Source organism: Onthophagus taurus, chromosome 1 (genome assembly GCF_036711975.1).
Source record: "Onthophagus taurus isolate NC chromosome 1, IU_Otau_3.0, whole genome shotgun sequence".
Taxonomy (NCBI): domain Eukaryota; kingdom Metazoa; phylum Arthropoda; class Insecta; order Coleoptera; family Scarabaeidae; genus Onthophagus; species Onthophagus taurus.
Genome location: NC_091966.1, coordinates 25421667 through 25565845, shown reverse-complemented (window position 1 = coordinate 25565845; position 144179 = coordinate 25421667). Strand labels below are relative to the sequence as shown.

The 144179-nt window shown below is 32.4% G+C and overlaps 10 protein-coding genes and 1 non-coding gene across 13 annotated transcripts; 7 read left to right on the top strand and 4 right to left on the bottom strand.

Moving 5' to 3' along the window:
- Nucleotides 1-6805: 6805 nt before the first annotated feature.
- LOC111414699 (uncharacterized) lies at nt 6806-19302 on the top strand. 2 transcript variants are annotated; one of them, XM_023046163.2, is made up of 3 exons: nt 17399-17512; nt 17841-18785; nt 18897-19064. In XM_023046163.2, the coding sequence occupies exon 2, from the start codon at nt 17872-17874 to the stop codon at nt 18724-18726; it is 855 nt and encodes a 284-aa protein (XP_022901931.2). In that variant the 5' UTR covers nt 17399-17512; nt 17841-17871; the 3' UTR covers nt 18727-18785; nt 18897-19064. The 2 variants fall into 2 exon arrangements, with proteins under 2 accessions (XP_022902071.2, XP_022901931.2); XM_023046303.2 differs by lacking the exons at nt 17399-17512; nt 17841-18785 and adding an exon at nt 6806-6977 and having other exon boundaries at nt 18897-19302.
- A 7001-nt stretch (nt 19303-26303) lies between these two features.
- LOC139431922 (Cytochrome c oxidase subunit 6B) lies at nt 26304-26706 on the top strand. The gene has a single exon (XM_071200208.1). It carries the CDS (start codon nt 26339-26341, stop codon nt 26585-26587), a length of 249 nt encoding a protein of 82 aa, XP_071056309.1. The 5' UTR covers nt 26304-26338; the 3' UTR covers nt 26588-26706.
- Nucleotides 26707-35204: 8498 nt separating this feature from the next.
- LOC111414531 (huntingtin-interacting protein K) lies at nt 35205-35675 on the top strand. The gene has a single exon (XM_023045932.2). The coding sequence runs from the start codon at nt 35295-35297 to the stop codon at nt 35646-35648; it is 354 nt and encodes a 117-aa protein (XP_022901700.1). The 5' UTR covers nt 35205-35294; the 3' UTR covers nt 35649-35675.
- On the bottom strand, nt 35664-36205 carry LOC111414614 (mitochondrial ribosomal protein L42). The gene has a single exon (XM_023046040.2). The coding sequence runs from the start codon at nt 36126-36128 to the stop codon at nt 35781-35783; it is 348 nt and encodes a 115-aa protein (XP_022901808.2). The 5' UTR covers nt 36129-36205; the 3' UTR covers nt 35664-35780.
- A 215-nt stretch (nt 36206-36420) lies between these two features.
- Nucleotides 36421-37338, top strand: LOC111414435 (Cytochrome c oxidase copper chaperone COX11). The gene is made up of 3 exons (XM_023045821.2): nt 36421-36893; nt 36946-37113; nt 37161-37338. Exons 1-3 carry the CDS (start codon nt 36504-36506, stop codon nt 37302-37304), a joined length of 702 nt encoding a protein of 233 aa, XP_022901589.1. The 5' UTR covers nt 36421-36503; the 3' UTR covers nt 37305-37338.
- On the bottom strand, nt 37321-44610 carry LOC111414262 (tektin-3-like). The gene is made up of 6 exons (XM_023045598.2): nt 44475-44610; nt 44258-44412; nt 43937-44188; nt 43378-43869; nt 37844-38066; nt 37321-37785 (listed from the first exon to the last, which is right to left on the bottom strand). The coding sequence occupies exons 1-6, from the start codon at nt 44499-44501 to the stop codon at nt 37420-37422; spliced, it is 1515 nt and encodes a 504-aa protein (XP_022901366.1). The 5' UTR covers nt 44502-44610; the 3' UTR covers nt 37321-37419.
- A 287-nt stretch (nt 44611-44897) lies between these two features.
- Nucleotides 44898-51218, top strand: LOC111414350 (NUBP iron-sulfur cluster assembly factor 1). The gene is made up of 7 exons (XM_023045699.2): nt 44898-45009; nt 45064-45305; nt 45577-45678; nt 45740-45902; nt 45963-46156; nt 46212-46398; nt 51109-51218. The coding sequence occupies exons 1-7, from the start codon at nt 44979-44981 to the stop codon at nt 51138-51140; spliced, it is 951 nt and encodes a 316-aa protein (XP_022901467.1). The 5' UTR covers nt 44898-44978; the 3' UTR covers nt 51141-51218.
- Nucleotides 51219-55871: 4653 nt separating this feature from the next.
- On the bottom strand, nt 55872-87477 carry LOC111414186 (Tyrosine-protein kinase Src64B). The gene is made up of 4 exons (XM_023045478.2): nt 87330-87477; nt 64571-64700; nt 64224-64512; nt 55872-57130 (listed from the first exon to the last, which is right to left on the bottom strand). Exons 2-4 carry the CDS (start codon nt 64647-64649, stop codon nt 55957-55959), a joined length of 1542 nt encoding a protein of 513 aa, XP_022901246.1. The 5' UTR covers nt 64650-64700; nt 87330-87477; the 3' UTR covers nt 55872-55956.
- Nucleotides 87478-88209: 732 nt separating this feature from the next.
- Nucleotides 88210-114916, top strand: LOC111415119 (uncharacterized). Its single transcript, XR_002706358.2, has 2 exons — nt 88210-88355; nt 114571-114916. It is a non-coding gene; the product is annotated as an uncharacterized protein (transcript).
- LOC139428870 (zinc finger protein 28-like) lies at nt 98892-102825 on the top strand. Its single transcript, XM_071198907.1, has one exon. The coding sequence runs from the start codon at nt 98993-98995 to the stop codon at nt 100301-100303; it is 1311 nt and encodes a 436-aa protein (XP_071055008.1). The 5' UTR covers nt 98892-98992; the 3' UTR covers nt 100304-102825.
- A 47-nt stretch (nt 114917-114963) lies between the features above and the next one.
- LOC111419039 (lysosomal alpha-glucosidase-like) lies at nt 114964-142539 on the bottom strand. Of its 2 annotated transcripts, XM_023051781.2 has the most exons (14): nt 142339-142539; nt 142090-142282; nt 141804-142004; nt 141067-141644; nt 140835-141009; nt 140692-140782; nt 140397-140635; nt 130230-130472; nt 129854-130173; nt 129638-129771; nt 129431-129582; nt 122669-123173; nt 122416-122612; nt 114964-122352 (listed from the first exon to the last, which is right to left on the bottom strand). In XM_023051781.2, the coding sequence occupies exons 2-14, from the start codon at nt 142261-142263 to the stop codon at nt 122290-122292; spliced, it is 3072 nt and encodes a 1023-aa protein (XP_022907549.2). In that variant the 5' UTR covers nt 142264-142282; nt 142339-142539; the 3' UTR covers nt 114964-122289. The 2 variants fall into 2 exon arrangements, with proteins under 2 accessions (XP_022907549.2, XP_071055001.1); XM_071198900.1 differs by having other exon boundaries at nt 142090-142539.
- Between the last annotated feature and the right edge of the window lie 1640 nt (nt 142540-144179).

The following is a 144179-nucleotide window of genomic DNA, read 5'->3' as shown; positions in this document are numbered from 1 at the left end:
AGTAAACGCTTTCAATTCCACCTAATACTTGCGAAATACCGTCTAAATTGACAATTACAGCCAACAGCTCTCACCTTAATTTGGTAATTTGGAGAAAAAATAGTCTCTTGATTATTAGAACTTGTAGCCACCTCTTTCGTGCAAAGAAACTTGTAATATAAATGAGTTTACTGTATTGTATGTTTAAACGAAAGGATGTAAGGATTTACACCTGTACAAATTTCAATCACATCTGCACGTTTGATGACCAATCATCCGTTGCACGATAATCAAAAAATGGAAAGATATTAGGAATCTGTACAAAGTACCAATTAACTTAAAGGTCTGGATACCATTATTGTTTTGTTGTCTTTCACTTGGTCCAAAGGTTCAACTTCACTGCCGCGTCAAAAAATGAACTTACACTTCATCATCTGAAGCTCTGAAATTCTTTCGAATTCCTGCTTTGCAATTTTCTGGAAAGGTGCAGATTCAAGAAGGAAACTTTAACATAATGGCTCTTGGTAGTTTGTCAGACTTATCATACTACTGTTATACTTGGTGGGACACTACCCGAATCAAACTGACCTGAAACACCATTATGGAATAAAAACTCCAAAAATAGTTGTATGCAGAGAGTATTTTATTGGTGGCTAGCTATGACAAATTTATTGAACACGATCATTAAGATGTCGTCATCAAAGGTTGAGTCTTCGTTATCTTCAACATTCTGTCAGAGTGCAAAATGATATTTCTTGTAGATGGTATTCACACTGATCAAAAAATGTTACTTGAAAAAATAAGGTTAGTACGGACATAAGATAGATAACAAAATTCTTTTTGGTTAACATCATTTTCCAGCACAGCTTTAAAGAAGCACGGCCGTTTTCAATTGGTGGCCTCCGGCTAGAATTTTTTTAATGAAACGTCAAAAAATGTTACTTGAAAATGTAAACTTAGAACTATAACAAACAAGAATCCTCTACATCATTTTCCAGCACAACTTCAAAGTTGCACGGCCCTCGGCAGGCCGGACAAAAGTTAATACCGGACAAAAATTGTCCGGGATCCCGGTATTGCAAGCTCTAGTCGGTAGGTATCAAGAGAGTTTTACCGAAAATTTTGTGTCTTAGTCGGCCTCCTGCGACGCAATTGCACAGTATATGTTCAGCTGTTTCTGACTCGTCGTTGCAAAGTCGACAAGTTTGATCCTCAGCTTGTCCAATGTGGAAGAGGTGGTATTTCAAGGGCGTATGGCCGGTCAGATAACCTGAGAGCGTCCTTAGATCCCCTTTGCTGAGGCATAAAACCTCTTTGGTTTTGTTTTGCGACGGAGTTATCATACTCTTCGCTTCTCTATGACCTGGAAGTTCTTTCCAGCGTAAGGCTACCTTTGAGACCTCCCAACTATTGATTATTTGTTTTAGGTGACTGTTTTGTAGTCCACAACCAGGTTGAGGTCCAATGAAGGGCGTGTTCGTTGTCTCTCTGGGCAGCTTGTCCGCCTTCTCATTGCCCTCAATGTTGCTGTGACCTGGAACCCATCATAGACTAACATCATTACCCCTAGCGAGTTCTCTCGGGTTGCTGGTACACTCTCTGATCAGCGCGGAGTGACACGTGTAGGCCTGAATTGCCTTTAAGCGGCCGTTTCACTGTCTGTGAATATATTTATAGATGCACTTTTCTATCCCTTCTGTAGGTTTAAAGCGGTGCAGAAGTTTATAGCAAGACCTTCTGCTTGGAAATTTGTTATGTCCGAGCTGAGGAGCAGTTTAATGTAGCTATTTGGTCCACTAATGCCCATACCTACTCCGGATCTAACTGTCTTTGAAACATCAGTGTGTTGAAATTGTATTCTGCCGGAATAAGGTCCGTTTTAATTTCAATCAGGTGATTTAGACATGGGTCTTTGAGGATTTCGAAGTGTCCTCTGAGGTTACCCTGCATCAACTTGGGTGAAGAAAGTGTTTTCAGTGATAAGGCACTTGAAGCTGCCTCCTTTTGTATATACAGGGTGGTCCGTTACTAATGGGACACAGAGCAACAGTGAATTCCTTACATATAATTATTACGATTTAACCCAATTTATCTTAGTCCAATTGTTAATAATAACGAAAATACAGATGGTTAAAGTTAATACTTTATTTTCGTTTTTCTTTAATAATTTCGTTGTCTCTTACATTATGAACATGAAAATTGGTACATAGTATTTTTTTAGACGATAAATAATAAATTGGTATTAGTTTTGATTTCTTTTTCAGATGGCGCTGTCTACCTTAAAAAACCACCCTTAAAGCAGTCATATCTTTTTCATCGTTAAAATTTTTACAACTCACATAACATAAAACAGTTTCTCAGACATTTTTACATAAATTTGGTATACCTATCAATATTCTCTAAAGTTCTCCGTTCCCGAGATAATCACTGTTTAAGCGCACATTGCAAAATTTCACTATGCTCAATAAACATTAGTTGGCGGTGAAAAAGTCTTTATTTACAATTGGACTAAGATAAATTGGGTTAAATCGCAAAATTATTACGATTTAATTCAATTTATCTTAGTCCAATTGTTAATAATAACGAAGATAGAGTTGGTTAAAGTTAATACTTTAATTTCGTTGTTTTTTTAATAATTTCGCTTTTTCTTAAATTATGAACATTAAAATTTTTATATTATTACTTTTTAAGATGATAAATGATAAATTAGTATAGTTCTGATCTATCTTTCAGATATAATTTAACTATCCACAAACATAAGTTGATGTTACAAAAATATTAACATAATTACTATATTAAAAATCGATTTTAATAACGACTATAATTTATTTAAACATTTTAATAATAATAACATCGAACAAAAAGAGGAAACAATAATAACAATTAAAATGAACTGCATTAGAGTAAGTGTTCAAAGTGACCACCGTTAGCTTCAATGCATTTTCCAATCCGTTTAGAAAATGATCTTCTTATGTTAAATAATATTTGTTCATTCCTAATGATATCCACTGCCTTTACAATTTTTTGCCACAGTTCCTCACGAGTTTCAGGATTGTCTTTGTAAACAAGGGATTTTACAAATCCCCATACGCAAAAATCCATAGGATTACAATCGGGACTTCGTGGTGGCCAAGTGTAATGACTACCTCGGCCAATCCATCTTCGTGGAAAATTCATATCGAGATAATCTCGCACTTGCCTGGAAAAATGGGGTGGTGCTCCATCTTGCATAAACCACATGACAGTCCAAATATTTAATGGTAACTCAGCCAACATATCGTCTACTTGGTTTTGCAAAAACTGTAAATAATTGTGGCCGTTCAAATTATTTGGTAATTCCCGCGGACCCAACACATAATTTCCAATTATTCCACACCAAACATTTATTTTAAATTCATGTTGAAAATGCCGTTGCCGTGTCATGTGTGGGTTTTCAGTTTCCCAAACATGATAATTTTTAAAATTAAAAACCCCACTACGAGTGAATGTCGCCTCGTCAGTAAATAAAATGTTGGCAATAAACGATGGGTCAGAATTTTGCCGATTTTTGATAAAATTAGCAAATTCTAACCGAACTCTTAAATCAGTAGGCAGTAAGGCGTGTACAGGTACAAAATGGTATGGATACAGTCTTTCTTTTTTTAATATTCGTAGAATTGACGACTTGCTTAACCCGGTTGCAGCTGACAAACGTCTAGAGCTAACTTTTGGGTTGTTACTAACTCGTACTAAAACTTCATCTTCTTCATCAACGGAAATCTTTTTTGGACGACCTGTATTTCGTTTAGGACGAAATGAACCAGTCTCACCTAAGCGGTCATACAAATTTTTAAATAACTTGTGATTTGGTTGTCTTCTGTTGGGGTATTTTAATAAATATCTTCTGCACGCTTCCCTTCCATTAAACTTTTCTTGAGCGTATATGCACACCATATCACGCATTTCCGTGTTAGAAAAAAAATTATGCCGGGGCATTATTTCAAAGTAACAAATACATTGATTACAATAATACTGAGCGTAAAATGAAACTGAATGTCAAACTGATTGTCTAGTGTTTGACTAAATAAAAACTTTGTCAACGCCAACTGATGTTACTGAGATATTAAATTTTGCAAAGTGCTCTTAAACAGTGATTATCTCGGGAACGGAGAACTTTAGAGAATATTGATAGGTATACCAAATTTATGTAAAAATGTCTGAGAAACTGTTTTATGTTATGTGAGTTGTAAAAATTTTAACGATGAAAAAGATATGACTGCTTTAAGGGTGGTTTTTTAAGGTAGACAGCGCCATCTGAAAGATAAATCAAAACTAACACCAAATTATTATTTATTGTATTAAAAAATGATAATGTACCAATTTTCATGTTCATAATGTAAGAGACAACGAAATTATTAAAGAAAAACGAAAATAAAGTATTAACTTTAACCATCTGTATCTTCGTTGTTATTAACTATTGGACTAACATAAATTGGGCTAAATCGTAATAATTTAATGTAAGGAATTCACTGTTGCTCTGTGTCCCATTAGTAACGGACCACCCTGTATAAATGGAGTGGTGTGAGACCGAGCAGGGCTTCCAAAGTAGCCGTCGGACAAGATCTCATTGCTCCCGTTATATTAAGACATGCTAACTGCTGGATTTGTGCTAGCTGCAGTGGGAGCAGTGGGAATGTCACAACACCTGGTCATACATACAAGAAAAAAACTGATTAGATGGTATATCCTGGCATTGTACGAATCAAGTTTATACCAATAATGGTATGCACGCAGATAGGAGGATCAATTACTTTTTATACAATTAATCAATTACCAGTGTCAACACAACATGGCAACTTACTTTCATATCAAATGCGATGGATGAGTTCCTTTGGTTCAAATTGGATTAATATCATAAAAGCAGTTCCTGCACTATTATATTTGACCGAATTATTAACCATGGTGGTATCCTGGTGGACAATTAACAGCATCATTGCATCCCTATTTATAACCATCGCCCCACACATCAACACAAGGCCGAGATTAGCTGCGAATTGTTCAATTGTAAGCTTGTAACCTGTAATTTTTATTAAAAAATAAATATGTGGAAAATCTTTAAACGCTCCATAGTCACTGTAATTCGAACTTTAAAGTCCTTTATTAGTTAGGGATTATGTGAAAATCTCCTTTGAAAATCGGAACCATATAATTAGTTCTCAAAGGTAGAAAAATATTGATTGAATGTATTTAATTCGATCATTGATTACAATTAATGAAACATAATAAATATTATTTAGTACACTGAATTTATTTAAACATGCATATAAATTTCCATCTTTTTGTAGCTCTCAATCGTTAAGGTTCTTTTTACGGTATTAGTCTCTGGAGAAAATGTTAATTATATTTTGTATGAATATGATGTGGGTAAAATTAGGCAACACACATCTCTAACTCTCCGTATATCCACAATGTTATGTTATTAAGCGAATTATTACCAGAAAATCGTTTATGTTACAACAATGTTTTCTAAAGCGACCCAACGAAATTTATTTATTTTCTAACTATTTTTGTCCACGTATTACCATCTGTTCCCACACATTTTTAATAAGTTCTTAAACAAGCTACTATTATCCTTCAAATATGATTTGTGATCAAATAGTAACAAATATCCCGATGATTGGACATCATAAACAATCGTTTTTACGGTCGAATACTTGGCACGCGCTACTACGACTTAAGTGGGTTCTTCAAAAGAGAAGTAACGTCTTAACACGGCGACACAACATGAACACAAATCGCCACAAATCTTCTTCATTCGTATTTTTTTGTTCGTGTGGTGTTACACGCACTATCCGCTGGAAATCTGTCGGTTGTAAATAATCGTAAATAATTATCTTGGCAGCTTAGAATTTCGAATCGTAAGCTTCTCGTGTGAAGAAGACGCTTATGATGGTAATATAGCGGCGCTTGTATATACGTAGCTTTTCTATTCCTGGCCATTTGACACCGAAAATTCTATCATCCGTAATAAGGAAGTTTATTGCACCGGAAGGCGGGCGTATTCTCCTAATTTCGGAGCGGCTTGCGATGGTTTGATGTGTGTTGGCCGACGTCCAAATCACTTAATTCTACTAGCAAACTGAACTCGCCAAGTCTTCACAGAGTACCTACTCTCTCAATAGATTTTTTTTATTAGTTAACCCGACAACATCCATATGTCACTCTGTTGCTATGGAAAAATAGGTTCATGCGCACGTAGAGAAGACATTCACAGAAGTAGTAGTAGAGAGTAGTCTTGGATCTTTGTACCCCGCCAAGAATCTCGAATGCTCGGCCGCACATGAGGCGTTGAGTTGGCTGTTTAGACTAACCACTTTAGAAATTGCACGTTTGGATGGATACCCGGAATTAATAGAGAGCCCCTACTTCGTATAAAACATAAATTGTTTATATCTCCTGACCATCTATAATTTAGTCAACACAGTCATTACACAGCCGCATATAGTTCGTTATCAAAAGAAACAAAAATCTTATAACAAAGACAAATAGATTTCTTTGTATCCAAACAAGTTTAAAATATTTTTTAACATAAACAACTATTTATTTACGTTTTTTATTTGGTACAGTTAATTTTTTTCCACAGAAACAACTTAACTATGTTGTCGTTTTCATAAACATTCAAAAACAAAGCTTAGTCAATAATTTAAACTACGTTAGAAATTTTTTACAACAAATGTTCTAATAGACCTTGAAGGATATATTTTGTTATTATACATAATTAAAGTTCAATGTTCACACAGCATGTGCCGATAAGAAATAGAGCTCCAGTATGAAGTTAACTGAATAAGTGCATGTTGCTATACGTCTTAAAATTTGTTAACCAACCAACTAAGAAGATTTAATTGCTTTTTTTCATTAAATTTTAATTTTTTTATTTACTATGGCTACATCGGTTAAAGAAATAGCACCTGAAGGAAGTGGAGCCGGGCAGATTGAAAAAAGTGAAGAAACTCAAAATGGTAAGATAATATTTATTATTATATATACGTATAAATTTCAAGAACAAGGTTATGCAACCAATCGTATTACTTAATACTTAATTTTGAATACTATACTAAAACAAATATGTAGCTCCATCTGTGTAGTAGTAACCAAATTGCTACTTACTTAATTTCTAATGCCAACATTTTCGTTCTTTTTATCCTTAGCTTATCTATTCGTTATTGTATTTTCCTTATGCTTTGTAATTACTATACTATTATTATTTGTATTATCAGTTAAATTCCATTACTTGTTATGTATATCAAATCTAAATTCGCTATTGATTTTGTTCAAATTTCATTTCCATGTGATAGAGTTAGCTGCATTCCCATAACTTTTTTCTTTAATATGTTGTTTTAAATCTGAAGAGTCCTCTGATTCTCTAGGAATGCTACTGGCGTTACTATAAGCTCTTTCTTTTGCCACTCACCCAATTCACCAACTTTTTGAGATGTTATGGAAACTATGTACAATTTCTTCCTGATTATTTTCAACTGGATCCAAAGTGAGAGATACATGTTCATTATCGTCATATACAGAATGATTCAAAACTAATCGGATACAGAGTTACAATGAACTCTCTAGCTTAAAGAATTAAAATTCATCAATGGGTGAATTCATCAATTAAGTGATTAAAGCTGGAGGGATATTTGTGTGGGAAAAGATAACGTTACGCTGCGATGGTAGCATATACCAACTGGCACAGTAAAAACAAGGAAGATGAACATCATAAACATCTACAACTACTTTCAACGTTAAAGGGATGTTAAATCATCAAATCTTATAAAAGTGCAGAGATTTGTAGGATTGTTGTATCTAGCAACCAAGAAGTTGGTTCGCCAGTTAAAGTTGTTTAAGTTTCGTCAAAAATCTTGGTTTTGTAAAAACCATTTTACAATCGTGTGCTACGAGGTATAAAGTTATCAAAATACATATATTGTTCAATTTGGAAATGATTCGAGATATCGTCATCAGTCAAAACACGTCGATTTTTATTCTTTATACATAATTTAGCATGAAGAATTGTATATCACTTTCAGTTTTTCCGGAAAATGTTTATTCGGAGTAATATTTTTTCACCCTTCGATTATTAAAGTTTTAAACGTCGTCATTAAGACATACAATGACGCTCCTTATACGCCTAAAGATCCGCAAACGCATCGATTTTAAAACATATTTTATTCAGTAGTTGCCAATATCTCAAGTGATGAAGAAGACCTACTTTTATTAACTTATCTTTGTACCGCAAGAATACGACTACTGTAGATAGTTCTAATGTGCCTTCTCGGAAGCTCACGCTTATCCAGAAGGGATAAATGTTGAATTTACGCGATTTTTAATAGTAAACGTACAAGATAGTTAACCAAAATTCGGACTCCGGAACTCTTTAATCTATTCGGTCTCCGTCATTATGTCCACATGTTGCTTCCATTGGCGCTTCCTTTCCTTGACCCATCTGCCAATATCCTGTATGCCACAACTTTCTCTAACGCCTTGTTTGTTTGTTGGTCTAATAAAAACTGTTCTTATTTTCTATTTTGTCCTCTGTGTCTCCGTTCCATAGGTTACCACTGGTAACTACTGGCCGAACTATCGCCATGTGTAGTTTGACTTTACATTATGACTTTGAGTACGTATTTGTTACTCTAAAATGCTTTCCTAAAACACCCTGCCATTTTTTATGCTTTGGTCGCCTCGCTTTGCGCCTTCTTGTGTAAGATGTGATCGCTTGAAATTCCGACTAGTAAATCACCTGTTCTATGATTTTGCCTTCCAAGTCCAGCTTATATCTTCGAAACTCCCTAGTCGTCAGTAATTTGATTTTTTCTGTAGAAATCGTGATTTGGAATTTGTTTGTTGTTTCGCAAAATTTGTAGAGGAGCCTTTGGAGATAATTTTTGTGCTCTACTATAAGTAGTACTTCGCCTTCATAGCAGATTATGCGTTTCTTATCGTTTCTTATCACATTATGTTTAATTAGACTGAAGAGGAACGGGCTCAGTGAATAGCCCTGCCTGATTCTCTGGAAACCCGCGGTTTCCTCAGTGGCATCATTGTGCACTTTAATCTTTCTTTTGTTGTCTGTGTTTCTTTCAACTAGACGTAATATTTATTTTTACAAAGAACAGAAACCTCAGTAAATCACTATCCCAGATTTTTCGAGTGTACCCTCTAGTACCGTTAATGTGTATATAAATTCCCAGATTTGTCGTGGAGGCAGAGTGATTAATTTTTATATTTGCGAGGTTTTTAATAGTAAACGTAAAAGACGGTTTTTATCAAGAATCAGAAACTGCGGGACCCAAAATAACAATTAGTTAGCAAAAGGTACAAAATTACGGAATGGTGTGCGGTAATTCGGCAGAAGCAAGGCGGTTGTATCAAGAAAGACATCCTGATCGCCCAGTACCATAACATAAATTGTTTCTACGCATTCACCAACGACTATGCGAAAATGGAAGTTTTCCCATATCAACGAAATTGATGAAAATCCTACTACAAGTACTAGAAAAATTGCTCACAACTTAAACCTATCTCACTCGACGGTTTGGAGAATTTTGAAAAGGTAACTTTTGTATCCCTACCATATCCAAAGAGTACAAGCTTTATTACCACAATAACCACATATGGGCAGAAGAAAATCCACATGAAATTGCAGAAGGCCATCATCAGTAACAATTTTCAGTAAGTGTTTGGGCTGCCATCGTTGGTGATCATTTGATAGGCCCACATTTTTTACCGAACAGATTAAACGGTACAGATTATCGACAATTTCTAGAAGAAGTAATGTCGGAACTGCTGGAAGATGTGCCGCTTCAACTAAGACAAAAGACATTATGCATGATGGACCTCCGGCCCACTTTAGTTTGTTTGCTCGCCTATACTTGGACAACGAATACCCAGACCGTTGGATCGGTCGAGGAGGTCCGCACCTTTGGCCACCGCGATCTCTCGAACTTAATTATTTAGATTTTTTCTTTTGGGGCCATCTGAAAACCATAGTCTACGCTACTCCAGTTGAAAATGTTGACCAATTAAGAGAGCGCATTGTTGTGTCAATGTGTCGAAGAATTGCTGCATTAAAGCTAACGGCGGACATTTCCAACATTTAATTTAACTGTGTATGATTTGTAATTGTTTTCTTTTAATTATGCAATTATGAAGTTAACGTCTAACGTTTTAGTACAATAAAATTTTTATTTCAAAAAATTCAAATTATGGCACTATCAAAATGATATCTTGAAATGGGGGTTGTATATGGAGGTGGGGGTGTAACTGGACGTTCAGCTACACCCGCCACTTTAACATACAGTGTGTCCAGATTTCGATGCTCACCATTGGTATATCAGATATTATAAATGATAGAGCAGGGGAATGTTTCACAGAATTCAATGCTCGCAATAAATCATATTTCAAATTCATCCTGACCTTTTTCATTTTTGAGAAAACTGAAATTTGCTGATTTTAATCTTTTCTAATAGGTCGTTAACGCTTAAAGCAACTGCTTTTAAACTTTTACATTGCTAAGACACTTTTTTGAGACTAGCTTTTTGGTCTGAAAAGAAACTATCGATATTCATTTGTTTCCAAGTTATTAGCGCCGACTTTTGTTTTTCTTATGGCGGCCATATTGGATTTTTGATTAGTTAAGTAGTCCCTTAGAGCTTTTCAATAATGTCTAACATGCCTAATAATAAATCTTTATTGATACCAGAGATATGAACAAAAAATTAATTTTACGCTAACACGAAATTAAAAGTGCAAATTCACTTAAACAACTGACGACCGTTCTGTTCCAAACACTTCTGGCACCTCGTTGTGACAGATTTACAAACCCTACGCAATGTGTTTCCCTTTAATGATCTGAACACATCCAGCACTCTTTGTTCTAAGATATTCCGAGTCTCTGGTGGTTCAAAATTAAATGTTTCGGGTGATCTCGCAGGCCATTGTACTGGTCCATGATTTGAAATCGTTCTTTCGTTAAAGTTTTCTTAAAAACATTGTACATCACGAGCATTATGGACCGGGCAGCTATCTTGATAAAACCAGATATTTTGGATGCTTTCGGGGTTAATAACTTGTCTGATAACAGGCATAATTTCGTTTGTTAGTAGCCTTAAGTATCTGTCGCCAGTTAAATTATAATCAAAGATAAATTGACCTATTAAATGATTATCTAAAATGAAAAAAACACACTCAAAAATACAAAAAAGATGCCCATAAAGGTATGTACCAAACAAACCACACCAAACATTAAAGCCAATTCGAGTTTGAAATCTGCTTTGATTTACTAAATGTGGATTTTCAGTAGACCAATAATGATAATTATTGCACATTCCGCAATTGGAAAACCGTGTTTTATCTGTCCAAAGTACTTTCCTAGAAAAATTATCATCGTTTTTACATTTTTGATGATACCATCTGCTAAATTTTAATCTTCGCGTATGGTCATTATCGCTTAAACCTTGCACTATTATTGGTTTGTACGGGTTGTATTTCTTTTTCTTCAACCTACTATGTATGAACAGTGGATTTCGGCTTTCGTGCTTTGAAATACACATCCAACGTATCAAACTTTTCTTCATTTGAAAATTTATGTGCCATTATCAGTAGGTACTTACTATTTTGAATGCTCAAAGGTTATTAGGAACTTATCAATAATTAGTAGACAAAGTTATTACACTCTGACTAATTCAACTTTTATTTATCAATAAAGACAGAATTTCATAGCCTACCAAAATCGTGCTAGCGAACGTTAATTTTTTGTCCATATCTCTAGTATAACTAAAGATTTATTAGGCATGTTATACATTATTGAAAAGCTTTTTAGGGACTATTTAACTAATCAAAAATCCAATATGGCCGCCATAAGAAAAATAAAATCGGCGCTAATACCTTGGAAACAAATGAATATCGATAGTTTCTGTTCAGACCAAAAAGCTAGTCTTAAGAAAGCGTCTTAACAATGTAAAAGTTTAAAAGCAGTTACATTAGGTGTTATCGACTACTTAGAAAAAATTGAAATCAGCAAATTTCAGGTTTTTCAAAATATCTCAAAAACGAAAAAAGTCAGGATAAATTTGAAATATGATTTGTTACGAGCATTGAATTCTGCGAAACATTCCCCATTTAACCGTTGCTCTATCTCTTATAATATCCGATATACCAATGGTGAGCATCGAAATCTGTACACACTGTATATAAAAAATAATACTAAATGATTAGTACAAAAATTTTTAATGTAGTACAAAAATTTTTTATGTAGTACAAAATGAGCACATAAATATAGTAGTATCAAAATGCTGATATCTTGAAAGGGGGGTGTAGGTGTACTGTTTATTTGAACAACGTAATTTTATAATAGTGTAGTTTTAATTTTTTAATATCTTGATCTCAACAATTTTTTTCAAAAAAAAACAATTCTGGATAGCTCACCCCTTTTTTAAAAAATAATTGTTTTTTCTATTTGCTGTTTGAATGTTTAATTAACATACGAAACCGATGATATTATCGAGATCCAAAATTAGATAATGTACTTTCTTTACTAAATTTCTGACGACGTGCCTGATGACGAGATATTTTCTCGAAATATATGTTCCACCAACATCATTTAATAAATAATTTTTGTGTACTTCACTGTGTTAATTAATTATCGTAACCACGTAGGTTACGATAATTAATTAACCTGTGTAATATTGGTTAAATATCTCAATATGTAGTGGTAGCTTGGATAGTTTTAAATTAGTAACCAGATGTTGACAGCCGATCGTACGTTATTGTTGTGATTGTCGTACGCTTTGTGAGTTTTTGTATTTTCTTTGTTCTTTAACCGTTTCTTGCTGCCTTTATATTTTTCAAAACTGTTCTTTTTAAAACTATCGTTTCTAGCGGTTGCTTTAAGCGTAAGTCAATAAACAAATGAAAATAACCACTACTTACAACATTAATTTCAATCTATGGGTACACTAAAAATTATTTTAAATAAAAGGACAGAAAGTTGGACCTTTTTTTTATATTTAAAATATTTTTTTAATTATTAAAATATATGTAATAGTTATTTATATTACAAGTGGGCTAGAAACATAATTAGTTTACTCTAGACTCTAGACTCGGTCTACGAGGTCGTAGACCGAGTCGTGTAATCACACGAGTACTGTAATTATGCTCTAGCCCACGTGTGATATACAGCATTTTATCTACGACTGCTAAACATTACTAAAAAATCAATTTCTTTAAAAAAGTCTATTTGACATTTATAAAAATATTTTGAAATGATTGTTGACAATTTTGAATTGTCAGTTTCAACAACATGTTTACTCATCTAGAATAAGTGTTTTGAAATGTAAAAACATCACAATTAAGCTACACCCCGCCAAAAATGGCGAAAAATTTTAGTTTAATTCTTTTTCTCAAAAACCATAAACGCTAATAAAATGAAATTTGGGGAATATGTTTAAGTCGTAATAGGGCACGTTTTGACCGTATTTGTACTTTCAACCTAACCTCCGTTCAATTTATGCCTAGATTTTTGTTATGAAGATGATAAATACATTGGAAAAATTTCAGTTAGATAGATAAAACTATTCTAAAACTTTTTTGTCTCTTTGATGTTCTTCTAAAATTTAATAATTTCTGAGAAAAAAAATAATTAAGCAAACACTAACTGTTAAGCTGTAGAGTTATTAATCGAAAGTTGGAATGAATTTTTTATGAAAAAAATCATAGTATGCTTTGTAATCTTTGTCAGAAATATTTTTGACGTTTAAATGTCAGTGGTTTTCTTACTGTTATTATTGTTTTATTTAAAATTTTGAAACGTCGAGTGATCGAGCTTAAATGCGATAGAACTTTATTCAAAAATTGATTTGAAAGACAATAATAATAGTAAGAAAAACACTGACATTTAACGTCCAAAATATTTCTGACAAAGATTGCAAGCCTACTAAGATTTTTTCATTATAAATTCATTCCAACTTTTGATCGACAACCCCGTTGTTTGCTTTATTATTTTTTTTTCTCAAAAATTAGTCGTTTTTGAAAAAATTTTAGAGAGACAATAAAGTTTTAGGATACTTTGTTTTATCTACCTATGTAAAATTTTTCTAATGTATTTATCATCTGCATAAAAAAAATTTTAGCAAAAATGTAAAGTGGGTGGTTACGTTTAGTAGTTTAGAAGGGTAGGTTGAAAGTACAAATAGGGTCAAAACTTGCCCTATTATGAGTTAAACATATTCCCCAAATTTCATTTTCCTCGCGCTTTTGTTGTGGTACTTCAAAATTTCGAAAAGTTAACGTACCATAGTAAAGTGGCCAAACGATCTAGACAGCCGTTCTCGGTACCCAAACATTCTCATCATGTTGCTTAAGCATGTTCTGAATCCTAAATTGATATCCCAAAAATCTCTGATTTTTTGAACAAATGTCTGCTGCAAAATTGTAAACTGCAAATTGCAAAAAGTAAAGTTATTCATAAACCTTGAAAACAGACAAATCCAAATATGTAAAAATATATAGGGTGTTCCATTTAAAAAAATAAGGTTGGTGGCGACTTCCGGTATAACCAGAAGTGCTAGAAATCTGAAAATATTTTAGTCGAAGAGATCGCAATTGATAATACTTAAATATGACTTCTCAAATTTTTATTTTGGCCAGAACCCCAGAAACGTCTAATGATCGGTGTCGGTGAGACACTCTGTATATGGGTACGATAATTAATTAACACACTGTATATAAAGAATTCATAACTCAAGTGAACTCGGTTGTAAATAAATAAATACAAACGATAAGAAGCTAATAAAAACATTACAAATTACAACAATGTAATGATTTGAACTTCCAGCGTTTTAATACATAAACTGGATAAATTTCTTAATTAAGTTAAGCTTAGTACAATGGCTGCGTCAGTTGAAGTGGTTGAGGAAATTCCTCCTGAAGTAATTAGCGAAGTAGGAATAGAAATAATTGAAGAAATTCAAAGTAGTAAGAGAGAATAATAAACATAACGAGTAAGATATTTTCAAAATTTTTAAAAAATGTACAAATTTTAAACATTTATAACTGAAAGTTAGACAACCCATTTTGCTCTTCTAAATTAAACATTCAAACATAGATTTACAATATTATGAATATGTTTAATTAAGGTCCATACAGCTACACCCCCCTTTCAAGATATCAGCATTTTGATGCTACTATATTTACGTACTATTTATGTACTAATTTTGTACTACATTAAAAATTTTTGTACTAATCATTTAGTATTTTTTTTTATATATGTCAAAGTGTGGGGTGTAGCTGAACGTCTAGTTACACCCCCCCCCCTCCATATACAAGCCCCCTTTCAAGATATCAGCATTTTGATAGTGCCATAATTTTGTACTATTCATATGCAAATTGTATGCTACATTAAAAATTTTTGTGCTAATCATCTAATCCTGTTTTTATATACATATATCAAAGGAGGGGATGTAGCTGGCCGTTCAATTACACACCCCTTTTAAGATATCAACATTTTGATAGTGCTATTTATGTACTAATTTTGTACTACATTAAAAAATTTTGTACATACTAATCATTTAGTATATTTTTTATGTATATGAAAGTGGTGGGTGGTAGCAGAATGTCCAGTTACACCCCCTTTTAAGATATCAGCCATAATTTTGTGCTATTTATGTACTAATTTTGTACTACAGTAACATTTTTGGTTAGTATTTATTTTATATATGTAGTACATATAGGTGTCTCACGTAACTGGTTCGTTAGAACTTTTTTAGTTTCCACTATTCGTACAGTTTTAAAATGTTGGTAGCATGGGTTCTTTATTTGGAACTTTCGATCTAAACTATTTTCGAGATGGCTGTCACTTCCGGTCTACCAGAAGTAGACTTAAATTTGGCTAATTTAATTGACATGCTATAGTTTTTATTACACCTTTTAATAATACGTCAAAAAATATGTTGACTTTCGTAAAACTTATTGATACCTAACGTTTTTCGTTTTCGAGTTATTTTCATTTTTAGTTCTTCTTGGCAAATTTCACCATGCTCTTTAAAACCCTATATGTCAGCCAACGTTCATTCAAAAGAGTTCTAGATTGGCACGATTACTCTTCAGATATTGTCAAATAGATTGTCATTTGTTTTATCAAAGTATCTTATACAGGCTGGTTAAAAATTGAATTACTGTTTCTCCACATTCAATGGCGAGAAAATAGAAAATTTTAAATGGAACGCCCCTTATTTTTTTAGAACATCAGAAAGGGAATTTAATTCTCTACAAGTAATCTATAAGCAATCCTATACCTATTTATTGTAGTTTCCGTCATATTGTTAAATTTATCAAAACATGTACGGCATGCAGATTTTTTTATTAAGAAAGCCGTGGAATTTTGACAGTTTTTGGTTCATGTTTGTATTATTGTTGTCATTAGTTACATTTGACGGCATGTGTAAGTCATTGAACATCATGGTAAATTATTATAACGTCGATATTTAAAATTCATTTTGTATTAATGGCATCACAAAGAAAAAATTCAAAAAAATTGATAAAGATTTTCTTATTGCAGATATATCGAGACCAAAAGAAACAAAATAAATATAATAAATATTTTATCATATTTTATTGCATATCCAAATTATATTTAATAAAAAATTTATATTATAAATTCATATTTTTTATCCAAATTTAATTTTTGTCATCAGTTTTTTGTTTTCGTTCTTTCATTTATTTAATCTTCTGTTTGTAATTTTTGGTAAACAAAAGCTAGTAAATTAAAAGATTATCAATCGTAGTTAATAGTACAAATAATAGAAATAAATTAAACGAAAAACTGTCAAAATGGCATGGCTTTTCGGAATGTTTATAGATAATTTGTAGAGAATTAAATTTCCTTTCGGGTAGACTAATAAAATATAGTACGTTAAAAATTACAAATTACAACAATGTAATGATTTGAACTTCCAGCGTTTTAATACATAAACTGGATACATTTCTTAATTAAGTTAAGCTTAGTACAATGGCTGCGTCAGTTGAAGTCGTTGAGGAAATTCCTCCTGAAGTAATTAGCGAAGTAGAAATAGAAATAACTGAAGAAATTCAAAATGGTAAGAGAGAATAATAAACATAATTAACGCCAAAGATATTTCCAAAATTTTTAAGAAATTTACAAATTTTAAACATTTATAACTGAAAGTTAGACAACCCATTTTGCTCTTCTAAATTAAACATTCAAACATAGATTTACAATATTATAAACAATCATTTATATGGTATTGTTCAGTATTTCTTTATTGAATTTATTAGAAAAAATAACTAAACAACCCAAATGACTTTATAGATTAAAATTAATTGAATTATTGCTGCGCCATCTGTGAGTGAGTAACCAAAGAATAACTAAACTCGATCGATACACGAGGAGTTTTTAGGTTGTCAAGAAGCAAAAACGTTCTGCCAGTTGTGTTAATAGATTGGTGGCCATCTTGTAGATCTGATAAAAAGAGGAAAATCTCAGGTATTACTTTACGTACTCACATAAAACTTGTTTACCACATCGCTAGTCGTATTTAAGTTTTATTGCGATTAATTTCACGTTAACCAATATGAAACATCCGATTTTTTCGTCGATTCTATCAATCAAGAGTACCTCTTGATTACCTAACGCACGTTCCACACACATACACCAATTAAAATAACGCCAATAATCATGGACCCCCTTCATAGATCCAGTTATTTTTAATTAAAAATATAATACTTTTATTAAAACTGCAGTCTCAAGATGATATCTTAGAATGTATCACAGCTCCTGATTCAGTTAATTATACCTGCAAGTTCTCTTGTAGGTTGCGCACATTATTACTACACTACAGTGAGATGAATCCATCGTCGGCGTCGACGGTGGGATTCTGGAATGATCCACCACCGCCTGGTTTAGAAGACATCCAAGAAGTTCCAAAGTACGAACCTGACAAGGTTTCCGATCGCGATAAAATCATGGTTGAACAAAAATACAGAGATCGACACAGTTATCGCCGTCGATCTCGGAGCCGATCGTACGATAGATCACATAGATCTCATTCGAGATCTAGAGAAAAATCAAGGAGACGTCGCAGTCGTAGCAGAAAGAAGCATAGAAAATCGCGTAGTAGATCAAGGGGTCATTACAGACACAAGAGTAGATCAGTGAGTCGAAGTATTTCCAGAGATAGGAGTAGTCGACACAAGCATAAAGAGAAAAAGCGAAAGAGATCTCATTCAAGATCCCGTAAACATTCCAGATCTAGATCAAGGTCAAGGAAACATCACTATTCAAAAACTTCTAGAAAATCTTATTCTAGATCACCACATTCTAATAAGAATGATTATTCCGATAGAGATGAGAATAAAGATGTAGACGACGATGATAACGATGCTGAAAATAAAAATGCATTTAAAAACGATGGTTCATTTTTGGAATTATATAAAAAAATGCAAGAAGAGCAACAACAAAAGGCTGAAGCTTCTAAGATTGAGACACCAGCAACTGGAGGTGAAATGAAAAAACCAATGTTTGGTAAACGAAGAGGCGGGAGAGTACTTAAAACCGGAATGGTTGCTAAAAGTAAACAGGGCGATGATGAACTTGGAGTTGAACCGCAAGACCCTTGGTCGATTTATTTGAAGGAAGTTAAACGCTATAAAGAAGCTTGTTGTGATGATGATTCGAAAACAAGACCGCTAGTTAAATAATTAATAAAAAACTTTAATAATTTATATAATTTTTGGACTTATCTCAGTTAACTAAATAGGTAAAAAATAAAAAAAAAAAATTAGAAAGTCATCTCCACAAAAACACAAAAATTAACTTATTTTAAAACCCACTCTTTGATTTTCATTGTTTATTTTTTAATTGGTTTCAGACATGCCAGCTGCAATGCTTTCTGAAGGTACCGTATCGACGGCCCCATTCGACCCACGGTTCCCAAATACAAACCAAACGAGGTATTGCTATCAAAGTTACTTGGATTTTCATCGTTGCCAGAAAGTCAAGGGTCAGGGTTACGCGCCGTGCAACTATTTCAAGAAAATGTATGAAGCGCTCTGCCCTAATGCTTGGGTGGAAAAATGGGATGATCAAATTGATGGAGGAAATTTCTCTGGACACATCTAAGCTGGGTCTCAAACCACCCTCTTACCATTCGTCAGTCAACTCTAGTTAACTGTAGCTACAATTTTTATGTGTTCTAATTTATGAACATTTAATTAAATAAACTTATGTAAATACGGTTACTTTTAATTTTAATAAATAAATTTATCGCCCTAAAATTTTATTTTGGTTTCAATTTTAATTAAAATTGACAGTTTTAATTTTGCTGTTTATTTTATTTTACTCATACAGGTATTTACAAAATGTGTTAATAATTTATGACATGTAAATCAAGAGAGGAAATACATTTCAAACTGTAACACGTTTGCTGCGTAAACTTAACTTTCACTCACAAGGGAAGTGTCGGAACTGTCCCTCACCGATTTTGTTACAATTTGATACAGCAATAGTATGGCCAAAAATAAGGTTTACGTATTTTTTTATATCTGCTAATAGCACTTGGGGCGAGTTATATATATATATTCGCTTATAGCCTCAAGACGAAAATAGCTACAGAAATAGTAAATGTAAACTGATATTCATTTTCAAAGAGCTTTCCATTGATATATCACACATTTATCTGAAGGCTTCAGGGGGTAAACTACCCCTAGTTTTTTGGAATATTTTAAAAACTACCGTGTCGATTTTGGCGAATATTAATTACGTGTTTATGTTATTTGCCTCTGACCATCCCCTGCAATGTTATGATAGATAACCCCTTTCATAATCCATACTTCAGCAAAAATTTAAGAATTATACTGGTGAAAAACCAAACTTAAGGGAATAGTCGGGAATACTCTGGTCAGAAGGTTAATTTGCAAGAAAAAGTCTGAAATTGCAATAGTTATAAACTAGACTTCAGCAAAAAACAGGAATTACATTGTTCAAAGTCCACATGAAGTCTGAAATTACTGTTCAGAGAAAACAAAAAATTGATTATAAACCAAACATGATTTTTCATGGCAATACTTATGTGTTCCATAAACGAATGCGAAGAATATGAACAAGAAACCAATGGACTTGTCTTGTTATTGCACAGAACAGGAAATCACCAATACGGAAACTTTGCCAATGCAGGATAAGCACAAAAGCAAAGTAACAGCTAAAGTATAGATAATAAGAGGCTCCCAAAAAGATGATGATAGACACCCAGAAAGAAATAGCTGTCAGTATCAAGAACAAAACATACATAACGTTGGCAGAAGACTAGATACTGCTTCTAAAAAACTAAATACTGCTTTCTGAAGACTAGATACTGCTCTGGAAGATTAAATACTGCTTTCTGAAGACTAGATACTGCTGACAGGTCTAAGTACTGCAAAAGAAAGATAAGATATTGTTGGAGAAAACATACATAACGTTGGCAGAAGACTAGATACTGCTTCTAGAAGACTAAATACTGCTTTCCGAAAACTAGATACTTCCGACAGGTCTAAATACAGCGCCTGGAACACTAAATACTGCCTTCTAAAGACTAAAATTGCTTTGTGGAGACTAAATACTGCTTTCTGAAGACTAGATAGTGCTAACAGGTCTAAATACTGTAAAAGAAAGATGAAATATTTTGGAGAAAACAAACATAACTTTGGCAGAAGACTAGATACTGCTTTCTGAAGACTAGATACTGCCGACCGGTCTAAATACAGCGTCTGGAACAGTAAATACTGCTTTCTAAAGACTAAAATTGCTTTGTGGAGACTAAATACTGCTTTCTGAAGACTAGCTACTGCTGACAGGTCTAGATACTGCAAAAGAAAGATAAGATATTGTTGGAGAAAACATTAAAAAGGCGCCGGTGCCCCCTTTTAGGTGCAGTGCACCCCTTGCACCCCCCGGTAGCGCCGCCTCTGGCTAAACGGTTACAATTTTGAACAATATTTTGAAGAAAACCATAAATTAGTTACAAATTAAGATCTACGCAGTAAAATAAACTCTATAGGACATTTGGGGGCGGCTGGGGTTAACTACCCTAACCACCCCAAAAATTAATTTTTTTTACAATTTACCACGATGATACTTTTGAAAGAACTTACAAGGGTTAGAAGTATGGAGTAGAAAATATATTTTCACTAATAATTTTCATACTCCTACAGAAAAAGTTTTTTTATCCTTACTCTATTTAAATAACACAAAAGTTAGTGTAATTATATAAATCTTTATTAATAACGAATTAAAAAGTAACTGACAAAAGAATGGTTGACTATCACAAATTGTATTCTACATTATTAATTTAATTTCTTTTTTTATTCAATGTATTGCTGGAAATAATGAAAATCATGGAAAAACTGTTTTAAACACAACGATTGTTTACACCATGCACAAGTTATAACAGCTATATCTCCACAGATATCGCACGTAGGTTTTTCATTGGAAAAGCAAACCGCCACGGAATTTTCAAACTGTTCTGGTCTCTCCTCTATACAGTGTGTTTCATAATATATGCGCAGGACTTCAGGATGTGATAGCATGTCCAAAAATTTGAAAAATAGTTTCTATCAACTTACCCTCTAAAATGCACCATTTTCGAGATACAGGGTGTTGAAATTAAAAAATAAAATCGTTTTTTGCGAATATCTCTGGAACCGTTTATCGTACAGAAAACAGCTTTTGTAAGCATCTACTCATAATAAGCAAAGTTTTGTGCGAGAAAAATTTTTTTAAAGTCATAATTGGTGAAGATTTTGAAGGGATAGTGATTGTTTTTCTCCCCAACTTCTACGCCACTGGAAAAAGTACGGTTTTGAGACACCCATTCGAACCGCCAATGTTTTCTACACAAAAAACGTACTGATGGTCATGAGCTCTAAAGTTGACCGTTTTCGAGAAAAATCAACTTTTATGTTGAATAACAAGGTCAATTTTTTTAAATAAAAATTTTATTTTACAATTAAAAAAAATTTACCAAAGCAAGCGTTAACTTCATAATTGCAATATAAAAAAAAGAAAAATAATACATGGTCAATTATTTGAAATAAAAATTTTGTTGTACTAAAACGTTAGAACAAGTAACAAAAGCAAACGTTAACTTCATAATTGCATAATTAAAAAAAAAACAATTACAAATCATACACAGTTAAATGCGATGCCAAACATTTATGGAAAATTGTTGCTGATGATGACCTTCTGCAATTCCATGTGGATTTTCTTCTGTCCATATATGGTTATTGTGAAAATTGAAAATACCATCTTTCGAGAAAGATGCTTTATCGGTAAACAGAACTTCGGCTCCAAACTCAGAGCTATTTTGTCTTGCATCTAAAATCTTTCGAAAAATCTTTTGACAATTACGCTTGTACTCTTTGGATACGGTAGGGACGCAAAAGTTGCCTTTTCAAAATTCTCCAAACCGTCGAGTGAGATAGGTTTAAGTTGTGAGCAACTTTTCTGGTACATGTGGTCGGATTTTCATCAATTTAGTTGAGGACAGTCTCTTCTACTTGGGGATTTGCAATTTCCATAGACCGCCCATTATCAGCAGTATTCCTTTTAAAACTTCTATTTTCCCATAGTCGTTGATAAATTCGTAGAAACAAGTTATGGTGTGGTACTGGGCGATCAGGTTATCTTTCTTGCTACAACCGCCTTGATTCTGCCGAATTACCGCACGCTATTCCGTAAAGGTAATGTATTTCGCACATTTAAGCGTTTGTGTAATTCATTTTTAATTTTGTAATACAAGTTTACTTTTTGCAGGTACAAACCAATTGTTATTTTGACAAGAGGTAGCTTTTGTTATAATATTTAAAGCCTACTTGTTAAAAATAAATTATTCATTTTTTTGCACAACCGCTGAAATGTGTTGTACAAATTTGTTATAAAATTTAATTTAATTTTAATTACTTGAAATGTGCGAAATGCGTTGCCTTTACGGTTTGGAGAATTTTGAAAAGACAACTTTTGTATCATTTTTTTTATTTTGCAATTGTGAAGTTAACGCTTGCTTTTGTTACTTGTTCTAACGATTACATAAATTTTTTCTGGCACAAAACTTAGTTTATTACATGTACAAAATGCTTACAAACACTGTTTTCTGTACGATAAACGGTTCCGGAGATACTCGCAAAAATTGACCTTGTTATTCAACATAAAAGTTGATTTTTCTCGAAAACGGTCAACTTTAGAGCTCATGACCATCAGTACGTTTTTTGTGTAGAAAACATTGGCGGTTCAAATGGGTGTCTCAAAACCGTACTTTTTCCAGTGGCGTAGAAGTTGGGGAGAAAAACAATCACTATCCCTTCAAAATCTTCACCAATTATGACTTTAAAAAAATTTTTCTCGCACAAAACTTTGCTTATTATGAGTAGATGCTTACAAAAGCTGTTTTCTGTACGATAAACGGTTCCAGAGATATTCGCAAAAAACGATTTTATTTTTTAATTTCAACACCCTGTATCTCGAACATGGTGCATTTTAGAGGGTAAGTTGATAGAAACTTTTTTACAAATTTTTGGACAAGTCATCACATCCTGAAGTCCTGCGCATATATTATGAAATACCTGTACATGCAGATGCAAACCACGCGTATTTAAAAACATTAATAAATCGTGGGGAAGACAACTGGTTATGCGTTAGGGATTACAATTTTAAAATATTATCTCGCTGATGCATATTGATATCGTACTGGTAGAGAATAACTTGATCAGAAAATCTTCTAATGAATTTTTTCCATATTCTAAACCCAAATACATCCAGGGGTTGAATTTGACCTGTTGTCCCTGCAGGTATAGACAAATGTTTAAACTTAACATTGGATGGAGTTACTTCACTAATAATTTCAGGGCAGTGGCCACTCAAACAATCCAGTAATAGTAATGATTTGGTTCCGGTGTTTAGGAAATAGACATTTTGTAGCCAATTTTTCATATGAGCAGAAGTCAGTTAACCAGACTTTGAAGCCAAGACGAATATGTTATCTGCTTTGAACATTGTACTACCTAATGTATAAAAAAATCATCGTGGTAAATTGCACCAAAATAGACAAACAATTTTCGCAAAAAAGATTAATTTTTGATGTGGTTAGGATAGTTAACCCCAGCCACCCCTAAATGTCCTATAGAATAATGTTCAAAAGTGTAATAGTTTATCACATTATTCAGGGGATGGTCAGAGGCAAATAAGAAAAAACACATAATTAATATTTTTAAACGTACTATAAGGATACTTATAGTCCGTTTAAAAGAGGGGGGCCAAGTAAATGGTCATTTTTTTTCCTTTTTTTTTAGTTAGACAATTCATTTAACATCTGTACATCATAATATTCATGATTTTAAGGTAATAAAACTTGTTTGATGCTCAGTAACGCGCTCCGCACGTATATATACGAGAGTTATGCGCGCTTTACATTTCAACTGAGAGGCATTGTCGATTTTTATATTCACATCGTTGTTGCGCTTTATATTTGAAAAATGAGTGGAAAAGTGAACCCAATTATCGTTCAAGCCGTCCACGTCGTCGGCGATACGGTGGCAATCAATATACAAACGTACAAAACCCTGAAAAGGAAGAGGTACCGAGTTGTTCCGAAGCAAGTGCTTCAGCAAAAAAATTGAAAGCGTTGGTGTCCGACGTCGTTGTGAATTACGGTTTTTGCTACTTTGGATTATAGAATTTGTGACCGTCTTTTCTGCTATTTCTGACATAGCTGTTTGTAGAAGATGTAAGCAAAAATTATCATTCGGACAATCAGGAGAGAGAATTTAAAATATGTGTAAATAGAGTCAGGACCATTTATTCACAATAGTTTTGAAATAAATCGAAGAGTTATTTTCGCTATGAGACTACTGGGAGTAGCTCGAGAAGGAATAAACATTTTTTGTGGCATAATGGATTTGAGACAAGGACTGAGCAAAAAATCATACGAAGGCATAGTGCAGCATATATATGAGTCTACCAAAAAGGTTTTTGATTTATGTTGCAAAAGCGCTATACAAAGTGAAATAAAATTAAATGAAGAAAATAAGAGATCTGTTTTAACCGTTAGCGGTGACGTTTCTTGGAAAAAGCGTGGATTTACTTCTCTGTATGGTGTAATTACACTGATAGCTTATCACACAGGAAAAGTAATAGATCTCGTTGTTAAAAGCAGCTACTGCCAAGCATGCACGTATTATAAACAACGAGACGCGAACGATTCGGCATACGTAGAGCACCAAGAAAATTGTCCAATAAATCATCATGGCTCTTTTGGCAAGATGGAAGTCGATGATATGCTTGAAATATTTCAGAAATCTGAGGAACGATATGGAGTGCGATACAGTAATTACGTAAGCGACGGCGACGCCAAGACTTTCAAGGCTATTGTAGATACAATGCCTTACGGTGACGATTTTCAGGTGACAAAGCGAAAATGCATTGGGCATGTGGGGAAACGCATGGGCAGCCGACTGCGAAACTTAAAAAAAACTGCAAAACTTGGAGGTAAGGGGAAACTTACGGACGCCTTATAAAACAGCTGACAAATTATTATGGCCTGGCTATTCGAAAAAATGTCGATTCAGTGGATGAAATGAAAAAAGCAATTATGGCTACGTATTACCATTTAATTTCAACCGACATGGAATCGCAGCATCACTTCTGTTCTCAGGGCGTTGCATTCTGGGCCGAATCCCAGAATGCAGCAGAGGCTTATACTCATACTCCTCCATTACATCCTGCAGTGGCCAAGCACATATTGCCGATATATGAGGACTTGTCTCGGGATGACTTACTTCAGAGATGCTTGGGTGGCTACACCCAGAACGTAAATGAATCCTTTAATGCTACACTGTGGCGTTGGCCCCTAAGCATCTAAACTGTGGCTCAAAATTATACACATTGCTGCTTATTTGGCCGGAAGTATGTTCAACGATGGCTATACATTCATTTTAGAAGTTATGAATGATATGCAACTGCAATTCGCTGACGCGTACGACAAACACCGCGTGGACAGACAGGACCGCCGCACCCAAAGGACATCAAAAGAGGCAAGGACAACTCGAAAAAAAAAATTATCCGTTAGAATGGATGAGTTTGCAGAAGAGGAAGGTCTTTTATACGGCTCTGGCATCGCAGACTAAGCTTTTATTAATCGTAAGTTTCCACACTATTTTTCTTTACCAAAAACGTTGAACGCGTTTTTCTCAGAAGAAAGTCATCTCCACAAAAACACAAAAAATAACTTATTTTAAAACCCACTCTTTGATTCTCATTGTTTATTTTTTATTGGTTTCAGACATGCCAGCTGCAATGCTTTCTGAAGGTACCGTATCGACGGCCCCATTCGACCCACGGTTCCCAAATACAAACCAAACGAGGTATTGCTATCAAAGTTACTTGGATTTTCATCGTTGCCAGAAAGTCAAGGGCCAGGGTTACGCGCCGTGCAACTATTTCAAGAAAATGTATGAAGCGCTCTGTCCTAATGCTTGGGTGGAAAAATGGGATGACCAAATTGATGGAGGAAGTTTCTCTGGACACATCTAAGCTGGGTCTCAAACCACCCTCTTACCATTCGTCAGTCAACTCTAGTTAACTGTAGCTACAATTTTTATGTGTTCTAATTTATGAACATTTAATTAAATAAACTTATGTAAATGCGGTTACTTTTAATTTTAATAAATAAATTTATCGCCCTAAAATTTTATTTTGGTTTCAATTTTAATTAAAATTGACAGTTTTAATTTTGCTGTTTATTTTATTTTACTCATACAGGTAGTTACAAAATTTGCGAATGGTTAATAATTTATGAAATGTAAGTCAAGAGAGGAAATACCTTTCGAACCTTAACACGTTCGCTGCGTAAACTTAACTTTCACTCACAAGGGAAGTGTCGGAACTGTCCCTCACCGATTTTGTTGCAATTTGGTACAGCGATAGTATGGCCAAAAATAAGGTTTACGTATTTTTTTATACGTGCTAATAAAACCCCTGGGGCGAGTTATAAGGGTTGGAAATCGGGCCGAAAGATATACCGGTTGTTTCATTTAAAATAACATATGCCTATATCTCAAAAATAAAAACTCGAATCGAAAAAATTTTCAAGTAAACATTTTTTGGTGAGAAGGGGCACAATTGTACACATGAACAGAATTTTGTTCAGGGTTGCCTAAAGGCCCTTCTGACGTCATTTTTATTTTTTCAAATGGCACATAGGTATACTTTTTTCTTTCAAAGTCAACAACTTGACAAACTGATTACTTTTTCTTAAACTCTTCGTTCTGAAGATATCAACAAACATAAAATAACATGTTTGAAAATATAATTAATAAAAAAAAACGATTTAATTAATCGTAAAATAATATTAAAATTCTTCTTAACTTTTGAAATCGTCTTAGAAAATTGATTATAATTTTTTTTTTTTTAATGTTTATAAATCGAGTAAATCCTGTTCTAAACCTTCTTGGGATGTGCGCTAACTTGCACGTAGGATAAAAATTTCAAGCGAAAAAACCATTGTTATCAAAGCAAAAATAGAGCACTTCTGTACTCCTCAGAACATTCAGATGGTGTTAGCTTACGGTGAAAGTCGTGAAAATTTCGCTGAGAAAGAGCGCCTTGTCCTAAAACTTTATATAGAATAGTTACAAAATATCTGGAATGTGGTAACGTGGAGGAAAAAAAACGAACACGTGCAAGATCGGTTACGAATGAACAGAATCAAATAGCTGTTTAAGCAGCTGTAGATGTTAATCCTCATGTAAGTTGCCGCCATTTGTCAAAAGATTTAGGCATGTCGTTAACGTTATAGGCTATCTCAGAAACTATAAGAGATACGAAAAAAGTAGGTGTCATGTCCCGGTCTCTTTTTTCGAGACTAACCCAATTCCGCAAACACCAAACCTCTATCTTCCTTTGTTTTTAACTTATAGCCAAAAAGTCAAATTTTCGTGATTTCAAAAAATGCTCATATTTCGTTTATTTTTGAAATTAGAGAAATGGGGTTGATACGTTCTTAAGACACTTTTTTAAGTAGAATATACTGCCGTTGAAAAATTTTAAAAATATTTGATGATTTTTGAGATTCAACACAAAGTTGTATTTTTTTAAATACAAACTAACTCGGGTTTTGCCGTGCGTCTTTTAATAAAAGGTTTGACGTTTGGGATGCCATGTTGGAACCTTCTTCAGAAACTGGTTCGAAAGGAGTTTAGTAGTTCTAGTTTTAGTTCTAATTTTAGTTTAACAAACTATAGTAGATTATGGTGTTACTGAAAAAAGCATATTTTTAGCTGTCCAATGATATTGCACGCATGATATATTTGGGGAAAATGAGCGTTATTTTTTAATTTTAAAATGTTAAAGATTAAAATTCAAAATTTTAATTACAGTAGGCGAGGAAAACGATAAATGTCACTTAGCTACTATAGTAACGTGAGTTTACTGATCATTTCATTCATGAATTTTTCGAAACGAGATTCCCGCTTAAAAATTCCTCATTATCTTTAAATACATAAAGCGATAAAATTAAAAAATGATTCTTTGAAAATGATAGAGAAGGCTCCATATCCCATATAAACATCGTTTCAATGGAAAGTCCGCTGCCCAGTTTATGATCCCTAATCTCCCTCTATCTCACCCAATTTCAAAAGAAAAGGTTGCTAATATAAAAAGACTTCTAAATCTCATGGTTGAGGAAAACTGGGAAGATACTACCGAAGATTTCATTCATTGATACCAAACTGTTCTAACCTTACAACCAGTAAGTTTAGTAGAAGAAGATGACAGTCTGTGACGGTTTAGTTCCTGAAGTTGTTGTTCATATTTAATTATTCATTAATTAATACGTTTCTTGTATTTTTAATAAACAAACTTTATCTACAAATCATTTTTTATTGGTGAACAAACTCAGGGATAAGACACTGAGAAATTGAAATTAAGTATTCAAAGTTTTTATTCGTTGGTACAAAACCAACTTTATCCTGCATAATGGTAGAAGACCAACTTTCTGTCATATTCGTGCAAAAACATATAGCAATACTGTCCGAACGCGCCTACTATAATCAAAATTTTGAACGTTAGCGCTTACTATTTTGGAATTGAAAATGAACGCTTATTTTCCGCAAATACACCATACATGCGATACATAATTGGAAAGCTAAAAATATGCTCTTTTCATTAACATCATAATCAAGTATAGTTTGTATTTAAAAAAATACAACTTTGTGTTGTATCTCAAAAATCATCAAGTATTTTTTGCTAACTAATTGTTATTTTGACAGGAGTTAGCTTTTATTATAAAATTTAAAGCCTACTTGTTAAAAATAAATTATACAGTTTTTACACAAACGCTGAAATGTGCGAAATGCGTTACCTTTGCGGTTTGGAGAATTTTGAAAAGACAACTTTTGTATTATTTTTTCTTTTTTTTTATATTGCAATTATGAAGTTAACGCTTGCTTTGGTACGTCTGTGAAGTTAGCACCTCATTTTTTTAAAACTTCAAATTTTTCTTGAGTTCCCATTGCACCCCATTGAGTTCTATAGTTCTCTACCATCGATATCGACTTTTTGGGGTGCTAAGTTCACAAAACGAGATCACAAAATTTGCAATAACTATTAAACGAATGCACGTATCTAAAAACTTTATTAAAATATCTTTTAGAACTCGTGAGGTGCTATTCAGAACTCCTGCCAGAACTCCCGGAACTTTTCAAAATTTTCATCCCTCCGGGACATTTACGAAATCTCAATGTGAACACTTGAAATTGCGCACAGTTTCTTAAATATTAGTTTTACGGCTTCGGGCCTTAATCATTTTCGTTAGAACTAGTGAGGTGCTACCCAGAACTCCTATTTCTTAAATTTCTTAAATGTTTCGGTTTATTTTCATCTATCATTGACAATCTAAAGATTAACATTTAAGAAATAGGAGTTCTGGGTAGCACCTCACGAGTTCTAACGAAAATGATTAAGGCCCGAAGCCGTAAAACTAATATTTAAGAAACTGTGCGCGATTTCAAGTGTTCACATTGAGATTTCGTGAATGCCCCGGAGGGGTGAAAATTTTGAAAAGTTCCGGGAGTTCTGATAGGAGTTCTAGGTAGCACCTCACGAGCTCTAACGAAAATGATTAAGGCTCGAAGCCGTAAAACTAATATTTAAGAAACTGTGCGCGATTTCAAGTGTTCACATTGAGATTTCGTAAATGTCCCGGAGGGGTGAAAATTTTGAAAAGTTCCGGGAGTTCTGGCAGGAGTTCTGGGTAGCACCTCACGAGTTCTAACGAAAATGATTAAGGCCCGAAGCCGTAAAACTAATATTTAAGAAACTGTGCCAATTTCAAGTGTTCACATTGAGATTTCGTAAATGTCCCGGAGGGGTGAAAATTTTGAAAAGTTCCGGTAGTTCTGATAGGAGTTCTGGGTAGCACCTCACGAGTTCTAACGAAAATGATTAAGGCCCGAAGCCGTAAAACTGATATTTAAGAAACTGTGCCAATTTAAAGTGTTCACATTGAGATTTCGTAAATGTCCCGGAGGGGTGAAAATTTTGAAAAGTTCCGGGAGTTCTGGCAGGAGTTCTGAATAGCACCTCACGAGTTCTAAAAGATATTTTAATAAAGTTTTTCGATACGTGCATTCGTTAAATAGTTATTGCAAATTTTGTGATCTCGTTTTGTGAACTTAGCACCCCAAAAAGTCGATATCGATGTTTTTGCCTATTTTTGCGGAACTTTTAATAAAAATGGTAGAGAACTATAGAACTCAATGGGGTGCAATGGGAACTCAAGAGAAATTTGAAGTTTTAAAAAAATGAGGTGCTAACTTCACAGACGCTGCTGCTTTGGTAAATTTTTTTTAAATGTAAAATAAAATTTTTATTTAAAAAAATTGACCTTGTTATTCAACATAAAAGTTGATTTTTCTCGAAAACGGTCAACTTTAGAGCTCATGACCTTCAGTACCTTTTTTGTGTAGAAAACATTGACGGTTCAAATAGGCGTCTCAAAACCGTACTTTTTCCACAAAACTTAGCTTATTATGAATAGAAAATGTTTACAAAAGCTATTTTCTGTACGATAAACGGTTCCAGAGATATTCGCAAAAAACGATTTTTTTTTTATTAAATTTCAACACCCTGTGTCTCGAAAATGGTGCATTTTAGAGAGTAAGTTGAAAGAAACAATTTTTCAAATTTTTGGACAAGCTATCACATCCTGATGTCCTGCGCATACATTATGAAACATCCTGTTTAGAGGAGAAACCAGAACAGTTTGAAAATTCCGTGGCGGTTTGCTTTTCCAATGAAAAACGTACGTGCGTATATCTGTGGAGATATAGCTGCTATAACTTGTGCATGGTGTAAACAATGGTTGTGTTTAAAACATTTTTTCCATGATTTTCATTATTGCCAACAATACATTGAATAAAAAAAATAAATTAAATTAATAATGTAGAATACAATTTTTGGTAGTCAACCATTTGCCAGTTACTTTTTAACTCGTTATTAATAAATATTAATATAATTGCACTAACTTTTGTGTTATTTAAATAGAGTAAGGATAAAAAAACTTTTTCTGTTTTTCTGAAAATTATTAGCGAAAATATATTTTCTACCCCAAACTCCTAACCCTTGTAAGTTCTTTCAAAAGTCCTACCTAACGTATAAAAAAGTCATCGTGGTAAATTGCACCAAAATCGACAATTTACTCAAAAAAAATTAATGTTTGGGGTGGTTAGGGTAGTTAATCCCAGCCACCCCCAAATGTCCTATAGAGTTTATTTTACTGCGTAAATCTTAATTTGCAACTAATTTATGGTTTTCTTCAAAATATTGTTCAAATGTGTAACAGTTTATCACATTATTCTTAAGGAAAGAGGTTATCTATCATACCCCATAACGTTGCAGGTGATATTGTCAGAGGCAAATAAGAAAAACCACGTAATTAATATTTTTAAACGTACTAATTAACTGTGGAGATCCCTCTGGTTTTTGACGTGATTGCATCTATTACATCTTCTGCTATTGGTACTGATGGAATTTCCATTGAGATGATCAAACTGTGTTGCCCCACCATTTTTCCATATTTGACCCACATACTGAATTGTTGTTGAGTTATCCATGTCGGTTGTACCCGCATCGTTCATGTTTACCTTTGAAATTAAAAGTGCTCCTCTGTGATATGTTTGTTCTTTCACAATTTAATTATATGTCTGCTGTATATCATAGGGCTATAGATGCAGTCACGTCACGAAGTATATAAAAGGTTCAGAATAGTTGCCTCAGATTCATTTATGGGATTCACAAATTTGATAGAATTTCTCATAAACTTAAGGATGCTGGGTGGCTGAACATGAGCTCTCGACGGGAGTTTCATAGTTTGTCTCTCTATCATAGAATCGTTACCTCTGGACTCCCGGAGTACCTGCATAATAAAATTAAATATAAACCACTGTGCGAAAGCAGTCAGACAAGGTCAGGTATTAGTTTCTATCCTCCAAAACATAGAACATCACTTTTTCAAAGGTCATTTACATGTCATGTTTATAAATCGTATGGAAGCTTGCCACATGGACTACGTCAACTGACCACGTCAATTTCGAAGAAAATTGAGGAATATGATTTTTCAGCAGTCAACGGGTCTTGTCTGATGTTTGTTTTTCTTTGTTTCTCTGTGATTTTTTTTGACCTTATTCTTATTGATATAAAGTCATTGTTACGATGTTAACAGTTACGCCATCAGTTATTACACCGAGTCCTTTTTTAATTTTCATTATTATTGTTTTTTTTTCTCCTCTTCTTTCTTTTTTTTCTCTTTCATTTAATGTACGTTTGGGTCTTTTGGGCCCTTTCATTTAATTTAATTATGTTTAAATTTAAATTTTATATGATGCTGGTGATACTGTATTAATGATTTCAAGATTTTGCCTTTGTTTTTTTTCTTTTTATTTGTTATAATTCATAGAATTTTTTTTTACGGTTGGATAGAACAGACTATTCTGGATCCCGCCGTTTGATCTCCATATATTATGTATATATTTGTATTGTAGTTTCTTCTTTGTAATGGAGACAATAAAGTCATTTATTATTATTATTATTATTACTATAAGGATACTTAATATCGCCAAAATCGACACGGTAGTTTTTAAAATATTCCAAAAAACTAGGGGTAGTTTACCCCCTGAAGCCCTCAGATATATGTGTGATATATCAATGGAAAGCTCTTTGAAAATGAATATCAGTTTACATTTACCACATTTCGATAGCTATGTTCGTCTTCAGGCTATAAAAGAATATATCTTTCGACCCGATTTCCAACCCTTATAACTCGCCCCAGGGGCTTTATTAGCACGCATAAAAAAATATAAAAACCTTATTTTTGGCCATACTATCGCTGTACCAAATTGCAACAAAATCGGTAAGGGACAGTCCCGACACTTCTCTTGTGAGAGCAAAAGTGTTACTAAGCAATGTGTTTAGGGTAAAATTTGCTACAACTTTTGATATAAAAGTATTTCTGTATCATGCTCGGAATACCGATTTTTTCCATTAACCACTAGTGAATCTACGAATTCTCCTAATTTTCATATTTTCGAATATTTCCCGATATTGATGCATCGAGAGCAGAAGTGTAACAAAGCAATGTGTTAAGGGCTAAATTTGCTACAGCTTTTGTTCCAAAAGTTTTTCTGCATCATGCTCGGAATACCGATTTTCTCCATTCGCAACTTGTAAAACTACGAATTCTTCTAATTTTCATATTTTCGAATAGTTCTCTACATTGATTCATCTGAGAGCAAAAGTGTTACAGAGCAGTGCACCTTTTGTTAAGTTTTTCTGGATCTTGCTTAGAATACCAATGTTTTCCATTAACCACTTGTGAAACTCCGAATTCTCCTAATTTTCATGTTTTCGAATATTTCTCTATATTGATGTATCTGAGAGCAAAAGTATTACACAGCAATGTGTAAAGGGTAAAATTTGCTACAACTTTTGTCCTAAAAGTTTTTTTGTATCATGCTCTGAATACCGATTTTTTTCATTCGCAACTTGTAAAACTATGAATTCTTCTATTTTTTATATTTTCGAATATTTTGCGACATTGATGCTTCTGAGAGCAAAAGTGTTACCAAGCAATGTGTTAAGGATAAAATTTGCTATAACTTTTAGTCTAAAAGTTTTTCTGTGTCATGCTTGGAATACCTATTTTTTTCATTAACAACTTGTGAAACTACAAATTCTTCTAATCAAGGGCGTCGCCAGCCAGTGGGCCAGGGGGATGGCAGGACAAAAAAAACTGAAATGGGGGCTGGGAAAATAGCCCCCCAAGGAAAAAAACCAGATCAAATTATTTAAAACATCATTTTCGTGAGTTTTTAGCGAATTGGTCAACCAGATTATTAATAAAACCCTCAAAGTTCTCAAAAATATGCTTCCTATGCATAATCATCATTGCAAGACCATATTCTGCCATAGTTTCTAAGCCAGGTTTTTATGCTCCTCAAGCTGCTAAAAGACCGTTCAATAGTATATGTCGTGCAGGGTAAAGTGGCCAAAATTATAAGGGCTTTTCTCGTTTCAGGGAAAAAAATTTCGGCCTCTTTTTTGACACCCACAACACTTAGTTCTTTTGAGTCAGGTTTATTTTGCCATAGTTCGATTTCGTTGTTGATATTTGATGAATTGTAAAATTGGGAAAATACTTCACCAGCTTCCACAAGGTCTTCAAGGGACATGTCTAACATTTGAGCTGGGTGTAATTTAGATAAGGAAAATGACAGGATGTTTCTTCAGAAAAGCGAACTTCAAGAGAATTAATAATCGAGTCTAATTATGGTATTATTAAAAACCTCCGCAGAATTCCGAAGGGCTGCTGGGTGGTTGTTACGATGTTGTTGTCTCCCAATAATATGGGGCACTAACTTCATGTCTCCCAGTCCAAGTTTATTACAGGACACGCTGTATTTTCGAAAAAATAAAAATTCAGATTTTAAATTTCATTAGCAAAAATATTTTAAATAAAAATGTTTAAAGTAAATTGTAAAACGTATACAAAGTAATAATGAAAGTTTACTTTCTTAATTTCAAATAAAACCAAACTCGATTCGGTGTAATATATTTTTTTAGTATCAAAGTAGTTGGTAACAATGAAAAAATTCACCAAATAAAGTTAGGTTAGGAAAAGCACACAATCAAATAATCATCCAACAAAATTTAAAAACAATTCAAGTTATCTAATTAATAAATTGAAATGGCAGACGAGGAAAACGTAAATGGTAATTCAGAGGATTCCGAAAAGTCGCAAAAGAAAGGTGCTAAATATGACAGTGGAGCGGCAGATTTAGAAAAGGTTACGGATTATGCCGAAGAAAAAGAAATTTCCACGCAAGACGTTGCGGATGCTATATCAGCTATTGGTGATCGTAGAAATAAGGAAGCTCTTGAAAAACAAGCAAGGGAGAAAGAACTGTTAAAAGTTTCTATTAAAAAGGAAGATGTTGACTTAATTGTTAGGGAAATGGAAATATCCAGGATAAGAGCCGAAAGAACTTTAAGGGAACATCATGGGAACGTTGTGAAAGCTTTAATTGCATTAACTGATTAATATAAATAATAAAACTTTATGTTAAAAGTTCTCATTTTATTTCTAACATTAATTCTAAAATGACAGTTTGAAAACAAATTAATTTAAAAATCATTAATTATATTTCAAAGTAAAATACAAAACTTAATTTCATTATAAATATTCTCTATCCATTGGAGTTTTCTTTGCTTTTCTATCTCGAGACCTGGGAAACCATTTATGTTTAGTCGTATATGTAATTCTCATTAGCTCTTCCCTTGCCATATCTGGCGATTTTTTATTAAAAACCTCTTTTAATTGATGCGATAATTCTGTCTTTAAAACACCGGAACTTTCAGCTTTAACTTCTGGTAAAGGTCTTGTATTTTCGTATGAAAATTCTTTTTTTGGATGCCAAAAAACGAAGGTACTCCCATCATCCGTTTTTGCAAACTTACTCGAGCTAGACCCTAATCGAACACTGAGGGTGTACTTTAACACACATTGTCTTAAAAGAGACATTTTTAAGTTTTCTTTATTGCTAGAAAATAAACGATTTAAAGTCTATTAAATTCTAACTTGTCCAAAGAATTAACCTCACTAAAAATATATCTGACGTCTAGAAAAACGTGATTATTTACTCGTAATTTTAAATAAGTATTAAAGACATTTGGTATACTTGGCATAATTTTTATAAAATATAAGTTGATAATCTATTATAACTGTTTTAGTTTTAACCAATTTGTAAAACGAAATAGAAATTAAATCGCTTCTTATAAAAGAATTATACTCCTCTTAAAATAAAAGCACTGTATTCAATATGACAGTTGAGGTTATGTTTATTCCTTTGCACAGGTTATAAAATTAAAACCCAAAAAATATATTAAACATGCTAAAATGATTCAATCATCTGTGATAAAACACGTACAAAGACTTATTTCCCGTTCAACTTTAGCTGCAAAAAGAAATTTTCACACAAACATAAATAAAAAATTGTTTAAAAAGGCGGATTTTGTGCATGAAACTCAAAAACTACGCGTTAGATCAACCTTATATTATGTAGCAGCTGCGGGTGTATTAACTGTAGGACTTAGTTATGCTGCCGTACCCTTATATAGAATGTTTTGTCAAGCATACAGTTATGGAGGTACAACTGCTTCCGGGCATGATGCAAGTAAAGTTGAGACGATGACAGTCAATAAAAGAAGACCTATTAAGATTAGATTTAACGCAGATGTTGGGTCGAGTATGAGGTGGAATTTTAAACCACAACAATTAGAAATAACTGTAATAATAAACATACAATCAAAAGCAGGGTCATCAAAAGATTTTTTTGTAGGTGTTACCTGGAGAAACAGCTTTAGCTTTTTATACAGCTTTGAATCCAACAGATAATCCTGTTACCGGTATTAGTACTTATAATGTTGTTCCATTTGAAGCTGGACAGTATTTTAATAAAATTCAGTGTTTTTGTTTTGAAGAACAACAACTAAATCCACATGAACAGGTAAAAACTCACTTTTTTTAGTTCATTAATCTAATTTTTTTTTTAAGGTGGATATGCCTGTTTTCTTTTATATTGACCCAGAGTTTACAGAAGATCCTAAAATGGAATTGGTAAATGAAATAACCTTATCTTACACATTTTTTGAAGCTAGGGATGGTTTAAAATTACCAGTACCTAGTTTTATGAAGTAGTTAATAAAAAAGACAATTTAGCAAGGACATAAAATTTTTATTTTTATTACTACATAACAATGAATACAATGATCAATACTATTTAAACATTTTTTAAGAGAGCTAATAACCGTTATTAATATTTAATTGTAGCTGTTATAGGGAAAGATCTCCTCATCCCCATACATTTCTCCCGGTCAATAAATAACGCGCTCACTTTATTATGAAGTTCTGTTTCCAAATTGGATCGCGTTTTTAATAATTCTTGATGTTGAGCTTCCGCCTCTTGTAATTTCTTATGTAAATATTCTATGCTGTCTTGTATATCTTTAACTTCTGTTACAAGTCTATCTTGAGCCATATCCCTACATAATTCAATTTCTTTTCTATGCGTTCTTGCTTCTAATCGAGTCATAGCCACTTTCATAGGATTCGATTTATCCAAAATCGCTTTTCGAAGTAATTCCAAATTCTTTTCAATATCAAAGATTTCTTGTTGAATCTTAAATTAAAAAGAATTTATTGAAAATATTTGAGGGTAAATAATTTAATAATGATACCTTATGGAGATGCATTTGTATTTTACTCTTAGTTTCAAGTTGTTCGGCAGCTCTTCTCGCCAAAGCGTTGTTAGTGTTACTCCATTGGTCCCAAATTTGACTGGAAACATTATTTAGTAAATTTTCTCCTTCGGAACGAATTTGCGCCGTTTTGCCACGTTCAGCTTGGGAACGATTTACAATACGATTACTTTTTTCTGCCCATGTTGTTGTTGTACTCACACTAGAATAAAAGAAAAGGTGTAAAAACATTGTTTATATTTTTAGCTAACAATAAAAATATTAGAGGAATAAGATAATAATTATAATTTAAAAGTTGCCATTAAAAAAAATTAATTTTCGAAAAAACTAAATCTATAAATATAGACATATGATGCTATACCAAGTTATATTAAAATTTGGCGGGGGCCTCGAAAGTTTAATAAAAATTGGGACATTCCATTTAAAATAACGAAGTAGGGGTCCATTTCCGGTATAACAGGAAGTTGCAGAAAACTGAAAATGTTTTTATTGAAACGAGCTCTTTGGATAAACACTGTATGAGGAATATAACCCCCTATAGAATTATATGAAGAATGTTGGTCTGATGTAAGGATTAATTATTATAAAGGATTATAAAGACATATAGAATGCAGTTGTAATGCATGCGTGTATTTATGTTGAAACCCGTCGGATCCTAAAGTTAGATAATTGGTATGCGTGGTCTCTTATGTGTCGTAAAGAAGTGCATTACAGTTATTTACGATTTTCCAAAAAATTGCAGCTAACCTATGAAATAATAAAATAATTCCACTTTTAGTGGGGTGTTTCGGTGCCGAAACAAATAAAATAAACAATCATCATCGTAAAACTTACTTTTATTTCATTATCCACACTACGATGAAACTGGAATCCCAAATCGCTAAATTAATATATTGAGGTATTTACGTTATAGTGAGTTTAGACATGCATGGATTTAGTGGCGCCAATAAAAACTGGCGCGCCAGTAAAATTAAATTGCATGTGTAAACATCAACTGTCATGTAAGTTGAAATCATGCATGCATGGATTGGAAAAGTGTGCACCCTTCTGAAATCACTGGCGCCAGTGATGAGTCTAAAAACATGTAACCTTGACAATATACAGTGTGTCTCCGGATAGGTGAAACGACTCTTATAAAATGTAAATTTTTTTCGATATTAATTGTCATCTTTTGCGGTTCAGCCCTGCTTAGTTAAAGACTAATTTTAAACATATTTTCAAGTTTTAAAAGTTTAAGTGAGTGTTGACACTGAAGCGAAAACTTCTTGTGTGTCAGGTAAAATACCTTTTCTGTTTACAGTATGGTAAAATGTTACTAAGAAATTTTATTCAGAATAAAAAGTTATGGCCATATGCAAATTTTCGGAATCATCGGCCTACTTTATAAGATTAGATACTTTATCAAGATTTTTTGTTTTGAGATTCAAATTGTTCGGGAGCAATAAACAAACCGTTGTTAAAATGTTCACAAAAAATTAATTGTGTGTTCGCCTACAAAAGAAAACAGTTAATCATAATTAACAGTTAATCAGTTTCATCATAATTTTTTTTTAGAGTGAATACTTCCTGCTGTAAGAAATCTTTTGATTAAACGCCAACAAGTACTTCTTTTAATTCCAGTATTTGAAAATTTTCCACTAAATAAAGTAATAGCCATATTTTTCGGTTTTTCCCCGGTTTCATAACATTGAATCACGTAAACTTTTTCCTCTAATGTGAACATTGTATTTTAAAAACACTTTAAGTTTACTAAATTACAGTTTGGCAGATTAACATTAACAGGAAAGCAATTTTGTTTTTCCATGGCAGTCTTTTTAGAAATAAAATTGTTTGATATGGATTTTTATCAAAGTAGGCCGATCATTTCGAAAATTTGCATATGGGCATAGTTTTTCATTCTGAACAAAACTTCTTAGTAACACTTTCACGTACTGTAAACAGAAAAGGTACTTTACCTGCTACAAAAAAAGTTTCCGTTGAGGTCTCAATTTGTGTATATAGTTGTAGTTTATATAGTTTATTATGGCTAAACAAAGTGGTCGGCAGAACCGGCGTGTCACTTATTTTTCTTTTCGCACATGTAGTGTAAAAAAGTTAAACGTTATCATCGTTGATATTCGCCCGTATACAGGATGTGTCAAATGTCTTGAATCTAGCCAATAACTTCGCCATTTGCGGTTTTAAAGAAAAATGTTTCAAATAAAAAATTCTTTATTACAGTTGTGCATTTTTTTGGCGATATTTGCTTGTTTACATTGTTTTTTGTTTCGTTGCTATGGATTTTGTTGTCATTTTTTGACACTTAAACCTGTCAACGGCGTTATTTCGGCGCCTACTTTGATTGTAATTTGCTGATTTAATATTTTCAGAAAACGCATCTTTTGTCGATTTTTTTCTTATACAACTATATAATAATTTGATATGTTTATAAATGTGTATAGAGGGATTTATCAACTCTATCAAAGTATGCAATAAAAACATATGCATCCCGTTTAAAATAATAATGTTTGTTGCCATAGCAACGAAACAAAAAACAATACAAACAAGTAAATATCGTGAAAAAATGCACCACGATTAATAAAGAAACTTGTATTTGAAACATTTTTCTTTAAAACCACAAATGGCGAAGTTATTCCAGTCATTTGACACACCTGTACATTAGCGTAATGTACAGGGTGTCCAAATTTCGATGGGTTTGCATCGTATCTCAGTTATTATGAAACTTAGTAAGAAAGTAAAAACGGGTTCTAATAAATTTTTTCACGTGGAATCCAATGGTGCACGTAGAATTTTTCTAGTCATCACGGTTTTTAAGTTATAAACACAACTCAAATAGTGAATGCTCAACTTCTAAAATACTTAACTTTTTATAACTCAAAAACGGTGATGACTAGAAAAATTCTATGTGAAAAAATCTATTAGAACCCGTTTTTACGTTTCCGGATAGCCGAGATACAGGAGGTGTCTGAATATCGTAAATTTTAAAACACTGCCTGTATATCAAAAACAAAGAGGGCTATGAAAATTTGGTTTGCGTCATTGTAAGTTTCACAAAAAAGTAACTCAGGTTCGCGAAAGCCGCAACTTTCTATCTTTCATAATAACTGAGATACCCTGCAAACCCGTCGAAATTTGGACACCTGTACAGTAATACCCCGTAGTTACGCGATAGTAGCCGCGTAAATCGAAAATCGTCGAAATTCGATAAATACATATCATAAAATCAAGGATTAATAAACATTAATTTTGTTAAAAAAATGTATGTACAGGCTGGTTCAAATTCGATGTCCGAATAGGCTATCTCGGAAACTATAAGATTAAAGCCGACGTTACACGTCGCAATCGACTGCTATGGCGGTAACTACGGAGGGGCGTGGTTGGGTGTGGTTTGACTGCTAGCGTCAAATTGGCGTGTAAATCGTCAAATTTACGTGCTATACCGAAAGTAGGAAATTTTCTAGTCCTCGCAGTAGCTTTCCTCGCAGTCATTACTATGGTAATAGACATGTTACACGCAAATTTTGACGGGAACAGTCAAACCACGCTCCTCCGTAATTGCCGCCATAGCAGTCAATTGCGACGTGTAACGTCGGCTTTAGAAAGAAAGTAACTAACATGTCTCGATCCTTTTTTTTAAATCAATTCTAATGTCAAAAACGTAAGAGCGTAAGATGGGGTCACATAAGTCGAGGTTTTACAGTACTCGATTATTGAGGGTATCGGCAAGTTTGTCCCCTTTGCGATGTCTTTTTCTCAAAAACTATCTGATGAAAAAATTTCAATTTTGAACAAGTGGTAGCCTGATGTGTTTAAATTAAAAAAAACAGAAATAAGCCCTGCGGAGAGAGGGGGTTCTGTCCAATCGGAAAAGATGGTGTCGGTGTGTGTTTCATATTGGATGTCGCGCCTTTATTTCTGTATGTAGGTAAAATTAAAGCGCAACGTCCAGTCGGAAACACACATCAGTCGGATTGAAGTACTTCTGATAATACCTATCATACTGTTTTTTGGAGATGCTTGCTTTAACAAACATTTTTCAAGATTTTTTATAAGCTTGCTTATATTTGCATATTCGTATTGGAGAGTTAGTACTTTCTTTCAATATTTTAGAAAGTTGCTATTTTTCCGCAAGTCGTATCTGAATGTGAGCAGCAAAAATTAATTCGTTCGATTCTATAGCACTACGTAATTCTTTTGTCCTACGTCTCTTACTATGGTTAGTACACTATTGCATGTGTATTTGCTTCAGTACACAGGGTATTTGCCTTTGATGGTCACCCTGACCATATTGTTGCCAAAGGTATCTTAAACGCATCCTATAGCCACTTATGACCTTTACTCAATTATATTCTTTCATATGCCCTGCAGTCCAGCTACGTTTAATTTCAGATTTCAAATAAGAAACTTTATGCTTAGCTTATCTTTTTTGGAAACTTTAGAGTTCAACAAAAGGTTTTATGAGTAGTATGTCGTTGAGTCTGTTGCCCCAAATTTGTCGCGGTCTTCCATTTCCTTGCTTTCTTGCCAGCCATACACGTTTCACCTGTTTTGTATTTTCATCTTTCTCGCTATTTCCTTCTTGTTGACAAACACCTAAGTTCATTTTGTGGTATACTTTCATTGTCTTTTCTATTTTTGTGTTCATATCTTTTTTATGATTTCCGCAGTCAATTCCTACTTACATTTCTTTCTGATTCAGCATTTGTGTCTTCAATTACTATTTTACTTTTTCATTACTATCTATCGCCACTTTTAATTTTGTTTTATTCATTTTCATTCCGAATTATTTGACAATCTCATTCCGTTTATTTAAACTTTCATTAAGTTCTTTTTCACCCCTAGCTATAATGACCACGTCATCCGCGAAAACTCCCTTCAAAATCTCCACCGCTTGCATATTTGTAAGCCATAAACCTCTTCACCACCCTTTTACACCTCCTCACTATTTCATTCATACACGTTATAAACAAAGTTGGACTTAAACCATCTTGTTTTTAAAGCGTGCCTTTTGATTAAGCTTTGGCCACAAGCGACCTTAGCTTAATTAGTCAAAAGGTCTACAACTTTATCTGATCAAGCCAAGGCCATTTGCTCCCGAGGCGCTACAATATGATGACTAGTTTTCAAAACATCTACAACTTTATCTGGTATGTATTTCTAAGAAGCTGTAATGTTACAATGTATGTACTAACTTTTTGGCGAGCGCTATACCTATACGGTCGGTATATCTTACTTCAATGATTTACTATTGCACTCCTTCTCCTGCACATCTGACCAGCCAAGATAGATTTATCAAGCTGTACGTGTCAAATTTCAAAAAAGCAATATATACAAATTGTTGAAATATCATAAATTTTGTACTGATCATCAAGAAATACATGCTATCTTTAAATTTGCCATGTTTTGCAAATTTTATCAGTGTTCTATACAAAGTAAGGAAATTGAATGTAGGCTGCTCCAATTAATATGTGAATCATCATTTAAAGAAAATTAATTTAAAATAATTGACTTACGTTGGATCAAAATTTTCAATTCCGCCATAATAATTAATCCCTCTTGAAAAGTTATTCAATTGATGACACATGTTATCAATACCCAAAGCAGATTCTTTACTTCTAACGTCAACCTCCAATTCATGTTGAGCGGCTCTTCCATTTTTCATTTGAGCTTTAAGTCGACTTAACATATCGTTAATCTTTTCTTGAGAATTCCTGTATAATTCAACTTCTTTGAGAAGACATTGTTCGGGCGCATCGTGTACTAAATCCATACCAGCTCTCGTTTCTCTTTGGTATAAACATTCTTGAGCAATATGCAAAGGCCCTTCAATGTCTAAAACTGCCTTTTCCAAAGCTTGTTTAATACCAGTAGTTGAACCAAGCTCAGTGATCAATTTATCTAATTCCGTTTGAACTTCATTTCTCCAAAATGTGGTATCAGTGATTCGCTCGCCTAATCTTCTTCCAGCATCTCTTTGACCTTGAGAAGTTTTCTCGTCAGTTTCTCTAAAAATTTAATAATTTCATCATTAACATAATTTTCTTAAGGTTATTTGAAAGATAATCATTTTACCTCATAACTCTTATAAACTCGCCCCTTAATCGTTCTGAATAATTTCTATTTGTATCCGTTTCATTATATAACTTTAAATTGTTCTGAGTCCATTCCAATGGAGTGTATCTGGTGTATAAAGCAGCTCTTGCGGCGTGTGCAGGATTACGTTCAAATCCTGTTACTAAATTTGGAAATTTTAATGGTGCTGTTGCCATACCATACGGTGTATAGCATGGATCAACTATTGCGTTTGTTATTGGTTGACTTGGCCTTTAAAATTTAAAAATAAATTAATAATTTTTTTTATTCCAATGGTCTTTTTATTCTTATGGTGCTTACAGTGGAGTTACTTCGATATTGTCGTATCCTAAAGTGGGTCTCCATGGATGTGGTCTTGGAGTTTGATAATACTGGCCAATTCTAGTTGGAACTGGTGGACCAGAAGTTTGTTCCATACATGGAGTTGCGGCAACTGTACTCCATGGTTGGAGTTGCTGGCAGAATAGCCAAAGTAGTCATGTTAAAAAAAGCAAAAATTAATTAACGCAAAACTTACAGAGTACATAACAGTATCTTTAGCCATTTTGATGAAGTTATTTTATTTATTTTCAATTTAAGACACCAAATAAAGGTAAAAAATATTATTATCAAAACATTGGATTCAATTTCAATCGATTTGATTGATTAGTGACATTGACGTTAAACATAAAGAATAAATGGCACTCTTTTAATTAATTTTAATAATTTAAATAAAATCAAATACAACCTAAGTACGGGCTCTGTTCTTAAATCAAGGGGCTTTATAATTCGATTAAAATAGGCAACTTATTTTGAATTATTATTTAAAAAAACAAATTTAATTTCTATTATAAAAATGTATTCAAATCAAATTTATATAAATAAAATAGAATATGTTTAATTATTTATAAATAAAATAAATAATTTAATTTTCTACCAACATAAAAATAGTTAATTTTACTGGAATAATTTTGACATTTAAACATAACCTAATTTTCTTTTTTAAGGTTAAACTCTAATCAAATTTTTTTCTTAAAAAATCATGACCGATACAGAACAAAGCGTTCCAGAGCGTAAGTAAACACAACATTTTAAAATAACGTTATAATAATTAAATGTTAATTTAGATTGCCCGGGTACACAAAGTGAAGATGCAGGAAAAGCATCCGCTTGTGCTGGTTGTCCTAACCAAAAGATTTGTGCTTCCGGAGATACAAAAGTAGTTGATCCGGGTATCGAATTGGTCAAAGAGCGTTTGGGTGATGTAAAAAATAAGATTTTAATACTTTCGGGGAAAGGGGGAGTTGGAAAAAGTACAATGACTGCTTTACTTAGCCGAAGTTTGGCTTTAGAAGACGCAGCAAGAAACGTAAGTTGTATCTTACCCTGTTGTATCGGCTTCTTCTTTCTCTTTCAACACCAAAAATCATTTTTTATTTTATAATTATTTTGACTGTGTTAAAGAATGTTAATATTTAAGCAACATAGACTAACATTACTTTTATTCTTGCTTATTGAATAATTTGACCTATAAAAGATTGTACCTGTTGGTGCTTGGTACCTGGTCATGTCAGATAGCTTGGAATTTTGCACATTGAATAATCAATAATATTAAAAAAGAATTCAAAAATTCGTTTTAGGTTGCTGTTCTTGATATTGATATTTGTGGGCCCTCTCAACCCAGAGTTTTAGGCGTTTTGGGAGAACAAGTTCATCAATCTGGATCTGGATGGTCTCCGGTGGTTAGTTAAAATTAAAAAATTAATTTAACAAAATAATTTTTTAATATAAATTGTTTTATAGTTTGTAGAAGACAATTTAAGTGTGATGTCTATTGGATTTTTGCTTGGATCAGCTGATGATGCAATCATTTGGAGGGGTCCAAAGAAAAATGGGATGATTAGGCAATTTTTAAGTGAAGTGGATTGGGGCAGTTTAGATTATTTACTTATTGACACACCTCCAGGTATAAATAAAACATAAACAGTAAAAAATGATATTAGCAGAAATAATTAACTTTTTTTAGGAACATCTGATGAACACCTTTCTGCATCAACATATTTAGCAAATGCTGGACTTACTGGTGCTATTATAATTACTACTCCTCAAGAAGTTGCATTGTTAGATGTTCGCAAAGAAATTGATTTTTGTAGGAAAGTTAATATTAATATTTTGGGGGTTATTGAGAATATGTCTGAGTTTATCTGTCCTTGTTGTAATGTAAGTTACTTTGTATAGATTTAAATTTTAAAATGAAGTTGTAATTTACTTTCAGGTGAAATCAGAGATATTTCCCCCCAAAACTGGTGGGGCCAGGCAAATGTGTGAAGATTTAAATGTTGTTTTTCTGGGAAGCATTCCTTTAGATCCTAAATTGGCGAGATGTTGTGATGAAGGAAAAGATTTTTTTGCTGAATTACCAGATTCAGCAGCTATTACAAAATTAAAAGAGGTTACTGGAAGTAAGTCCAAGAGTTTTCTGTTTCAATTGTCATTGTCATAGCAAATATCTAACAAAAAAATTAGGACGTAGAGTTTACAAGTTAAGTTTTATTTTGCAATTATATGTTTATTTTTTGTGAATTGTTTATTCAGAAAGTTCTAGAAATGTAATTATGAGAGCCTCTCGCGAAAATTCGTCAATTAGAGATTCTGCAAATATGTGAAAACTGCTAGTTCAGACAAAAACAAGTTTTCTTAAAAACGAGTTTGCAAAAAACACGGTAAAACACATTGCGAAATACCTTTATGTATGAGAAAGTGTTTTGAGGATTATCATACCAAAGAAATAATAGAAATAAGACTATATACAGGTGTCCCATATAAGCAACAAAGTACATAAATGGCATTAAGGAGCCGAGATACACAGTTCATCATAACGTGTTCCATAACGACGTACTGAAATAAACATATATGTTATTTTAAATGGAATATGGTTTTTATTGCGTATTCTGATTCTACACACAAAACTAAGTTGACTTTGATAAGACATGTTGATACCTAGTGCTTTTAGTTTTTGATAATTAAAAATTAAATAATCAAACTGTACCTTTTACTGATTTTAAATTTATTTATTACTTTGTCTTACATATTTCGATAACAAGTTATCATCTTCAGAGACGCTACAAAGAATTAAATTATAAATTATAACGGTTTTTAACATGTGTGTTAATTAAAGAATATAACCAATTCTATTTGAAAAACAACAAAAAAATACTTACTGCGTCAAAATTACTGTACAGAAACATTTTAAAAAGTCAAACAATTAAAAATCGAGTTGTAAAATTGAACTTTTCCGAAAAATTTTTGTAGTTTTAACATGTACACTGTCATTTATTAAATTAAAACGTAACATGAACTTGTTCTTAAGCGATAACGAAAAGAAAGAAATACCAACCCAACTCGGAAACTATATGAGTTAGAAAAAAAATAGCTTACATGTCATGATCTCGTTTTTCGAGAAACTGCTAATGCCGAAAACCTCAAAGTGCTATCGTCTTTTGTTTATCCTCTAGCTCTAGAGACCAAAATTGAAAATATCGTAAAGTCAACAAGTGCAATTATCTTGGTTATTATTATAGGTGGAGTATTATAACTAAGACATTATATGGACACCTTTTTACAGAGAATTTCATGACGTAGTCAAAAAAGAATTTTCGGTTTTAGATTTTGAGATATCATGACAATTTTCGTTTTTTTTTAATGGAAACAACCACTGATTATTCGCTTATTTAATTAGTTATGTTTTTCTGATTACAAAAATATAGGGCTTCACAGGTCTATTTCTTATTGTTTTAGAATAAAGTTAAAAATTAACTTTTTTTTGGTGTCGTCCTATTCGGACATCGAATTTATACCACCCTGTATAGGTGGGCCAAATTGGGCACTTTTAAAGGGAAACTCCTATTTCTATAAGAGATACAGGAAAAATGATATCAGTGTTTGAGGCTCGATTTTTATAAGAAACTTAATGGCGAAAACCGCATATCGATATCTCTTACGGTTTCAGAGATACAGGCTGTTTTTGAAAAAAGTGCATTTTCGAAAACGCAAAAGATGCAAAAGATAAATTACAAACGGTTGGGCAGAATTGTGTATATAGATTAGAGTGTGACACCTGCGGTGCAACATATATGGAAAGATCGTTGAAACAGAGGATTAAAGAACACAAAAATAACCAAAATTCCAACTTTGGTAGACCTATGATTGTCCATAGTTAAAATTTGTGACAGTTGCTGCTTAGATATCCTTAAATAGAGTGCCATTGGCTACACCGGTCTATCTTATACAGGCTGTTCAAAAATGTCACTACTGTTTTACCATATTCAATTGCAAAAAAGTCGAAACATTTAAATAGAACATCCCATATTTCACTAGATAATCAGATACAGAATTTAATTCTCTACAAATCTTCAGTAAATGTTCCTCCAGTTGTAGTTTTTGAGATATTGTGGAATTAATCAATATCATGCAAAGTATGGCAGATCTTGTTCATTTTTTCATTAGTATGCCATGAAATAAGACGATAAATAATTTTCAACCAAACTTTATTTAAGTGTTCAAATATCTGCCCTTTGTGCTTTATGCATAGATGAAGCCGATTTACGAATTCGGCTTACACATTATCTAGTGTTTTAGCAGAAATATTTCTAAAGCTTTCCCTTATTCTATTCATTTTGTATGTATACAAATATTTTCTGTTTATAATGTGATAAATTTCCTACAACTTTTGTCTAATGAAGAACTGCGTATTTTGGCTCCTTAATGCCATTCAGGGACGCCGCCAAAGATTTGGCAACTACAGCCGGAAATGGATTTGGCCGTCCTTGCTAAGTAAAATTAAAAAAAAAAGTGTCCTTTCAGAAATGTACTTTGATTTATTTCTATTTATTTATTAAACAAGTTGCAAATGGCAAACTAACAAATATAAATTTGTTAAAATTCTCGCCTTTTTGGTTGTAAAATGTCGCAATGTATCTTGTATGTCTATAGATCTAGCAATATCATTTTCTATTGATAAAATTGCCAGGCCTGATAACCGATTTTGTGTCATTGTTGACTGAAGACACGTTTTAATTAATTTTAAACGAGAGAAACATCTTTCTCCACTGGCCACACTAACAGGAATTGTTAATAGGATTTTCAAAGCGATATAATTAAAGATTTGGATATATAACAATTAAGTTATTGTTTAAAATATATTTCAAAACCTCATAAGGTGTATCACCTGGGTTTAAAGTTTAAAGTTTTGAAATAAAACTCAACTCTCCACTAGCTGAATGCCGTCGATGTCTTTTTATTGTTATGTGTAAGAGTAATCCCCAAATTTATACTTTGTTTTATGACGTCCTCTTTTTCCCAATTTCTTAGGTCGGCAAGATGTCAAGTAAATTAAAATATACATCAACTTTAAATTTTTGTGACAGATCTTGTATTGGATGGTCAAAAGTTTCATTATTGAAATTGCGTTTTCGACGTCCTAATCTGATTTCTGTAAAGTTTGGTTGTACATTTACTGAATTTGCTAGTTCATATAACTAACAATTTTTGATACTCTTCGTTACTTCTTATTTTGTTTAGATTATTTGCAACCTGTTCAATTATTTCAACTGCTGCATAAACCGTGCACTTTGGGCTTTGTAGTAGAAGATTTACTCTGTTAACATCTAAAAGTACATTATATCAAATTATTGTAATGCATATGAACTGATAATTTAACTTCTCTAATACAATATCAAAAAGTGACGGTACAAAAATCTAACGAGCCTGATCGCATTTATCCTATTTTTCGATCTCGTAGAACATACAGGTTGTAATGTTAAATTGGATTAAAGTGGATGCAGAAGAAAAATTAAACAAGCTTTGTATTATTCCAAAAAAATTGACCATTTCTATATTTGATTCTGCAGCATCATTTAAAACAAGATTAACACGTTGACTGCCGCGATAGTCACTGAAAGTCTATCCATTCTGGCCGGAACAATTTAAAATTAAATAGGCATGAGAATCAACTGGTACTTCTCGTGGCTGTTATGGAAATTTTGCCGTACATCAAGTTACGCTTCTCATGGCAGTCAATGTGTTAATAGAGTGACAGGAGCAAGGAACAAATAACTCTCTCGCATTTATATCTAAAATATGTTTTTGTAGTCTGTTATTTTTACCTTTCATATTGGCTCCATTGTCGTAGCCTTGCCCTCTACAGTTGTAAATGTCTAAAGCTAGTACTTTTATTGTGTCTAAAAATAGAGATGCCAGACCGACTCCTGTAGTGTCAGCTACTTCAATAAATTCAATTGGAAGCACATTTTCTTCCACCAAATACGTATTCTTTGATTCGCTGTTAACAAATCGAATTATTAATGTAAGTTGTTCTTTGTGGCTGATATCGGGATTTGTTTCCATGAGAAAAAAAATTGGCTTTTTTGCCATTTCTATAATTTTCTTTTTAGTCATTTCTGCCAATAAACCTAGTAATTCATTTTGTATGTCTTTACTAAGATAATGAACATGTGTCTCTTTAGACGGAAGAACATTGCGTTATTTTTTTCAAAGAGTACATCAGATTTTCCTCTAACTAGCAAATTTAATTTAGTTAGTGTAAGAATAACTTCTGATAGTCGTGATTATTATGTAGTATCAGTATCAGCTTACGTGGGACGCTAGATAATTAGTTGTCTTTGGCATGCTTTCCACAAGTCCTGGTATGGCTTGCTAGTATTTTCTACATCACATTGATACCGGACATATAATAAATCATATAATCTCCCTGGAGTAGTTGCGAATCGAAGTCACATATCGTGAGTCACATTTTTATTCATTTCTTCCAAATTTTCAAGTTAATACTTCCAACTTAACATTTACCTATTGCAAGAAATGCAGAGTGCCTCAATCTTTATAACAATCCAGGGAAGTTTAAAAATGTTACTGATTTGCTAACTTATTCAATTCATTCTTAGTCAATTTAGTTCACTTACACCATATTTAGTAAAGTATGCATTTAACTGATATTTAATTGATGGTCTCACTAAAATACTAGTATTTTTTTTTTGGTAATTTTACCCTTAATGTTTAAGGTGAACATTAATGTATAATTGTGTATTAGTTCAATTGTATTTAATAATAATGCGTGTTTATCAAAGTTTAATTAATTTTGTTTTTTTTTGTTTCAGAAATTGTGCAAATTTGTGATGGATCAAATTAAAAATTAGAATTTATAAGGAATTTTATTTTGTTATAAATTGAAAATGAAATAAAATAAATATTATATAGCACAACTTTATTTACTGTGTAATATGTACAAAAAGAAACTAATTAATACATACATAATAGACCATATAAAACCTTTTGCCAAAATCGTTACGTTCTAAAATTTTTACTCACTTTATGCACAATACGTTATTTTTTTACTAAAATTACTATTCAAATTCAGTCGTCTGGAGACAATAAGATGACTCGACTAATAATAATGCAAAACAAAAAGATAATCATAATAATAAAAAACACTGGTATAGAAATGTGCTGTATACATGTATGGATTATTAAGTATTTGTCCAGTATTTTTTTTTAATATTTAATAGTAGTCAAAAGTATAAAATACAAAGCTATACACAATATTCAATCTATATATACGCAAATATAAAGTTAATGTAATATAATAATAGGTTGTTTGCCTAAAACTAGGACCTACACAATGATAATGATAATAAAAAAATCACACATGACATCATAAGTTTACACACAAGTGGAATACTTTGCGAATACTATTTCTTTTGTATTCATTTTTTTTACGGCTTTGAGAGATCAATCAGTGAAAAAGGCTACAAGATACACACATACATAATAACTATTGGTCCAAGGTCGTGGCGACTATTTACACACAAAAAATGGGTTTTTCATCAATTATTATAGAAAATACTGCGCGTTTTTGGCTTTATAAAAGCGATTAGAAATTTTTATTTATTAAAAATAGCATTCTTTTTTTAAGTGTATTTTCTATCTTCCCTCTTCTGAGACGATGACTCATTTTTTTTAATAAAAATTCTTATTAATTTTTAAATGTTATTTTTTTTATTCCCTAAGGCAATTAGTACTAATTAAGATTAATAAATTCATCTATTCCTTGTTATTGTACAGTCTTCTCTTTCAAGTTTTTTTTTGTTCGAAATTTATCTTCAGAAGAGAGCCTTTTTTTTATTTTTTAATCAATTAAGTTTAAAAAATTTATAAGTAGTAATAATAAAAAATTGGAATTGTTCGTAACAAGTTTTGTACAATAAAATAAAACCTCTAGTTTTTTATTTATAATGTATCTGAATCTTTAAAATTTGTAAAAATAGGTTTTAAATTTGATCTTTTATTAGATTTAACTAATCGGTAAGTTAATTATTATAATAATTAATTCTTTAATATCTGAATAGTGTTGTGTCGTTTTCATCGAGTTAGTTCTGTATCGCGGAGTTAAATCTTCAGTGTTTTTTGGAACACTTATTAGGTTTGGTAAATAGCCAAGTTTTAACAATATAATTTAAAATTAAATAATTATAAATAGTTTATATAAAAATTTTAAAATTATAAGAAAATCACAATTACTGCAAGATAGTCAATATTCTAATTCGAATCGATTGCGTTATTTAAACATAATTAATAAAGTTTTAGTAAAAATGTTTGTTCATTTTTTGCCAGATTTATTTATAATTTTTGTTCGTAGTGATAAATAGTGTTAAATCATTAAATAGAAACAACAAACGGATTCTTTTGTTTACCCATCAACCTTTTCGGCCCTGCCAGTGGCATTTATTCCAAAATATTTTAAGCTTTACTTGAAACGTATTGAATTACCAGAAATATACAAAGAAAATATGGATTTTTGGAAAAGGGTGATGTTTACAGACGAGTCAAAATACAACATTTTTGGATGTGATGGTAGAGGTAAAATTTGGGGGAAAGCCGGTGGGTGGATCTGTTATGGTGTGGGGATCTATGGCTGCTTCAGGAGTCGGGAGTTTAGTTTTGATCGATATCATGAACAATTTAAAGCAAAATGCTATACAATTTGGCCTTGGAAACAATTGGATCTTCCAACAGGATCAAGACCCAAAACATACAGCACATGTAGTTCGCGAATGGTTTTTATATAATGTAAATAAGCAGCTACATTCTCCATCACAGTCACCAGATATCAACCCCATAGAACACGCGTGGGACTGTTTAGAAAAAGCAATTAGAAAACACAACATTGGTAGTAAGGAATCGTTAAAAGTTGCATTGCAAGGAAAATGGGGAAAAATTCTGATTTCTTATACTGAAAAGCTTGTGCAATCAATTCTGAGCAGATTGAAAGCTGTACTAAAAGCGAATGGAGAACCTGCGAAGAACTAATCTACGCAGATTTCATCGTTCTTTGCAACATTTGGAACTTGACAATTGAGGTTGCAGTGGAACTATTTAGAAGAATTATGCATTTATTTTGCTATTTTCTTGCGGTTAAGAGTTTTTTACTTATAAATCTGTTTAAATGAATAATTATAACTATTTAAAAATTTTTTTAGTAATTATACAAAAACTGCTGGTGTACGATGACTTTTGGGACTTCCTGTATGTTTACAAACCTTGATGACTCGTTTTCAAAACAGGTCAGGTCAAACCTTCCTTTCGAGTACAACCCGATATTAATTAATAAACTGAACGAAACCATATTTTAGAAAATAAGAAGAACGAGACACGTAATGGGGATTAAAAGGACAAACAAACCCGGTTTCTCCTTTTAATTTTCATCTGAAGGTATGGTGGATGTTCGCTTTTTATAATTTTTTTCTGACCCGGTCTGGTGAAAAGAAAACTTTTCAAAAAAAGGTTGTTAACGCCATTGCCACCACAAAGTGTATGCGCAAAATTTGATAATAAACATATTTAGTTTTTTTTTTTTACTTTCTTAGGTGAGAATGTCCTTTTATGCAAATATAAAGACTTTGGCAAAAAAAGCAACCTCACAAGATATAAATGCTACAATATCTGCGTTACCAGATTCGGATGTAGAAAATGAAACTGAAAATGCACAAGAAAATGTTAAAGAAACCGAAATTGAGGAAAAAATGACTTGGAAGCGAAATCAATTTGTGTCACCGAACATTGTATTTACTTCAACTGAGTATAATGATTAAAATATGTTTGAACGTCTAACTTCTGTGATGTGTTTTGCGAAATATTTTTTTGACATGGCAAAAAAAAACAAACATGTATTTAATTCATATAAGCGGAAAAAATATCAAAACAAATAATTCAAGAGAGTACCACTAGAATACAATTTGTAGATGATGTTCGATTACCACATAATCGATTTGAATTCGTACGAAGTATCTAAAAGGAAAGCCAAATCCGTGGGGAGTAAAAGTGTTCATGTTTTATGGTGCTTCTGCTATCACATATCCTTCGATTGTATATTCAGCTACCAATTGGCTGGTAATTCATCTAACAAGTAGAAATCTAGAGCATGAAGGACACATCATTTTGTGATTATTATGTTACATCACTATTATTACTGCAAAAACTATTACAAAAAGGTGTTTTCGTAGCAGGAACCATTCTCTTCAAAACACTTAAAAAATGCCCCTGAAGTCTAAAAATATGCTAAAGAAAAGTAGACGTAGTAATAACGATTCATTTGTTACAGACGATGAGAAAATGATAGTACAGTACACTTGTGATGGTGCGAACATTCGGTAAGGGGAACTGTCAGTGGTGTGAACACGAAATAATTTACATTGAACACTGTATAGTGTTCGGATTGCCGAGATACAGGAGGTGTCTGAAAATCGTAAATTTTGAAACACTCCCTGTATATCAAAAACGAAGAGGGCTATGAAAATTTGGTTTGCGCTATTGGAAGTTTTACAAAAAAAGTAGCTCAGGTTCGCGAAAGCCGAATAACTGAGATACCCTGCAAACCCATCGAAATTTGGACACTCTGTACAACCGACATTTGTTGAAAGTGAAAGAGTTTTTTTCCGTTGCGAATAACTTTTGAACAAAATTAAGGTCAAAAATGAAATTTGACGTAATAGACGCGTTAGTTTTCTTAAAATATTATTTTATAAAAACATCAAGTTTATAAATTATAATTTAATTGTTTTTTTTGAAAAATATGCCTTAACTTTTGTATATTTTATATCTTCAATACACATAATATCTGCTTGTATAGTTTTAATATGATAATTACTTTAACATCCTTCTATAAACACTTTTTTGTACTTTATGCAAGTTGTTTGGTTAAGCGGTTAACCGGTTAGCCATTATTAATTAACCGAAAAACCGGTTTTTGAAATATTCCGGTTTTTTGCGAACCCTACGCCCTAAGCTTGGGACATGTGATGGGCGCTCTCACAGGTTCAATGCGAAAAGGGCCAAGTAAAAATAAAATTAATATGTTTATGTATAAAAAAAATTATTGTTTTAATTGAATAAATGTAAGTTTTCATTATTTGTAATTTTTTATCACTAATAACCAACTGGTGGTATTTATCACAACTGATTAATTCATATACCTATGAAGCAAATCAGTTCAAATTTGATTTTGGAGTTCTTGAAAATCAATAAAATAATCAATTAATAAAAAAAAGATATTTTGAAATTTAAAAATCCAGGGCTGAAAAGGTTAAGTGGACAATAAGTATTAAACTTGTTACATCATGCTACTACATTATATGTTAGTTTCAAGAACATATCCCTGATTTTAGTGCAATTTGATCATAAAAATCTAATATATAAAAAACTACAAAATTTATAAAGTTGGGCGTTGTAAAATTTGACACTTTGTTCATAACATTATCATTATTTCACGTTTTATAATGAGTATCAATATAAATCTGGCCAGAAGCAAATTAATGACCCCGCTCTAATCTCTGTAACTAGAGGTTCTATTTTATTGAACATATTTATGCTCAAAATTTGGCAGTATTCTTGCATTAGGAATATTATTTAAAACCTTTTCCATTTCAATATTTACCATATCTTTTTTTTTTTTAATCAAGAACTTCTCGATAAGGAATCTCTGAAGTAACACTAAATCCTTCAAAGTAATGGGTAAGGAACTCGAACGTTGGTCTATTTTCAGGATTACCGTCCCAACAATTCAACATTATCCTATAAATGTCGTCAGGTACATAATGATTAGTTGGTTTCGGCATACGATAACCTCTTTGGACCTGATCCATAACCTCCCTTCCATTCATACCTGGATATGGGATTTGTCCATACGTAAATAATTCCATTAATAAAATTCCGTACGACCAAACGTCCGATTTAATTGAAAATTTGCCGAACATGATTGCTTCCGGTGCGGTCCATTTAACGGGAAATCTAGATCCTTGTTTTGGACAATATTCATTGTCTTCGATAACACGAGCTAAACCAAAATCGCAGATTTTTGCTACGTTATTTTCACCGATTAATACGTTTCTAGCGGCAAGATCACGATGGATAAGTTGTCGAGATTCTAAGTATTCCATTCCAGAAGCTACTTGAAAAGCGATATCTACCAATTCTTCAAATTCTAATTTTTTCGTTTCTTTTCGTAGAAAATCTAATAAACTTCCTTTAGACATGTATTCTTGAACAATATAAATTGGTTCTTCTTTACTACAAACCGCGTATAAAGCCACCAATCTTTTATGTCGAAACTTTTTCATAATTGCCGCTTCTTCTAAAAACGCTTGCGTTGACATTGAACCTTCACGTAAGGTTTTTACAGCAACTTCAATCGTATTCTTCCATTTACCATAATAAACTTCTCCAAAATTACCTCTTCCTAAACGACGTATTAATTGAATTTCATCACGAGGAATTTCCCAACTGTCTACATAAGATGGACCAAAGTCCCAAATTTGTGGTTGCGGTTTCGGACAAGCGCTAGATAAAACGTGGCATAAACCATAAGCGTTACGAGAATACGCATCAACTAAGTCGCTTAGAGTGCGGAACGTTTTATTTGTTGAAATGTAATAACCACCATTATCTAACGATTTTATTTTGTAATGTTTTACATGATACCCACGATGTTCTTCCCAATCTTTGACGGATAAAGAGTAACCGTCGGGATTGTGCTCTGAGGGACGTACTAAAAATGTTCCTCTTGAATTGTTGTTACCAAGCAATAATTTTTCAGCTTCCTTTCTAGAGACGTTTTCAAAAAACCAGCTGTGGACAAAAAATTTTATGTCATTAAATCATGTGATTAACATATTCTATATTTTATTATAATGGTTGAAATCAATTCTTAAGGAATTATGTAACAACATATTTATAACATTCTTGGTTTTGATGTTGTTCGAGTTTATTTAAGCTTAGTTATTTATTATGTATTTTAAAAAGATAATTCAATTTTCTACTATAATGTTATTACAAGTTCAGACACTTTTTAATTTGATTAATACAGCTTAATACAGGGTGTCTCACGTAACTGGTTCGTTAGAACTTTTTCAGGTTCCACTATTCGTAGAGATTTGAAATTTTGGTAGCATGGGTTGTTCATTCGGAACTTTCGATCCAAAATATTTTCAAGATGGCCGCCACTTCAAATTTATGTTTTTATTCAAATCTAATTTTTGTCATTAACTTTTTGTTCTAATAGTTTCATTTATTTGATTCTGTTTGTTATTTTTGGTAAGTAAAAGCTAGTAAACTAAAAGATTATCAATCGTAGTTAATAGTACAAATAATAATAGAAATAAATTAAACAAAAAACTGTCAAAATGTCATGGCCTTCTAATAAAAATACAAACGGTTTCCTGCATTTTCTGCATGTTTTGATAAATTTACGAATATGAGAGAAACTACAATAAATAAATATAGGAATGTTTATAGATAAATTGTAGAGAATTAAATTCCCTTTCGTGTAGGCTAATAAAATATGGGGCGTTCCATTTAAAATTTTCGACTTTCTCCCCATTGAATATGGAGAAACGGTAATTAAATTTTTGACCATCCTGTTTAAGATACTCTGATACAATATATGACAATTTATTTGAGAGCATCTGAAGTGTAATCGTGCCAATTTAGAGCTTTTTTAAATGAACGTTGGCTGGGATATAAGGTTTTAAAGAGCATGGTGAAATTTTCCAAAAAAACTTTAAAATCAAAATAACTCGAAAACGAAAAACGCTAGGTACCAATAACTTTTATGAAAGTCAACATATTTTTTTACGTACAATTAAAAGGTGCAATAAAAACTATAGCATTCCCTTTAAAATAACGAAGTTATGGTCTGTTTCCGGTAGACCGGAAGTGGCAGCCATCTTGAAAATATTTTAGATCGAAAGTTCCGACTGAACAACCCATACTACCAAAATTTCAAAACTGTATGAATACTGGAACCTAAAAAAGTTCTAACGAACTAGTTACGTGAGACACCCAGTATACTATGCACTAACTTAATAGAGCAAAGTCTAAAATAATAAAAAAAGGTTGGCAGCAACATGCTGCCATTGTTTCTTGTTGGAAATGATAAATCATAACATAGATTTAGAGCTAGTATAATCTAAAGATAAGTATCGACTTTCAAGTAGTTAATGAACGAATATGTAAAATAAGAGTAAAAACGCGTTTTTTCAATGTATCAATAATAAATGTTTATAACCTCACTGAAGATAAAGAGGTAAGCACAAAAGAGGATTTCTACCAACAACTAGAAAGAACATACGAATTAACCTTGCGAACGATAATAAGCTTAACCTTTTTCCCGCATAGAAACATACACAAGGCAAATGAATATCACCACACTCAGTCATCAAGAACTAAATAGACCACGTACTTATAGATAAAAGAGATTATACATAATGCATATGAATCAAGCTGTCCAATAAAACACAAGAAAGCACAATTCAATATGCCTTGGTGGAATAAGGACCTTGAGCAACAGCGAGTCATGGTTAGAAGATTATGTAATAAAATCAAGCATTCCAAACTCGACCAAACATGGGACCTCTACAGGAAAGCCCTAACGGAGTATAACTTGGCTATCCGTAAAATCAAAAGACAAAACTGGTGTAGCTTCTGTGAAGGCATAAACAATACGCCTACAGCTCGGCTGCATAAGATCTTCGCGAAACACCATAACACTGATCTAGGCCACCTATGCAAACAAGACGGAAAAAACACTGAAGATGCTAAGGAATCGCTGGAGTGTACTGAGTACGCACTTTCCTTCCTCAAAAGTCTGCCCCCATGTGGATGCCGACCCGGAAGTAATGGATATAACCCGTCCATCCGGTAGGGTTCGCAGCATAGCTGGGAATATCTTTACACCCAACAGAGTAAGGTTTACTATTTATAATTTTAAGCCGCTAAAATCGCCTGGAGGGAATGGAATTCTGCCTATTTTTCTGAAAAAGGCATAGAAGACCTGCTCCCAGTAATAATAACCCATATACAGAGTATCCCGTTAAGCGTACGGAGCGGCTGTATCTCGACAACGGTAAGGCCTAGAGGTTTGGGAAAAAAATCTTTATAAGCAAAGTGACCAAGAGAAATAGCTTGGAAATTATTTTGAAGTTCGTAATTCGACCGCTAGGGGGGCGTAACTGCCATTGAGAAACATAAAATTGCCGCTATCTCAGAAACTTAGACGATGAGCTATAATTTTGACATCATTTAATAGCTTGGATAATACCGCATCGCTTTTGTTTTGCGATATTTCTCATATCTGTCATAATAAGGGAGGGGGAGGCCAATGCGTTTTCATATGTTTACATTTTAATATCTCCTGGACCATTCAATCGATTTGAATATTTTTGGTGTTGTTTGAAAGAACATTTTATGCTTTTTTTAAAGATATTTTCAATAAGACCGTTTGCTTTAAAACAAATAAGATAGAGGGCGTTATCTGCAGCGATTACATATTTTTGTGATTTTTGAAGAAAAGTTAAATGGAACGATACTATTTACTTCACAGATTCTTAGTCACCTTAAAATTTGCAAAATTTTAGTTAAAACCGCATCTCGATATCGCCACCCGTTCTCGAGTTATAGAAGAAAATGTTAAAAACTCGAGTGCCATCAATCGGATCCAGTTACCTCATCGAGAAAAACAAATCACATAACCATGGTAACTGTAAACATTTCATTTACCAACGCAGAAGCGTATGATGATTTATTTGCAATGTTTTGAATACGATGCAACTGGTAAAAATGTGCAATGCAATTACGACAAAGAAAGACATTTTTCTCTAGAAGTGTTTTTAAGATTGATTTAGCGATTACGGAAAACTGGCAACGTGTAGCCCATTCAGACATCTCTATGAATTCGTAAATCACATTGGTGCGCAATGTATGGAGTTCACACATAATCTGGGAACTCCGAAAACAATTGTCCACAAGATTCCTCAAGAGAATAATATCTCCACCACGTTGTTTTACATCAGGCCTTAACAGATACCGAGTATGATAACAGACTGAACTATTATCATTGACTTTTAAATATGATTTGGACAAATCCAAGCCTTTTATCACAAATGTTATGGATGCATGAAGCATCTGTCCACAAGCTGGTGTAAACTTGCATAATATGCATTCTTGGTTCGAGCAAAACCCACATTGCTTTCACCCCTTTATCTATTGCGTAGACTAAACGACCTGACTTTTCAAGAAAAACCAATAACCAGGGAAAATATGACAAAACTCTAAATACCAGTAGAAACGTGTCCAGGGCCGAGACTTAAGCTTTTAAGCTTTTTTTCGTCGAAACTAGATTAAATAAATGCATCGAGGTTTATGGAAGGCATTCCGCACATTAGTGAGCTATTTTTGCCAAAAATTTAAGTTATTCTAAGTGTTTTGGTTTATTTTGTTTTATTATCATTATTGATGTTTCATTGATCCGTTAGCTTTTAAACACACCTCAAAAGTAGTTTTGAAGCAGTTCTAAGCTTGGATAAAGTGTGAAGGAAGGGTCTAGATAATAAAATTTTTGTGCTCTCTTATTTGTTTCCTAAGGTAACTTGATCCGATTAAGATATACGAATTTTTAACATTTTCTTCTATAGTTCGAGACTGGATGGAGATATCGAGATGCGGTTTTCACTATTATTACAGTGAAAATATGATATATTATATATGCATATAATAAAAATATGTCAAGTGTTATATCATTAGAATCGTTGAGAAAAGGCCTTTTTTTTTAAGTCATGGCCAACTATGGTTTCCATTAGAAAAATTACAAGTTTGTGTCATAACTTAAAAATTATTGCTTAAATAAAAAAATCAGTTAGACTGCTTTATTAAACCTGTAATACCCTACAAATTTTTTCTTTACACATTTTTCCTAAAATCAATAATAGCGGAGCCATAGGTATCTAACGATATAACAAGAAAAAGGTTTTTTCGAGATATTTAGTTAGTCATGCATTTTATTCAAAAAACAAAAAGCTCATTAAATTGAGGTCATGAAACTGGAATTCTTTCCCTATTTAATCGTCTCCACTAGTTTTCAAGATCTCTATACTTAACATGGAAGAAAACTCACCCTGTATATAGGGAGCTGCAGCTTTAGCTATATACGTACACTATGGAGGAAAATAAAGATGGTCTTCATACCTAAAGGTGGTAGGCGTTCAAACGCCGATCCCAAGGCATACAGACCAATTAGCCTAACTTCATTTCTCCTCAAAGGGATGGAAAAGATAATTAATCAATACCTTAGGAATGGAGTGCTTGCCACTAATCCACTCCATCCGAGTCAACATGCTTACCAGAAAGCAAAATCAACAATTACTGCTCTCCATGCTTTGCTCTCCAGTGCTATGACTAGCACTGTAGAGGAGACAATTGCAACCAAAGAGATAGCCCTATGTGCTTTCATAGCATAGAGGGTGCTTTTGATAACACTTCCTACGAATCCATAGAGAATGTTCTAAACGTAAAAGATATATATCCGTCGATAATCGAGTGGAGCTTAGCCATGTTGAAAAGTCGGCAGATCACAGCCACTCTGGGAGGCGAGTCGTTGACTATTAAGCCGCTAAGAGGATGTCCCCAAGGGGGAGTACTCTCACCTCTCCTATGGTGGCTGGTAGTTGATGACTCGATGAACATCTTAACAAAAAATGGATTCATGATTCAGGGCTACGCTGATGACCTGGTAATCACAATCCGAGGTAAATATGACAGAATCTTAACTCAACTAATGCAGAAAGCACCAGATCCGTCGCAGGTTCCTCGGAAAAAACTGGGGTCTCAAACCACGAACGGGTCATTGAGCCTACGTAGCAAGTCTTAATATAACGGGTGTAATGAGATCTTGTCCGACGGCTGCTCTTGAAGCCCTGTATCTGAAGGACTGCAACAAACTTCAAGGGGTGATTCTTTTGTGAATTTTAAGGGTACTTTAATATATGAACCATGGGCGACTTCGGTTCCCCTAAGGAGCTACACCCCTCCAAAAATGGCAGAAAATTTTGGTTTAAATTTTTTTTCTCAAAAACCATAAAATGCCAGAAAATGAAATTTGCACGGATATTAATGTTCTCAATCGATTTGATAACTTTGGCAAAACTAGAGAAAAGGCAATGCGAATATCACGACTCCATCTAGATGATGATGTCATCATCCATCACCGGAAGCCCTGCGTCGCATGGACCTCGACGAACCATCTGCGAAAATCACCAATAATCTTTAAAATGCAATGAAGAGTATGCACCCGTACCAAATTAAGGCACAATAGGAAAAACACAAATCCCCAAGATGACAACGAGTAGAGAGAAATCGTCACAAAAAGCGGATATAGTGAAAATCGTTGAGAACTTTTACCGGAAATTATATAGCTCAGTGGTTCCAAAGCCGGACAATATAGTAAACGATAAGAGACAGAACAGGTGGCCTCAGAGGAGATACCAGAGATTAAGAGTGATAAACTGGGAGCTGTTTTAAAGAGGATGAAGAACAAAAAAGAAACTACCTTTCGAGAAGAAGGGTAGCAATATCGACGGCTCCTACCTAAATCATCTGAGATTCGCAGACGACATCGTACTGATAAGCAGCGATCCAGAGGATTGAAGGATATACTGGACTAGGATGGGTCTAAGGATGAACCTTCAAAAGACAAATTTCTTGAGTTCAGATGCTCCTCAATTTTCGATCGCAAATAATATAATAGAAGTTGTAGACACTACGTCTACCTTGGTTACGATATCAAGCTAGGACTAGACCACCGAAATAACAAGAAGTAGGTTGGAGGAAGTCAGAGAGCCAAAGCTACGAAGAGAACAAGTAGGTTTTCGCCCCAACAAGTCGTATGTTGATCACATGAATACACTCCGAATCATAATCGGAAAATCACAGTAATGAAGATCCTTGCAATCACTGAACCATACTGCAGTATGGATAATTTTGAAAAAGATAGGAACCTCATGAAGATCAACAACATTATAATGTCACTGTATCATGACGCAAAAAGCAAGGTACTGCATAGGAGTAAGTTTAGTACCAAAAACAAGAGTAAAGCATAGAACAAAGAAAACATCAGCAATGCGCATCAACACAGACAACGCACAACCACTTACAATATACAGCGAGAACATAAAGACTGTCGCAGAGTTCTGCTACCTGGGCAGTATGGTAAAAAAAGACGGAAGAACAGAGGTGAGAGTGGCGGAAAGAATAAAGAAAGCCAAGAAATGTTTAAGAACATATGGAACTCCTTCCAACTAACCAGGAAAACCAAGTTTAGCATATTAAACACCAACATAAAATCTATCTTATGACCCAAAATAAGATACAAGTATTCATAAACCAATGGTTTACAAAGATATTACGAATAAAATGGTTTGATTTTGTACCAAATGAAGATCTCATGCGACAGGCGAAGCAGTCAAACTAGTACTTGGATTTAGCCACTTTGTGTCTCGAAATTAACTGGTAGAAATTCTTTAATAAACCACACAGAGGTATATCATTAAAGCTAACGGTATAAAACTCATTCCAAAATAATGACTAATGAAATGGCACTTAATTAATAATAATATGCTCAATACTGAAGTGCAAATTGAAAAAAAGAGATTTTTTTGGAGACTTTTTTTTAGATCTTTAATTATTGAATCACTTCGATTGTTTTGTGATCACAATTTATAATAAAAAAAAAACTTTAAATACGTGTTTTTGTTTACGACAAAACACTTTATGAAAAACACTTTATGAGAAACACTATTATTTTTTACAGGTACATTTAAATATAATCTGATACTTTTAATTATTTCAACAGAATGAAATTTTAATTGTTTCAAAAAACAATTTTACTTACTCTTCACTTTGTATAGTTTCTTCATCGGCAACAAAATTACCAGGAATTAAACCTTCCCTTCTTGTATCAATGTGTCTAACGGTAAACCAATCGCCTTCTGTGGCATTTAAAATTTCCATACGATCGCCTTTTCGAAATGAAACATCCGTGGCATCTCTGGCTGTATAATTGTACAATGCAACCACAATTCTTCTGGGTCCGGGGCCGGGGACGTCGTGTTGATACGGTCTCGGACGGATAAAATCCGGTCTCCGAGCGGATAAATCAGGAATATATCGAGGTACATCACCTATAAATATAAGTTATTACACTTTCTTTGTAACATATTAGAGATAAAATCAACTCACCATTACTTGACGGATCTGATTTAGGTGGGAAGGATTTGTTTGAACGCTTCAAGTCATTACAACACGTTATGTTGCCCATTGTGATCGTTTGGCTTTCGAATTATTTGTGATGTTTTAAATATGGTAACATCTATAAAAAACGAGTAGTTTAAGTTCTAGAAATACGATTTTGGTGATGTTTCTTAGGTTAATGCTACTGTTCAACAAGAAAATAGTAGTATATGTTAGTCACTGATTTGTAATAGTGTATCTTATCTTAAGTGTATATAAAGTAGAACTTATAAAAATAAATGACATCAGTACATGGTACACAACAAGGTATTTTAAAATTACTTTAAAACATTTCGATAAACAGACGCAAAATAATCGATGTTGCTGGAAATTAAGATGGAAATAAAATGAAGTGGAATGATGAATGTGATGCAAATCCTTATTAATTCATAAATATTTGTAAATGAAGGATAATGTTTAGCCCCATTCTTAATATGATACGCGGCCTTAATGAACAAGAAAAATATGTGGATAATTTAAACGCTTAACCCATTTTGTACTAATTTTATAATTGTTTTTTTTACAATAATAGTGAATAGCTAAATGAAATGAAAACCACAATAATTAATTGGTTTATCCAAAGCTACTACACTGGTGCATATGTGTCTATATCAATAATACTGTCCATCCCACAACCTAGATCGAATGTCAGGAAAGTGAATTGACAGGATTTTTCTGAGGAGTTTCACAAGATAATAAGATAGATACCGTCTATAAGCGAAGAGTACAATAGGTCCGTGAAAGCAGTTATGATAACAGCCAAGAAGAAAATTCCTAGAGGATACCGGAAAGAAGACATTTCCGGATGGAATAATGAATGTGTACAGCTATATCAAACCTACATGGACTCTGGAGACTCAACAATATCCCATGAGTTACTTCAAAATATTGAGAAAGTCTTAAAAATGGATGGAACCCACCCAACCACTGTATTTTATTAATTCAAGCTGAGAAGCTTGGGGTCTTTTGAGGATGCTGGGGGAGAGTAACCTTGTTACACGTAAAGCCCAACCAAATCCAAACCAAATCGCAAATAGAAGAATATTATCCAGAGTTCCTCGCGGCAAAATTCATTTACCAGCTCCCAGTTTTCAAAAGAATTTGCAATTAATAAAAACAACGAAGCTGCACAGACTAGATGCTTAGCCTTACCACAAACAACGAAGCAGGCTTTTAAAGATGCCTCAAATCATCCGTGGCCTTTGTGGACCTGACAGCTGCGTATGATACCTACACTGTGGAAAGAAGGGTTGCTATATAAACTCATACGATTCGTGCCATGCCAGACCATTATAAAACGTATCATGGCACGACATTAAAGAAGTTAGTGACGAAGAACAATCATATTATACATGTACATGCGTAAGACGGAGATAGATATTCAAAAACTAAAAAACCTTACCTTATAGATATATCATAATTTTAAGTGGCGAGTGTTAACCATAAGTCGAATTTAGTCAAATAGCAACGATTTGAAACCACATTACGTGCTTTAATCGACAAGACAATTATTTAGTACTAATTTTAAAACTTTTTAAAACTGATAAAATTTAGTATATGGCGCTATTAAACTAAACCGGAAAATTAGGATGAACTGAACCAGATTGGTCTCCCATATCTAATCTTCTTAATATCCGTACTTTAAATAGATATAAACGAGTAATGTATGAACCTTTGTAATTATGCAAAACTTTCAAAACATTAACATGTAATAATAACTGTTCCAATGAATCACTTGTGCGAACTTCTCTTTTAATATATCAAAAATAACACAATTGCCAATTTACACTGATTTCTAATCACATTCCCTCTTAACATCAACTTCACAATGAACAAAAACAATATAATCCACGTTTTTAGATATTACGTTATCTTTTCGTGAGTTTATTTCTTCAGTAATGGATATCAGCGATGGGAACTGATATCAACAGGGTTATTAGAACCTTAGTGGTATAGTGGAGCTGGTGGAGTTCATCAATTCATATAATTTGACGATCGCTGCGTATGATGTATGAAGAAAGGGTATTCTATATTCTGTAATTTGTTTTTATATTGGTGGAGGCAAACGTTATTTTATCGGAACATCATTTTAATCACCATAAAGTTTGTACACCAATAAACGACGTTTCACCAGCAAATCTGGTTAATTCGGGTAAAAGACGAACTCTCACTTTGTTTAATAATGAATACTATGAATAATATGAATACTACAACCATAAGAGGCGCTTATTGAAGGAAAATACAAGCAAAAACTCCTTTGCTTAACATGACTATCATTTACTTCTTAATAAGAATGCAAACTGTTTATCGATGGTAAATTAAATAACGAACGATATTTTAAAAATACTCTTATAAATAAAATTGGGTTATCTTGAATTATCTTTGAATTATCATGTAGAACATAAACCACTTTGGGCTACTAGTATTGAGTTGCCCAATAGATTAAACACTTTTAATTGTATAGCACAACTATTATTTCCAGATAATCAAAGATCTTGATTATCACTCTATACCTATAGGTTCAATAACATGTTGTAAAATTGTCTCGCACTCTCACGTCATAACGAGCGGAAAAAACAACATATTTATCTTATCTAAACGGTATTTCAATCAGATAAGTTTTCGTTGTCCCTCAATGGCTCACGATACAATACGCATTCGGATATGCAATAAAGAAATCACGACCACTAACGATATCAATATTTTTTAATTTGCATAAACTCTGCAATATCCTTAAAATCAATATAGCAGGCTTAGTGTTTATTGCGATTTTGGATTATTACGTTGCCCCTTTCAATAACGTACGTTTTTGATTTTATTGTTAAAAAAATATTGATTGGCGTTGTATTGTATTTAAAAAAATATGTAAATATCAAAAGTTCCTCGGAAACAAGAATGTTGGGAAATAGATCGATATAATAAACCTAAAACTGACGAAATCCAAATATAAAATGCATATACATAATCATATGTATATTTACATTTATTTTATGAATATATTAACGAAATTTGAATCATCAAACGAAACTACGTAACGCAATGAACTTTAACACTTTTTAGAGGATCAACAAGATAACAACATATTTCAAACATATTCATGTCTAAGATATCTTTGTATTTAACAGGCCCATTACAGTACCTGAAAACTTTACATAACCTACATTCGCATTTTTACAATATATTCACACTGTAATTGCTTAGTATTTTTGTACCAATGCAAATGTTAAAATGACACATAAATCAACCCCTGAACTTTTCCCCAAAGATAAACACCTTGTATCATGAAATTAATCTACAGCTGTTAGCAGTCGTAATATTTCATTAGCAAAACAATATTTCTATTATTTGTAATGTTGCTAATTATTATATTTAATAGAAGAATAAGTTTTGATCCATGTTTCACCAAAATTAATATAAAATAGAAAATTACTCAACACTTTTACTGATTTTATTATTGTCATTAAAATATTTCGTCTGCCATCAAATAAGAGTTGTACAAAAAATCATGCTTACAAAATTATAATTATTACATGTAATTAAAGTTGATAATGGTGATTTCACATTTCACAAATATATCGTGTTCTAGAGCATTGCCACAAAGGAGAACACAGCATAGAGTTCGCCAAAACCAAAGTGCTAGCAAGAAACGAACATTACTTCCAAAGATTGACGAGAGAGGCAATGGAGATTTATCGACATGGGAAAAACATGAATAGAGAAGATGGTTGGGAACTCAGCCGCACATGGAAGATACTAGTGAACTCAACGAAGCCTTCTCCTCCCGTATTTGACAAAAACAACTTAGTTGACAATTAGACACTAAATTAGTTATTAATTACCTTTTCATGTATTTATTGTCAAATTTTAACCAAATTCGTTTCTGAAGAAGGTTGCAACATGGCATCCGAAATGTCAAACATTTTTTCAAAAAACGCACTGCTTAACCCGAAAGTTTCTAGTTCTAGTTTAAATATCGTGTTCTATTACTAGTAATGTTTCGAAAATCACAATTCATAATAATGAAAGTAAATGTTTTGGAAAAAATATTGGCAAAGAAGAGATTAAATCAGGAAGTGAATATATTCTCTGTCGGTCTCATCTATTAGCAGCAACAAGGTAAGTATTGATGTTGTTTCTCTATTCTTCCGTTTCTTTTCATAGAAATTCTAAACTGCAGTTGAAATATTTGTTTTTTTTTAACATAATATTATACAGTGTGATTCACATAAGAACCGACACAGAACAGGGACATGTAGAGAACGATAAATTAAGACGATTTAACACAACTTATCTCTATACTAAGTTGTACTCCTGAGGAGTTATAGGCCTTTAAAGTTGGGTCTTAAATTTTTAAAACATTGAATATCTTCGTAATACATTAAGTTAGAAAAACCAAATATGGTATACGTTATGAGTGTACCGAGGGTATTAATTGGTAGCAAGTTGAGACCAATTGAGGCATTTGAAAGGGTTGATTACGGGTGATAGTCCCCTAAATTTTGACAGACTTTTTTAACCTTTTGGTGGATTTAACACATTATTACCTGATTTCATGTGGAATTTAGTTCTAAAACTTTTTCTACTCTTATTATTTTTTTAAAAACATTGTCGTTTTCATAAAAACTCAAATAACTAAAGACACGAATTTCGTTAATGCTACTTAAAATCATCGAAAATTCAGTAGTTGGCTGTGAAATTGTACGTCAAACTTGACAAATAGGTTATAAAATCTTATCATCAAATAACTTTATAACCTATTTGCCAAGTTTGACGTACAATTTCATAGCCGACTACTGAATTTTCGCTTATTTTAAGCAACATTACGAAATACGTGGGTTCAGTTATTTAAGTTTTCTATGAAAACGACAAAGTTTTTTAAAAAATAATAAGAGTAAGAAAAGTTTTAGAATTAAATTCCACATGAAATGAAGTAGTAATGTATTAAATCCGCCAAAAGATTAAAAAAATCTGTCTTATTAAAGGGTACCATCACCTTTAATCAACCCTTTGAAATGCTTCAATTGAGTTCAATTTGCTACCAATTTATACCCTTGGTACACTCATAACGTATACCAAATTTGGTTTTTCTAGCTTAATGTATTACGAAGATATTGAACTTTTTAAAAATTTAAGAGCCAACTTTAAAGGCCTATAACTCCTCAAGTGTACAACTTAGTATAGAGGTAAGTTACGTTAAATCATCTTAATTTATTGTCCTCTACATGTCCCTGTTCTGTGTCGGTTCTTATGTGAATCACCCTGTATAACATAATAATGTGATATAATGTTTCAGAAATAATGTTGTAATATAACTTGGAAAGGTTGTGGAAAAGAAGACAATAACGGAATAAGATAAGTTTAACGATGCAGGTAGACAAACAGTTTTATATGCCGAAATTCACCCAGTGCACTGGAAATATCAATATTGCAGAAAGAGAAATTTGGAAGATGAATACAAGGTCAAAGTTTCCTTTTATAGGCATACTTTTCAAACCAAATTCGATTTATCTTCTAGTAATCCAAAAAGCGCCACTTATAACATTCCTAATCCTGGAGACAAATCGGATGAATATCGAAAAAGTGGGGAATATGCTTTTAATTCCCAAGAAATAGATATATGTATAAACAAATTCTTCTAAATCTTTCTAGGTAATCCAGACCTCAACTTGTAGTTTTTTATGTCATGGGACAGAAGATATCCTCAATAAAAGTAACCAATTTCATGGTTAACCCACAGCTACAGATTGCATTATTCCATATAACTCATACAATTGCGAATCACACAAAAAAGCTGCTTGCAATTTTCTTTTTAATAGACTATACAACAGTCCACTGGATCAAATTAATTTTAATAAAGAACTTAACAATATTGTTAAAATAGGTGTAAAAAATGGATATAAAATAACTTACTTACAAAATATCATAAACAACATTCACAACAACAATATTAAAAAATTGATTTACCCTAACTACCAATCTCACAAACAATACATTACTTTAACATATAATCATAACCTACACATACTTAATAAAAATTTAAGCAAATTCAACGTCGTTCCAGCGTTTTTGTCAAATACTAGCATAGGTAAAATCATTTCCAATAATAAACACAGATTTAATGACTTGGAAAAAAGTGGTGTTTATCTCATACAATGTGGGGATGGCGAGTGTAGATACGTGGGTCAAACGGGAAGAAATCTAAAAATTTCACTTTCATATTGCATTCAAACGATGAATCTGGAAAATACTTTAACATTATATATGTCTGTCAATACTTAATACCGTTAAGTTTTTGAAAATTATTGATCGTAAGTTCCCCGAGCTCCATTTCTGCATAAAGAACACCCCCACACTGGAGTCTAACTTTGAACGCATTGCCTAAATGTGGAGATCTAACTGTAGAAGGAATTTTTTATTTTAGAGGGCAACTGAAATTTTTAGTTGACCACTTGAAGGACTATAGTCTATGAAGCTATTTTTTAAGAGGGTAGACTTAACCCCTTCGGGATGGCAGTGGAACGGTGCTGATGACCAATGCCATCGTGTAATTTCTTACTATTATTGCGCACGTGTAGTACGGTGTTTATTTACTACGGCATGCGGCAGTTCCAAGTTTTCTAAACATATGTTCACAAAAATTATCATGGCAAGAATTGTAACAACAGGCTGATAAAATTATGAACGGTGATAATGATGATTCGACTAAATATATTATAGAGAATTATAATCGAAATCCATTTTACCAGTCCATTTTATCCATTTGTTAATAATTACAACAATTTCAACGTAATTAATTTATTAATGTCATTTAATTTCAAATTTATAAACCCATTTTCTTTTACTTATTTTTCATCGTTCTCGAAATGCGCACCAAAACGTCATATTAATATAAAAACTTGTTTTATAATACAACGTGTATTTCAATCTTTGAGTCAAAACTTAGAACGTTTTTAAAATGTTAACGTGGTCGTAAATTATACTTTAATCATGTACATTTTATCTTAAAACTTTAAAGAATTTTAATAATGTAAACTTGATATTTGATATTTTAATCTATTATTGCGTCCTAAAAACTGTAACTTCATTTTCTATTTTGATAAATTTAAAATTCTAATAATTATTTTTAATTTACAATATTATTATGATTGTTAATTAATTGTAGAGTCTCTCTAAAGATGTCTATTAGCCGAAACAAATAAGACTCATGTTTATTATTTAATTAAAGATTAGCTTTGAAAGTACAAAAAAGCTTTATTTATTATTTCTCCTAATTATAAATATATTATGTCAAGCGAACATGAACATTGTTCATCTATGCCGCTGCCAAAGAGGATCTAACGCCACTATCATTGAATATTTCTTCATCTAACCACAAGCAGTCATCTTTTGTTCCGTTAAATTTATTCGAAATTATCTTATGTAGATCATAAAGTTGTAGCATGGTAGTTAATTCATCAGAAATAATCACTATATCAATGTTATACTGCCTTAATTTTATTTTATTTTTTTCGTTAAATGGGATGATCAGAACATGTCCGAAACCAAAAGAGAAAAAACTGGACTCCGAGTATGAAAAAGTTGATGCAGACATTAAAATGAAACTTGGAGAAGCGAATGCTCTTAGCTTACAGTGTTATGGTTGGAGCAACCAAAGGAACAAATCCATACTTAACTTCATTATTACTACACCAAACCTTGTGTTTTATAAAACATTGCCAACAAATATTTGTCGACATACCACAGAATAGATTGGTGAAAAAATCGATGAAATTTTGAGAGAAGTTGGTACTCAAAATTTTTTTGCTATAGTAACCGACAATGCCAGTGAAAGATACTTCATGAAAAGTACAAACCCTATTGTTAAATACATAACGCAACTGGAAGGAGATAAACCAAGGTTAAGCCAAGTAGCTGAATGCTTTTATGAGTTGGAAAGTAATTTTGAAACAGCCCTTTGCTTAATCAAGAGGAAAGGGAAGTAAAAAACTTTTTAGGTAGGAGAAAGCAAATGGCAATAAATCCAATTCGCCTTGCTGCAAATATTTCTAGATCCAAATTTTAATGGAATTCATCTTAATAGAAAAGAACAAATGCAAGGAACAGAGTTTATAGACAATATGGCTCTGTAACAAGCCCAGATGAGTCTGCAGAGGTGGTAATGGCAGAATTGGCCCTTCATTGAACAAAAGAAAGGTATTTGGAAAACTAATGTTCCGTTGTATGGTGGAAGGGGACTTGTTTTGGGTTGACATTAAGTAAAGTAGCGGTCAAGATACTAAGTATGCCTGCGTCGAGTGCATCAACAGAAAGAAACTGCAGCACCTACAGCTTTATTCATACTGCGAAAAGAATTCGGCTTTCGCCTGAACGAGCTGGTAAAATAACTTTCACCGCTATTAATTTGAAATTATTAGATTTTGCTACCAATGTGGAGGTTAATGATGGAAATGAACCCTTTCTGATTTTGAAGTGATTTGGAAACTATGCCACAGCTGTCTGATAATTCATTAGATTCGAACTACTCCTTGTTTAATTTTTCTTAGAATAATACTCGTTTTTATTGTTTTTTTTTTTGTTATTTATTTTAAAGAATTATTTATTTTTTTACGCCAAATATATTCTAAACATCAGAAATAAGTCCTCCATAGTAATTAATCTCATAAATATGAAGTATGCTACGTTACAGCCGTCAGGTTGACTTTGCGAAGCTGCATTTGTATTTAAAAGCTTGTTCTCAGAAAATCCTCAAAATCGAGAATATTCTCCTTTTTTTTTTCTCGAGAATTACCATTGGATCCAATTTTGTATCATCTGCTAGACAAGAAAATATAACAGTAAACTCATTTTTTCATTGCTTGTAGTTGTAACATTTACTCTTTTAGTTCCTTTCATGTTTCATACATGTTGCTAATTTTGGACAAAACAATAATTTTCTTTTTATCTTTTCTGGATCACACACTTTTTTAATTTTCTTATCTTTTCGTGCAAATTCTATGGTTGCTTTTGTGAAATTTTGAGTTTTTCTCGAAGCTCTAAATTATTATGATTCATCAATCTTCCACACCAACTTGGAGATGCTTCGCATTTATTACATTTTGTCGACTATCCTTGCCAAAAGTCAAGATCCTTCATTTTAAAGATCGATCTACCGCTCGATAAAAAAAATGCAGTAAAGTTTGTTGTAATTACTGAACATTTCTACGTAACATATGTTAATTTAAACATTTTTGGATTCGCGGTTTTCTTTTTATCCCTAGTTAAATAACAAAAGTATTAGATTTTTTTTCTCAAAAACTATCGGAACAAATTTCAATTTTGAATGAGGAATTGTTCTTAATGAGGAGCATATTTTATTTTTTCGATATTTCATATAGTTTAGAAACCGGCTGGGTGGATTTCATCGCGGATTTGACCAAAATATGTCAAATAATTGCGTTTATCCGATACCGTTATCAGTGTTTCAAAGTTATGTCTGAGTGTAGTGCTGTCTGGCTGTGGCAGAAAAAAATCGAAACATATAACTGTTTAATAAAACAAATAACCCGATAAAAGTATTAGATAGTTCCAAGTGGTTCATCAATGTTTGATTCTGATGATTTATCTCCATTTTCGTTATTGTCCAAATGATTACCAAAAACAAAAATAAAAGTCGTAGAAACTATTCTCAATAATAAAAGAAAAAATTCTTAGTATTGATTAATAATAATACCCACAAAAAACTATTTTTAAAAATATTCGGGGAAATATAGTAGTTAATAAATATAATAGTTCAAGGAAATTACAATAAATGAATTGAGTACAAACACGAAAAAAAGTAAGAAAAAGAAACATTACTAACACAATATTTAAATTTAGACGCTATAAAAAATTATGGGAATACATAAAATTTTATGTATAAAATTGATTATAAAACCACGAAATGTAAACCAATATTTGATAAGGAAATCGTGCTGAACTTCTATTTTTTGTTAGTGTTTTATTGTACAATTCTCATTTCTAATTCATTCCATGCAAAAACATCTCCATTTATCGCAACAGCTTTTTGATAATTTGTCAATAGCGTTTCCTGCGTAATCAATCGAAAATAAAAAGATAACGTTTTCCGTTTTAAAAATAAATCACAAAAAAAAGTACATTATCAGAAATACATATGGGAGCGAAAAAAAGAAATGTATAAAAAAATATATAAACTGTTATAAAATAACAACATACGTTTCTCCTCAATAATTTAACAGCAAAAAATCCTATACAGTTATTTTCCTCCTAAATCACTGATCGTAACAAAAGACCATTGTGCCTTGTCCATTCAATGCATCAACTGTATTCCCAATCCGAAACCGGGGGCCTACATACAAACTATTACTCCTGTATACACGCGTTTATAAAGTAGTAGAACTATTAAAGTAGGTGCAATTTTCCGCTAGCGAGCACACAATTTTTTTGTTGTTTAAGTTCCGGATACTATTTGCGATAATAATCGCATATTTCGATGGCACACTCATCAGCGAATGATAATGGATAAACAAAAAAAAGATGGTAGTAATATTATTGATAACGTATTTGTTCAATTGGATGCTTGTTATTTAAACGAATAAAATCTTCAATTTCGTCAATTAATAAAAAAACACAGGAAGTTAAACTAAAATGTAGTGTTATATAATGTAATTTTAAATGACCTGGGATTATAATCTTGGTTAGATTTTCAAATGATTTTTAATTATTTTAAAACCCATTTTATACGATTGCAGATAGTATTTATAGATTTGCAGATAATTTTCGACGATTTCAAATGATATATGTGAGTGATTAATAAGTAATAAATGGATAATGGAGGTCATTATCAGGAATGTTTCAAATTTTACATAACATTTTGTGGTATTGAAATGTTTAATAAACTTAACCTCCTTTATAAACTTAAACGCAATCAAGTAACTTGCAATAATAAGCTTGTTCGCGTAACCCTGTCAAAACCTTTTTCTTTGATATCACCAAATAGAACCAATAAACCAAAAAATGAATACAAATTTTAAGCGTTACTATCTACATCGTTTATACATATAAACAATTAAATTATTATGATTAATGGTGAAGATTAAAAAAGGAAAATTAAAAGTTTTGTACTTTCTCATTCTGGTAAAAATACCAATCTACTAGAATTTACAATCGAGCTGAAGGTGTAAGCGATAGTATACAATTCTATAGGTTTTTAATAGTATATTATTATATGAGCATATAATAAGGGCTATTATTCACGAAGGTTAAGTTTATGTCACGAGCGTAGCGAGTGGCATAATTAACCTGAGTGAATAATAGCTCATTATATGCGAGTAGAATACTATACTTTGTCCACGACTATTGAAATTGATTTCATAAATTTATTTTTTAAATAAATTTTATAAGGTAGTCGTGGACAAAGAATATTTAGAAAAGTTGCGGCATTATGGAACAACAAAGCTATATGTGGAGTTAAAGATGGTATGTTGTGTTATAAGCATATGCTTTTGGGGCGAAGCAATATGCCCTTACAATCATTACATACTTTTATTTTAAAAGAATAACAATTAGTGGTTTCTTTGCAATTCTATGATATAAATCACTGCAATAACAACCCCGATTAACGCTGTTTCTTGTGCATACATAACACACATACAATTAATTATTAAGTAGTAGTCGAACATTTGCAACTATAAATTAAGAATATAAAAAAATAGTTCATATCCCTTTTTAAAATTTTTTGTCAATAATTAATTACCAGTGCTTGCAACCCAAATTTTACGTAGTTATTTAAATACGAGTGGTAGTAAGACCCTTATTTGTCAGTTGAGAAGAGTGCGTACCGAATTGAAGCTTTCTCTTGTAAACTCTAAACGGTTTAGAATAATAGGTACACAGTATTTCACAGATACTAAGAAACAGCTGCGCACAGATGCTATTAGGGCACTTGTTTTCTTTGAACAGTTGACCCTTCAAAGAAGCCACGCGTTGGTACATGTGGTTTAAGGCATTTCGTAGCCGATGTATTGTCTTCCGAGAGCCTCAATCTTCGTCAAAAGCACGTACAAAAATTACAGGCAAAACAACACAAAAATGGTTCAGAGAAGTGATCCATTTCTTAAAAGATGTATTTGAATAGTTATGAAACTGAATGAAAAAGAGAATATAACTGTAATGCTGGTCTGTTTTGCTAATAGTCAGCTATTATATTCAAAGGCAGTTTTTCCATATGTTCAATGTTCAATCTCCGGCTGCTTTAGGGAGGTGGATTCCCGATTTATTGGTCAATCTAATACGAGCTAGTTGAAAATTGATTTTTTTTACGAATGAATACTTGCTACTATACGCGCTGTTATATTATTCATTCGTTCAAATTCATTTATTTGCATTTGTTGTATGCTACTTAGTTAGTCAACATTTTCTATGCGTTGTCCCCAAATACTACTCATATAGTACAGCCAATTGCTGTGTTTTCAATCACTAAAACCTAATTGAAAGGCGAGACTATTTGTGAAGGGCAAAATGAAAACACATTTTTTTCCTGTTATTGGACGAATGCCTAACTTCGTCAGAAAGTATTAGAAATGACTTTAAACAATACGATCTTTCTCCGAATGCGAAATTTTACATAATACGTTCAGAATTGATTAGAAATAATGTAATATTAGGAGTTATCAGCTCAATTTCTATGGACAATATAAATACACTAAAACAGTTTATTTCTCATTTTAAAGATACTTTAAACCCGTATCAAGTGATTGGATTCATGAGAATCCAATATTCCATGCGAAATTTTGTTTGAATTTCAAGATATTGTTGCTGATGGAATTACTGAATATCCACAAACATAATCGAATTTGACACTTCTTTAAGATATTAATATTTCAATGAAAGATTTCAATATAAACACAAAATTAACGATAGTCAGCCCAAATCTTCGAATCAACTAAAGTCTCTACAAGATTTGACCAACTTTCAAAGTTATTCATTCTACTGGAAACCCCGGTATCAAATTTGATACTTGTAATAAAAACTTCTTGACACCGCCATTTGTTATGTTATTTTAAAACTTTTTTGTTTTCGCCATGTTAACTTCACGTAACGGGAAGTAATTATTAAATTATAGATTTTCAAGTAGTTATTGAGAACTAGTACAGAAGTAGAACTGTTGTTTGTTCTGAAGTTGGTGAGGATAACATACAGAACCAGGATACAGATAATATTGATGAACAGCATAGTTTGCAGGAACCAAATAATAACTGGGATTCTTTTGATGATGGCTGCTTCAACATCTATGCAATTTGTCCAGGAATGTTTTTGCAGATAGTCCAGTAATTTGGGTGCATTCAACTGACATTGCAGCCGTATCTGTCGTGTAATGATCAACTTAATTATGATGCCAGATTCCTCGAAAGAGAGGAGAAAAAGGCTTTTTGGATTTTATATAACTGCGTTTATTTAATAATACTTATAACTAAAATTTTCGTGTTAACGCATCGCCGACTTACTCTATTCTCTTTCTACATGCTAATAATCCTCTTTAACCTACTTACTAATATTGCTGACTTATCTAAAATACTAAGGTAAATGTACTCGACTCCAACACGTATTGTTATTCAATTTTTCAATAATAAAATGAATAACAACTCATGTGTCCAGTACAGTCGCATCAACACCAAGTGCAGTGAACATCTCAAAGGTCAACTAAAGACCTAATGTCAAAAGTCCTTTGGAAACATAGCTTTTTATAGAAATGTCACTTTTTTTTTAAGAATACAACAGTAGTACTAGGGTTTAGAAACGAGAGGCGACTTACTGGCAACTTCAATGATTGGAAATCGTTACGTTGAGATTCGTAAGTACTTAAAAGTCGCCAGTGACTCTACACAATTGAATAAATGTTTCTGGAAAATACGTCCAATAGTTTCAGAAATTGAAAAAGCATGCCGGGAAAATATTCGCGACAAAAATGTTTCCATGGATAAGCAGATCTTATTTTACACAAGAAGATGTGTTAAAAAAACGGCTGAAGAAAAGTAAGCAAAATCCGAAAGGGTTAAAAATTTTTGTCAGAACGTATCCTGACGAAATCGATTTTGCACCTGAACCTGAAAAGCTACATATAGGTGGAAGATTGGTATTAAAGTTGTAATGTTGATGGATCGTTGTTTTATATCTATACCACTTTTCGATGTCCTAAGTCAAAGAGAATGTATCAGGATGGGCATTTTAATCATAAATAAGGTGCCAAAGAGGAAAGAACTATAAAAGAGAATGTTAAATCAGTGAAAAGCAGAAAAAATTATGTGAAATCAGATAATGTGTTCAGAAAACTAACTTTTTATGTTCATTGTGCTTTCTTGCAACATCATATAACAAAAATAAATGGTATAAAATAAAACAGAATGTACTATTATTATTAATATTGCTGTCGGACTGAGGGGAGCGGCCCCTCTCGTTACCGCGACCTATAAGATCTATTGTTACTTAAGCCCTCCAAAGGTTTAGGACAAATGAAGGTTCTTGATAAACTTTAGTATTGCTCCTAGGTATTGTTCATTTATGTCGGTAGGTATCAGGCGAACTTTGCCGAAAATTTTGTGTCTAAGGGTGCGTTTACGTTGGAGCTGCGATAAACGATACTAGCAAAATAACGAAATTGTTGTCATAGTTTTATATGCAAGTGTTTATATTGAAGCGACGAATTGTCACAAGCTTGACAGCCGACTAACGATAAGAGCGACGCTAATTGTATTCCCTATTTTCTTTGCTATTATCAGGTGTGGTCGGCATGGATATCGACTGTTTAATTAGTGAAATTTTTTTTAGTTCCCCCTTTGTGGTACCAAAAAGATAATAATTACCACAACAGATTTATTCTGACAAATCGTTTTGCGCAGCTCTTATCGCTGTTCTCATTGCTGTTCTTATCGTTTATCGCAGCTCTCGTTCCAATATAAACACCTGCATATAAAACTATGACAACAATTTCGTTGTTTTGGTAGTATCGTCGCTATTATCGTTTGTCGCAGTTCCAACGTAAACACACCTTAAGGGTCTCTGCTCTCTCGGTCTCTGGCGACGCATTCATATAGAATATGTTTAGCAGTCTCTGACTCGTCGTTGCAAAGTCGACAAGTTTGATCCTCAGCAAAGACATTTACATGCCATATCCAAAACAATGCCAAAACATTTCGTTCCGTATCACCACTTACAATAATCTAGGGTTTCCATTATTGACCGGCTCTGTTTGCATTTTCGGCAACTGCGTTTTTTCTGCGATCTCCAAATATTAATATCATATCTATTTTAATTTTTATCTATCTTTTTATCTAATTATGTGTACATCACAGTAAAACTACTTGTAGTGTAACGTAATATCAAATTTCTAGCATTTTTTTTTCCATAGCCACCTTGATTGATAGGTTTTAATCAAAATAAAGTAAACAATCCAAATCATAATGTACAATGGACATTGTACATTGTGAGTTACTATCAGCTACAGAACATTTAGTGTAAAAGAACAAAAAAATAAAGAAAAAAAAATGAAAGATCAAAAATAATTGAATTAAATTTAATTGTTTATTCGCGTTTTTCTTTTAAAACTAATTTAATACAACTGTTAATTTACACCTGCTCGAGAAATAACAAATCAAGAGGAACATAGCGTATTTTTTATACTATTAACCTAGCTTTATACTATTATCCAGCATTTCTAAAATTAATGGTCATCTGTAAAAAGTATTTTTTCTAAAACCGCGGCATCAAACATTTTTGATCATAGTATGCCAAACTGTACTCGCAACGGATGTAAGAAATTTTTAATTCTTGCACCCTCGACAAGTGATATGAATACATTTGCTGTTTGTGTAGAACACGCCAAGCCGTACTTGGAACATTTACACGTACATGGATATTCCGAAATGTCTGAACTGTTGATATCAATAATACTAGCAATACTACGATCTGCCACAAAATCCTAAATGTTTTCTTTTAGTTCGGGTGTACGAATTATCTTCTGATTCCTATTATTTCTGACATAAATTCCCTGTCTCACGTAAACGGCTTTCGATGTTTAGAAATGTTTTTCTATCAGGTTGTCTGCGGTTGGGAAATTTTTCGCAATATCGTCTAGCCGCTGAGTTAGTATTACCCAAACACTCTCCTAACGTTAAAACCATGCCAGTTTGCTCACTAAAACTGTAATTATTTGCCATTTTAAAGATCTGTGAGCGAAATTTAAAGGTTTACGACATAATAAAAAGCATTGATAGCGCGGTTGCATATTTTCAAATGTGTTCTTAAACGATTTTTCTAAGATATTGGTTTTGATGTTGCATTTATGAAAATATTTAAGAAAATGTTTAAAAAAAATTTTAACTTTCAAGGCCCTTATCTTACTCATTTAAGGGTTGAGACCAAAAATGTTTACACGAACCGTCATCATTTTTACTCTAGTATTTGTGATTAAAATTATACCACGACTTACAGAAACACCCTGTATAATTACAAAAAAAATATTTTTTTGACCCTCTAGACCGGAATCCCCCTTAAGACCAATCAAAAAATTAATTCAACTGTGCTTAATGTCCTATATGTAGCCCGCTTTCTTACTACCCTGCCCCTTTTATCTCGACTATTTGATACATCCCATTACCATCATGCGGTAGTTTATGTGTGACAACAAAAGCGCTATCTGGTTAGTTAATCCATGGGGTTTCTGAAGTTAGATAATCACGATCAAAGTAACAAAATTCATAATGCCAAACAATTTGCGTCTTATACTTTAAATCCCCTACATATAGTTTGCTTTAATTTGACACATAAAAGTCATTGCTGAGATATTTTCTGAAGTTGTCTTTATCTATGTACGTGTTTTTTATTTTATATGAATAAAAATTTTTATCACTTTTGTTTTATCATTCTTTAATTAAGAAACTTGTTGACGTTAAAAACAACAAAATTCCAAAAGTAGAAACAAATTACAAATTTTGCTCAAAATGTCCTCCTTCTCTTTCCCTGCAGGCGGCAGTTCTCCGCAATAATGACTGCCAAACTGAATGGAAATTATTCAGATTTTGCCGTACACTTTCAAAGCCATCTTTAATTCGTAAATGAAATTTTGCAAATTATGATGTAAAATTCTTTAAACAGACATGTATTTAAGGTGTTGCTGATTTGCCGGGTACTCACAGAGAGATTGTTTTCAATACGTTTCAAAATTTCATCTTCATGAGTGAAATCTTATTGAGGACCACGATCTTACATTTTGAGTTGTACCAGTTTCTCCAAGTCTTTGAACTACATTAATAAAAGTTTGTACATTTGTCAACCGGCGGTAGGGAAATTGCTCAGAATATTGTAGTCTTGCAGCATTAGCGCTGAAATCGTATTGACCATACAGTGTATTCATTATTAAGAGACTAAATTCTGAAAAATTCAATAGTTTTTCAAATTGACGTTTATATGTCAAATTAAACCAGCACATAAGCAAAGCCTGCTTAGTATAATTCATTAACCAGCAGTACTCAAACTTGCGAGCCCTAAACTCTATCGTATCATATCTTAAGTTAAGACAAAGAATGGGACATTGTGTTATAAGAATTTTTTATTCAGAAAAAGAACACCTATAACCCCTCAAATTTTTACTGCTCATACCTGATACACCCTGTATATCTATAAAAATGTACATCCTAGGTTATTAGATAAATGTGCTACTTCGATGAGCTGCTATCATTACTGTCTTGGCACATCTTAAGGCACCACGGTTGAATATTAGCTTGATGCTGGAAGAATCGCCGTTTTACTAATCAATAGAAACTCTAAGTTGTGAAAATCAATAATTGAATTTTTCTATGAAGTCAATCGCAATATTGGTATGTTATTAATACCTAAACTAGCCAATATGAGTATGGATGAGTGCTCAAAACAAACCATAATTTTATATATGTATAGCATAAATAGACCACTATGTTGAACTGTTGGATTTTGACAACACACTGTTATGAGAGAGGCGAGTATATGACAACTATGTTTTGCGATCTCAGCAAGTCCTTTGAGTGTGTGAACCATAATTTATTAATAAAAAAGCTAAGTAGATATGACTTTGGTGACAATAGTATTAAGATGATTCAATCGTAGTGGCAGAAGACAAATAGTCTGTTGTAATGATAGCTATTCTACATCAGAATGCATTTCTATTGGGGTTCCACAAGGGTCAGTGTTGGGGCCTCTGCTTTTCCTCATTTACATAAATACTTGTCTGCTTCAATATCTAAGTCTTTAATCATATTCTATGTTGACGACACTACTTTAATCAGCAGACATAAAATCCTCATTGATGCTGTTCCAGTAAATCGGTCGTCGCGCTCTGAGGCTGAGGAGTGGTTTGCGTGCAACGGCCTAAATCTGAATTCCAACAAAACAGCTGAAGCTGTCTTTACACTGAGAGGCGTTCAGGCAGATCTGATAGGTGAGTAATTCATAGATTTTTTGGGTGTTCGCTTGGACCCCACATTAAAATGGGAGTAGCATGTAAGTACACTTTGCGGAGGGCTGATCAGCAACATTTTTGTGTTGCGGATTTTGGGTGGCAATGTGTCGGGACCGATGTTGAGATCTGTTTACTTTGCGCTGCGTCAATCACTGTTATCATATTCTCTGTTGGCTTGGGGGAACTGCTCGGGTTGGTCTAGGGTTTTTCGGCTGCAGCAACGTGCCATTCGTGTCATATGTTGTCTGAAGTATCGAGACGAGTGCCGTGAATTCTTTATAGATCAGAAAATACTAACATTTCTCTCGCTATTTATATTAGAGTGTCTGTTATACTTACACAACAATGTAGATAAATATACTGCCCACAGAGATATACACAGTTACGGAACCCATAATAATCATAAGCTAATACCTAAATTTTGCAGACTCTCTAAGTCACAGAAAAATGTAGATTTTACTGGGCTCAACTTTGACAATAAATTACCTTTAACGGTTACACCTTTATCTGTGAGCAAGTTTGCAACATTGATAAAGTAATTTCTGCTGTTGAGAGGTTTCTATTCTTATTCGGAGTTCCTTGAGTATGAATTTTTTGAAAGGGATTTTGTAGCGTCGGTCGTGACAACATCAAATCATAAAATGATTTGTTCTTTTTTTTATCTTTGTAAGTTTTTTCTATATGACGAGTGTAAAAAGTGTATATTTTGAATGCACAAATAAATATTATTATTAATGTTCTCAGAAATTATGTTTAGACTGTCGCCAAAATATATAACATTTGGTCCATTACAATTTTCCAACAAATATTATAATGTAAGATTATACTTATTACTGTTATAAGAAATTAAAAAAAATATATGATCATTGATAAATTGCTACTATGATTGTATAGTTAGTGGAAGACAACAATTTTGTTTGAAAAAATTGTAACTTGACAGTAATAGTTATTTCATAAGGTAGCATATCTGTGTTCTTGATTTGACTTAAATTACTTAATATAAACAAAAGATGTTAAAAGTACACAGGTTGTTTTATTTCCGTAATGGAATAAGTTTTCATGCTTAATCAACATCATAATATATAAGCAGTCACTATGACCGACAGTAGGTGATAGTGTAACTGAAAAACACGTTACGTAGCTAATGGTTAAGTTTAGATAAACCTAGGCATACACAGAATAAGTTTCCTACAAACGTCCTCTATTCCAAGAATGTGTTGTATTTGGAGCTAGAGGTGAGATATCAGGATATGACATCTTAGAAGCAACATAACGTAATTATGGCTGCGCTACTTATATACGCAGCTACATAGAGAATGTCCATTTAATGCCTACTACCATAAGTCATAATATACAAACCGTCACAGTGATGGTTGAGGATATAAGAGAATGCAATATATACAAGCTACGCTAAGCAGAATGGCAGCTTGGAGTTTTACAGCTTTTCCCACACCCTACTATTTCCATCGGAGACTTCAATAGCCACCACTCCCTCTGGAAGTATCAAACGATAAAACAAAATAATTTAAGCATTATATTTGACAGAAAGAATAGACCAGACCTCTACTTTGTAACACAAAACCTAAACAACCAGTCCTTGCAAATAACGAGACAAGTGCTGAAGGACTTTTCGCATAGGTAACACCATCCAGTGATATACGAGGTCGGTATCGAAATATCAATAATACGGTCCATGCCACAACCTAGGTGGAACGTCAGGAAAGCGATTTCACAGGATTTCTCTGAGAAGCTTGGCAAGATAATAAGATAGATAGCGTCTGTGAGCGAAAACTACAATAGGTTCGTGAAAGCAGTTATGATAACAGCTAAGAAGAAAATTCCTAGAGGATACCGGAAAGAAGACATTCCTGGATGGAATAATGAATGTGTACAGCTAAAACCTGTATGTACATCAATCCGATATGGACTCTGGGAACTCAACAATACCCCATAAGTTACTTCAAAATATTGACAAACACTGGATTTTATAAATTAAACCTGAGAAACTTGGGGTCTTTTGAGAATGCTGGGCGAGAGTAACCTTGTTACCAAACCAAATAGAAGAATATCATTGTGCAGAGCTTTTCGCGGCAAAATGCACTTACCAACTCCCAGTTTTCAAAAGAATTTGCAATAAATGAAAACAACGAAGCTGCACAGATCAGATGCTTAGCCTTACCACAAACAACGAAGCAAGCTTTAAAAAATGCCTCAAAACATCCGTGGCCTTTGTGGACCTGACAGTTGCGTATGATACCTACAATAAACTCATAGGACATCAACTTCACAATGAACAAAAACAAAACAATGTAATCCACGTTTTTAGATATTACGTTATCTTTTCCTGAGTTCATTTCTCAGTAATGGATATCAGTGATGGGAACTGATATCAACAGGGTTATTTCAACCTTACTGGTATAGTGGTGATGCACCCCAGTTCATCAATTCATATAATTTGACGATCATTTACTTATCAACATCATATGCAACTATGATGTTTGAAGGAAGGTAAGTCACAGAAAGGTGTAGATTTTACTGCGCTCAAGTTTGACAATAAATTACCTTAACGGTTACACTTTTACCTGTGAGCAAGTTTTAAACATTGATAAAGCAATTTCTGCTGTTGAGAGGTTTCTATTTTTATTCGGAGTTTCTTGAATATGCATTTTTTGAAAGGGATTTTGCAGCGTCGGTCGTGACAACATCAAATCATAAAATGATGATCTAAATGTGATTTTACTATGTATTATGTGTTTTGTTCTCTTTTTTTTCTCTTTGTAAGTTTTTTCTGTATGACGAGTGTAAAAAGTGTATATTTTGGATGCACATATAAATATTACGAGTATTATTATTATGGCTTAAGTCTATCTTTATTAAAAGAACCGATTTGTTTATTTTTTCTTTTATGTTTTGTAATTCATATTCAGTTTTCTTGTATTGTGTTCCCTCTCTAGACGAGTTTCTTTTTTGTGTACAAGTTCATGAATTTTCGGGTTTTGTTAAAAAGAAAAAGACGAACATGTATTATAAAACTGAGCCGTGTTAAACTTCGTTCGTAATGTTCTTCTCTAGTATTATTTCTCAAATGTTATTAATTAACTCCAAATAGTAAAATAACGTTCAGTTTAATACAAGTAAGTGTTTATCATTCAGTTCGAAAAGTTCTTCATTCTCAAGTAAGTTTATTTCGGTATAAAAAAAATATACTACCTACTATAATTTTTAAGTTGTGAATATTTTCCCACCGAAATAAAGTGTTAGTTTTTTGAAATATAAGGATAAAGATAAACAGTTGTTTATGATGTCCTTCCTTAATATAACTAAATTAAAGAAAATTTCAAAAAGAACATTTAGGGCCATTTGACTGAACACATTTGAATTTTTGATTGATTAGTTAACGGTTTTTAATCAATAAATCTATAAAATTTTCAGCTACAAAATTATAATTTTACTGTTGGCGAATTTACATAAATTTACATGGAAGGTGAAGAAATGCCAGCTGACTACTGATCGACTGGAGGGACAAAATAGTCGATTGTGCCTAGTCCTTCTATCCTTTTTTAAGAATAGATTTTTTTATTTTGGCCTACCTTGAACCGATTGTAGATTTTCAAAAGAAAACCTTATACTTATCTTAATTTAAACAGAACTGATTGTGTGTGCCATTGTGCTTTAAACCTATTCAAGCCACAAAGAGATTCACAAAAAATTGAAGTTAGAATAAATTATCTAACAAAAAGTAAAGAAAAAAAATCTTCTAAATACTTTTCAAAAGTACCATAATATGAAGCCATTGTGCTATATCCCTAATCAAGATTATACATACCTAAAACTTTTAGTAAATTTTTTTATAAAAATGTTTTTAATTTATTCTAAATAGTTTTATTGAATTAATAATTAGTTCTTTCTTAAATATTGCGTTATATTACCAGTTAGGTCACATAAATGAGCCGCCCTGTATAGTAACTGTCACACAAGACAAAATTAATTCTGTTTTACTCCCCCGCAATGGTGACACAGGGAGAAACCATACAATAGAAAGGAAAATCTATTTCTATTCACTCAGCTATTAAAAAATATATAACCAAATCGCATATAAATACACATATTATGTTATTTATACCACTTAAATGTTAATTTGATTTTTTTGTTAATGATTTATTTTGTGTTTACGTTTCATACCGTATTGTTTTCTATACACGTTTTACCTTATATACTGACCTTAATAACGATGAATATCCGTCGAAATGTACCACATAGCGATGTAAATCCGAAGAACTGGTCTTAAAAAACTAGTTATTAGTTACTTATAACATGGTAGTACCAAAAATGGACTTTTCTTTAGAAACAAACCGACAACCTACGCCTTATGAACGTACTAAACACTGGACGCCATTTTAGTTTACTAATGTTGTCTTTGTCTATGATTTTTCTTTCTCTCTTTTTTGTACTTTGAAGAAGATATTGGGGAACGTTCAGAAATTTTTATTTTCGTTTTTTTTAATCGTTTATTTAAATTATTTTAAGTTCATAAATTTACTCAATTAATTATTTACTCACATTACTTTTGTTTTTAATCTTTTTAACCCTTTTTTGCGCTTCGAAAACGATTTTAGGATACATTCAAATGTATACTTTAAACATTTTTTAATTTCTCTTTCTTTAACTTATTATAATAACATTATTATTTAACTCGGTTTAAATAAATTACACCAACCCTATTACTATCTTAAAATATTACAGTTTATTATACATTATTAAATTTTCTCATGATAACAACTTTCCTGAATACACCCCTGTGTATTAATAAGTCAAACGCAACTTTTAGGAATTTTGCGATAACTAAGGGGAAAAACTAATCAATAACACCAGACCTAAATATAAAATTCCTGGAAGTAATGCGAAGATTAAAAAAAAAAGCACATTGTTCTTGCAAAGAAGAATGAATTTTTACAAAAATTTTTAATCAATTATTTAAAAGCATTTTGTGTTAAGAAAAATAACTTTTAAACTTTTCAAAAACATTTTAATTAATACTACTCATTATATACAACATTTTACTAAATTAAAATTGTTTAAATTTCATACTTTCCAGGCCTACCAACGTTGAAAACAACGAAAGCAAAAAGTAACTAGGAAAATGTAAGGCATCCTCGCCTTGTCAAAAAATGTGGGCTATTTAGTTGTAGTGGAGGTTATTTCTTTTTATTAACCAACTTATCGGTCTATTTGTGCTTTTATCGAGAGGTAAGTGACTTCAACCAAGAACCCTGCTGCGTTTTTAACACCGATTCTTACGTTTATTCACAACCTTACTTCTTCTTAACCCTGTACTCAATTAGTTTGGCCCCTTATTTCTTAAAAAAAAATATTTAGATCTATCTCACACTATTTCTGTTAACTTAAATTGTTAGAAATTTAATATATTTAATTATTATAAAAGTTTGTGATGTAGAAGTTAACGTTGAAGTAAAAAAAAATAATGTAAGATGATTAATGAATGGAGAAGTTGTTTGGGTTTGTATTTTTATATATTATACAGGATGTTCTAGTTAGCAAATTGATCAATAAGTTTAACTTGATACAGTATTTTTTTTACTGTAATAAATCAAAAATTAGTCAATAAAAATAATTCATACTTGGGTAAGTATTTATTGTGTTGTAAGTATTCATATTATTTCTATAAATTAGTTTTTATGTATTTTTTTATATTCAATTAAAAATCGTAGGAATACCAAAAATATAATGATGATTCACTAATTAAAGTATGATTTAACAGTTACTACTAAATCATGTGTTCATTTTATTTTGCAAGTTTTACAAAGTAAATTGAATTATTGATAATATCTATAATATGAATAAAATGTGCCTTTACCTTTCATATATACAGGATGTTCAGAAATTTTCGGATAATCTACACGTAGCGACATTCTTCGGATAATTTGTCCATAAATAATCATTAATATTCAATATCTGTTGATAAATAATCTGTAATTTAGAATAAAAAGAATTTTGAAAACTAGTTTTTTTTGTTAAAGTTATTTTCTTTAGCTTTAAAGTTCATTTTTTAACATTTTTTCACATTTTTTCATTATATCTTCATGAAAAACACATTTGGCAACATAGTAGAACATTTTAACATTAAGATTTTCGATTCAGAGTCGGTCGTAGAATGTCTCTACGTGTAGTTTATCCGCCAATTTCTGAACACCTGTATATAAGTACTACCAACTTAGATCTAGCTGAAACTAAAATCTTAGCCTTTTAAATGTTTTTATAGTATATGCTTAACATATCTTCCTTTCAAGTTAAATGAAATGTCATTTTTAACAATGCACTAAGTTTACGTTATTAACTTTGTAATTTTGAGGTACATATGTATTATAATATGTATAGTTGATATCTGTTGAAATCATATAAATCATAGAGTGTTAAGTAAATATATTAAAAAATAGTTTTATTTCAAGAAATCAATCTCTTTCCTTTTTCAAAATGATTTTCATGCTTCTAAGCGATATTTAGCCGTCGTTCATTAAAAAAATTCAATAAATTGAAGGAGAACAAGTGTCAAAATAAATGCGGTGTGTTTGTAAACTTTTTACGACTTTTTGCAAATCAACAACAACTTGGCCTCTTAAATCAAGTTTGGGTTTATTTTTTGATGTTTTCCCTTCCATATCGAATGCTTTAAAATAAATATTCGCACAGGTTTTCAAATTTCTATTATTCAAATTCCTATTATAAACGTTTTACAAGAATGTCTTCTAAAATAAGGCACCATTTGCTCAATGATCGAAAAGTCATAAGCAAATATATCAAACTGCTTCTACATATTTAACGTACATTATATTGAAAATAGGGAAAATTTTAACCTAAATTTGTATTAACAGATAAATGCAAATTACGCTTAATTCAAAATCTATTTCGACGCATACAATTTCCATTAATAATATCCAAACCTTTACATATATCTTCGTCTTTCGACCAATACAAATCACTTTGAGGCAATCTATGATAACCAAACAACAAAAGTGTTCCTAAAAACCGTTTCAGGTTTTTGATCTCAAATTGGAACCAGTGATGATTAATGGCGTGGGCATTTTTTCCAAAATCTATACCAAAGATTAAATTAGTAGTAAAAACATTAAAGTTATTATGATTATTAGATCTACACCAAACTTTTTATTCCATTTTTAGTCTTTTCACTTACTTACGTTTCATCGTCACTGTTTTTATTGTCATTATGGATTTATATTTCAAAAGCACCAGATAGCGTCATCTTATTGGGGTGACAACTTCAGATCATCATCACTATTCTCTTCATACATGACATCTACAAATTTTTTTTTCTAGGCGCTCCATACCGCTATGACAAAATATATGGTAAAATTTCGGCCCATGACCTAAAGTCGGCCTTTACCAACTGTTTTATAGAAACAAGACGAAGTACTAGAGTGGTTGGTAACAGGCCAGCTTTACGTCACAAGCCGAGATTTGGAAAGGTTACCCTAATAGGCACCTACTATCATTATCGCTTCCTAACTCATTCAAGTCTTCTAGAGTCGCCTCCAATTCATTTCGATTCCTGAAAATATCTGTGTATGAGTCTCCTGCATACATCTAGGATTCTGTCTTCTTTTTCTTCTTACGTTAAGATATCTGTCTTGTTTTCTTCTTAGAATAAAAACTACGGTAAATACGACATCGTTAAAATTAAATCATTTTTTTAAGGAAATAGAAATTATTATTAAAATATTTGTTTTCGTTATTGTACAAAAGGATGCTGTTAAAAATAATTAAATTTGAACTAATCATACTCCTTGTCTTATTTTCCATATCTATGATTCACTGTACACCCCTTTATTATAATATTTATATGTATATGGCGCGTAATTATTTCAAAGAATTAGATTCCCTTTTCTTCTTCATATAGTATAACCGGGTTTATAGTGTTTTACGCCTTCCGGTTCGTAGCCTCTTCTATCCTCAAAGTCTCCTGGTCTCAGGTTTTTCTCCAACATTTACACAAAACCTTCCGGCTCTGATACTCGATTGTTGTTTCATTTCATGTGGATCGAATTCATATAGTCCGTCCAAGTTGTATTTAACATCCTCCAATTTTTCTTCTTGTCTTTGTATATGTCCTTGTTTCTTATGACATTTAAAGGGTGTATGAATATAGGCTCTTACCAAGTCCGATCAACAATCTGCTCCTCTGTAACTCTTATGTCTTGAACTTTTCAGTTGGTATTTTGTTTTACAATTATACGGGGTACCATCAATTTTATCGAAAAAAGTTTCAGATAAAACTTTCATCATATGAAGGCGGAAAATATTCTGTATAGTTTTCATTGCATTTTAGAAGCGCCATCTATGTCTTTCATTTGCCTAAGTTTTTTTAAATGGATACATATATTTTATTTCATAACGATGGTATTCACCATGACAAAATAAAATTTATTTGTTTGTCTGATATACCATTATCAGTTTTTCAAAGTTATTTTTCTCTAATTTTTTTGGAGCGAGATAATTGAATTATAAATTAAAAAGAAACAGAAATAAGGCTTCCGGGGAGGGGGGTTCCATCCAATTCGGATGGTGTGTGTTCTAGAGACTGGACGTCGCGTCGCGTCTTTATTGCACCTTGTTTGTGTTTAAGCCATTTAAAATTTGTGGATGTTTGCATGTATCAGTCTTTGTCCATTATTATTTAGGACATGTTCTCTATACCTTCCAATAACCCTATCGTTAAAGTCACCCATAAGAATGTATTGTCGTTGATCGCCGTCTTTTATAAATAAATCTTCATGTTGGTCATAAAACTTTATCTAGAATTGTGGCGTCTTATTTAATGGATTAAGATTTGCAGTCCTTATTCTTTCACTTACAGGTTCCTAATCGAATAATTTATTTATTAGCTGTCTATTGCTTTTAAGAATTGCACTACAAATAAATATGAATATATTCTTCTACAACTCGATGCCGTTAAAGAGCGGCAATGTCGAGTTTTCCCCGTTTCATAATTTTCCTCTCAGTCCTTGAATGTCCATGTTCCAAAAATCATTTCTTTATGTCGATGCAATTGCCCTCTTGAAGTTTCATCAAAGTTCCGGGACTAATAACTGAGATTATTTGCTGGTTTACGTTTATTCTGAACAATAAGGAGCTGGTCTATTGCTTAAACCCAGAACCTGGACTACCAGGTAATATTTGATCAAGGTTTTTTCTTCTCGCCTTTGGTTATTCAAAATCTAACCACAAGGCAGTAGTTTCGGTGCTATCATCTGGGGCAAATGAACCCTGTTTTTTTTTGCGAGGTGTTACTCATCGATCCCCTACCCTTTTTCAATCCGGCTTGAAACAGGCTGTGGCGAGTTTCCTTTTCTTTTTGATCAAATTATTCACACCCTTTCTGATCCTTTCTTCTCTTTGATTGGGTATTTATATAACATTATCCCTTCTTTGTGACTTCATTTAAGGTTTCATTTGAATTCCATCGTAATGTGTGTTATAACGCTAGAGTTGCTTTTTTACTATTCTCAGGGCTCATAGCTTCTTCGTCGTGAATACCACTTCACGGAAATAGCATACCATAAGTATCTCTAGATAACTTGATGAGTTTCTTTTAGTTCATCGACCCAGGCCAGACAACACTGTATCCACTTCTGTAGTTGAATTGAAATAGTATCTCATACTCTTTATTCATTCCATGAATAAAGTACATGAATTTTATTTTCACATTCTTTCTCTCGTTTTGTTATTCAATCGTTACAACTAGGTCTGGTTTGTTACAGTAGATATGCTAAGCTGCTCTTTATAAGATTGATTTTTTTAACTATTTACAGGCGGTATTTAAACTCTGTTTTTAAGGATTGTTGCCTTTTTACAGACTTTTTCTACTTTGATGATTTTTCAGATTTTATGTTACACATATTTTTTATAAATTTCACTTGCTATGCAATTGCGTAATTGTCATCAGATGATATGTCCTTTGCAAAACGTTGACTTGTTTTATTTCAACAGGTTGTTGCTTAATAATTGACGATAAACTCTGTAGACTTTTTTCTTTTATATCGATCGAAACATATAGCAGCGACTTATAATAAAACTAATTTAACCTTATTTAAAGATTTTATGATAGTAATTTTATTTTACTCTTAACCACTGGTATCTTCACAACACATTTTATCCGGTGTTACCAACGAACGGCTGTACCAGTGGTATTACCAAGCTGATGTCACGTGTTGACAAAGTGAAAATTTTGTTCTGTCTTCTCCGAATTACCTTAGGTTTCGAAGTGTTGATGCGTTTCCTGTATTGTTGCCTGTTGTTTATTTATCCCATCGTATTCCCACTCTTCCTGGGTGCTTCCTCTATGTTGTCCTCTCAGATTTTACGTGGTCTTCCTCTAGGCCGCTTTCCATCTATCCTCATTTCCATGATTCTCTTTGGGTTGGATTGTGATTACTCATCTTTCTTAGTTGTCCATACCACTGAAGTTGTTTTATTTCTGTTATTTGTACTATGGGATCCTGCTCTAGTTTTACTCTCATGCTTCTGTTTCTCACCCTACCGCGTATCGTTCTTCCTATCACTCGTCATAGATACTTCATTTCTGGCGCAATTTCCTTTGTTAGGGTTGGCATATACAGAGGTATCATAGAATAACTATTTCTAATTTTCAGAAATGATCGAAGACACTTAAATGAAAATATTTGCCTGGCAGATATTTGGTATAGTCATGTTCTTACCAGATGGAGCGGAAGAGGGGGGGGGGGGTCGATTTCTTTGCCTGCACGTTCACCAGATATGACTCAAGTTGATTTTTGAATTTGGGTCATATTAAATCACTAGTTTATGGAACACTGTCAATACAGACGAAGAGTTAGTGGCTCGAATTATTCTAGCGTTTGATGATATTCGTGAACGTCCTCAGCTATTTCGAAGAGTTCGAAAGAGTGTCGTAACTTCGAACAAATTTTCTAAAGCTTAATGCAGTATTATTTCTAATAAAGTATTTCTTAACTTAACTGTTTCCTGTATAATTGAGATTGTTATTAAATATTTCTAGACACCCTGAAATTTATTTCAATAGTTTTTCTGTATTACCTCTTTTATTTCCTATTAAAGTTTTATTAATTTAGTAATAATATATTCTACTGGCTTTATTTCTATATCAATGGGGTGGCATTCCGGCTGAGATGGAATATGATGGCAATTTAGCTGATATTGGGCAACAAATCTCTGAACTATCCTCCGAGTACTTCTTTTCTGTATATATTGACGGGAAACTTGATAATCGTTATTTCTCTGGTGCTTTTCTTGGTTAAACATGTCGCTGGTTTTCACAGCAGGATGTAGCATCTCTTCTAAGTCATGTTAACCCTAAATTAGGTCCTGGTCTGGACGGTCTGCCGGGTAAGCTCATCGTCCTCTGCGCGGAGGAGCTTGCTGCACCCTTATTTCATATTTTCTCTCATTCTATGAAATTCTCCATATTGCCAACAGAATGGAAAAAAGCCGATATAATACCGATCTTCAAATCCGGTAAGAAACACCTTGTCAATAACTATTGTCCAACTTCGCTTCTTTCCATTATTTTGAAAGTTTTTGAAAATTAATTTACAATAAATTATACTTTAACCTTCAACCTCAATTTGGAGAATCAGAGAATCAACGTTCATATCCGCGGATACTTTATATATGAACTCTATTGCATCAATTTGTTGTTCTGGAGTAAGTTTTGAACCCTGATTTAATGGATCTAGTAATGCAGGTGCAAAGTGGAGTGGCTTTAAAGCACGCTCTTTTCTCTTATCAAATGACTTCAAAATATTAGCGATCTCATTTCATTCATATTCATGCCACTTTCGGAAAGATTTTCACTTAAAGTTACTTCAACATCTGATATATATTCATAAACCTTGTGAAGAATACAGTCTTGTGTTTGAAATTTTTCTAAACATTCCACAATTGGTTTTAGTATTCGAATAATCGTATCAATTTGAGGCCAAAATGTTAGATCATCTAATAAGTTTCTTTTCATATCTGCTGGTAGCACTTCAGATGACTCTGCTTTTAGAGCCAGATGCTGAAGAAACATTTTTGATTTTTTAAAAGACTCGAGACAGGCCAGAGTAACACGTTGAGGCAATTTTAACAAAATATTCAGATTCCTGTCTTTATTAATTTGTATGAATAAAGCATTCAAAACATGCACGCTTTTGATCTTTTTTGCAATTGCAGTTAAATTGTCCATAAATTCCTAAATAGAGTTACAGTTTAGTATATCCCGGTAAAATAAATGAAAAGTGTGAGCTAGACATCCTAAAGGAATTATATGAGTGTATTTTTCTTGGATATGTTGAAAAGATTTTTGCATATTTGCAGCGTTGTTCCCCATCACACTGAAAAATTTTTCAAGTCCATATTTTTCTATCACTTCGCTTAATTTTTCAAACAAATATTCTGCGGTAGTATTAATAAAATCCACAAAAATACGTTTTGGTTTTGTTACTATGAAGTTGATGATGGCTTCATTTCTAACATTGCTCCACCCAACACATTGTAGGTTAAGGTTATCCGAATTTTGTACTTCTAATTCACGTTTTAATAAAGCATACTGATTATCTAGATACGTTGTTGAAATAGACTTTCGTGAAGGTAATATGTAAGCTAGTCTTAATGTATTAAAAAAACTTTCCCACAGAGGATGCTCTACGATGGAGAAGGGTGTTCCGGACGCAAAAATAGCTGTGGCCAGCTTACTATTCAAGTTTTCCTAACAATATAATAATGAACTATGTTATTTAGGAAACTATTGCCAAACACTTACGTTTTCTGTAGGATTTATTGAGACTGCAAATTGTTTCAATCGCGTGGGCGGGGCACATTCTTGCTGCTGTTGAGACATTATTGAGGTCATTGATGATGATGATGAAGCCAAAGATAGATCTGCTTTAAATTGGGTCTTTACATCCATTTGGACATTTTATACACTTTAAAATATGATTCTCCATTTTGTTTAGGTTGATGAATTATATTTAGCTTTGCAGTATTTACAATCTACTGATTTGTCTTTTTCTTCATCGAACAAATCTCGAATTTTATGCCTTGGCTTTCCCATATTATATAGATTTCTGTAATGGATAACAATAAAAAAAATTATATAACCATTTTTACCTTTACGCTAAGCCTAATAGTTTCAAAATTTCCTTGTATTTCAAAAACTAGGAACGCTATGATTTTTTTAGTGGTATTTTCGTTTTACGAAAAATTAACAATGGGATGCGAAACACGCATCGCTTTGTCTCTAATAATAACGAAGATACCCCGTATTTGCAACAAAAATGTACATTTATTGTTTTAGTAACAAATAATTAATAAGCACTTACCTCTATAATACCATTAATACCCCAGCCACAACAACAAAATTACTAAAGAATCAAACATCAAACGTATATAAATGGTTACAAAACCACCAGTCAACTCAACAAATGAACGAATGGTAACCACTAAATTTTATCGAAAACACGACGCGACGACGGCGCGATTTAGGGGAATACCCTAATTTTATAAGACGATTAGGGCGACCAGATAGTAAATTCCTGGTATATACCCGGTATAAGTACAATATTCTCCAAATAGGTATATACCACCCTACACCTTGTAGGTATATACCCAAGTTCTATTTACCTACCCGTTGGGTATTTACCCCCCGCCCATCACTGAGGATACATCATTCTATTCTCTTGGAAAAACTCGCTAAGTTCAACTTGTCGAATGGCTTGCTATCATGGATTGCTTCTTACATTTCGAATAGACGTCAAGCAGTTAAGGTGTTTCTAATTTTAAGTCCGTTACATCGCGCGTACCACAGGGTAGTTACCTTGAGCCGATTTTGTTTTTAGTTTATATCAATGATATTAATGAGTGCTTTCTTCATTCCAATTTTTTGCTGTACGTGGATGATTGTAAGATCTTTTCTGGAATTGGATCCATATCTGACTGTTTAACAGTTCAGCAGGATCTGGAACGCCTGGAAGCGTATTGCTTAAAAAATTACTTGTTTCTGAATTACGATAAGTGCTATAGTATCATATTCAGCAGAAAGAGATACCATATAAATTTTGACATCCGGTAAATGTTACTTCCAAATTAGGGACCTGGGCGTTGTTCTTCATTTAAAATTGCTCTATTGCGGTCATGTTGATACGGTTATGTCTGAAGTCTCAAAAAGATTGGGATTTATTATTCGAGTATCACGTCCTTTTACTAATATCCAGACATCATTTCCTTGTATGCAGCGTATGTTGGTAGTGTTTTGAATTTCGCTTCGGTGGTTTGGAATCCCTCATACGCTGTATATATTGATCGTTTGGAGGGCCTGCAAAGAAAGTTTGTTAGATACCTGGCCCACAAATTTAACCTTCCGTATTGTTCTTATGCCCAGCGTTGTTTGATTTTTGGAATCACATCTTTAAATGGTCGCCGAGGTGTTGCTGATATGATGGGATATATGGGGGATGTGAGGGAGGTTCTCTTTAATGCACTTTTCTATCTACCTGTCTCTAGGTCTTTAGCCTATACGTACTCACCCTTATTACGTTTTATGCACTTTTTCAATACCAATTGTAACAATTTTCATTTATTTATTGTCTCGCCTCTTGTCTTCAAGAAATATGTACGGAATTTGAGCGTTTGTTATTATTATTAGTTTTCTTTTTTTTGTACATATATAAATTGATATAAATATTATTTTGTTAGAGGATACTTGATTGGGGTTCCTCCCTGTATGTATCCCGAATAATAAATAAAATAAAAAAATATTTTGTCCAGGCTTCTTTCTGTTTTTTGACCTTTCTTTTACGCTCTTTTTTCATATTATCTCCCTTGTCTTACTATCTTTGGCCGCATGTTTCCTCCGCCACTTCCAATATTGTTTCAATCAATCGAAAGAGTATTAATATAAACGTATAATCTCATTCGAATAGTAAACCATTGAAATTCCTGGCATTACCAAAGATTCCTTGTTTGGAGAAAAATCGCATTGCTTGCAATACTAAAGCAATAAAACTTGATACTCTAAGTATGGAATTACACTGCATTCAAGGGAAATGTTCGCTTTACAGCAAATGATAAAATCTATCGATAATGAACATCCATTGGAGTATATATAGTTAAAATAATAACGTCGTGGATAATGCCTGAAACTTAAGACATTCAAAAGTAATTTGGGTAGTTTCTACAATCATCGAATTGTAATGCCAATATGATCCGAAAAAAATTAACAATACTAGCCTCTCAATTATAAAGTTACTAACGTACCTGAAAACATCTTTGGTAGTATCTGTTAATAAATGACATCATTGTTTTTCATATTTTGGGTAGATTTAATTTTTATATTGATGTATCCGTTAGCATGTATTTAAACATTACGATATTTTATTGAATATAGAATTGAAGAATAAGCCAGAATTAATATCATAACTAGATCATTCTGTATAATCATAAAAAGATTTTTTTAAACAGATATCTCGGGATAAATAGAAAAGGTTTTGGTTGTGAACATTTTCAAATTCCTTTCTTTAAAGCACATATATTTAGTTGTTTTTCACAATTTATATGGTGTGGTCAATTATAGATTAGCTTTTTAACTCTTGCAGGTGGGCATACAATGGACCTTCACAGTAGATTTAAATAACAAACACACTAACTTTCTTGGTGATTGGGATATTGCACAATTTCAATTAAATCAAAACATAAAAATAAAAAAAGGTAGTGGGTTGCATGTAATAAAATAAAAATTCACCGGTTACGGTGCAATAATATTCTAGTCAAAATCAAAAATATTACCAAATAATTAAAAAAAAAATTAAACACCAATGACTTACGCTAAAGCCAAAGAACGCAAATATAAATGCGAAATTTGTAATAAAAAATTTTTGGGCAACAATGACCTAAGAAAACATTATCGTATTCACACAAATGAACGCCCCTACGTTTGTAATGAGTGTAATAGAGGTTTTAGGCAGGCTGGTTCACTTAAAAATCATATCGCTTCGCAACATTCTCCAGGTTTACAAAGTAGTGAAATTTACATATGTAATTTTTGTGAAAAAGCCTTCCCTATAAAAGAAAGATTAAGATTACATCTAAGAGTTCACACCGGACACAAACCGTACTCTTGTGATATGTGCGATAAAACATTCGCAAGAGGCGGCCAATTGGTTCAACATAAACGTTCGCATTCGGGTATAAAACCATATCAATGCGAAGAATGTAATGCGACGTTTACATGTTCCGCCAATCTAAAATTACACACAAAAAGGCACAAAGAAATACGAGATTACGTTTGTGATATATGCGGAAAATCGTTTTTCCGTCGGGACGCGCTAAAAAAACATTTGGATTGTTTCCACCAGAATCTGAAACAATTTCATTGTAAAATATGTAACAAAGATCTGAAGGGGCATTTGCCTCAACATATGAGAACGCACAAAAAAGATAAACCTCACGGTTGTGCTCATTGCGGCGCAAGATTTGCGCAAAGATCGCAATTAACAGTCCATCAAAGAATTCACAGTGGTGAAAAACCATATCGATGTCAAGTTTGTTGGAAAGCTTTCGCTCATTCAACGGCATTAAAATTACATACTCGTAGACACACCGGTGAGAAACCGTTTAAATGCGTTTTGTGTGAAAACATAGCATTCGCTCAATTGCCTCATTTAAAAAAACACATGCTCTGTATTCATAAAACGAATAAACCTTACGTTTGTGCTTATTGTAAAGGTTATTATAAAACTAAAATCGAAATGGAAAATCATTACGGAAGTTGTAAAATGTATCAAAAACTGCCAAAGATTGAATCGAATCCGGTTAGTAAACCGATTGAACCTCCGATGGCGATTGAAAGGATGAGATTTTTACTTGCCATTTTATTGAAAAAAATCTCGGATCCGGAGAGATTGGAAAAATTGGGTTTTAATAAACGATTAATTGATGACGTATTGATTGAGTCAATACAAAGCGCTGGACGTGATCCTTGCACAGACTGCGATATTTCTATTGCCGATAAATTGAAAAAGAATGTACAAATATTACTTGAATGGACCGTTCCTAAGGAATATATGGAAAAATTTCGAATAGAACAACGTTCTACTGAGGAATTATTAGAAGAGTTAACGTCTTAATACTAATTTTTTATCATTTATTTTTTTTAATTCATTTTTTTTATTTATACGATATAGTTCCTTGTTAATTAGTAGTAGTTAACTATTTGGTAATTAGATGTTTTTTCTTTTCTATTTATATTTAATACTGTTTATAACTAGAAATGTATTTAAAGTAGTTTTATTGGTTTTTAAAACTAATAACAAATCTTCAAGTTGGATTAATATTATATAATTAGATCGATTTCTATTTAAATCTGCCACCAATTAACCTAACTTGAATATTTTTAACCCTTTAACATACAATTTTTACTTTAAATTATTAATTGTTTTATCTTGTAAGAAATTAATTTATTCATCGGTTCTTTTTAATTGTGATTGATTTTTTTTAATTTAAAATGAAGGAATACAATTTGGAAATCCTGATTTGATATTGAGGTTACTATTTTTATCGTCAGTGTAAACTCCCGGTTTTTTAATCAACAAGCAGAACTTATTTTTTACTTTTTTATTTCATAATTCATTTCTAACTTCGTTTTAACTAAAATAATTTTTTAACGTAAAATATTGTTGAACATCAATAAATTTATTTGGTGTTTTTTCAGCATTTCTGTTTGGATCGTCGAAACAAGTGAGGTTATTTTACACTTGGTAATTTAATCAGCACATTTTCTATGGGTTTTATCTATATTAGACGATTATCCCGTTTAAAGGAATTTCAGAAATGTAATAACTTCGGGAATATAACTGTAAATCTTATTTGCCTGTTTTGACAACTTTTTGACGAGGGCAAGAAGGCTCAAGAAACTTACCTACTTGTAACTAATTGAACTGTTCAATAATATAGCGGAATATTAAAAAAAATGGATACATTAACAATAATCTACATGATCACAAATTCTAAAAAATGTTTGATCCCATCAAAGCTTCGTTTTACTGTTTTCATTTTTCTTTTCCATGTTCTCTTTTGGCTGGGTTTCTTTTTCTGTCCATACTCAAAACGTATATCATATGCTGCGCAATTCCAGTTGTCATAATGTTCTAATAACTATTCATGACAGTTTTGTTTGTTTCGAACATCATTCACATTCTGCAGCAATTTCATAATGAGTTAGAAGAATTGGATGACTAAGTTGATTGTGAAACCAGGCGTATGTATTGCTCTATCCAGAAAAATCTCACTTCCAAGGTGAAAATTGAAAGAAAAAATATGTGATTGACCTAATAATATTGTTTCTACCTAAGATTTGTTCGGATTGGGGAAATTTATGCATTAAGCATGTTTGAAAATCGTTCTGAACATCGTTTCCTAAGACTAATACCTCTGCTTTTTTCACTACTCCTCTCCAGTCCTCCCTGTAAAGTGCTCGGCGGCTCCATTATTTCATTCTCGGCCTCCTCTGTTCAGCCGCCACATCGTCCAGTCATCATTTGCACGGTCGTCCAGGAAGTGTCGACCCCCAGGTTTCTGTCGGTATGCTCTTCTTAACGCCCACTCTTTCAATATTCCCTCCATGTGGCCAAGCCATATAAGTCTGGCATTCCTGACTTCGATTATAAGGGGTTGCTCATCACATCACTGGTACACTCCCTCGTTTCTGCCGATCTGCCACAAAACACTATCCCGAGTAAGGCCATAAATTCGTCTGAGAATTTTTCTCTCCCACTTGTCCAGGTGTCACTCTTCCTTCTTGACTAGTACCTATGTCTCACAGACGTAGTTAACCAGTGGACGCAAGAGCGTTTTATAAATTTCCAGCTCGTTGTTCTGCTAAGAGGGATCCCACATTTACAAAATATCGAATATTCGCCGATAATAACAGTTGTCGCATCTCAGTCCATCTCTAGACATGAGCTTATATTTTGTCTTATTCTCGTTAACATGGAAGTCGACTCGGACTCCCATTTCATCTCCCGTGGACTTGTGCCCAGTTCCATTTGTCCTCTGCGTAACAAGTACTAAGACTAAGACCGTAGCGAAATATATGCCTGGATGCAGCAAAATTCGTTCATATAAAGGCCTGGTAGAATAAAGTATCGATTTGAAATTGAGGTTGATTAATCTTTAAACTTTTATTCAAAAATCATACTAAAATTTCTTGAGGAAAGATGGAAATTTTATTTTGTAACTAATACATCAATTATTTTCCTTCTCCTTTTTGGGACTATTGAAGCCTTAAAGTAAAGTAAAAATTCTGCTAAACGTTGCGGTCGATTAGAAAACTCTTTTGACTTTAAGTAGCTTTATAAAACGTTCACATAGATCCTGTTTCAATTGTACCGACCAGTTGTAGTTCTCGAATTTAGAACTTAACACAACTTATAACACAACTTGGAAACATTCTTTCTAAACTATCATAGTTTCTGGACCTACTGAAATTATATTCTTCAAAAATGTACTTCAATATTATAAACATGTTAATTACAACAGGCAATGCATGTCTTTGACTTTATGTTGCTGTCATTTTCCTCATAAACGAATGGTCGAAAAATTTCATACACATCGTACTTTTACGCTATGAAGCAATAATTCTTAAAGTTGTTGAGAGGTTTCCAACGTCAATATCGAAATATCAAAAGTACTGTTTGTTAACATAATCAGTCTAATAAACGTGGGCTTTATAACAATCAAACTACAATATCTGAATTTTCAGCTATAGTCAGAAACGTTCATAAATATTAAAGTGTGTTCTAAAATCTTGAAGCAGAAGTGTTCCTATGATTTAAATATCGTATGAATGCTGATATGTAATTTATGTGAAGTGGTTGAAAAAAGTTGTTGTCTAAAATCATGTGTGATATTGTGGTTCATTTTCGCGGGATTGATATTTTATGTCAACTGAACTTATTAGATGACCCACGTCCTTAATTGAAGAGATCTTTCAAGAGCGACTTGGACTCTAGGTGATGATTCTAATCTAACAATTGCATTAATGAAATGTTAAAATTCATTATATCAAAAAAAAGCATACAAACTTGAGCCCTCGAAATTGGAGCTTAGAAAAAAGTAGGTTTGAAATTTGAGTATTTCCCATAAACTACATATTCCCCATAAGAATGAAATTGTAATGCGTTTATAATGTGGTTAGTATTACAGTTAGAACGATGAGTTGAGCTAATGCTTGTTATTTAGTAGTTTATCTAGTATTTTGTAAGGTTTCACCTTTCAACATTTTCTTGTGTGTGTACATATGGAGTTCTTCCTTTAAATACTTCTGTGGTACAAAAACACGATACTGCTTCTTGTAAATTTTTGTATCCACTTTGTAATTGTTATTTGAGAAGTAACTAGATCCTCACAGTATAGTACAGATTTAGTAAAGACCAAGTAAAGTACAGATTACAGGTTTAGTAAATATTGTTATTAATATAAGGTTGTTATTTTTAAAATGAACCCCAACCACAAAAAGAAACGTTTGTTTAGTGCGTAAGAAACGCAATCATATTCATAATCTTTGTCGTATTTACTTTGTCAACTCATCTCTATTTATTACGAAAGTGAGTTATAAATCCGCTACTTCCTGTAAACCGAAATTATCACCACTTCTGTATGTTCTAATAGTTTGTTTATTAGTATATGTCATAGAAAAAAAACAGTTTTTTATTGCTATTTTCCAGTTTTTTTATGTTATCATTTATCATTAACATAAAAAAACTGGCAAATAGCAATAAAAAACTGTTTATTTTCTATGACATATAATTAATGATAAATGATAACATAAAAAACTGTTTTTTTCTATGACATATAATTGAATGTTAATTATCATGTTAATGATAAATGATAACAGATATCACCAACAGACATTCTTGGCTCACTATACAATATTGTATAATGTACTACCTTTGACCCATTGTCTTTTTCTCTTATTTCATATTGTTGTTTCTATGTTGTTTCAAATTTACAAAATATAATTACCAAAATAATAGTGTTGTCTTGCAGATAACGTTTACCATATTAATCTCTCTACAATAGTTTTTTCCAAAACTGCTGAATTTCTAAATGGTACATTTCCATGAAAAAACCTACAAATTGTCCACATTAGAAAAGATGCTGTACAGTATGACACTTTGCTTTGAAAAAGATTGGCGATAACGCATATCGCAGCAAAATTTTGATAATGTTAGCGAAATTTTGGAGACTATGAGGAAATCTAGTACAAAGAAAGTTTTTTTTTCGATCACTAGAATGAGTTTGCAATGTGTGACCTATCTATTTTAGTACATTTTTTTGGCATGGGATAGTCAAAGACTGTCGGTTGCTTCTGTTGGTATTGAGTTCAAACTCAAACAAAAAATTTTTATTATTCTTTCTTGCGTTTTTTCTTGACTGGGCTAGAAGACTGTTATTTCTAGTTCTTGTATATGAGTCACCAACAACCATTTCGCTACGGTTTACTTGAAATATAAGTTGCTGCGTAAATGCACCTCACTCCTGCGGAAAGTTATAAATATTACAATACAGCAGGAAGAAGATGTCAAAAATTATAAGTATTTCGTTGTTTCATAGACTTTCATACACTTTTTTTCATAGACGCTCATACTTGAAGCATCTATGAAATCATCAATTTCAAAATATTTAGATATTTATTATATTAGAATCAACCAAAAAGCTTTAAAAAATTCTTGAAAATTTTACCGCATGCAGATATCAGGATTTTCAAATTGTTGATTTTTCTTTATTTGAGGTTGGCAGGAACCACACACAACTAAGATGAACTGAGAACCAAAAATAGTACAATTTGTTGAACACAATAATTCTTTAAAAGGAGTCGAAGCTGTTTCTAAACGTAAACCTTTGGTATAATCATTTAGAAATATTTTTGATGCTAAAATATATAATATTTGAATAAATACACTAATAAATTCATGAAACCTTTCCATTTTAATGTAAAATGATGCCAAGCATATTTAACATGTTAATCTCCACATTGGAGATTTAAATTGATTTTGGGTTATAAATGATATTTTCTATTAAATTTTATATAATTTTTACGTTCACATGAACTTGTTGTTTATATGTAAATTTGCCCAAATATTTTTTTTATTTTCAATTTTTATGATTGTAAACATCGATAAACTTGGTAACTTTTAAAAATTATTTTAGTAAAAATCTAGAGGGTGTTCTGAACGTTCTTTATATCATTTACCACACATGAAATAGAACCGTTAGATGAATATAATTCTTGTTTATTAATTTTTGAAATGAAATCAGATGTAGTTTTTAATCAGGTTGTAAAGTGTTTTGTTGTTTGATATAAGACAAAATGATCGAAATTCTTAAACATTTTTCAAACCTACATCATTTCCAGCTATATCTTATGTTCCCATATATTATTTGCATTTGATTTTAACAACAATTTAGGTCAATATAAATTTAGAATACATCTGAATATTTAGTAACGATTATTATTAACAAAATTACATCGTATTATAGCTAAATTTAATTGATTTTAAGTAATTAATACATATGTTGATTGATAGCAAAATGAAAAGCAATAACGTTATAACAACAAAAATTCACTTCAACAAAACTTAACAAATTCACATAATAAATTGTTCTGAATATTTCGTAATATTTACATGTTATTAATGTTTTTGCTGAAAAACAAAGACGATATTGCATCTTAAGGAAGATGGTTTTAGTCTATCTTTTTCAGCTTCATTGTCATTTGTGTTTTTAATTGCACAAATTAGTTGTTAACCCTAGAACGAAAGAAAGAAGTTATAAAATGGAGAACAAAATTTTCCAAACTTTTTTAACTTTACTTTATTGGCACAAGTTTTGGTTTAAACATTTTAACAAATGCATATACTGACGACTGCTTGTTGTAATATTCAGAAAAATGGCTTATCCATATCCATCTTACCGATAATTCCTAAGAAATATGATTTTTTACAAAAAGTTCAGTCAATGGGACAAATCTTTACCAATAGTCAATAGTTATAATACGATTTCTGTTATGAATCATGAATGAGGCTCAGTACTAATACTTTTCTAAAATAATATTCTGGAATATTATCACGTATCAATAATCCTTCCAATATTTATTTTTTCTAATATCTTATTGATACTCATGAGTCAAACAACTCCATTCTAATTTGTTGATAACTGATACCCAGAAATGTAAACAACGTTGCTTACATTATTTTAAGATCATACACAATTGCGCTATTGAAAAGGATTGGAATGTAATGGATCGCAAATGTACGTTAAGGGTTAAAGTTGTTTTCAACCAAAAAACTAATTATAGAATATAGACGCTCAGGGTCTGTTCTAAAAAATAATTCGTTTCTTTGTTGGTATAAATCATATCCAAAGCGTTTCTTTTGATACTAGTTTACTATTTTGCTCTATATTTGCCTCCTGATCCATCAATCATCAAACGGAGCGTTAAGTTGTTGATCTACTTTAACACCAAAATGAGCCAAAACGTAATTATAAAATAGGTTACGAAAATAGTGTTGCGCTTCTGGACGCAAAACAGTATATAAGTTATGTATATACTTACATATTTTTCGCTGATATGTTTTTTTTGTCCTAAATAATAGAAGAAATTGTATTGATATAACAAAACAAATGGTACATGTAGGTTATGACCAAAACTCCTTTCAGGGAGCATAAATTGGCCTGGATTCATAATATCACTATCTTGCACCTAGTTTTTTCCTTGGTAACACTTCAAATTTTTTATTTACTAACAAAAAATCTTGATTAATAATTGTCTACACTATAAACGACGAATCATCAACGGTTTCATATCCAGTCAGTATATTAGGCATTTTTAGTACTGAGTGATATGCAAGAAGTGAAATAATATGTAGCTCTTCTTTTTCCTCTATAATATTTATAAAATACAGTGAAATTCCCCTAACTCGAATCACTAAGGGAGCGGAAGAAAACTTCGAGTTAGAGAAACACATTTGAAGCCTAGTCAAACGCTTGAGCTTACGAAAATTATTCGACTTAGAGGATAATTCGAGATATAGAAGTTCGAGTTAGGGGAATTTCACTGAATGTTCAATTTACAATCTTCTCAATTTAGTTGGTTTTTCTGTCCACAAATTTCTGAATTGTAGGCATTAAATTTTACACATACAAAACACTCTGCATCGTTTTGAATAAAATTCTGGGGCACGTCCTTTGTGTAAGAATTTCCTATACGAAAGACTTTTAAAATTTACTTTTCGTTGTCATTATACTTTTAATAATTTTTTTTTCAAAGCTTTGCCAAGAAATCTGTTTTGCGGTAACTAAAAGTTGTTTTCAAAGAATCCTAATAAATCCTATAGTTAAAATTTTTTTAAATCTTGTAATACTACATTATTCTTTGTTGCGATGAAATTCCCAGGAGAAATTGAATGCGAAGGTTTGATACCAGTTGATTTCTTTTCAAATGTTAGAGGTCTAAACCGTTTTCATAATCAATACTCTCAACAATTACAAGTTAGATTATTATTAGATTGAAAAATGCATGTTAATGTTTGCAATTTACTTTATCGATTATTATTATTATGGATGATATGATATAGGTCTTTGGATTCATTCGTCTTGGTGGTTCAATTCATTCGTCTCCAAGTCTTGGTTGTGGTAGGAAAAAATCACTGCGGGCGGTGTTCCAACAATAATAAACAACAGTAAATGTCTCTCATATGCTTTCTTCAGAGCACAACACTTTTTTACCAGTCCAACATACATCTTTCTTTTTGGTCCATTCAAACAATTTCTTCATATTTATTTTTCTTTTTATCTGGACTTGCAATCGCGCTCATTAAATTATTTAATAACAGTTTTATGGATAATAGTGACTCCACGGCACTTCAGAATACTGAAATCCTTTTCTGTTTGTGATTTTTTAAGTTGTTTGTACTAAAAATCGGTCTTCTCTAACAGATGTCTAGATAATCTTTTCCTATTTTAGGTTTTGATTAGACTCGCTTGGTTTCGCCATATTTCCTATACGTTGTTTGAACTGCGAGATATGAGTAGGTACTTGCCATTTGTACTTGAGTCAATCCTCAGTTCTTGATTTTTAAGTTTTATTTTAGATCAGAGAAACTTCTACTCGGGCGGCGAAGAAAACTATTAAATGGTACACAAACATGTATTAAACACGTCCATATTCATCGAAATCAACTAATCATCTAAACATTTTTATGAGTCATACTTTTGTTTCAAGGTTTTAAAGCTTCTACAATGTTCTTTCGCTATATCATTTTAAAAAAATTTTACAATAAACAGGTTTCCTAATACTTTTGTCATCATTTATGAGGATATTACCATGTTATATACAGGCTGTTTCTAAATTGATGCGAAAGATTTCAAGGTGTAATTTTTCAGCAGAATTAAGGGGTGCCTTTCATATAACTTTTTGTTCAAAACCCCTTCTCTTCCAAGTTATAGCCCTCTAAAGTTAAGGGACAAAATCTCTTGACATTTTACAACTAGCAAATAGTTAGTTAGTTTGACCACAAAAACTAAAATAATGCTGAGATCAATTTGACATAACTTAATTTTTTTGACTAATAATAACCAATCTCTGAATTTATTCACTTGAACCTGTGTATTATTTTATTTTTTCTGATCAAACTAACAATTTTAGGAGGAAATGATTTATATATGATTGAGAAATTTTTCAGCCCCTTGTATTAACATTTTCGGGTTATAAAAATCGTCAAAAAGTGTCATTATATTAGCAACAGTTATCTGCCAAATTTCATTCAACTTTAAAGTGCTGTAACTCAGTGGGGAAGCGTTTTGAACAAAAAGTTATATGAAAAACCTCCTTAATTTTTGTTGAAAAATCACTCATTGAAATCTTTCGCATCAATTTAAAAAACACTGTATATGAGATGTCAGTACTATACATACATATGGGGAAGCGTTTTGAACAAAAAGTTATATGAAAAACCTCCTTAATTTTTGTTGAAAAATCACTCGTTGAAATCTTTCGCATCAATTTAAAAAACACTGTATATGAGATGTCAGTACTATACATATGTATGTGCATCATAATACATATTTTCAAAAGGAAAGTTTAAATTAGTTACATTCAATTATTCAGTTCTAAAACATGCTTTTAAATATCAATATATTTCGATTACATGACCGTTAGCTCGAGTTGATTCATTTTTTATTTCCAGAAGGACAATATTATGAAAAATGTTTAAGGTCATCTGGCGCGATATAATGGCGTCATCGACTGGTAGAAATTTGATGAGAAATGTTTTGGAAGGAAATAGCTGGTTATAAAAAGTCACTAAACCTTTTATAAAGAAATAGATCCATTATTTGTTTTTAGCATCATTACGTTTAATTTCGTATATACTCGAATTAAAGTTGATAACTATTATCATACTCTCATTAAATTTCATGAGTATCTCAATTTTAATGTATCATTTAATTGTTTGTACCACCTTTTAACTTAGTACGAGTTTGCTATCAACTTAATATGACATCATCATTTTTATTATTCATCATTTTTCATTGAAAATTCTTTGATTGTTGCTTCCTAGCACTTTCCAAGGTTGTTGCAAGATTTTTGGAAATTCAGTGGTACTCAGCAGTTGAATTCATAACATATTCTAGATGCACTGTATAACAAAAATATCTTCACTCTCAAGAACAAAAGTAGACCTATAATATATAAATACATCAAGTACACAATAGATAGCAAAATAAACTTAGTCTCTATCATCTGTATTGCAAAGAACCAAAATTATGTGAAATTATAATATTGGAAAACTTGCAACGTTTCTATGTAATACATTGCACATCATGAAAGCTTGTTTTTCATTGTCCATTGTGATACAAAATACAATAAAACTTGAATTTGGAGAATTTTTTGGACACTTATTTGCCTAAATCAAAACATGTCAAAAACCTTCAACAGAATCTTAGAATTCTGTAATCTTAGAATATAGTAATCGAGTATAAAACATCTATTAACATTTTCACACTTCGTCTTCAATGTGACCTATGATATATAGATGCATCAATTATACAATAGATATGAAAATAAACTTAGTGTCTATCATCAGTTTTGCAAATAACCAACATTATGTGATGTTATAATATTGGAAAACTTAGACAAAAAAGATAAGTTGTAAAATGTTTTGCATTCTCCATCATGACACAAAATACAAGGAAGCTTGAATTTGGGGAATTTTTTGGAAACTTATCTGATGATATCAAAATATGTCAAAAACCTTCAACCTTTATAATTTGTTGCTACTTTACATAGTGCGGTTTTATTTTTTGAAAAGGACATAGTTATTCATCTACTAACTCCTAAGTTGCTTGGTTTCGTGTCATAATATTGTATAATAAAAAATCAAGAATCTGTAGTAATAAATCATCATGTTTATTAGTAAATAAAGAAACATCTAGTGTCTTCGTCCTAGGATTGTGAATTATAAACAATGATAATTAGTTTAATAAGAATTAACTTAGCAAAAACTTCCAAACCTTTTACACATAGCTGTTCAAAACTTATTCATGGTCTCATTCCACATCAATTTTCTTCGCAACTAGCTCAACTAAAATTATTTTGATATGTTTTGCTGTCGACTTAATATAACATCATCATTTTTTTTAAATTTCTTTGATAGTGATGAATTGAAAATTTTTTGATTGTCTTTTACATTAATGAACCTCTACTTCCTAGCACTTTGCAAGGTCAAAGCACTTTACGATTTTTGGAAATTTAGTAGTACTCAGCAGTTGAATTCATAACATATTCTAAATGCACTGCATAACAAAAATATCTTCACTCTCAAGGCCAAAGTAGAATATAGTAATCGAGTATAAAACATCTATTAACATTTTCACACTTCGTCTTCAATGTGACCTATGATATATAGATGCATCAACTATACAATAGATATCAGAATAAACTTAGATGATAGTCAGTTTTGCAAAGAACCAACATTATGTGATGTTATAATATTGGAAAACTTAGAAAAAAAAGATAAGTTGTAAAATGTTTTGCATTCTCCATCATGACACAAAATACAAGGAAGCTTGAATTTGGGGAATTTTTTGGAAACTTATCTGATGATATCAAAACATGTCAAAAACCTTCAACCTTCATAATTTGTTGCTACTTCGCATAGTGCGGTTTTATTTTTTGAAAAGGACATAGTTATTCATCTACTAACTCCTAAGTTTTTTGGTTTCGTGTCATAATATTGTATGATAAAAAAATCAAGAATCTGTAGTAATAAATCATCATGTTAAATAAACAAACATCTAGTGTCTTCGTCCTTGGATTGTGCATTATAAACAATGATAATAAGTTTAATAAGAATTAACTTAGCAAAAACTTCCAAACCTTTTAAACATAGCTGTTCAAAACTTATTCATGGTGTTATTCCACATCAATTTTGTTCGCAACTAGCTCAACTAAAATTATTTTTGATATGTTTTGCTGTCGACTTAATATGACATCATCATTTTTTTTAAATTTCTTTGATAGTGATGAATTGAAAATTTTTTGATTGTCTTTTACATTAATGAACCTCTACTTCCTAGCACTTTGCAAGGTCAAAGCACTTGAAGATTTTTGGAAATTTAGTAGTACTCAGCAGTTGAATGCATAACATATTCTAAATGCACTGCATAACAAAAATATTTTCACTCTCAAGACCAAAGTAGAATATAGTAATCGAGTATAAAACATCTATTAACATTTTCACACTTCGTCTTCAATGTGACCTATGATATATAGATGCATCAACTATACAATAGATATCAAAATAAGCTTAGTCTCTATCATCAGTTTTGCAAAGAACCAACATTATGTGATATTATAATGTTGGAAAACTTAAAAAAAAAGATAAGTTGTAAAATGTTTTACATTCTCCATCATGATACAAAATACAACGAAGCTTGAATTTGGGGAATTTTTTGGAAACTTATCTGATGATATCAAAACATGTCAAAAACCTTCAACCTCCATAATTTGTTGCTACTTCGCATAGTGCGGTTTTATTTTTTGAAAAGGACATAGTTATTCATCTACTAACTCCTAAGTTGTTTGGTTTCGTGTCATAATATTGTATAATAAAAAATCAAGAATCTGTAGTAATAGATCATCATGTTAAATAAAGAAACAGCTAGCTCAACTAAAATTATTTTTGATATGTTTTGCTGTCGACTTAATATGACATCATCATTTTTTTTAAATTTCTTTGATAGTGATGAATTGAAAATTTATTGATTGTCTTTTATATTAATGAACCTCTACTTCCTAGCACTTTGCAAGGTGAAAGCACTTGAAGATTTTTGGAAATTTAGTAGTACTCAGCAGTTGAATTCATAACATATTCTAAATGCATAACACAAATATCTTCACTCTCAAGACCAAAGTAGAATATAGTAATCGAGTATAAAACATCTATTAACATTTTCACACTTCGTCTTCAATGTGACCTATGATATATAGATGCATCAACTATACAATAGATATCAAAATAAACTTAGTCTCTATCATCAGTTTTGCAAAGAACCAACATTATGTGATGTTATAATATTGGAAAACTTAGAAAAAAAAGATAAGTTGTAAAATGTTTTGTATTCTCCATCACGACACAAAATACAACGAAGCTTGAATTTGGGAAATTTTTGGAAACTTATCTGATGATATCAAAATATGTCAAAAACCTTCAACCTTCATTATTTGTTGCTACTTCGCATAGTGCAGTTTTATTTTTTGAAAAGGACATAGTTATTCATCTACTACCTCCTAAGTTGTTTGGTTTCGTGTCATAATATTGTATAATAAAGAATCAAGAATCTGTAGTAATAAATCATCATGTTAAATAAACAAACATCTAGTGTCTTCGTCCTAGGATTGTGAATTATAAACAATGATAATTAGTTTAATAAGAATTAACTTAGCAAAAAGTCCCAATCTTTTTAAACATAGCTGTTCAAAACTTATCATAACTTACCACATCAATTTTTTTTATGTATTTTGATAATAATATGTAAAAAGAATGTTTTTATTCTGCGATTATAAATCAGTTTCAACCCTTGCTTGTCTCCATAGATCACGTCAATTCTAATAACGCTTAAAACATTATGATGTTATTATTAAAAGAATATAATATATAGTTTTAATAAAGTTAGAAAATGACACCTCATATCTTAATGAGATACGAGATCTTTGAGAGATAGAAGAAAAATAAACATCAGGGTAGAAAACCATTTTTTTTATACAACCTTAAGTAATATTTGTTGCTTAACTTTTCCTATATTCATATATTTTATTTATTTCTTGTAACCATTTTTGTTGTTTATCGGTAAATTTAAGTAATTCTTATTTATTCTTCACTATAAATTTCGGTTAAATTGAAAATGACTAATTCTCTGAATTTTCTTTATTAAATTACTTCTCTCTACACTTTAAGTGTTTATAAGATACTCTATGCAAAATAAACGTATCGTATTTTCTTCTACTATACTCATAATTTTCGAAGTAAATTGTTATCAATTAAATTTTCTTGCTAATCGTTATGAAATTTTTGAAGCTATCAATATAATTCAAAAAGACACATTTTATTATTAAATTTAATTGCTAATTTAAATAACATTCCAGAATAAATTGCAGTAAAATTTAATATTAGGTACGCTAAAATCACTCAAGATGAATATATCTGCAATTTGATATAATTTGTCACAATTCAAGTGTTATGGTTTAATTAGTAAGAAGCGGATGGCAAAAAAAATGGTAAAACAGTTCTTTCGTAAATTAAATTTATTTCAAATATTCATTACTATAGAAATGATAAAGGTTTGAAAATATGTTCCCAATGTAGATCATCTTGAACTATGTCGAACCACAATAATTTAAATCGATTGTACTTTTCAAATTATTTATAGTGTATCACCAATAAATCAAGGTATGTTAAAGGGTTAATATAAAATTTTTTTTGTAACGACCAAAGAACCGTTAAGGCTTTTTTTATTATAGTATCAGATATATTACTTTTTATTATTTTTTGTTCATATTTTACCAAGATGTTCGATAATATGTGTCGAATGTGGTGCAATTAATTTAAATAACGTAGAATGAAAACACATACTATAAGATAGAACCAAGTAGTATGTTATGCTTTGTTATAAACATTTTCAACGTATTATTTTTTTTTTCAAAACAGGTGGTGGTATTTTCTTTTTATAATTACTCAAATTTTTATGTTTTTACAAAACGTAAATGGACGTTAAAATAATATGGAAATTTTTTTTTAAAATATTTTTTGTCATAATTTTTTCAATGTTCTTCCAGGTCAATCGTCGAAGGATAAAACGGTGAAATTAATTATAAGAACATTTACCTAATAAGCTTCTTGTTAAAACGTTCATTCTTTAATTATTTTTTTCCATATTATCATGTTCCAACATCATTTCAAAAAACATTAAAACCCAACCAAACTGTGATTCATCTTGATATAAAGTTATCGAAACAAAATAAATTTAAACCAAAGATATAAGTTGCCATTTATATGTGCGGAATTTTTACGATTTTGTGTAACCACCTTATTAAAATAAAAAACAAAAATCTTGTAAACTATACATTTCTACTTGTGTGCCATGTTGTATCACATTAGATAATAAATGTAGTAATAACTAAATATGAAGTTTTATTTTCTTTTTTAAATAGGGATGGAAACATTGAAAATTTGGATTAAAAACTTTTATTTTGACACCAATAACATTTACAAGTTTATTTGTTACATTTAATAATAGTTTTAAAATAATACAGGGTGGGTCAAAAAATTATAAATTTTGACTAAGAGGATTTCGAAGTGTCAAATTCAGAAATATTTCAAATTTGGTGTAAACATTGAGGGTACAGAAATTCACCAAAAACGGGTGAAACACCCCATTAGGTTTTGCAGCATATTTAGTGTTTGTATTTAATATCTCGAACACTGTAAGATAGATTTAGATATTAGGAACTGGAGGATGGTATATGACCTCTTCTTATGATTTCTTTGTTTGGTGTCCATGCACCTCTCGTTACAATATAAAAAAAGATGATGGTTCTTCGAGAGTCTGCTATAAGGCTTTATAGGAGAACGAGAAGTAATGCACATTTTCACCAATATTTTGAACAGTTACGTAATTTTGTTTCAGCAGAAATGAAGATACTTTGCAGAATCACCGGTAAAACTATACGACAGAGAATAAAGCGGGACATAAGAACATTATGTGGAGTGGAAAATATTAACAATTGGACACATAAGCGGAAGAAAGAATGGGATAAGATGGTGAAAAAAGTCAGGGATAAATCGCCGGTAAACGAAGTCTAGGACGACCAAGAAAAAGATGGAGCCACAATTTTAGCATAGAATAAAGGTCTGCAGAATTAAGCCTGTGTTTAGAAAGAAGAAGAAGATGTAATTTTGTTACGGGTGCTATTCGTTAAAGAGCTTTTATTCAGATCCGGCGGAAACGTCGAGCGGCCATCGGGGTAGTGTAACACAATGGACACCAGTAGAAGCAAATTTTCAGTAGAAAACGCATTTCAGATAAATTTCCTTTTTTCCATCCTAGATATAGCCATAAATTTATTAGAAGAAAGATGAGCAGTTCCAACACAACAATGATATATTTAGCTTTTTGTACGACATTAATAATAACCAATGCTATGAGTTATTGAAAAAATGCCAGGATTTCCAACTATCTTTAATAGATTGTGATCACCGAGATGTTGATGGACTACAGCTTCTTCAGCAACTTACTGTATTATGTTAATTAATTACCACTGTATTATGTCAATCTGTTTAATTGAAAATTAAGCTTAAATTTTCTCATTGCATTCGTGGCGTTGAATACCCTGACGCTATGGGTCAGGGTAAAAAAGTGTTTAAATTAATTTAATAAAACATTATTTGCAAGCATCAATGTCTCAAAAACGCTTAGTTGCGCTGGCAATGATTTCGATCGAGTATGAGTGATTAAGTCAAATTGACTACGAAGCAATTAATAAAGACTTTGCTGATGCGAAGGCCTGGAAAGCAATTCTTTTTGCTGTTGCTTAAATCTGCTTGTGTTGGTTCGGATGATATTTCTGTAAATATGGTTATGTTGTGTTCTCGTATTTTGAATGTTCTTTGTCACATTTTTATCTTTTATTTGAGAATGTCGGTTTCCGTAGGATAACCATCCTAAGGGATGGAAATGTTGTCTGGCGACACTTGTTCCCAAAAATTAACCAGTTAAAAAGTTTAAACAAAAACCCTACTTTGAGTAGATTGCGGATCAGATCAACAGCAGATACCAAAATAAAATTAAAAAATATCAGACCCGCAAAAAATTATAGACAAACTGAACCAACAGCAAATAGCACTGATGAACAAAAAATGTATCATTGGATTACTGAGGAATACTGTTTGTAATCCGAAAAAGGAGGAACATCAAAGAATAAAGATTAACTGCCAAGGAAAACAAAAATGATTGAGCAGAGAAATTCAGAGAAAGAGCCGAAAAGATAAAAACGACTTTATCAAAAACATGTGGAACGAAATTGAAGAACACTGTAACAATCAATATGTACTTAGCAATCTTTTCCAAAAAGTGACCTGCTAACAAGGAAATTCAAATCTTGAATGTTAGCAATAAAACATATAGATGGAAAGATATTGATGGACAGACAAGATGGTACTTCATCGATAAATACAGTACTGTGAAGAGCTGCATTCTGACAAGTAATACAGACGAAAGGCGAATAACAATTGGGAAAAGATAGATTGTGAGTCAGATATCTTGAAAGAAGAAGTGATAGAAGCTATACGTCACCTAAAGAGAAATAAGGACTCTGCAGCAGATCTAATCCAGGCAGAAATTTTTAAAGTGCTGGACGATACGGCTGTCAAAATGCTTTTAGATCTATGCAGCATAGTATGGAGAACAGGAAAATGACCAAAAGATTGAACAACATCAATTTTCATCACCATATACAAGAAAGGCGCCATAATGAAATGTGGAAATTACAGAACTAATATCACATGCTAGTAAAATTTTATTGCGAATAATAGACCAACCACGAAACAACTATTGACTAAGGAAAGAGGCACACGACATCAGATTTTTAATGTCAGGCAATTAATAGAGTATTCAAGCAATACACCCATGCTGCTGTGTTGACAAATAAGAACACTTGTGGTTAGTGCTCGGTGAAATGGGACTGCCAAATTACTAATGTCTCACGTGCATTTAGTGTAGAAAAAGGTATCAGAGAGGGGTGTATTTTATTAGTAAGGCTATTCCACATATATGGGCAATTTATAATTAGACGTGGAGCAGCAGAGTCGTATCAATGTCGATAATATTACTCTGCTGGCAAAATACAGAAAAAAACTCCATAGAATCCTAGCCTACAAATGGGCTTAAATAAGACAAAATTGATGATAATAGACAAAGGCAATACTCTAACAAAGGAAAATTTCGTAGATGAATTCATACACCTAGGCGCACTCATATGCGATTAGGGAAAATATGAAAAAAAAAATTAGAAGACTAATAGTGATTGCTAAAGTAGCGTTGACCAACTCGATATGGAAAGATCAATAAATTATAATGTGATTAATAAAGTCAGTTACACGAGAACTTATTGGGTAGACCAGCTTTAAATACATTAAAAATCGTTAAATGGAACAATCATCAATTGTCAATATTGATACGACAAATAAAGAGGATTACGATCAGAAAATAAAAAACAAATATTAAGATGTATTTAGGGGTATCGGAAAACTAAAGAATTTTAAATATAAAATACGTTTGAAGGATGATGCAACTCCATTTGCAGTTACAGTACCTAGACGGATTCCGATTGCTCGTCGAAAAGTGCTGGCGTTGAATGCTGCGTATTCCTTGGGCAGCACTAACATATCTATACTGAAAGAGCTCGAGATCAAAGATGCTATTTGCAGGCGACGAATTCTACAATACTTCGGTCATATAATCAAAAGAGATGGAGATAACTTGAAAAAATTAATAGTCTAACAAAAAGTAGAAGGCAAAAACCAAGGGAAAGATCGCCAACTAGGTGACTAGATCAGGTAATAGAAGATATAATTTTGAACCAGAGTTGAGCTACTAGCAGTAAAAATGTACTGCAAGTAAAGTATTCAGTACTTTTTTACTTTAAGTAGTTTACTGCCAGTACTTTGAAATTGTAGGTACTTAGTACTTGTACTTTCAGTATTTAGCTTAAAATATACTGGATACTTGTTATTTGTTTGACATAAGAAGTATTTAAAGAACTATTTGTTTACTCCAAGTAGTTTATCTACTTCCAGTACTTTCAATGGTAATGTAAAATAACAATGTTTTAAAGTTTTCTTATACCTAACATTTATCATCATACATATATTAGTTATATACTTAACAGTGATAGTTTATAGTTTATCATTTCATGTAGCCATGAAATATAGCCATTCACTACATAATGTTCGATTCATTCCTAATTCCCATCCCATCTCTTTACTATTTCAAAATTTAAATTATGCAAAATAATTCGCAGTTTGTATTTTTGATGTTTCAATAAGTTTTTATAGTTGCGACCAGATGATCACAGACATTAAACTTGATTTGTCAAAATGCGCAGATATATGGTCTTGTAAAAAGAGAAGTGTTATTGGAGTAACTTATCATTGGATAACCGACAATCTACAAAGGAAATCTGTAGCATTATCTTCTTGTCGATTTGAAGGAACACATGATAGAATTGCAAAAATTTTAGACGACATATATAAGGGATATGATCTGGATGGAAAAATTCTAGCCACAATTACTAACAATGGGTCGAATTTCGTTAAGTGTTTTCAAGAATTTTGAGTTTATACGGATAAAGAAACAGAAGAAAATAATACAGAACAGGTGACTGAAACGACCGAAACTGAGGCATTAATACCAGATTTAGAAAATGTAGGCGAAGAAACTGAAATTGTTTCAGATTTACAATTTGCTAGTGTTTTTTTTTTTTATTTATCGAAACATCTTCGATGCGCCTCACATACATTAAATTTAATTGCTACAACAGACTGTAATAACTCTCTACTACAAAATTTTCAATTAAAAAGCAAAAACAGTTTTGTTTTTAATAAATTTGTTCGAAGTTGTGAAAAAAGGCTAGAAGACCAAAATCTGTTGAAATAATTTATAAAATTTTGGGTCACACACTGAGTTATCCTGGTGTAACCAGACGGAACTCTTTATATGATGCCACAAAACAAATTTCGTTGTGCAAAAAAAAACTGGATAAACTCTGTGACAAACTATTAATTTCGACATTGACCTACTCAGAAGGTTTTTTTGTTTTTGGAGGAATACATAAAAATAATGAAATCAATAGCAGAAACCCTTGATTTTCTTCAAGGAGATCAACATACCTATTACGAATACCTTCTTCCCAGTATTATATCATTATAAATTATATATTATTATAAAATAAAGCTAGAAAAAATTAAACAATCTCTGACAATCAAGCATCTGAATCGATCTACTGAAAGTAATGTATTTTTTCATTGAATCTTCAGGTTATTTCATCAAATTCTATTGGATGTAGGGTTGTAGATAGTTTTCTGTGTATAAATTTTAGGAGTGATTTTTGTTGGGAAAGTCTTTTATATTGTATTCTGATGTTCTTCTCTATCAATTTACGCCCAATGTCCTCCTGTTGATTCTTGAATATTTTTGGCACTTTGATTTTGAATACTTTCGGTGTAACGTTATGATGAATGGCTGCATGTAGGAAATTAATGCTGTCTTTGGTAGTCTCTCGTTTGTTCATGGCACTTCTCATAGTTCGAATCCAAACGGATAAATCCGCATTAAGCAATTTGGAAATTTGTGATTCGATGTTCATCGTAAAAATTATAAATTAAAAGCCAGTTATTTACGATGATAAATGTTTTATTTTTAAAACAGGATAATTCGGTGCAATAATGTTTCAGCTGACAATCCAGCCTTTTGAATCATCTTTCTTTGAATCTATTGGATGTAGAGTTGTAAATAGTTTTCTGTGTATAAATTTTAGGAGTAATTCTTGTTGGGAAAGTCTTTTATCATTTACATCAGAATACAATGACAGAACACCAAAGACACCATTAATTTCCTACATGCCGCCATTTATCATAACGTCACATCGAAAGTATTCAAAATCAAAGTGCCAAAAATATTCAAGAATCAACAGGAGGACATTGAACGTAAATTGATAAAGAAGAACATCAGAATACAATATAAAAGACTTTCCCAACAAGAATCACTCCTAAAATTTATACACAGAAAACTATCTACAACCCTACATCCAATAGAATTTGATGAAATAACCCGAAGATTCAATGGATTGTTAGCTGAAACATTGTTGTACCGAATTATCCTGTTTTAAAAAATAAAACATTTATCAACGTAAATAACTGGCTTTTAATTTATAATTTTTACGATGAACCTCACAAATTTCTAACTTATTGGAAGTAGTTTTAAGCTATTTAGAGTACATTTATTTACTGTAAATAACTAAAATAATTGGAGTACTTAAACGAGTAATTACTGTGTACTGGGTACTTGAAATTTTAGTTTGAAGTAAAATTACTTATTACTCCAAGTACTTTTTAAAAATACTTGTTACTTATTACTTGGAATAAAATTAATTATAGCGGTACTTGTACTGGTTACTAGGAGAACTTTTCCTTTGTACTTGTAACAGCTCTGTTTTGAACTATGTTGGATTTACGAGGACCCCGATATAGTTGAAACCATAAGGATAAGTTGCTTGAGATGGGCCGGCCACGTGTATCGTATACCGGTTTCGGGGGTTACCCAGAAAGTCATGACAGGTAAACCGAAGGGAAGAAGAAATGTGCGCGTTGGATAGATGGTGTCGACAATGATCGTAAGGCCCTCAAGGTGTCTAGTTGGTGGGAGATTGCAAGAGACCAGGCAGAATGGAAGAGATCTGCTGAGGTCAAAGTGCTGCGGGCGGTTCAGCCTGCCTTCCCGCGAATCCAGAATTCAGATGTTGATTGGCTGAATATACGACATAGGTTTGTGGTTCATTACTTGTGTTTTATCTATCGGCTTATTACCTTTTGCAAGCCGCGTTATCTCAATCGTAAAATTATGTTCATAACTTGAATTGCCGGCACATTTTTTTTGTAAACATTCCTTCTCATAGGTCCTCAAAATTCCAGTGTTTATTTTCGTACCATATTGCTCGATTTTGGGAGTCCGGTTTTTAGTTGTGCGAGGTGTGCGTTCAAACTTAATCTTTTGCGTGAAAAGGTGTTTGATAGATTTTTGTAATGTGCAATTTTGTGTTTGTTGAATTTTGAGTTTTGTACTGTACCTTATTAGATACAATCAGTGGCATTTTTGCCTTTTCTCCTCTTGCACCCATTGAGCTTAAATAATGTATTTAAGCTCAATGGGTGCTTAAACTGATTGAACTTTAACTGATTTCATTGTTTGTATGTAGTTATCTCTTAGGTCAATAAAGTATTATTATTATATAAAAACATTAATGACAAAAATTATTCTTATACTTTGTGTTTATTTTAAACTCATTTAAAACTTATTTTCGCAGATAAAAAAAATAATCTCTGCAAACCTCAATATCCTCTATGTTTACAGTAAATTTCACACTCGAAAACCGTTCTTCATCAGGAAACAAAAAACATGAAGATTTTTAAAACATTATTTATACTGACGAGATTTCGTTGATTTTATTATTTAATATCTAAGTTAATTAACACTAAACTTTGGCATTTTATCAACTAGATGAATTGTTATGACACAAGATCTTTTAAGTATAAAGACACTCTATTTTTAACATCTAAATTGGAATAAGATATTTTCTAAAATACTTTTTCAAATTCAAAGATTGAATCTAATTGTTTAAAAATACTAATAATAATGATTCATAACAGTCTTATTATTAAAGAAATAAATTCTTTATTTATCCATATTTTGTTGGGCGTCGAGACGTTCATTTTTGGTTTCTCTAATGCCAAGTTATTACAATTGCGTTTGAAAAATTGATATCTAAATTATCAATGATTAAGTACTAAAAAATTAAAAAAAAAAAGTTAAATTTTTTAGTGAGTCATAAATTATTAATAATACTTACTTTGTAGATTGTATCGTATTTAAACCTTTGTGAAACGTTATTAATCATCACTTCTCTAACCGGATCAAACATCCCCATAATAGTTACAGCCCCTAAATTTGGGGGATGAACCTCATTCCACCAAACAGGTTCACTGGTTAATTTTCCAGTTTTTAATTGGAATTGTAATAAAGAATATTTCCTTTCTTCAACGACATCTACAAAAACCACAAAAAATAATTCCTAATTTCCTAAAAATATAATAATAAGTTACTTAAAGAATCTCCATCATCCCAATACAATTTTCCATTAGCCATTTTATTAATATCTGGTGCACAAAGTAACTCAATTTTTGATTGACGCGAAAATGTCGTAGTTTTATTCGGTTGTTGTTGCGGAATGATACTTCCGCTTTTAATCAAAATGGGAATCATATCTAACGGGGCCGCCAAAGTTTTATTTTCACCGGTACTAATTATTCTTTGTTTGGTGTAATAATCGTACCAAATATTTTTAGGTAAATATATTCCTACAGACAGATTATTTTCTTCTAAAACGGGGATTATTAAAACCGCCGATCCCCAAAAGAACATGTAATCGATGTTGTAAGTCATCGCATCTTGGGGATATTCAAAGAAAACAGGCCGAGCTACAGTTTCACCTTCCACATTTGCACACCAGAATAATGTGTATAAATACGGTAAAAGAGAGTAACGAATTTCTAAAGCTTTTTTTGCTGATTCTGTTACTCCTGGACCAAGAGATACTGGATCTTGTGGCTAAATAATATAAAAAATATATTATTAGGTTTGTATTTAATTATGTCGAAAAAAATATTTCGATTTTTAGTTTTACTACCAGCAGGCCTGAGATGGAGTAATTATAGTTAGAGATTGGGAGGAAAATATCATCACACCACTGCACAATAAGGGAAGTACGAACAACGATTGTGATAACTATAGGACCATCTGCCTATCATCATGCACATCGAGACACGGATCAGGCGTTACATAGATAAAAACAGCAGAAAAAAGATTCTTTTTCTTCTATGACGCAACAGCCCGGTGCCGGGTCTTGACCTCCTTTATCAGGCTCCCCCATCACTATCTATCCCCAGTATTTCCAATCCAGAACCCCCTCGTGTCCTCCTCCACAGCATTCACCCATTTACTTCTTGGCTTTCCCCTCTTACCACTAAAATTGTTATTTAATCTTCTTATTTACCTTAATATTTATGGAGATAGGTGGCTTAGCATGCAAACTATAAAGCTCTTTGTTGTATCTCATTCTCCACATCCCCACTCGCAAACCGGTCCCCAGACACGCCTCAAAATCCTTCTTTCAAATGCATTGACCAACAATTCCTCTCTTTTATTGAGAGCCCAACTTTCATATCCATAGCAAAGTTCAGTCTTTATGATAGTTTTATACAATCTTGTTTTCATAATTAGTAAACTATGTAATTACTAATGTCACCTTGAGGAACTACCACCTTTAGTGGACCGCTTGAAAGATTTGTATGATGTGATAATCAAAGTGTGAAACTAATAGCATGAACAGCAGCGTCACATCCGAAAACCATGAGTTAATAAGAGTCGAGTAAACCATGAGTCATAATTCTGATGTTGGAAAACAATAGGGTGGCACTCTCAAAAAAGTGTTTGTTACCTCGAGTGGACCGCCTATGTTTTTTCATTCTTAATGCTAAATTACCATTTTTATGGATATAAATTAACATTAAACTGTCTTTCATTAAAAGAAGACAGACGTGTTTGAAAATTAACAGCTGCTGAGCGTGGTCACAATGGTTTACTGTGGGAACTCGATGCCACCTTTCTTCTTGTCCAACAAAGTTAGAATGCCTGAAGCATAGACTCCTCTAGACTACGCGTGGCGAGTGCAAGCTGTTGTCAAGATGATATGGAACCCAAACAGCATGGAGGGGCAGAAAACTCTATGACATTTGACGGAACTACAACAAATTTTGCTGTTGCATCAAAATTGGGAGCAAATTTAATATATCTGTGAACAATGAACGTGTCCCTATAATACTAGACCCTTGTCACATGGTGAAACTTGTCAGAAATACTCTTGCCGATTGGTGTATACTTTTAGACGAAGAATTGATAAAAATGCACATGAAAGTCAGATTGGCTGTACAAGTTTTGAGCACAAGTGTTGCAGATGCTTTGGATTTCTGCAATACAGATCTTCATTTACCGACTTTTATTGACTCAGAAGGCACATCAAATTTTTGCAGAAAAATTAATAATGTGTTTGATGCGTTCAATTCCAGAAATATCTTTTCGAATGCTACTTGGGGAAAGCTATTGTCTTTAGATAACGAAGCTTCCTTCTCAGATTTTTTTAAAATTCCATACCCTACTTAGCTACACTTTAGACTGATAACGGAGAATGTATCCTAACCACTCGTAGAAAAACTGGATTCATAGGCTTGATCATATCTATCCTAAGCGTACAAAACTTATTCGAAGATTTGGTCAAACAAAACCTCATGGGCTACTTCCTAACTTATAAAGTAAGCCAAGATCACATCGAGATGTTTTTTTCGGCTATCAGATCAAGAGGTGGATTCAATAACAATCCCACAGCGAAACAATTTGAAGGTGCCTACAAGAGGCTTTTATTGAAAACTGAAATTGAAGCATCCACTTCTGCAAATTGCATGCGCGTGGACAATACTTCTATTTTGACAGTAAGTAGTGGCAATCAAAAAGAGCATGTCGATGATCTTCTGAACGCTTTTTCTGAAACCGCAACAAACGAAGGAAGCGAACAAGTTCCGTATTTCGGAAAATAACTCATATCTTTTGAACACAAAAAATCGAGGAGAATTGTTAACTGCTTCAAATGATGTCGTAAGCATTTGTGGTACCGCTGAAAATATTTTTAGGTTTTACGTACAATCAAATAATCATCCTGATATTAATAAAATGATATTAAGCGGTCTTCGGAAAGTATATACTCTGTCTACTACGTCTTTAAATCAGCATATTTTAGATCAAGACAATATTAATAATGTACAACTCATAAAATTAATTCCAAAAGTGTATTTCACGCTTCGCATACATCATCAAAACAAAGATGTGAATGAAATTAATGTCAGGATAAGGCAAATAGATAACAAACTAACGTTGTTTAAAAACCAGTAGGTTAGCAAATTGTACTACAGCATAGTACTTTATAATAATCCTGAGTGCGGTTCTCAATTTCATTTTTATACGGTTTGTTTTGTACAGTTTTGATTTTTCTTATTTTAAGGAATTTGTATACAAAACAATAAATATAAATTGTCAAAATGAATTGTGTTTTTACTATTACCACTGTTCCACCTAAATTTCGATATAAGCGAAATCACATACGAGACGAGTAAAATTTGTAAAGACAAAGTCTTTGGTCAACACTGAATAGTCGAATACGACTTAAAAATTGCGAAATTTCCATTTATTGTTTTCCGTTTGTTTCTATATAAGCCTAGGGTTTGCTCTAAAATAATACCGCAAGTTGTAGTAAAGGAGATATGCACTACCTTGAATGCTGCATTCGCTTTTCTGCCCCTCCTTGGACTACAGCTTGCCTACCTATCTTGGCAACACACGCTCTTATAGCAGCTACTAGGGAGGCGCGGTCTAGTGTAGTAAGTCTATGGCCTGAAGGTGTAATGGATGCTGCTACTCATGGTGTGGTGGGATTTGCCAATAGATCGATTTGGTTGAATGATACAAGCTAAATTTTAAAAATTTATGAAGCACTTGATTCATCACTCTATGTCATCAAAATAATTCTTCTCCTGCTCGATAATCATTCGTCGCATCTATCAGTTGAAGTCATTGACAAAGCCGAATAGTGTAGTGTTAAGATGGATAAAAGTTACTTCACATTCGACTATGATTCTGAAGCTACATAAGTATAATTTTATTTCTGTATATGAGAAAAATCATTTACATTATAGAATGTTTAATAACTTTTGCTATTCTTTAGCTTTTTATTGCTCTCAAGCTTAAATTTTTTTTCCACAAACATTTGACTTTTTTTGCAAGATATAGAAATTTCTTTCTGCCAAATAAAAAATCAAAGATCTCATACCATAAAAAGTTATCTAATAATATAAACTAACTGTTGATATATAAAACCACGAGTAATCTTCTTCCACAAAAAGGTTTTTCGAACTTGTTCTTTGGCGGTCCAAGATGACATTAACCTCTTTAGATTTCAATATTGTTAAAAGAGAGAAATAAGTTGTATTGGCTAAATTTATCCTACTTTCTTATCTCATGACACTCCTTACTCTCCTTTCCAAACTTGGACACCAAATGCTGACGACACCGCTATATTCTATAGATCATTTCAGATTTCACAATGGTCAAAAAATGGTTTCAATTGAACAAATTAACGTTAAATATAGAAAAAACTAAATATCTGTGCTTCGCTTCATATAGTAATCATCTGCCATAATTGGGAAATCTTGTTATTGATCTGGAAACTTTTATTCCACAAGCATCTTTGGTAAAATATTTAGGCTTAATTATTGATCAACATCTACGTTGGAATTTACAGACTGATAACATTGTAAAGAAAATCAGAGGACTAATAAGCAGATTCTAGATAAAAGACACTTGAAAGTGTTTAATAGTCCCTTGTGTAATCTCTTATGTCATACGCCGTTTTGAGTTGGGGAGAAGTCAACGATACTCATTTGGAAAAAATTAATAAACTACAGAAATGGATATTAAGAAAAATATACAACAAAAATACAACATCACCTTCAAATGAGTTATTAGACACAAGGCAAATATATAGTCAGAAAGTTGATATACGTACGCAGACATAGTCAGATAATGAATCAAATAGACCATTCCTATGACACAAGAAAGGAACATATCTGCAAAGCTTCCAAAATGTAAAACAAGCGGTAACAATTTAAGTATACTGCTTCAGTGAAAAGCTTCTATTCTATGTTTCTTCAGGAATTATTATTTTTTTTTCTTTGCCTTGTAATCTTTGCATAAAATGTATACTTTTTCTTTATTTTCTTTGTATTACTTTGTATTTTTGATATAATATTAATCCCAAATGGCGCAAATATATGAACCCGTCAACCAATTGTATTCTGTATTTATATGCGTTGTATGCATATGATGTCTACATCATTAGACCATTATCTTGGTTTTGTTTACATTGATCTCCTACTATCCTAGCAGTCCTAGCTATTCATTCCTAGTTAGTTCCTCTGAATTCCTTCTCCTCGTTGATTTTCGCGTTTAGGTCTCCCATTATCAACTTTGAATCGTTTATTGGTATTGTGTCAAATGGTTTTTCCAACTGCAGGTAGAATTGTTCTTTGATTCCTTCCTCTTTCTCGTTAGTTGCAGCGTGCACGTTAATTAGTGTCATGTTAAAGAAAGCTGTTTCACTTATAGGATTAAAATCCAAAAATTACCTTCCTAAAATCATCTTTTATAACGAAGGCCACTCAAAACTTTTTTATTCCCTCAGTTGTAGCAGATGGTGTGAGTATTCAAGTCTGTAATTCCCTTCCCAAGCCATGTGCTTTCTTGCATTGCGACAATTTTAAGCTTATACTTTTCTAACTGTTCCAATAGGAACTTAGTTACTCCTGAGCTTATTAAACGTAGCAATATTCCACGTTCCAAAAGAGTAGTATATTCCATCGCCATGTTAGTCTTCCAGATTTATTCATCCAGTATTCAGATATCAGGCCTAGGACCTGATATCCGGTTACCAAAAAGCCTTCTTTTTACAGTGACGTCAGCCTCCCGCCAACCTGGAGGACCAGGTTTCCTATTTATAATCCCATGGATAGGGCAACCCAGTTATACCCCCAGACACCGGGCTACCATTTTAGTCGCCTCTTACGGCTCGCATAGGTACTTTGGGACTATTCTTCAACCCCGGTCGCCACACGAGGAAACAGATGAGATTAGAATCAGCAAAACCTATATATCTGGCATTTTTAAACCTGACTGCAGGGTTCGATAGTATAACTAAAGTTGATCAAAATCAAAAGGGCATTGACAAAAAAGCGGGAATAGTCAAAATAAAGGGGATGGAGTCAAAAGGCTTCAATATGAAAAAAGGAATCAAACAGGGAGACTCCCTTAGTCCCCTTCGATTCAATGTGGTTATTGGTTAAATCTTAAAGAAAAGTAAGGAGAGCGCACCAACAATGTTGGACCAAAATGAACCAAAATGTTGGACTGGAAAATGGAAGAAGTAAGCCAAAGTCTTGTGTATGTAGATGACAGTATTACTGGCGGACATAATCAGGAAGTTGCAGGTCGCAGTCATCAAATGGAACATCAATGTACAAAGTGCGGTAATGGAAATAAACGCAAAAGCAAAATAAAATAATGAAGATTAGCAAACAAATTGGTAACGAGGAAGAAGACATAAACATCAGATGTGGACAGAATAGATTAGAGGTAGTAAATTATTAGGAATATCTGGGGGTAGTAATGAGCAATGACAGGATAATAAATCAGGAAATAAGAAACAGAACGTCCAAACCAACAAAAGTGTGTTACAATATTAACACAACATTGATAAATAAAAAAGAGCTTAGTAAAGAAGCAAAGATGCACCTGGACAAAGCAGCATATGTGCCAACATTGATATATGAGGCGGAAACCTGGCCAATGCAGGGTAAGCACAAAAGAAAGCAAAGTAACAACAGAAAAGAGTTAGAAATGATCCTATAGATACATCTTTTAGTAAAAACTATACAGAATAGACAGTTGTTGTGCTATGGACATGTGGTCCATATGGATGGTAAGAGACTTCCCAAGAGGATGATGGAGGCAAGAGGAGAAGGGGTGATCCAGACATGATGAATAGCATCAAGAGTGCGATTCAGTGGAAGGAACATTAAGGAAGTAAAGAGGATGGTGCTGAGTATCAAAAATGGATCAAGGACCTGGCACTGTAATGTATAAGGGAAAAAGCAAAAACGAAGAAGACTTACTACAAATTTTGACTTAATAATGAATAAACTTACTATTCCATCGTCTGTGTTATGACTTCTTGAAAATGGATAAAAAGCTCCTAATTGAACCCATCGATTACACAAACTAACAGTTGTGTTTCCATTAAATCCACAAATATCACTTCCCATTAAAGGAATGCCAAACAAACTATAGCTTAACATTTCTAAAAAATATTAACAATTTATTTATAGAATAACCAAATTTTGAAATTATTTTACGTGGAACTGAATATTTCATATCATGCCATAACGAATAATCATCTCCACTCCATCTTCCAGCGAACTTTCCGAGTCCTGGAAAACTAGCTCTTGAAATAACAAAAGGTCGCTTTCCACGAATTTCAGCTAAAGCACTTTAAAAATTTTTAATAAATTAATATATCTTAAACATATCTTTGTTGAATATTTATATAAACATATTTTTAAACAACATACAAATTTGTCACCATCGCCTCTGAAAATCCGTATATATTATGAACGTCGTAATGTAACCCAATGTAATGTTGAGCTGTCATACAAAGTGTTTTATAATTTAATTGTCCTCCAAGGACTCCAGGAACATAGGGTGGTGTTTCTAAATCGGAATTTGGACATCCATTAACCGAACCAGATAAGAAATTAGCCGGTTCATTCATATCTATCCAAGCACCATCATATTGAAATTTATCATGCATAGATTTTAACATTAACGTCCAATAATCAACTGTTTTTGGGTTTGTAAAGTCAGGCCAAACGGTGCTAACACGATTCCAAACCTAAAATAAATTCATTATTATAATTATGTTTATATAATAAAAAAAAATTTGGTTACCTTCCCTATGAATGGTTGACCAGTACTGTTTTTAATAAAGATATTCATGGCAATTCCAATATCATAAGGTGGGTAAGTTCCTTTAATTTCACTTGCGCTTATTCCAGGGTCAATAAGTGGAACATAATGCATTCCTTTTTCATGTAATTCTTTTACAAATTGTGGTAAATCTTTAAAGTTTTCGTGGTCGTAAGTAAAATCGTTACTTGAGTTCATATAATCTAAATCATTCCATTGAGTATCCTTTAAAAAAATGTTTGAATCAAAAATATTTAAAAAAATTAAACTATCATATATTATCAGGAATGTCACGAAAATCAGTCGATGCAAATCTTATTTTAGATCGATATTATTCTAAACCCTAGACACTAAAGTAAACTTTTGCTAATGGACTATAGTACAAAGTAAGCACTAGTGATTATTTAGCTGAATCTTTCTTGCAAATTCTTTGACTAATTAAGCCGAGGTCGTTTGCGGCCGAGGTTCAGTGATTAAGATTATATCAACCTGAATCTAGTCATCATATTGTGACGGCTCGGCTGCCAGCGAGACCCTGTAACCTCAATGCCAACCATTACATATCGGTCTCTAAGAATGCTATTAATCGAAACTTGGTAGTCTTAATCTTATCGTCAAAGCCGAGGTCGCTTGCGGGCGAGGCATAACAACATTGATAGAAATATATCAATCATTGGGGATGGAATTTTAAGGCCGAAGTGGCTTGAGGTCAAGGCCCTGTAACCTCAGAGTTGAAAGATTCCGTTATTACAAGTTAATATATAATGTGACTCCCCAAAAAGTAATGTGCCATTACACATCAACAGCTAAGAATGGTATTAATCGAATTTTATAGTCTTAAGCTTATCGTCAAAACTTCTGCTTTTGCGAACAAGGCACAACAACATTTACAGCAACACATTTAGTACCGGAGAGATAGAATTTTACAAGTTAAAGCCGAGGTAGCTTGCGACTTAGAGTTAAAACATTGTAAAACGTCACTGCTGAAAGATTCCGTGGCTACAAGTTAATGTTTGATATGATTCCCAAAAGAGTGATGTGTGTACCTCAGCCGTAGCGTTATGTGTAATGGGTGTAATGTGCCGAGGTCACTTGCGGGCGAGCCACTCCATTGTCAATGCAACCCATTACACATCGGCACCTAAGAATGTTATTAATCGAAACTTACAGTCTTAAGCTTATCGCTTGCGGGCGAGGGTCAGTGAATATGATATTAACCAGAAACTGGTCATCATAATGTAGGCTTCATCTTTATCAACTGAAGTTGCATTTCTTTTGATTAATTAAGCCGAGGTCTCAATGATTATTAATATTATATCAAGCTGATCACTGGTCATCATATTGCAGAACATCGGCAGCAAGCGGCCTCGGCTTTATTAGGTGATGTTATAGGTCTTTTGACTAATTAAGCTGAGGTCCTTTGCAGCCAAGTGTTAGTAATTAATCTTATATCAACCTGATATAGGTAATCATGTTGTGGTGCCTTAGCTTCATCAGGTGTAGTTATTGATTTTTTGACTAATTAAGCCATGCTCGCTTGTGACCGAGGATCAGTGATTAATATTAAATTAACCCAAAACTGCTCATCATATTGTAGAACCTTGGCCGTAAGTGTCCTCGGATTTACCAACTGGAGTAATTAAGCTTTTGATTAATAAAGCCGAGGTCATTGACTTGAAACGTATCATATTGGGGCTACATACACCAACACAGCAGTAATGGGTATTGAGTCAATTTTTGACTAATTATGACTTGGCGTTATATATTATGTAAATACTGTTTTGTCAAAGATAATGCGTTATATAACAGCTAAAGAGTGTGAAAGTAAGGATTAACAATTTGAATTGACAATAAGAATAACCTGGGATAATTCTTTTAATAATAAGGATGTCCTAATCAACTCTGATACCGGGAACCCCTGGAAGTTCACTCAATATTGTGGTGACACAGATATATCCCAATATACATATTAATATAAAACACACTACTACTGATATAGAAAAATACAGTGTATTAAATCAAGGGGGTTTGAATCAAGGGTTAATCAAATTAACTCTCAAATTAGTCATCAGTCGTCCTCAAAATATTCGAAGCTATTGGACAATGACGGTGATTTGTTAGCAAATAATTTATCTAATTATCACATGTAAACCGTACGTTTGGAACTAATTGTATGACGACAGTTGAAAAACCACAAAAACAAATATTAAACATGTTAGACGTCAAACGTTTAGAGTAACCAAAAGCAATACAGATATAATGGAATTTAAATTTTAAAATCCTAATTAAAACGGTAAATATTTTGGGAAAACAGTATATTTCCATGCGCGGCTAACGAGTAAATTCTGACGTTACAAAATATTCAAACGAAAATATAGTCAACGAAGGCAATTTACGTAAATTTGTAAGCTACTTGATTAAAACGTGCGAGGTTGATTTAATTTCGAAGAATCACTTTGAAATTGTTTCTGTGCGAAATAAATACATAAGCTCTGTAATAGAAATTCAAGCTATAGACTAGTGTGGAGATGAAATAGTAAATTATTTAATTGAAAAAATCAAAGCAAGTATATAGCATTATTTTTCACGAACCAACAGATATTCATGTATTTATGGAAACTTCGTGACGTTTTCTTTTGCTTTTCTTGATTGCCATCAAGAAAATTATGAGTATACACAAAAACCCATTCTATAACATGGTGCGTTCCAGACTGGACGTCGCGCCTGTGTTTTAGCTACATAAAGAAATAAAGGTGCGACGTCCTGTCTGGAACACACTCCAGCGCCATCTTTTCCAATTGGATGGAACCCTCTCTCTCTGCATGCCTTATTACTGTTTCATTTTAATTTATAATTGCATCACATAAACCGCTATAAAAAAATTAGAGAGACAATTTGAAAAACTGATAATGGGATTCGACAAACGCAATTATTTGACATATTTTGGTTAAAACCGCGTTGAAATCCACCCAGTTCTTTTCGACATAACCACATCCTACTAAACCGATTTTCCGTGAAACTATAGGGAATATCAAAACTATACGATATGCCCCTTATTAAAGACACATCATTCTATCACCTGTTCAAATTTGAAAGGTTTTCGTCGTATAGTTTTTGAGAAAAAAAATCGATCGCAACTTTATAGTGTGAAAAATTAAATTTAAAGATTAAAAGATCAACCCTAGCAGATGCTACCAAAAGGACCACAGTTTCCGAGCTCATGGATCATCAAAAACAAAAAGTTTTATACTGCTTTAAAAGAAGCTACTAAAGAATGTAAAACCCAAGATGATTGCCTGTCCTCGCCTTTGACTTCATGCAAAATCTGCATCTACCACATATTCCTGTGCAAGATGTGTTTTATAAAACACAATTAACAATATTATTGTATAATAGTATATTAAAAAACAAGTTTCGTAAGACACGCTTGAAATGCACGAATTCAAGTTGAAAAACGAGTGGCGAAGCCACGAGTTTGTTAATGAATGAGTGCTTTAAGTCTTATGAAACGTGTTTTTTATGCTATTTTTTGTAATTCGCGTTTTTATACTTTTTTTAACAAAAATAAAGTAAATTTTGGCAATGTAGGGAAATAGGTATGTAGCAATTGGTAACACCAGAACACTTGAAAATAGAAACTTTGAATTGACAATTAGAAGCTGTCAAAACACAAAATGTATTCACCTGAAAAAAATGTTTCATGTACACCTCTCAAATTAAGAGAAATTGCTCAGTGTTCAATGTCCTCATCATTGTGGACTTTGTATTCGATGCTAAGAACGTGTTTAAACATCCATAGACAAAAATTGTCACATTGACAACTAGAAAAATTAATGACCCAATGTCACCAACTTGAACTGGTTCCATAAAATGTTACTAAAATCTCATTACAGCATCGGATGCTGTAAGGAGTCTCATTACAGCACCCGTTTGAGTACTGTTATAGTTTCCATTACCGTAGCGAATTACAAAAACAAATTTAATGAATGGCAGATCATAATTCTATATCAGGATCAGGCTAGTGAAGGTTCAAACGAGGTATACACATACCTTCTTATATGACTTTATAGAGAACCGCTAAGAAATTCAACATATTTACCCAGGGCAAAACAAAAATCATGCAATGACAAGGCTGCCGATGGCTCTTACTAGCACTAGAAGATTTGATAGAATTGAACATATCGTTCTATCAAGTAACAGAGCATTCATTCCTGCCCTAGGATGGGGTGCTTGAGGTATTAAAAAAGTCTTTACAGAAATCAGACAATATTCAGTGTCCATAAATACAATTTAACGTCAAGAAATTGAAACAAGTAACATACTTATTAAATTTTAAGGAATGGTTATTAAAATATTATTAAAAATAACTTGCGTGGCTGTCGATAACGAAAGACGAAATATTCCAAAGATATTTAGTGTATGAAAAAATTATACTAGAATGTGATTATTAACGAAAGTAATCTACATTTCAAACTTTTTTTGCCCAAAAACAGTAATACTAGTGATAGATAAATCCAGCTCGTAGCCAATGAGAGCGCATAAAACCGCACTAATTATGGTAATTATATCCTGGATAGATTGTCAAGAAGATTTTAAAAGTGGGTATTAATAAATTAAAATTATTAAATCATAGAAATCATGTGGGTTCATGTGACATACATACGATAGATCAGTTTAGGTGATATAGTGGCTGGAAATATTGGAAAAGTCTATTGTAAACAAGTTTATTATTTCAGACAATTTCAACTGGCACTATAAAATTTTGCGAAACATCTAACAGAAACAGTAATCTAAAATTAGTAAATATCTTAGTAATAGAAACAAATTTTCTTTATCTACTCGGATTATAACGGACCACCTCTTGCAAAGTGTCGCACAAAAAACATTTGGAATAAAAAGTTTCTTACTTTGTGAATCGAGCTCTGGATATACAGGTGTTTCTAAATTGATGTGACAGATTTCAAGGAGTGATTTTTTAGCAGAAATTCAGGGGGTCTTTCATATAACTTTTTGTCCAAAACCCCTTCCCGACCAAGTTACAGCACTCTAAAGATAGGGGAAAAAATTGTGTTTATTATTTAATAAATCCACTATTGAGAAATTTAGAAGAATGAAATTTGGCAGATAACCGTTGGTAATAAAATAATACTTTTTGAAGATTTTTATAGCCCTGAAAATGTTATTACAAGGGGATGAAAAAATCAACCACTATTACTTTGCATCAGAACTTTTTAATGCGTCTATGTTTTTCTCTTTAAAAACTTGATTTAAATAGAGGGATTCAATACGCAACTTTTTTGTCTCTTGTCATTTTCTCCTAAAATTGTTAGTTTAATCACAAAAAAATAAAATAATACACAGGTTCAGGCGAATTAATTCAGAAATTGGTTATTATTAGTCAAAAAAAATGAAGTTATGTCAAATTGATCTCAGCATTATTTTATTTTTTTGTGATCAAACTAACAATTTGTTAGTTGTAAAATGTCAGGAGATAAGAAAGTTGCAGATTTCTTCCTTTAACTTTAGAGGGCTTTAACTTGGAGAAGGGGTTTTGAACAAAAAGTTATATGAAAGACGCCCCTTAATTTTCGCTAAAAAATCACCCCTTGAAATCTGTCGCATTAATTTAGAAATTTTGGAAAATTATCATATACACAAGAAAAGACACTTTATTGCCAACTCAATATAACGATTTGCCTAAAAGTACACAAATTACTATGACTCTTAGAAAAGATCTGCTAGGAAAAGGATATTGTCTCCTCAACTAGTAGATCTATACAAAAAACAGATTAAGAACAAACACAAAAACAGATACATATGGGACATTGCGGTTGGAGCGGAAGGACGTTCCTGCAAATTTAAAGTCAACTAAATTAGCCAAAGGAGGCATTATTGGCTACCAACGAGGAAAGGTGTGTACATTCCAATGGAAAGACAAAAAAGATGTGGGAGTACTATCTACAATTCATAATCTGGAAATAGAGGATTTAGTAAAAGTAAATAAAACGGTGAAAAACCTAAGGACAGATTACCCAATTTCAAGAAACAGAGGGAAAAAGTTTTACATGAAAATCTTCCTTCATTTATTGGATTAAACTATTTGGAACTGTCATGTGCTTCATAGAAAAAATTGAGGCAGCAAATTACATGCACAGTTTCGGTTGGGTCTGGCAGAGGCACTAATTGAACAAAATAAAATGAAAACTGCATCAACCAGTTCAGCGAGAGGACGGCCAAGAACAACACCAAATCCACCGCAACTGACGGACCGCCATTTCCAGGATTTTATGGCCCCAACAAAAGATAAACAAAATGCAAGCAGAAGATGTGTTGTTTGCTGGTCTAAAAAGGATGAATGAGGGAAGAAAGTCAGGAGAGAAACAAGATACTGCTGTAAGGAATGTAATGTTGGACTTTGTGTAATTCCATGTTTCAAAATATATCATACGCAGAAATATTTTTAATAAATTCTGTTTTTTCTTTATGTTTATCTTGAAAAAATCATATTTGTTATTTTCAACAAAAATCTGACTAAAATAATCAATAAAAAATATATACAATTTTATGAGCATACTTTTGAAAGGGTCAAGTAAATAGCCGCTTTTTCCGAAATTTTTATTAAGCAGATGTACTAAATCTGAACAATGTACATCATAATATCTATGATTTTAAAGTTTATTATAGAATGTTTTTAATGCTGAAGAATTTCAGAGGGGCGGCGCAGCAGCTGCTTAATGCCGACTCCTCGGATTTACGCTATCTGCCCACACGGCGTTTGTCGTATGCGTTAGCGAATTGTTTGCAATGCGGACCGATTTGCAGTTGCATATCATTCAAACTTGTAAAATGAATGTATAGCCATCGTTCAACATACCTCCGGCCAAATAAGCAGCAATGTGTATAATTTTCGAGCCACCGTTTAGATGCTTAGGGGCCCAACGCCATAGCGTAGCATTAAAGGATTCATTTACGTTCTGGGTGTAGCCACCCAAGCATCTCTGAAGTAATCATCCCGTGACAAGTCCTGGTATATCGGTAATATGTGCTTGGCCACCGCAGGATGTAATGGAGGAGGATGAGTATAAGCCTCTGATGCTGCGCTTCCATGTAGGTTGAAATTAAATGTTAATACGTACATTTCATCCACTGAATCGACATTCTTTCGAATAGGCAGGCCATAATAATTTGTTAACTTTTTTATAAGAGCATTCGTAAGTTTACCCTTGCCTCCAAGTTTTGCAGTTTTGTTTTAAATTTCGCAGTCGGCAATCCATGCGTTTCCCCACATGCCCAATGCATTCACGCTTTGTCACCTGAAAATCGTCACCGTAAGGCGTTCTATCTGCAATAGCCTTGAAAGTCTTGGCCTCGCCGTCGCTTACATAATTACTGTATCGCACTCCATAACGTTTCTCAGATCTCTGAAATATGTCAAGCATACCATCGACTTCCATCTTGCCCGAAGAGCCATGACGATTTATTGGGCAATTTTCTTGGTGCTCTACGTATGCTGGATCGGTCGAGTCTCTTTATTTATAATATGCTTTTAACAACGAGATCTATTACTTTTCCTGTGTGATAAGCTGTCAGTGCACTTACACCATAACGAGAAGTAACTCCACGCTTTTTCCAAGAACCATCACCGCTACCGGTTAAAACAGATCTCATTTAATTTTATTTCATTTTGTGCAGCGCTTTTGCAACAAAAATCAAAAACGTTTTTGCTAGACTCGTATATATGCTGCACTATGCGTTCGTCTGATTTTTTGTTCCTAAATCCATTATGCCACAAAAAATGTTTATTCCTTCTTGAGCTACTCCCAGTAGACTCATAGCGAAAATAACTCTTTGATTTATCTCAAAACTATTGTGAATAAATGGTCCTGAATGCATGAGCATTGCCGCACATGCATTTTGCATGAGATTTTAAATCAAAGTCCTCTCTCTCTCCTGATTGTCCAAATGGTAATTTTTGTTTACATCTTCTAGAAACAGCTATGTCAGAAATAGCAGAAAACACGGTCACAAGTTCTATAATACGATAGAAAAAACTATAATCCACAACGACGACAGACTGCGGAACTATTCAGTACTTCTTCCTTTTCAGGGTTTTGTATATAGTATATTGATTAACACCGTATCGCCGACGACGTGGACGGCTTGAACGATAATTGGTTTCACTTTCACTCGCTTTTCTACTCATTTTTCAAATGAACACCCCAGTGCAAGAACCAGACCAGTACACCAAAGTAAAATGTTGGGAAAACAAGGAAAAACTGTTTATTCTTTTTTATAATGATTTTGACAGTTTCTGTGATATCTACATAGTCGATAAGTTTTAAGATAAATTTGAATTACTAATTATTTTGTGTCTGCATAAAAAAGTTTCTAAATCAGATGACTGCTTTTTGCACCTCAAATTCGTGTAGCGAAAACCTGTAATCAAAACTAAATACCATCTGCCTCTTGATAGTGATTTGTATTATAAAAAACAGTTTTTCAACAAAAATAGTATGTCTGATTTTTGCACCAAATTTCAGGTATCTCGTTCTTGCATAAAAAATAAAAACCAGATTTTTAACAATTTTTTTTGCTTAAATTCAAAAAAAAAACACCAAAACATATTATTTTAACATAGTGAAGTGTAATCTAGTCAGAATCGTAGTCAACTTGTTCTCTTTTATATTTCAAATATTTCATTGTAGTTGTACTTCTCTGCCGCTGGTACGTATTTGTTGGCTAGATACATGACGTGATCGTATTTTTGGGGTTTTAACTTTCGTTTTTCCTTATACAGTTTCTGCTCAGGATTACGCAATGTTGCTTGTTGGTTAGGTTTTTCAAGAATATAATCTAAAAATATGGGAGAACTGACACTAACGCTTACTTGAATCACCGGAATCTTTTGTCTATCGTATCGAAAGAGGCGATATTTGGAAATTGTGAATATATCTCCATGTGATATAGTAATTTTTTAAACTTATCAATAAAATGACTTTTATAGTCCAGTAACATTTCTTGATCGACAGTAATAGTTTGAAAAATACGCGAGGCCAAGTTAATGATTCTGGTATATTCTTGGGGCAAATAAATTTTCTCATGTTTTTTCTTTTATTGCGTTATCTTCCCAAAGTTCGATCACAGGGGAGAAGAGAACTGTGGCCTGGTTTCGGTAGTCTGTGAATTATTACTGTAAATGGTCCCATTTTTACCAGAGTATGCAAAAACTGCACCATAACGTTTTTGTTTTGTGAGCTGCAGTTGTCTAAAAAATATGCAACTCTGCGACTTTTGCATCTAGTTTAGTTGTAATAAACTGATTTAGCAAACTAACTACAACACGATGACCCTTTGAACCAGTTAGTTCGTCATACAAATAACAAAAGCTTGTATTTAAGCTGGCAGCGTGAATGCAGAAATTATACTCCCATAATTGTCGGTTATAGAAAACATCGCCAGCTGTCAAAGAGGGCAGCGGAACATTTTGTTGAAAATCCACTGAAATTGTTTCAATGTGACCGTTATCAATAGCAAGTGCAGTTCTTTATGTCTTTATAAAATGTTCCAGCTTTAAGGAGATGTAGTTTCTTTTCTGCCTCTAACTATGTTGTTACGTCAGGAATTAACTGTGTCTCTACAGCAGGAATTTTTACGTCATATTCTTCGCAAATTTGACATGTGTCTGTTTTCGGTTTTCCAAAACGACGTGTTTTCCAAAGACACTGAACATGTTATGATATATGTATAACCTCCTACAGAATCAAGACAGAAGTCTGATTCTTGCCCCGAACGATAGACGTGATATTTACTTATTCAGAACCAGACATATCTCAATTTTGCCAAAAGGTATAGATGTCCAGTTCTTGCACTGGGGTGTTCAAATATAAAGCGCAACAACGATGTGAAACGACTTCACGGTATAAAAATCAACAATGTCTCTTAGTTGAAAGGTAAAGCGCGCATAGCTCTCGTATTTTTCGACATCAAACAAGAATATTATGATGTGCAGATGTTAAATGAATTTTCTAAGCAAAAAAAGAAAATGAAAAAAATTGCCATTTACTTGACCCTCCCCCCTTTGGAGTTAAAGGAATTTAATTTTCCATCATATTGATGTGCGAAAAATAAATAGATTTCTAAATCACTTACAATTAAAATTCCCGCATCTAAATTTTTTTGTAGTATAGTTTTCGTGTCATTAACACTTTTATATCCAAATCTGCAAAGATGAAAACCTAAACCCCAATAAGGTGGCAAGTGAGGTCTTCCAATCAACTCTGTATATTGACTAATAACGTTTGATGGTGTTGGACCCAAAAAGTAATAAAAATCTAATACACCACCAATTGTTCTGTATGTTATAGCAGGAGTTGGTTGTAAAATTATATCTACAATTCATTAAAAAATAATGATTTTGAAATCCAAAGAATTATTCTTTTTTTACCCATAGCATTACTATTTAATAAAAATACTCCATGACTATTTCCAGTTTGTTCCATAACTAAATAAAATGGATGACTTCCATATAAATTTGCCTAAAATCATTGCTAGTAATAAAAAAATCAAGATGATGACAAAACTGATTACATTTTCACTTGGAGCACCGTCGTGATTAAATAAAGTCAACTTTTGCCAATTCAAATCCAAGAGTAAATTTGTTCTATGTTCTCCTAAACCATAAATGTATTTAGATGGTAACCTTGAACTAATCTGAATAAACAGATTGGAAAATATCAAGTTTCTCAACCGTGAAGTATCAAATCTACCATAAAAAAGATTACATCAACATAAAATGGTAATAAAAATTAAATCAAATTACATTGTGGTATTATCAGCTTTTCTAACAATTTTAAAACCAGTAGAAGTTTCATCAATTAAAATATTATAAGACAAATTAGTAGAAGATTTATCCACAATAGGAAGTTCAGGATAAGGCGTTTCAAAACGATCTACTAAAGAATCTGTTAATTTGACATGTAATCTCTTGTCAGTTTCAAATTTAACAATCATTTTTAACACTTCTGTATCATTGGGATAACCACTTCGATAATTTCTCTTTAAAAAAGCAACCAAACCAAATGCAGTCTCAGTAATATTAACATATTTATAAGTTGGGTAATTTCCTGGATAAAAACAGTAAGGAATATCTAAAGGAACTCCATTTCGAATTCTTTGTTGTTTTTTCGATACCCAACAACAGCCTCTTTCCTCACATTTCTGTTGGTTCGCTCCATCTTCAGGGTAACAATCGAATTTCTCTGAATCAGTGATAATTTTACATTGTTGTGGTTCCGGTTTTGGTGGTGGAGGTAAATCGGAACGTTTTGGATGTCTTAATATGTAAGGGAAGCCGTTTTGTAGCCGTTCGTGAACTGTTAAACTCGGTTCATAATGTTCCTAAAAATGTATTAATTAGAGATTATACAGAAATAAAATCAAATTACTAAGATAAACTACTTTTATTAAAAGTTGTTTGAGTAAATAAAATAAAATAATAATTTGTTATGTAAAAGAGATCAGAAATAAAATTAAAATCTTAAAAAAGTGTTAACCTACTTTATCTTTCATAGCAAGACGAGAATGATGAAAATCCTCTTTTGCAATATGAATAACATCGAAAACATGTAACAAGTAAATTATTGGTAAAATCAAGAAGATGGCTGTTAAAAGTACGAGAAGTAAAATTGTAGCAAGGCTTGGATGTGAGCATTCTGATATATTTGTTGTTTGTGGAGAAAATTGAACATATTCTTTTCCCTATAAAGACAAAAAGAATTTATTTATTATATAACAAAAAATCACCAGTCCCCTCCTTTCCTTTTTGCTATTGTTACAAAATTACCTTATTAAACTTAGGTGATTTTTTATATTCCTCTGTTAAAGAAGATTCTTTAGTATCCGGAAAGTCTGAAACACTTTCATTGCCAAAAGCCTCAAAAGAGACAGTGTCACCTTCAGGTTGTCTTGTATTTCGCGAGTGGAAAGACCTTAACATATTTCTTATACGCACTACCATTGTGATTATTACTTGTTTACTGAGTAAAAAGGTTGAAACGTTTTAAAAATTCCAACAAAATTCTTTGTAGGTTACCAGTTTAAAAAGCACTTAAATTATTTAACATATTGAACAGTAATATATTTGTATTCAGGAGAATTCTATCACATCTACACAACACCGATGTATTAATGATATATTTATCACACAAAGAAGAGATTAGTCTACGGATTTTTATAAATATCTGATTATTAATCTTCGCTATGCTAATCTCATCCAATCCTCCCCCAATCCAATAACATTCTTGCATACAGTGACATCTATCGACTAAATTTTGTAAGTTATTATAAATTCAACCAGACATTGTGTTTTAAGTTATATTTTGAGTAAATAATAAATATCTTAAGGTTTATAATAATTAATTAAAATTGTAATTTAGTATTGCTTATATTTCATATTTATTTAATTATTTATTCTAATTTAACTGTTGTAGTGCCATCTATTGGAGGTATTTGATAACGATTCTCAAAATTTAAAATAATAATGAGATTTATTTTATTTGTATATTACCTAAATATTGAAACTAATGGTGAAATGTATTATAAGATTTTTGTTGGAAAGTCTTGTTAAAGTTTGAAGTTATTTTAAAAATAATTTTATTTAACATATCGATTGGTGGGGAAAATCTTTGTATTTTATACAAATCACTGTTTAAATCATTGTCAATATCCTGGACAAACATTTATAACACCAAGAAAAGTATGTAATTTTAGTTATTTACTTTTTTTTTTATTTACTTTTTCAAAAAAAGTTATTTATTCTAATTTAACCGTTGTACTGCCATCTATTGGCGGTATTTGATAACGATTCTCAAAATTTAAAATAATAATGAGATTAATTTTATTTGTATATTATCTAAATATTGAAACTAATGGTGAAATGTATTATAAGATTTTTGTTGGAAAGTCTTGTTAAAGTTTGAAGTTATTTTAAAAGTAATTTTATTTAACATATCGATTGGTGGGGAAAATCTTTGTATTTTATACAAATCACTGTTTAAATCATTGTCAATGTGTTGGACAAACATTTATAACACCAAGAACCGTATGTAATTTTATTTATTTACTTTTCTTTATTTATTTACTTTTTCGAAAAAAGTTATTTATTGTAATTTAACCGTTGTAGTGCCATCTATTGGCGGTATTTGATAATGATTCTCAAAATTTAAAATAATAATGAGATTAATTTTATTTATCTATTATTTAAATATTGAAACTAATGGTGAAATGTATTATAAGATTTTTATTGGAAAGTCTTGTTAAAGTTTGAAGTTATTTTAAAAGTAATTTTATTTAACATATTGATTGGTTGGGAAAATCTTTGTATTTTATACAAATCACTGTTTAAATCATTGTCAATGTGTTAGACAATAGTTATTTATATTACAAGTGGGCTAGAAACATAATTACAGTACGAGCGTGGAGAATTGCACGACGAGGTCGTAGACCGAGTCGTGTAATCACACGAGTACTGTAATTATGCTCTAGCCCACGTGTGATATACAGCATTTTATCTACGACTGCTAAAAATTACTAAAAAATCAATTTCTTTAGAAAAGTCTATTTAACATTTATAAAAATATTTGATGATGACAAAAATGATTGTTGACAATTTTGAATTGTCAGTTTCAACAACATGTTTACTCATCTGGAATAAGTGTTTTAAAATGTAAAAACAACAATTAATGTTTATAATAAATAGTATTGTTTCTCTGTAAGTAGATAGCACTTTTTCTTTTGTATTGTTGTTCGTTTCAATAAATTAAGTCTGTTCTGATTAGACTAAAAATGCGTTACGTAATGAAACCAGTGCGGTAATGAACTTCATTACGTAACTCAAATCACCTCAAATGAGTGCGGTAATGATGACTTATCCAA

Excerpts from the sequence above, each read along its gene's own strand:
- LOC111414699 (XM_023046163.2), top strand. The coding sequence starts at position 17,872 with ATGAATCCATCGTCGGCGTCGACGGTGGGATTCTGGAATGATCCACCA.
- LOC139431922 (XM_071200208.1), top strand. The coding sequence starts at position 26,339 with ATGCCAGCTGCAATGCTTTCTGAAGGTACCGTATCGACGGCCCCATTC.
- LOC111414531 (XM_023045932.2), top strand. The coding sequence starts at position 35,295 with ATGGCAGACGAGGAAAACGTAAATGGTAATTCAGAGGATTCCGAAAAG.
- LOC111414614 (XM_023046040.2), bottom strand. The coding sequence starts at position 36,128 with ATGTCTCTTTTAAGACAATGTGTGTTAAAGTACACCCTCAGTGTTCGA.
- LOC111414435 (XM_023045821.2), top strand. The coding sequence starts at position 36,504 with ATGATTCAATCATCTGTGATAAAACACGTACAAAGACTTATTTCCCGT. Across the intron at positions 36,894-36,945 it reads CACAACAATTAGAAATAACT|GTGTTACCTGGAGAAACAGC; the intron begins GTAATAATAAAC and ends ATTTTTTTGTAG. Across the intron at positions 37,114-37,160 it reads AACTAAATCCACATGAACAG|GTGGATATGCCTGTTTTCTT; the intron begins GTAAAAACTCAC and ends TTTTTTTTTAAG.
- LOC111414262 (XM_023045598.2), bottom strand. The coding sequence starts at position 44,501 with ATGGCTAAAGATACTGTTATGTACTCT. Across the intron at positions 44,413-44,474 it reads AAGATACTGTTATGTACTCT|CAACTCCAACCATGGAGTAC; the intron begins GTAAGTTTTGCG and ends CTATTCTGCCAG. Across the intron at positions 38,067-43,377 it reads ATTGAAAATTTTGATCCAAC|TGTGAGTACAACAACAACAT; the intron begins GTAAGTCAATTA and ends CTTTTATTCTAG.
- LOC111414350 (XM_023045699.2), top strand. The coding sequence starts at position 44,979 with ATGACCGATACAGAACAAAGCGTTCCAGAGC. Across the intron at positions 45,679-45,739 it reads GATCTGGATGGTCTCCGGTG|TTTGTAGAAGACAATTTAAG; the intron begins GTTAGTTAAAAT and ends ATTGTTTTATAG. Across the intron at positions 45,903-45,962 it reads ACTTATTGACACACCTCCAG|GAACATCTGATGAACACCTT; the intron begins GTATAAATAAAA and ends AACTTTTTTTAG.
- LOC111414186 (XM_023045478.2), bottom strand. The coding sequence starts at position 64,649 with ATGGGCAACATAACGTGTTGTAATGACTTGAAGCGTTCAAACAAATCC. Across the intron at positions 64,513-64,570 it reads ATCAGATCCGTCAAGTAATG|GTGATGTACCTCGATATATT; the intron begins GTGAGTTGATTT and ends TTATATTTATAG. Across the intron at positions 57,131-64,223 it reads GAAACTATACAAAGTGAAGA|CTGGTTTTTTGAAAACGTCT; the intron begins GTAAGTAAAATT and ends TTTTGTCCACAG.
- LOC139428870 (XM_071198907.1), top strand. The coding sequence starts at position 98,993 with ATGACTTACGCTAAAGCCAAAGAACGCAAATATAAATGCGAAATTTGT.
- LOC111419039 (XM_071198900.1), bottom strand. The coding sequence starts at position 142,263 with ATGGTAGTGCGTATAAGAAATATGTTAAGGTCTTTCCACTCGCGAAAT. Across the intron at positions 130,174-130,229 it reads GTCAACCATTCATAGGGAAG|GTTTGGAATCGTGTTAGCAC; the intron begins GTAACCAAATTT and ends AATTTATTTTAG. Across the intron at positions 122,613-122,668 it reads GGATGATGGAGATTCTTTAA|ATGTCGTTGAAGAAAGGAAA; the intron begins GTAACTTATTAT and ends TGGTTTTTGTAG.